At 42.7% G+C, this 114043-nt stretch overlaps 6 protein-coding genes and 1 pseudogene across 11 annotated transcripts; 5 read left to right on the top strand and 2 right to left on the bottom strand.

Moving 5' to 3' along the window:
• The window catches only part of LOC142158031 (ly6/PLAUR domain-containing protein 2-like), an 11987-nt pseudogene extending 11587 nt beyond the window's left edge, over positions 1 to 400 (top strand).
• A 33664-nt stretch (positions 401 to 34064) lies between these two features.
• Positions 34065 to 48091, top strand: LOC142158030 (ly6/PLAUR domain-containing protein 2-like). Its single transcript, XM_075211610.1, has 3 exons — positions 34065 to 34215; positions 45188 to 45307; positions 46246 to 48091. Exons 1-3 carry the CDS (start codon positions 34167 to 34169, stop codon positions 46491 to 46493), a joined length of 417 nt encoding a protein of 138 aa, XP_075067711.1. The 5' UTR covers positions 34065 to 34166; the 3' UTR covers positions 46494 to 48091.
• Positions 48092 to 49961: 1870 nt separating this feature from the next.
• NAPRT (nicotinate phosphoribosyltransferase) lies at positions 49962 to 58939 on the top strand. Its single transcript, XM_075211594.1, is given in 14 exon segments — positions 49962 to 50193; positions 51450 to 51577; positions 52016 to 52098; positions 52439 to 52569; positions 53134 to 53249; positions 53330 to 53492; positions 53495 to 53525; positions 53749 to 53889; positions 54117 to 54201; positions 55032 to 55112; positions 55325 to 55427; positions 55836 to 55993; positions 57545 to 57658; positions 58217 to 58939. Coding segments are annotated over 14 exon segments (1587 nt in total). The 5' UTR covers positions 49962 to 50006; the 3' UTR covers positions 58283 to 58939.
• Positions 58940 to 62911: 3972 nt separating this feature from the next.
• LOC142158015 (uncharacterized) lies at positions 62912 to 72363 on the bottom strand. Of its 4 annotated transcripts, XM_075211583.1 has the most exons (9): positions 71177 to 72342; positions 68078 to 68201; positions 66436 to 66507; positions 64996 to 65067; positions 64395 to 64488; positions 64117 to 64226; positions 63619 to 63840; positions 63258 to 63452; positions 62912 to 62993 (listed from the first exon to the last, which is right to left on the bottom strand). In XM_075211583.1, exons 1-9 carry the CDS (start codon positions 72340 to 72342, stop codon positions 62955 to 62957), a joined length of 2094 nt encoding a protein of 697 aa, XP_075067684.1. In that variant the 3' UTR covers positions 62912 to 62954. The 4 variants fall into 4 exon arrangements, with proteins under 4 accessions (XP_075067684.1, XP_075067685.1, XP_075067686.1 ...); XM_075211584.1 differs by lacking the exon at positions 64996 to 65067 and having other exon boundaries at positions 71177 to 72363; XM_075211585.1 differs by lacking the exon at positions 66436 to 66507 and having other exon boundaries at positions 71177 to 72363.
• A 3278-nt stretch (positions 72364 to 75641) lies between these two features.
• Positions 75642 to 79403, top strand: TIGD5 (tigger transposable element derived 5). Its single transcript, XM_075211590.1, has one exon. The coding sequence runs from the start codon at positions 75894 to 75896 to the stop codon at positions 77571 to 77573; it is 1680 nt and encodes a 559-aa protein (XP_075067691.1). The 5' UTR covers positions 75642 to 75893; the 3' UTR covers positions 77574 to 79403.
• A 2962-nt stretch (positions 79404 to 82365) lies between these two features.
• PYCR3 (pyrroline-5-carboxylate reductase 3) lies at positions 82366 to 85880 on the bottom strand. The gene is made up of 6 exons (XM_075211603.1): positions 85787 to 85880; positions 84630 to 84694; positions 84271 to 84450; positions 83791 to 84003; positions 83387 to 83479; positions 82366 to 82824 (listed from the first exon to the last, which is right to left on the bottom strand). Exons 1-6 carry the CDS (start codon positions 85878 to 85880, stop codon positions 82642 to 82644), a joined length of 828 nt encoding a protein of 275 aa, XP_075067704.1. The 3' UTR covers positions 82366 to 82641.
• A 79-nt stretch (positions 85881 to 85959) lies between these two features.
• On the top strand, positions 85960 to 102970 carry LOC142158016 (protein brambleberry-like). 3 transcript variants are annotated; one of them, XM_075211589.1, is made up of 13 exons: positions 85960 to 86061; positions 87625 to 87875; positions 91717 to 91845; positions 92549 to 92734; positions 93040 to 93262; positions 93342 to 93458; positions 95596 to 95775; positions 96472 to 96678; positions 98607 to 98748; positions 100940 to 101004; positions 101183 to 101364; positions 102060 to 102160; positions 102290 to 102970. In XM_075211589.1, exons 2-13 carry the CDS (start codon positions 87633 to 87635, stop codon positions 102426 to 102428), a joined length of 1914 nt encoding a protein of 637 aa, XP_075067690.1. In that variant the 5' UTR covers positions 85960 to 86061; positions 87625 to 87632; the 3' UTR covers positions 102429 to 102970. The 3 variants fall into 3 exon arrangements, with proteins under 3 accessions (XP_075067690.1, XP_075067688.1, XP_075067689.1); XM_075211587.1 differs by having other exon boundaries at positions 102057 to 102160; XM_075211588.1 differs by having other exon boundaries at positions 85966 to 86033; positions 102057 to 102160.
• The last annotated feature ends 11073 nt before the right edge of the window (positions 102971 to 114043 follow it).

The raw sequence follows: 114043 nt of genomic DNA, 5'->3' as shown, positions 1-114043 counted from the left end.
CTTGTTCCTCAGGTTTTCCTTTCAAGGGCAGCAGGTACGTAGTCAGAGACTGTGTGGACAAATGTGAGCCCAGCAATCCCAGCCAGTTGGGAGTCATTCGCCCAGTTTTCTGCTGCCAAGAAGATCGATGCAACACGGCGAGCGGAGCGAGAAGGGGGAGAGTCAGTCTCTGGGCGCTGGCTGTCATCGTAGGCTACGTCTGCACCGCCCTCTACGCCACCTGATGATCTGAGTTTATGTGGAGAGAGTGTCTGCGTGTGTATGCGTCTGTGTGCGTGTGCGCATCTGGATACGCGTGTATGAGTCTGGATGCGCGTGTGTGCGTCTGGATGCTTGTGTACGAGTCTGGTGAGCGCGTGTGCGTCTGGATGCGTGTGTATGAGTCTGGATGCGTGTGTGTGTGTGTGCTTCTGGATGTGTGTATATTTGTGTGTGTGTGTGTGTGCGCCCTGTTTGTGCGCCTTTTAGAAAGTACAGTGAAGTGAAAATAAAAGAATGAAAACACTAAGACAAAACTATTGCGAAATTGTGAAAATTTAGGATGTTTGGTAACTATTATTGTATAGTTTTTGCTGCTAAATACGTAATCTCTTTGTAGTATATATTACCAGGTACATTTTACTGCAAAATTCCTTTTAAAATAAAGCAAACGTGTTCCCTGTAATCAGAATCACAGATCACTGCATAGGATCAGAATCACAGATCACTGCATATAATCAGAATCACAGATCACTGCATAGGATCAGAATCACAGATCACTGCATAGGATCAGAATCACAGATCACTGCATAGGATCAGAATCACAGATCACTGCATAGGATCAGAATCACAGATCACTGCATAGAATCAGAATGTGATCACGTTTCTCTATCGGATGATCACATTAATGCAGCTATTATTTAAAATTATTTTTTTCTATCTTGTGCTAAAAGAAAAGGAAACAATACTATTGAATTAAAGGATTAAAGGATTCCCTATCATGGTACCCGGGTAACACTAGTTTATAAATGGACATATATGTTTCGGGCAATGAGTAACTAATCTGCAGCAGATGTATGATGTAGTTATAGCGTTACTTGGGATAAATCAGGGTCTCAGCGTGTACCTATAGTCAGGTGATTTGTACGTTCATCTTTATAGAAACAAATCTGCCCAAAAGTAAAAAAAAAAATATTTTCATAGAATTTTGTTGGGCATATTCAATTCCCCGGAACACCGCGGCTGCGCACATTATCAGGTACTACGAAACCTCAATGTCACACATTTCTCCTCGCATTACTACTGGGGTGAAGAGACATCCTTATGTTACATGGCCGCAGAGTTTCTTTGTGAATGTTCCGTGCATCTGGAATATAAAATATGAAATTTTCCATATGGTGGGCTCTCTGGTAGATCCACTAGAATTGCAATTTCATGTGTTTATTACCTTATTAAACGCCAACCAGAACTACAGTCTTAGTTTTGGGTGGAGATCATAAATCCTCTTTTGATTATGTCTGTTCTGCTGTTTTGGCTTCTTCTTCTCACAGATGTTTACATTCTAGTTTGGGGGGGGGGGGAGTTGTCCTCTCAAAAAGTTGCAACTGCTACAAGTTGCCATCAATAAGTAATGTAACGTTACTTAAATATATAAATAAAATCGTTATGTACTTATCCTTAACATGGCCACGTGGAAGATCTCCGGCTCGCTGAGCGTCAGTCTGGTCTGATAATGTGGTACGGTGGTCTCATCATGTGACGTCAATGTTCACTCAGTTTTTTAAAATGCATATTGCCCAGATGATAAGGAGATTTGCAAATATTGTCATTCACTTTCCTGCTGACAAATGGCTGGAAAATATTATTTAAACGTCTCATCTTCTCTGCAGCAGTAAAATATTGTTATTTCACAAAGCGCAGAAACTTTATTGTAACAGTGAAATCTAAGAGTATACCTCCAAATAGACCTGGTTTTTGCAGGACTGTCCTGGTTTGCAGACCTCGGAGCGTGGTCTAGCAGACAATGTGGGCATAGTTGGGCGACTAGATGGGGCAGCTTCACAATAGGGACGATTCATAAGCAGTAAGAGGTCCGTGCGTAGAATACACTGATGACAAAGTAATATAAGAAAATGTTACAGTATTATTATACAAGGTGGGATATATAATGATTGCTAATTGGAGTTATGACTTTTCTGTGTGATATTAGTAGTGTTATGTACCTGTTTTATATATATATATCTCTTTGCTGTATTATTGTTAATTAGTATCTAGCATATTTATTTAGCATTCCATCTGTATATCCATTAAAGCACTCTTGTATTCTTTGTTTTCTCTTATTTTTATTATTTCCGAAGACATCGAGGTAACTTGTCTTTGCTAATAGAGGCGATATGAAAGATTTTCTTAAAGTTCTTCCAGCTTAACAACACAATTTCACTGGGCAGATGCTCAGGTCCTCTCTGGTTCTGGTTGGTAGCGGTAAGAGGACTTCTCACACTTTGCCAGTCAGTTGATTCGCATATGTGTGCGTCAAATTGATGGGTCACTCAAACTGGAAGCCCAAACTTCTAGATTAGGGGAAAAAATCATTTAAAAATACCAATACCCCTTAGATCTGAGTTCACAGCATTCTCAATCGTTTAAACTTCATCACTGAAATGTAGCCTTCTTCTTCCTCTTTAATATTTTCAGCATGATTAAATATTTCTTGAGGTTTAGTGGGAATATAAATCCTTTACTGTTTACCAATCAGAGCGCACAGCCTTTTATTTGCCAATAAAAAATTCAAAGACATCCGATCTCGCGAGGTTACTGTCCTGCAGACAAGTCAACAGCAATTTTCTCAAATGCTTCTGTGGTTTTGTTAGTGACTCCTTCTCGCAATCTAGTCATTATTTCAGCAGCAACTGTGCGTAGAAACGCGTCAGGCTGAGAGCTGGAGGCCAAACAAGGTCTCGGAGAAAGAAAACAACATCACTGTCACAAATCAGGGTTTAATTCCTGGCACGTATGTGGAGATGGTGAGAAAAAGTTGACTCCGTCTGGTGGACCGTTATATGGACCGAGTCTCCAGGCCCAATGTAGAGACACTGCTCGTCCGGTTCCTTAGGCGTTCCTGACCTGTTATTGAGAGGCCTCGATACGTTTTATTAGTGTTCAGCAATAGTTCAGTCAGTTCTGCAGTTTAATACCAAGATGAGAAGCGCCGGATAGTGATGATGTCCATTAGGATTTCTGGTGGCCTTTGTCAATTGTGAATGTGTCCGGCAATTTTAATTCCATTTCAACACATATTTTCACAAGTTTATTGCTTAAAATCCTGTTTGGTCTTTCTACTCACCATGAAGCCTGTGGGTGATGAGGGCAACTGAACTTCTGTTAAAGACTTTATAAATATCATTTATAATATAGCCAGTAATGTGTGTGACTCTCTCATTACTTACAGGGAGTGGAATACCAAACAGAAATAAAATATTTTAGCAGCTCTTGCTAGCTGTAATGGTGTCTGCCTTTGTACATGAGCAAACTGCAGCCCAATCATTAGTACATATATATAGTTACAAACATATATTCAAAAGTACAATATTGCTTTATTGGAATAACATCAACCTGAATATTTACAATCTGGTGGCTGTGGTGCACTTTTAGGAGCATATTAGTAAATGTTAGCAGCAGAAATCATTTATTTGCTCATATGTGAAATGCCGCTGTGCAGGAGAGACCAGGGGGTAAATGTATCAAGCTGAGAGTTATCCGAGGGGTTTGGAAAGTGGAGATGTTGCCTATAGCAACCAATCAGATTCTAACTATCATTTTGTAGAATGTACTAAAGGAATGATAGCTAGAATCTGATTGGTTTTTCAAACCCGCCAGAAAACTCTCAGCTTGATACATTTACCCCCAAGGTGTGAGAGGACTAAAGGCTTCCAGCGACCGTCAGGAAAGTGCCGCAATTGATCAGGATGCAGCAAGCATCCTGCCAGCCTCCTGGTAGAGTTTCCTGGTTCTGTCGTTAGTCCTGTAATATGGCTGTATCATTAGGGGCAGCCACACGAATCTGGCAAAGTAACATATGTGATGCCGGGGTGAGGAGAGGGCTTCTGTCGTACCTGTGGAATCAGCGTTTCCTCCTGTGTGATCATCATCAGGTTGTATTTCCAGCCGTGGATTCCAGTCACCTTCCTGTCCAGTAGTGAAAGGCTTTTCTGGTGTCAGCTGGACTTCTAAACTTCCCCCTACCCCAACCCCTCTAATACCTCATATTCCTCTTCTAAATCCTTCTCTGTCTCTCTAACTTGTAGTCAAATTTTGAATTTGCAGTATCTTTATTGTCGAAGTCAGCAAATTGGATAAAGTCATTTCAATTAAAATCGAGCAAACTTGGTTGTCTTTGTCTGAAAAGATGCGTACGGTACGCTATGACGTACAAGGGCACGCTACGGCGTGGAAGGGCGTACGCATCCACTACACGTGGCAGCAACAGTATTTGGTCTTTTACCATACATTCGCACAAACACGCATACTTGTAAAATAGTACACATTAATGTTAGTTGCAACACATAGTTATGTTGAAATATAGTAGTATTTATGTGTTATAATATAAGTTATATGCACATTAGTGAAATATATGGAACAGGTTGAAGGGATCATATCATGTGTGGTATCATAATAAACCTCTTAACATTTGCTACTGTTTGGTTCACTCTGCGAAGGAATCGCAGAGTGCATACACAAGTTATGAATGATAGGGAATTATGAACTACTTAAGACTAAGGAATCTTGGCGGGAAGAGCAGAGCATACCCCCTGGAGAGATGACCCCCTCGTTTGGATTCCTTAGGATGAACTAGCCAATGATTGACAACCCCTTGGACCTTCCTGAAACCTGGACCAATAGAAGCAAGCTATACCATCTTCATTGTATTACTGTATTCCTGTGTGTATATAAGCAGCAGCTTCACATCCAGTGTTCAGACATCTTGTCCCCAGACTTTAGGATTGAATGACTGCACACTGGATCCAGAGCGCCTGCGATAAGTAACGGCTGTATTTACTATTACTTCGCTTGAATTATTCTGCTACTTTTTGAGAATAAATCTTTATGCTTTGGAAACACAAATCGAGGTTCGACAATCGTTATTGGTTAGCGACAATACGCACATAACATTATTTTCTCCTTTCCAGTGGTTACAGCATCTTATTCTGCAATCCTACAGCAACAATATGCCGTTGGCTTTGTGGATTCGAACCTTGAGCAAATACAGATGTAACTAATTGTCTATGGAAAAAATTCCAATTCCTCTCTGAACTTCTAAAAGTCTTACCTAACATTTGAGAGATTCTTAAGCATATTCTTCAGGTCTTCACGGAACATGTTCACTATCACTTGTCTTCCTCCTCTAAATTAGTCCTTTGATACCCACATTGTTATTACCTTTGCATTGTCTGTGTACCAGACTTCTTGGCTACAGGACTGACCACTGTTCTACACCAGTTCTACAGTCCAGGTCTGCATTTTTTTTGTACATATATTTATTCTTAGCAGACTACTGGGAGCATCATGATGAGACTTAACTACATCTCACAGTGACATCCCAGCTCCTGAGGTCTCATATCACCGCTACTGTACTGATAAGTGCCTCAGAGTATGACACAACAAACCAATCCAGAGGGCTTTCACTCTCATAGGTCAGAGTGTGAGAAGTTGGTCTGATTGGTTAGTTGCAGTTAAACACCATGTGGGCACTCAAAAAACTTCATTATGGGGGTGTGGCTTGGCAGCCATCCTAGTTGGTCACAGTTTCTATGTGCTCCTCATCGAGGGAGATAAAATCCATTTACATTGAATGCTTTCAGCTTCTAATTTACCTTGTGAGCTCAGCTGACCTGAAGTCTGGGGAGTCTGTAAAACCGAGTGCGCTGTTTGGGGCTTAGCCGGGCTTGCATACATTGCCGCCCGTGTACCAGCGCCGAGCCACACGCCCTTCTGCCTCGAAACTGCTGCCGGGACTCTAGAGATCAGCAGTGCACAACTCTATACTGATGACCACCGATTGTTTGCGGTGGTTTCGCTGCCCGCTGCCCACCTCCATTGGCCTCCTGCTATAAAGGCGGATTACTGCAGGGTCTCTCGTGTCAGCTTCGTGATCGGCCTCCCTGTGCAGGGAGTCGGGTCAGCTCTTCTGTCTGGGGCTCCTCTCTGGTGGTTTCTGCTCTGGAGGTGGAACCGGACGTCATCAGCACCGAACTTCCGGTTGTGATCGCCAGGATTCCCAGCACTGACTGTGGGTGTCCAGCTAATGAGGCGTTCTATGTGGCGCTCCTTTCCTCCGCTGATTGAGGTAGGGGATCGCCTGTTGAAATCAAATGGTCCTGCTGGTATAGATCTGTTTTTCCTGGCCGGGCGCTGAATGTTCTCCTGATGTGATATGCCACGGTTCACCCTGACTGATCTGCTGGAAGAGCCTAATAAGCAGCTGGATTGCTGGGTCAGTGTTTCACTATCTGCTTCACTCATCCACAAGGCTAGATTCTCCAGTGCTACCGATTCTCATAGCTTCTAGCCTGAGCCTCTGTTGCCACCCTGTGGTGAATCTTAAAGAGTGCAAGTGCAATTACTATACATCACATAACCTCCCTCCAGTATTACTGCTCTAAGTTTACTTAAGATTACCTTAGGCCGACAGGCTTGAGAGTGCAGTGGGACCCATCTGGTTATACATTACGCCTGGCTCTCTACATACTCATGTTGAAACGGTTAATGGCCTAATTATGTATCTAAAATGAGTGCTTTGCCTACCTACAAAGGGAACTTACATGCTACTGCAGCTCGGGTAAATGGCTGAGTGATCCATCCACTGGGGGGAAGTGACATGTGACAAAGCAGACCATCGTTTTATAGTGTCAGAGATGACCTAAACGGGTCCTTTCTCCTGAACTCCGGCTGCTATACCTTGTGGGTATCGATCGATAGAGAGACAGACAACTTCAGATGTTAGGCTGAAAATGTATCTGGTTCTGACCAGCCCTAAGTCAGAGTAGCTTTATTTATACATAGTTACACAGAAAAAGGGAGATAAGGAATACAAGGTTTTTGAAGGCAACTTGTCCATGTCAGCAGTTTGTGGGCATGATGTAAAGCAGATGTCTTTATCTCAGTCACGTAGGCCTCAAGTGGGGGTCGTGGGCTCCTGGTACAGAGGTTGCTGGATGTGCACATTCTTGAGAAGAGACATGTTGGCGAAGAAGAAAAGAATGTGAGGCAAAGTTCATAGAGAATATTCTGCAAGCTGCAGACTATTCTTCTTTCAGCAGTAATTATACAAAATGCATTACTTTAAGAAGTTCATAAAATGTATATCTCTCACAATAGCAAGTCTACACTCAATGTCTGTACCTATATTGCCTATCTGGTGATCTTGGTGTGGTCATCTAAAGGGCAAAGACAAGAAAGACCAGCCAAAGCGGATTCCCGGAAAACCTACTAATACACCCAGACATCAAGACCTACGGCAATATTTACATTCTGCAGTTACTCCTCCAGTACAATAAAATAGTCCACAGTCTTTGCCAGAAGCTGCCGAGGCTGTAGAAATGGCTTCTCTAACTGACTCCAGCTCTACTTACTGTTCTGTGAGTACCAATCAAGATATTGGGGCGATCCTGCAATTAGTCAAATCCTTACCAACAAAGGCTGAGCTTCCTTCTAAGAGAGACTTTGAGTTACTGGAATCCAGTCTTAAAGATACAGTCAAGAAGGAGGTCGCCACTCTACAAGCTGAGTTAACCCGTCTATTGACTAGAATTTCCATGTTAGAAGATTTTAAAGAGGAGTTTGTAGCACGTCATGATCTTCTCAGGAATATTGTAGCTCAGCAAGCCCAATATCTTCAATTGCTACAAAGCAGAGTGGATAACCTTGATAACAGGGGTCGCAGGAACAATCTGTGGAATCCCTGAAGATATATCAACACAAAATCTAATTGCCTTCCTCACTAAAGTTTTCAATGGGATTCTTGAGCAGGACCTCTCCACAAGTATCCCATTTGACAGGGCCTTGAGACCAAGGGGTTCTCCATCTGAACGGCCAAGAGACGTGATCTGCTGTCTACATTATTACGTACAGAAGGAAGCGGTTCTTCAAAAATCGAGGAATCTGGACGCCATAGAGTAAGACAGTAACAGACTTCAAATGTTTCAGGATCTTTTATGGAATACTTTGCAGATGCGTTGTATGATTAAACCTTTAACTGACGCATTACGCGATAAGAACATTAAATCTCGCTGGGGATTCCCCTTCAACCTGCAAGTGTCCAATAATGGAAAGACTGAGTTTCTGAGATCGCCTCAAGATATCTACCGGTTCTGCTCGCAACTGAGCTTGCAGATGATGCCACTTCCGGAATGACAACAGCGAGAGATGGGAGTGGCTTCTCCTCTCCCGTTTCCCTGAAGCGGTTTAATTGTTTATTACTCGTTATGCCTTAGTCTTTCATTAGGTTTGTCTATGTCCATATTGTTTTTTCCCTTATGTGACTTTCCTCCTCCAGCCTTCCCATCAGTGTCAATTTATACAATCTCTCATCACCCACTAGGCTCATGGCTACTCCGTATTCACAAATGCTGATTCAATTGTTCTGTCTTGATTACATAAGACGTGCTCTTCCGATTTACGTGGACCCCCCATGACAGCCCAATTTAAACTGGTCTCAATTAACACCAAGGGTCTCAACCTCCCTGAGAAAAGATCACGGGCGTTAAAAGAAATGAGAAATCTGGGAGCAGATGTAGCTTTCATCCAGGAAACAACTTTCAAACAAGGAATTGCTCCTCGATGGTCAAATAGCTTCTACAATAGCTTGACTTTAGTAATAATAGTGAGGGTAAGACCCTGGGAGTTGCTATTTTGTTCTCTAAAATACTCACCTTTTTCAGATTTACATAAATTCTGCCTTGTTGAAGGAAGAGCACTCCTATTTGATGTAACATATACCTTTGGTAACTTATACCTACCTAATCATGGTCAACCACTGTTTATATCACAGGTAGAAGAAAAAGATGCGGCGTCTGCAGAGGGAACTCTTATTGTAGGAGGAGACTTTAATTGGTCCCTGCAACCAGAACTTGATACTTCCAATGATCGGTCGAGAATACGCAGATCTCAACACTCCATGAACACCAACTGGTCCACACATGCCGCCTTCAACACCCTGGGGAGAGAGATTACTCTTTCTTCTCCCATCCACATAATGTATACTCACAAATTGACTATCTGTTCCTACCACATAGGTTTCTTCCCCATCTCTTAGCTACATCCATTGGTCAAATAACCTGGTATGATCACGCACCTATATCACCAACCTTCCAACTAACCCAATTCATGACCAGAAAATGCACATGGCACCTTAACGAGCTTCTACTGCAAAACACATACTGTAGAGACCAACTGGCCTCAGCACTAGACAACTATATCACTGACTATGATACCCCTGATGTCTCCAGAATTATTATTTGGCACAGCTCGCCGGGATCAATTATTACAACAGATTAGAGACCTAGAGACGACACATAAATCCAATATGACTAGAGATCTGTTGACTAGGTTGAAAGAGACAAGGGCGGCACTTAATAAATTGTTATACTATAAAGTTAAATTAGATTTTTGTAGGTGTTGCCACCGTTTCTTCTGGTGGGGTAACAGGCCAGGTACTATGTTAGCAAGGGCCCTGTGTACACAACGAGCTAAGGCTTATATTGCCCGGATCAAGGATGGTAGAGATCGAGAATCTAAGCTAACTTCGGATATAGCTGATGCTTTCCATACCTATTATACCAAACTGTATAACCATGAGACCCAGGAACATGGCTCTGACGGCCTCTCACAACCAGATCAAATTTTGACATGTTTAAGGGAGATCAGCGTTCCCACTCTGTCAAGCTCTGTTAGAGATATGTTAGAACAACCTTTCACTGAAGGGGAGTTGAGAGAGGCAATTAAATCTACGCCCTTGGGTAAAAGTCTGGGCCCTGATGGCTTCAATAACTTATTATACGACTTTTAAAGACAAGTTGATACCCCTGATGCTGTCGGCTTTTAATGCGATTTCCAGGGACGCTTTTTTTCTCCTGTCAGAGTTTGGAAGCTCACATAACGTTGTTTCCTAAAGAGGGGAAGGATCCCTCTCAATGCGCAAGCTATAGGCCTATCTCCTTGCTCAATGTGGATATTAAGTTGTATGTGAAACTCATTGCCAATAGATTAAAAACGCTACTTTCAGAGCTAGTTCATTCAGATCAGGTGGGATTTGTCCCAGGTCGGGAGGCTCAGGACAACACCACTAAGGTGATAGATCTGATTCATCTGGCCTCACGTTCAGCTACAGCTTCAATGCTTCTGTCCACTGATGCAGAGAAGGTGTTTGACCGCGTAAGTTGGCCCTTTATGAGAGGGGTCCTTGATCATCTGGGCTTTGGCCCGGTGGATCTTTATAGAATTCTGGCACTTTACAGACAACCTACGTCTCGGATTAAAATCAATGGTGATTTGTCGGAGCCAGTCGCAATGAATAACGGGCTATCAGGGTCAACCCAAATATCTCGGGACTGCAGGTTGGCAAAAGAGAACACAAACTTGCTTTATTTGCAGATGATCTATTAGCTGCTATTACCAATCTTTACCCAACCTGGTCAATGAATTCCAAAAGTTTGGTTTGTTATCTAATTTTAAAATTAACTATAGCAAATCTGTGGCTATGAATATTAAGACCCCGACCTCAGTGGTGGAAGGGCTAAACCTCGCCTTTCCTTTCATTTGGCACCCTTCCCAATTAAGATATCTAAGAGTGGTACTTTCTAGCGACCCCTCATGCTTGTTTGACCTCAATTTCAAACCACTTTTGGGCAACCTCTGGGCAGACTTGAGGGAGTGGCAGAGTAAGAACTTTACATGGATAGGTTGGTTCAATATAATCAAAATTAATGTTCTATCCCGACTTCTATATCTCATACAGACATTACCAATTCACATACCTGACTGTTGGTTTCAGGGCATCCAGCGACTAGTGCGGGACTTTGTATGGTGTGGGAGACATCCTAGATTTAAACATGAGATATTATTTAGACGCAGACATTTGGGAGGCCTCCAACTCCCTCACTTTTTCTCTTATTATGATGCAGCAATATTGACCAGAATAATGGAGATGTCAGGTCAGGTCGGGACGAGACAGTGGGTTGAAATTGAATCACTTTCCCTGGAATCCCCTAATGCCACACTATTTTGGCTCTCCAATATTCCTAGGATTGCACATCCTACACTGGGTCCCACCTTAGCGAAATGGTCCAAGCTTAGAACCCTCTCTCATATTTCCTCTCCAATCTCCCCACTAACTCCACTACTTAATAATCCAATGTTCCCTCCAGGGACTACTTCATTAGCCTTTAAACAATGGTCATAAGCAAGTATTCATTGTGTCGCAAGTTGGTGGGAGCTATGGGGGTTCTTTCATTTGCAGAGATTCGATCCAAATGGGAGTTGCCTAATATAGAGATTTGGAGACACCTGCAGATTAAACACCTCCTGTCGATAGGTCGACCAAGACAATACACTTATAGGAACTTAACGGTCTTCGAATCCTTGTGTTGCAGATCACCCTGTCCTGTGCGCACTCCCTTTCAACTATTTATAAACTCTTAGTTGAGCATCTGTTTGAGTCCTCTCTGAAATTCATTGTAGAGTGGGAAAGAGATCTAGGAGTTGACTTACAAGATGCCGACTGGTCCAAAATCTTCCAAGCAACTCATGCATGTTCTCCTAATGTTTCAATTCTAGAAACCCATTACAAGGTACTTACCTGGTGGTACAGATGCCCGGCTCACCTGGCAAGGGTCTTCTGTGGGGTCCCCAGCAGTTGTTGGAGATGTAACCAGGGACCTGGTTCCCTTCTGCATATCTGGTGGGACTGTCCCATGTTGCAACTGTTCTGGTCCTGGGTGGTGAGCATCTCGTGGAAGCTGCTAGGTGAAAACATACCCAATACTCCGGTGTTCTGGTTATTGAATAAAGTTAATATGCCTTTATCATGCTTAACATCCCTGTTAAAATTCAAAATATCCGCAGCTAAGGCGGTAATCCCAGTGAGATGGAGATTAACTACACCTCCAAGTATTCGAGACTGGTCCAATAGATTAGAACATTACAGGGCCATGGATGAAATATACCTTTCAGTTACGAACTTGCTCGAAATGTATTATGCCATTTGGGGCACATGGTTAATTAAACCTTATAGACTCCCCAGAGTCCCCAAACTCAAATCTGACTAATTGATTGGTATTATTTTGCATTCAACTTATGGTGGGCCATATAGGTCTTTCTTTTGCCTGTTACATATATATAATTTGTGAGGTTAGCTGGGCTCTAAACTGAGGTTTTAAATGAGGATTTTTCATTAAGATTCCCCCCTATCTTTCCCCTAAGTCGTTACCCTTACCTCTCTTTCCTTTGTCTTTGTTTGTGTGTTCTATGTTAGGTTATTACCAGCTATATATATGGTTTGGTATATCCCCTTTTTCTAATTCTATTTTGGTCTGGTGTCATGATGCAATTTTTTTCACTATTAATTGCCAACCATGATACTCTGTTGGAGTTGCATTTATAACCTGTTTTGTTATTAAAAATTTATTTAAAAAATCAAAAAGAAAACAAAACAAAACAAACTTCATTATATCAATGAGATTCATTGATGCATTTTATCCTATTTAAAAAAAAAAAAAGTGCGATTGTCAACCATGGACACGGGGCCAACACCTTGGTGAGTGAGTGCCTCTGGTACGCACGTAAATTTGTGTTTTTAAGGGTGGTTAGACAGGCTGGCTGTAGCCTAACACTACATAAGAATGAGGGAAGCCTCCAATGTGATATAGTTACAAGACTTTTTGCATGCTAAAGTTGCCTAATTACATTTGGGTATTATCATCATCATCATTTATTTATATAGCGCCAACATATTCCATAGCGCTTTACAATTGGGGACAATCATAGTAAACTAACAAACTGGGTAAAACACGCAAAGAGGTGAGAAGGCCGCTGCTCGCAAGCTTACATTCTATGGCACAATGGGAGATTGACACATGAGGTTAAGTCTACATTTTGCATTTCGGCCCAGCCAGACTGCAGAGATAAAAGTGACTCATAAGCTAAATGATCCTGTCACACAACAATGTTGGTCAAGGGGTAGTTGTCTTGTGTGAAATTGTGTAACGGATGGTAATAGGCTAATACAGTGAGGATAAGAGAGTGGTTGAGGGATATTATAAGCTTGTCTGAAGAGATGGGTTTTCAGAGAAAGCTTGAAAGTTTGTAGACCAGAGGAAAGTCTTACTGTGCGAGGGAGAGAATTCCATAGAGTGGGTGCAGCCCGAAAAAAGTCCTGTAACCGGGAATGGGAGGATGTAATGAGTGTGGATGAGAGACGCAGGTCTTGTGCAGAGCGGAGTTGCCGAGTTGGGAGATATTTTGAGACAAGAGAGGAGATGTATGTTGGTGCAGCTTTGTTGATGGCCTTTGAAGGTTAGTAAAAGTATTTTATATTGGATTCGGTAGAAGACAGGCAGCCAGTGTAGAGACATACAGAGTGATTCAACAGAGGAATAACGATTTGCAAGGAAAATTAATCTTGCTGCAGCATGCAAAATAGATTGTTGGGGTTTGAGTCTGCTTTGGGGCAGGGGCGGATATAGAAAAATGCTGTACACGGGGCGATTTAGGGGGGGGCGATTTAGGCCCCGCCCTTTTCTAACCTCTTAGGCTGCCGACGGCTGCACACTATGTGCAGGTCCGTCCAGCCGTGACAGGCAGGGACAGTGTGCTGCCCGGCTGCTCTGATTGTGTTTTAAACACAGTCAGAGCGTACTGTGCAGCCATCGGCAGCAAGTGTCTGCTAGGGGGGGGCGATCGCCCCGTCCCCTGGATCCGCCACTGTTTTGGGGAAGACCAGTAAGGAGGGAATTACAATAGTCGATGCGGGAGATGATAAGTGCATGAATTAAGGTTTTTGCAGTGTCTTGTGTGAGATATCTGTGAATTCTGGAAATGTTTTTTAGATGTATGTAACATGATTTAGATATAGAGTCAATGTGGGTAAGAAAGGATAAGTGTGAGTCAAGGATCACACCTAGGCAGCGAGCTTGTGGGGTGGGATTTATGGTCATGTTATCAACTGAGATAGAAATGTCAGGTATGCTCTTGTTATTATTAACTCTGTTTTAGAAAGATTAAGTTTGAGTTGGCGAGAGGTTGGCGTTATTCTCTCATCTCTCCTTTCTCCCTTATCTCTCTTCCTTCTCATATCTGTCTATCTCTCGCATCTCTATCCATCTGTCTCATATCCATCCATTCATACATCATATTGCATAGCTATTAAATAGGTTAATAAAGACAAATGCACATTCAGTTTTTTTTGTTTTTTTTTAACTCAAAAGGTTTTTATTGAATTTTTTAGAAAAGCATATTACAAACATAGCAGTGGTTGCAGAGTACATACAGCAGATCAGTTATATTGAACAATCCACACTGCTTAGATAAACAATCAAACAAGTAAATAAAAATAAGAAAAAACATTGGTACAGACAACAACACATCTTATGACCCAGTATACATAAGCCGAAGACGGCAAAGAGAACAGACAAGAAAAACAGACGGATAAAGGGGGGGACAGGACAAGTGACTATCCGGTTATAGAAAGTGTACCAGTGGGTCTAGCCCAAGTACCCAACTTAACTCAAAAACCATTCCACAGTACTCACGGATCAAAGATTGAGATGTGATTCGTAAAGTACTCATACCATATAAACCACTTAACAAGCGGGGAGGAAGCCCCTGTAGACAGATTAAAACCTATGGTTTCCATTTTGTAGCTATGTTGGATCTTGTTAATAATTTTAGGGAGTGCTGGAATTAGAGGTGATTTACAGTTCTGGGCTATTGCAGCTCTTGCTGCAATGAGAATATGTCCAGTGACAATGCACATTCAGTTTTGACCACTAGATGGTGCTGCTGACTTTGACTGCTCTCAGGGATGTGATGTGAGTTGATTACCAGGTTCATCGCTGATTCCTCTGCATCCACCAGTATCTCAGACATTGCTAATAATGAGAAGCTTTAATTTCATGTTTAGAAGGAATATTCTATGGTCTGATAAGATAACGGGTGCACTTTTTGGCCTGAACCCTAGCGCTACACTTGGAGCAAGCCTAATTCTGGTCATCATCATGAAGCGATAGAAAACTCAGAATAGCTGTCAAACAGGAACGGTGCAAACAGATCTTAGAGGAAAACTTGTCTGCAGTCTGCAAGAGACCTACGACTTGAAAGATGAGTTGTACCCTGGCGGGGCAATGACCAAAATCATACAGCAAAGATATATTGCAGTAGCTTCAATGCACAAACAAACAATCAAATATGTTTGTTGAGTGGCCCAATCTAGGACCACAATATGCACGAAAGCCACTGGCGCAAAACAAGACTAAGATGTTAGAAATTGGTATGATAGAAGTGAAGTCAAAATAGACAAAGAAACAGGAGACATAAAATGTTAAAAAATTGTATAATAAACAGCTAAAGAATTACATATATACAATAACCAGTGCACTGGTACATATCAAAATATATCGAAAATGTCCAATCATGAATCAGAAAACAATTAAAAATAGGTAGACTAGTAAGATAGTTATAACCAAGCTGTGGCATGTAATCCTGTTAATTAGGAGTGCATGTAAGTCGGTAGCAAAACCTTATTTGGTGTACATCAAAAGAGAAAAATGAGAGAATATTCTCTATAACATGTAGATGGTCATTCCGTAAATGGATATAAAAAAAAAAAAAAACATTCCAAGGAGTGACTGGTATGAACCAGATAAAAATAGAATCCTTATTAGCAAATAAATGGCACAACAGCGTAGTGTTGCCTAAATACTGCTCTGATAAGCATAAAATAAATGTCATCCAGAAAAATATAAAAATATAAAAAAAAAATTATTTTGACAATTGTTATTATTCCACACAGTCAGTTGGTAATGTGTTGAACGGGGGACAGTATCAATAATGCACCAGCGTTTGGTGGCGCTATACCGCATGTTAACTGGTTTATAGATACAGTGGCGGTGGCGATGTTTCGCCTATTTGTTTAATATGCCTATATGGTTGTTTTTTTTTATATCCATTTACGGAATGACCATCTACATGTTATAGAGAATATTCTCTCATTTTTTCTCTTTTGATGTACACCAAATAAGGTTTTGCTACCGACTTGCATGCACTCCTAATTAACAGGATTACATGCCACAGCTTGGTTATAACTATCTTACTAGTCTACCTATTTTTAATTGTTTTCTGATTCATGATTGGACATTTTCGATATATTTTGATATGTACCAGTGCACTGGTTATTGTATATATGTAATTCTTTAGCTGTTTATTATACAATTTTTTAACATTTTATGTCTCCTGTTTCTTTGTCTATTTTGACTTCACTTCTATCATACCAATTTCTAACATCTTAGTCTTGTTTTGCGCCAGTGGCTTTCGTGCATATTGTGTTTTGTAGGGGTGGGGCATCCCCTGCCACTTTGAGCAGCATCTCAGACTTTCTCTAGAGTCGCGCCTTTTGAATTGTTGCCAATCTAGGACCAGACCTTAGTCCTATAAAGAATCTGTAGAAGGATTGGAAAATTACTGTTTGACCTCCATTCAACCTGAGGGATCTTGAGCAAATATTGTCAAGAAGAATGAATGAACATTGATGTCCATGTGTGCAAAGCTGCTAGAGAGCTAGGCTGCTACCTGAAGATTAAAGTTTGGTTACATTGTAGCAAGTGTACATTGTGGAGAGTAGCACATGACATACAGTATCATACTAGACTGCTGTCCATGTTTTAAAAATATCACTACTGTGTGATGACCTATAGGACGTTACTATTATGGCTCACGCCCCAGGTATCAGCTCCTAGAACCACTTCAGAGGTCTTCACCTATAGGAACCGCTTTTCAAGTAGAGCTAGATGCGCTCACAGGTACTCTGATGCCCCCAGGTCTTGTACTCTAGTAGTAGGGGCTGATAGCCTGGGAACGCAGCGCTGGTGCACACGTAGAAGTTGAGTGAAGATACCGGCAGAAGTTGTGTAGGTCGCCAGTAAACGGTAGCGCCTATGTCCAGGCCAGGGGTCAAACAGGTCACAGGCAGTACGGCAGCGTCAGTATCCGAGCAAAGGTTCAGGGTCACAGGCAATAAGGAGTGTCAGAATCAAGCAATAGGTCAAGGGGCACAAGCAATCAACAAGGTCAGAATCCAGGCAGAGGGTCGGCAACAATAATCAGGTTCAAAAAGGCAAGCAGGTAACACAGACAGCAGGGTAGAATGCACTGAAGCAGGGACTATAACCGGCAGGGAGGGCTTGTCCCTTCCTGCCTTAAAAACAGATAGGGGCCAATGAAAAACTGCCCTGCACAGCAGGAAATACTTAGCCCAGCTGGGCTATAACTATATTGAATGTGCGCACGCGGCCGGCTGCCCTAGATGCTGGGATGCGGCGCAACGGCCGGGACCAGGAGGAAATGACGTCCCGGTCATGACGACGGCCGGGACGTTGAGGCTGCACAGGAAGCGAGTCGCGGCGGTGCCCGGGGCCGCCGCGGCTCGTAACAGTTACCCATATTAAGGTTAATGTATGTGCTATTGAGATCTAAAGACTTAATCAATCAATAAATCCAAGCTTATGCCACCTGTTGCCCAGATATAGCAAAGCGGGGTTATTGGGGCAATTGTTCATTATAGGGGCATGTTGTCCCTACTGAGGGATGTAAACTTCAGTACAGTGATGGGCAACAGTCAATCCTAGCGCTGCACGTGGCCTTTTGGGCCATCACCTGTGGCCCCCAGCTCCACCCTGCTTGGATACCTTATTACGTATCTCTCTTTCCTTTATTACTTGTATTATTTTAAGTTATCACTGAAATAAAGGGTTACATGCGGCCCTTTTGAAGGTTACGGCCCTTGAAGTGTATCGGATTGACTACCTCTGCTCTCACATATAGATTCCATACAGTACTATCAGTTCAGGTGGACATGTCTCTGTAATCAGTACTGTTAAGTATGTCTAGTCGCTATCCAATAACGATTGTCACCTCCAGTTATGTGGTTCCAAAGCACAATGCGATTTAATAACAAAAAGCAGCAGAGTAACAATTCAAATAAAATAAGTACAGCCGTTAATATTGCAGGTGCCCTGGATCCAGCATACAGTCATTCAGTCCTGAAGTCTATGGTCAATGTGACTGAATACTGGTCCCAGAAACCCTGCTTATATACAGTCAGTAATACAAGGAAAACAATACAGATGATTTGGCATGTTTACATAGGTTCAGGCTTCAGGAAGGTCCAGTGTAATGCAGGTCATTGGCCAGTTCAAACGATGCCATCCAAGGGTGGGGGTCAGCTCTCCAGATGATGCATACTAATCTTCCCGCCTAGAACTAGTTCAAACCGGTCTTTTTACATTACACACACAATACCATCTGAGATCATTTATTCCCTATAATCCTTATCTAGCATACGCAAGGAGCGATCCTTTCAGTGATTGAACTGGATGTCTGCGGACAAATAGTGGATTAGAATGATACCAGACATGATATGTTTCCTGTGACCTGAACCTTAGATCTCACTAACGTGTATATAACATTATAATATTTCACCATAAACTCTGCTACATTTCATCACAAATAACTATGTGTTGCCACTAATTTTAATGTGAGCTAATTACAAGTGTATGTGTTCGTGTAAATGAGTGTATAAGTGTTCGCACGTGTTGTGGTTAGTTACGCTCCTCAACGCCGTAGCGTGCTATTCGCATAATTCTGGACATAGACAATCGGATTGATAGATATTAATTTGAAATGACCATATCCTATTAGCTGACTTCGACAGTACATTCCCTAATGCTGGCTGTCAGGGAATAATGACCAATACAACTCCAAGCAATCTCATTATTACTTGGTAGAACAGCCATGTGGCTGCAGTTACAGTACTGTCTAGAAACACTAGGTGGCGTGCTTTTATACCAACACCACTGGGCTCTTCATATTGCTTGTGCAACGTACTGAGAATCTGACAACATACCTGCAGCCAGTGTCAGAGCTGCCTCCTGCACAGTAACTGAGGGCTCATTGGAATACAGGAGACATAAGGTGATACAATTACAGCTGGGTGTGCCGGCATTGTGTAAGAGCGGCGAGGATGAACAACAATTATACGGTGGAGACTCTGCCCATGTTCAACACCCAGCTCTCAGTGAGTGTGAATTAACATATATATTAACATTTACTATGTATTTAATCTTCAGACTGCGTTATGTTTGTTACAAATCCAGTTTTATATTTAGGAAATGTCTGGATACAATTTAAATAAAATCGTCCCTCCTGCACTAAACCTTATCCAGAATCCCCATCAGGTTCATTATTATCACTTGGGTACTAACATATATAATAAGTGTACAAGTTTCGCTGTACAGCAGGTGCAAAATAATTCTCCCACTGTTTGTTTATTGGACTATTGCAGGCAGTTAGATTAATATAAACATCTGGGGGTATATTTACTAAACTGCGGGTTTGAAATAGTGGAGATGTTGCCTAAACAAACCAATCAGATTCTAGCTGTCATTTATTTAGTGCATTCTACAAAATGACAGCTATAATCTGATTGGTTGCTATAGGCAACATCTCCACTTTTACAAACCCGCAGTTTAGTAAATATACCGCCTAGGGTCTCAAGTAAAAAGGTAAAAAAAAAATATGTAGATTTGCCCTGGACAGATCATGTTGAAATGCAAACGCAAAGACAATTATTTCTTTCCATGTGGGGAATTAACGGATGCTTCTGCAGGTAACACACAAATACCGGCAGCTTTATTCTTACACTGCTATTTAGGATACTCCCCCACCCAACTATAAATTTTCCACATTTTAAATCCCCCCTTCCCCGCAGTGCAGCGCTGTTTGCCAAGGTGCAATCTCTTTCCTTTTATTTAAAAAGAAAGAAAGATAACTACGCGCTGTAAATATATTTCACAATGACTTATTTATACAAATATATCAGCGAAATATACTTACATTTGTGCAGAGGTAAATGGGCTTTTCTTCTTCTCCTTCTTTCTTTTCTACACAAGATTTCAAAATAATCATAAAAAAAGAAAATGAAACATAGTGCAGTTTTCACAAACACAAACATAAATTATATTGGTCCAAGACAATGATGAAATATTCAGTTAAGGGAATATAACTTGTTGACATATCTGCTGCTCGTTCCCCTAGTGAAGGACAATCTTACAGGAAAACATCTTAAACCGGAGCTCTCAAATTCTCTTTTCAACGCAGACTTGTGTCAGATGATTCCCACGAGTCCCTTCGTGAACAGACTTACTAGAATGTTTCTTGTGGAGTAGCCTTAATAAAAGGTCTTCATAGATTTATCACTTTTTTTTATTAGTTTACTCCTCAATGGTGATGTGTTCAAAGACACCAAAAAAAAGAGAAAAAGACTTTCTAGTGTGATATTGTATAAAATCTTAATAGATTTTTATTTTCAATCATATCCACATACCTTAAAACAAAACATAACAACATTAGAAGTAATGGATAATTATGCAGGTACTTCCTACCAGATGAATGTTCCAGTTAGCACAGTGTAACAATAAGATCTTCAATCCCCAGGATTTTGTAAACACTGACGTTAAAAACCTCTTTTCAGCCGATGGTGTTAAAAAAATAGGATCGTGCACTTAAACTCTCACCCACCGACGCGTTTCGACCAATAGTCTGGTCTTTTTCAGTTAGATGAGATTCTGGCAGATGGTATTGTATTTAAAACTAGAGGAGTCAATCAGATTGTGATTTCTTAATCAACCAGTGATTAATGCTGTTGTTTAACATATTGTAATGACGTCCCTTTAGGTTTCCCTGGTTGGGGAGAGACATTTATTTAAAAAAATAAAGCAACAAAAACTGTTGCATAGAAAAAGGCAAAGACAAATTAGGTAAGGCTAAATTCTGACTATGCAAAAATGACAGACAAATGCTCTTTTGTGACATCATGTCCCTACTTTTCTGCAAGTGCTGCCAATTTGGCATTGATATCCAAGACACCATTCACTTGGGCGGATTGAGGCTTCTCTGCTAAGTATATATTAGTGTTAGACGCTCGTCTAACTAACGTCCTTTTACACTTTTCTCAGTTTTTCTGAGAACGTTATTAAAAGTAGTTTAATTTGATGAAAATGTCATAATTCTAGGTTTGTCACTAAATTAATGACATCCTTTATGGCTTTTCAACAAACATTTATACTCAGGATTTATAAGACATAGGTACATCCTAAAAATATAATTTTACATTCAATCATCAGGTCATAAAGTCGTAAGTGGACATAAAATATGACAATATTAGACCGATTATTTAGGCATATACCTGATTACTGTAGTTTCCATGAAAGCTATCATTTCAGTTTGACATAGATCATGGGCCTAATCCCACGGATGATTAAGACCTATGCATGTGTGAATAATGAACTATATCACTTTGACATATACATTTACTATATGAAACTTAAAGACTTAAATGACAATACTGAATCTTGTATATAGTTATATCCATTCAAAATATATTTATTCAATTTATCACAGTTCATCACAAATAAATGAAATCAAATGTAAAATATACATAAGATGACGACATTGGCATGAAACTTGCTGATCACTTAATTGCCCTGCTAATAATAGTTAATTATGTAACTGTACTTAATACTAATAAAACAATAAGATTTCTGAGGTTTTTTATCAATAAGTTATAGTCTTGCTCCAGAGTCCTTGTGACTTTTACTTTAATCAATGTGGGATAACTGGTTTAAATCACCTTAGTTTTAGGGCAGGGTTGGTGGTGATACAATACTTTACTTATTTTAGCAATGGAGAATTTAGAGTTTCAGTTAGACTGTAATGACTGACTACGGCATTTGTCAGGTTATTGGGAAATCGCGCAAGGATTGAAAGTGAACTCATCACCATGAATTATAGTGTGTGTGTGGGGGGGGGGGGGGGGGGGATTAATTTGGAGAGTATTAAATGTTCTTGGCACCAAGGGTGAGTGTAGCTGCCCCTCCTGCTTCCAATCTCCTAAATTTATATTTTGATACAGTTATTGGCTGTGTTATGGGACGACGAGTTTGGGGCTATACCCTTCCCTTGTCTGTCCTCCTATATACAAAACCTTCATCAGTCTGCTTGAAGAACATCTCATATTCTCCAGCATTTTATTCATCCTGAAATGTCTTTTTTCACAAAGATCAATGAAAATGCCCCTAACCTGGGATAACACCAAGATTTTTACAGTCATATCAACCAAATGATAATATTAACTAATAATTGTTCCTACAATGTGCTTTATAATATATCACAGGTCTCAGGGCTATGCTGTCTGACCTCTTAAGACCAATTATAGTGAACACAGAAGAGGGGGAACGAGTTGTGAAGAATATTTTCTCATTCAACCGATACAACACCTGGGGGTAAATGTATCAAGCTGAGAGTTTTCTGTCGGGTTTGAAAAGTGGAGATGTTGTCTATAGCAACCAATCAGATTGTAGCTATTATTTTGTAGAATGTACTAAATAAATGACAGCTAGAATCTGACTGGTTTTTCAAACCCGCCGGAAAACTCTCAGCTTGATACATTTACACCCTGGAATAAAAAAAGGCGATCTCTAAAACTGGCGGGTGAGGCTGAGGAGCAATGTTTGAAAATAAAATTCTACTAAGACAAGATCGAATATGCTGGGAAAACATTTCCAGTAATATAGTTTGAGAAACAACATCAAAATTATGTCAGCGATGAATAACAAATGTGAAATTAGTTTCTCTGTATTTATTCATTCATAAAATCCTCTTTGTATGTCTCCTACTACACTTACCAACTTGCTCCAATTCACTTCCTGTAGGTGGACAGGGGCACCGAGAGGAGGGGGGAGCGAGCCTGACTGGGGGGGCCCCGCTGCTATGTAGTTAAAAAAAAAAATGTAATTACTTTTTTTTTTTGTCCAGTGAGTGGCGTTATGAAAGCTGCAATAACACCATTTTAATCCATAATGGGGGGGGATTCAATTGGCGGTGATTCACGCCGCGCACATTGCCGGCAATTATGGTTAAAATCTCCACTCATTTTTCCTTGCACCTCTATGTGGCCCCATCTCTTCTCCTGCTATGTGTGTGTGTGTGTGTGTGGGAGGGGGGGGGGGGCACAGAAAGTTGCAGCTGAAGAGAGGAGAAATTTTAAAAGAGGAGGAGGGCCCATCCACCTTACTAAAACTGAATGACGGGCGTCTTGGTGTAATTGTGTGATTACACCCCAGTGGATGGGGCATCATGTCCTCAACCACCTCGAGTCAGCTAAGTCCTTGCCCGGAGAAGTGCCAGCTTTCTTTGGACTCCTGGAGGTGTCCACCTATGTTAGGAGTCTCCTGGAGATCCCAGGAAACTATGTCTTACACTGATGAGCATCAACAAACATTCTGTACTTAGGAGGGATCCTGTCCCAGCAGTGGCCAAGCTGGGACGTGGACAATGCATTATTATATTATATCAATGCTCCAGAGATGGGAACATTTACTCAGACCATATAATGCGATAAAGAGAATTCCTTTGCAATGCTGGCACCTCCTCGCTGTACCATATAAAACAGGATCCTGTAAGCAGGGAGCTTAGAAAATGATACCGCATAATACAAAACCAACAAAGGGACTGATCCTGTGTAAACAGCATGAACATATCAATCTAATGGGATTTGTTGGTGAAGAATGTTTTACATGCTGTTCTAAGAGGGAAAAACAATGCTCTCCAGCTGAGTCATAGAGCCTGGAGGTGAGGAAACACAATGACTTGTATTTAATCAGCCCACACTGTACAAACTACAGAGTGTAGAATATTTATATTTGTGTGAGCACCTATCACCTTCAATCAATCTCTACTTCCTACTGCGAGATCGGGGGTCTTCTGGAAATGTACATGGTGGAGATGGTGGAGATGGTAAAGACGTCATTGTCTTGTTTCCTATAACTTTAGGATCTGCCCTTTCATGGTATTCAACTTTTATAAATAAAAATACTGCTCAACATAGACTGCTTTAGGTCTTAAATTAATCATGAGTCGACATCGGGTCTGTCCTTATTATACATGACACTTTTGTGTGTGTGAAGGTTTTTATTACACTGGTAGAGATGTATTTTCCCACTTAAAGTGCACTGAGAAGTTACCATTGAATGTATAAGATAACTGTCAGGATTGCGTACAGGATGGAGCTACCAACTGGTATTTGCACAACTGAAGACGGAGGGACGGAGTCTAATGTACCCTTTGTTTTCACCAGTGACCCCCGCAAGGAGGTTTGGGCTTGGTTGCAAAGGGTGTCCAGGTCGCAGTTCTCCATGACAGTTACCAGTGTAGTAGAGGTGAGAATAGTCAGACAATCCGTGTCAAGCCAATTAGGAAGTGCAGTAGCGAAGGGGATCCAAAGAGAGAGGTCAGCATAGCCGAGGTCAAACCAGGAGAGCAGATTACCGAAACACAATCCAGTAGAATGGTCAGAGAATAGCCGGGTCAAAACCAAATAGGAGTAATAGATGCAAGATACAACGCTGGAGGCAGGAAGACCTGATACTCTGGCACCTTTGTGGGTCAGCTCCAGGTATAATAGAGACTCCAGGGCTGCCAATCAGTGACGACACTGACCGCCAACAGAAAGCTGAGCAACGGGACACACTACTGCGCATGCGTCTGACGGCGACCCTTTGTAACAGGGCATCACCAGCCAGAAATAACAGACGGCCAACCTATCTCCATAGGAGAGATGCAGGAACGTCGTGTGACAGTACCCCTTGCCTACTTTCCAACAGTGGTGAACTGTAAACAGATTTTCCCTGGATTTTGGCTAAGAGATGAGGAGCGTGAAGGTCATCTTTATTCACCCAGGATTTCTCCTCATGACCATAGCCTCTCTAATGAACAAGGAACTGAGTCTTGCCCTTGAAAAGGTGAGAATCCAGTATTCGTTCCACTTCATACTCATCGCCAAGCAAAGTCTTGATAGGAGGAAAAGCGGAGGGTTCCTTAAAGAATTAGTTGATGACCAGAGGTTTGAGGAAATATGAAAAGAGTTGTGAATTTTGAGAGAGATAGTTAATTGCAACTTATAAGAAACAGCATTAATGACCTAAGAAAAGGGAAAAGGCCCAATGACCAATGGAGTCAACTTCATCGAGGCAACACGAAGTTTGAGTTTGTGGGTGGATAACCACACCCAATCCACTGCTTGAAGAACAGGTAGGTACCTGCCGTGCTGGTTAGCGGAAAGCTTGCATCGTTGAGAGGCCTCAGAGAGCTTTGTTTGAATTTGTATCCAAATTTGAAAGAAATCACTGGCCATGGTTTCAACGGCAGGAACCATGGAGACATTAGTCTCAGCAAGACTGGGTAAGACCGGATGTCTGCAGAAGATTGTGAAGAAGGGAGAGGAACCAGTAGAGGTATGTATATGATTATTATGTGCGAATTTGGCCCAGCAGAGAAGGTCACTCCAGAAGGATTGATATTCAGAGACATAGAGGCGAAGGAAGGCTTCAAATTCTGATTGACCAGTTTGGTCTGCCCATTGGTCTGAGGATGATAACCTGAAGAAAATTTAAGGCTTATACCAAGATTTTTACAAAAAGATCTCCAAAATTTAGAGACAAACTGTTCTCCAGAGTCTGAGATGATTTCATGTGGACAATCATGGATTAATCTTAATGAATGGATGGGAGAGGTTTGAGGCAGATGGCAAGCCTTTGCAAGAAATGAAGTGGGCCATTTTTCAAAATCGATCCACCACCACCCAAATGGTATTATAACCATAACTCCTAGGTAGCTCAGTTATAAAGTCCATCGTAATGCTGGTCCAGAAGGAATCTGGAATCAGAAGCTGAAGGAGAAGACTAGAGGGAGCTTACCTTGGAACCTTGTACGGGACACAAACATTACAAGATTGCAAGTAATTTCGAACATCCAAACCGAGGAGAGGTCAGAGCTGTCAAATTATCTGGAAAGGCATATTTTCTGGAGTTCTTAGTACCCAGATGATAAGCCGCAGGGCTTCAGGGACTCTAGAAAATATTTCTGTGACAAGACTGCCCCGTTGATGACCGAGGATGCATTGACCTCTAGAAAGAATTGTTTACCTTGGTCAGGTTGTTTGAGAACCAGAGTGGAAATAAAGGCCTTTTTTTAATGAGTTAAAGGTAAAGACAGCTTACTGAGACCAGACTTTACATAAACTTACTCTCCTGGTTAGGGAGGTGATTGAAGCAATCACCTTAGAAAAGCCTTTGATAAACTGGCGGTGGCAGTTGGCGAAACCAATAAAGCATTGGGTCCATTGTGCTGCGGCCAGTTGATGATAGATTCCAACTTTTTAGGGTCCATCTGGAGCCCATTGCCAGAGACAAAGTAACCGAGAAAAGAAACTTGGGGAAGCTCAAACAGGCACTTTTCGAGTTTACAGTAAAGGTGATTGAAGCCTAGCCTAGAGATAACCTCCTTAACATGCTCGCGATGGGTGGGAAGATTAGTATAAAAAATAAAAATGTTATTGAGATAAAACACCACGGATTGATAAAGGAGGTCTCGGAAGATCTCGCTGACAAATTCCTGAAACACTGCTAGGGCGTTACAGAGGCCAACTGTTATCACTAGATACTCGTAGCGCCCATCACGAGTGTTGAAGGCGGTTTTCCATTCATCATCTTGGACGATGCATATTAAACTATAGGCTCCTTTGAGATTTAGTTTAGGGAAAATGTGGGCTTGGAGTATACTACCAAAAAGTTCTGAAATGAGAGGAAGAGGATAACAGTTTTTGACCATGATGTCATTCAGGCAACGATGATCAATGCAGGGTCTTAAAGAGCCATTCTTATTTTTAACAAAAAAGAACCCTGGCCCTGCCGGAGAACAAGATTTTCCTATGAATCCCTGCTGAAAGTTCTCAAATATATATTCCGACATGGCTTGGGTCTTGGGTAAGGAAAGACAATAAACCGTTCCCTGGGGAATGGTTTTGCCAGGAAAAAGATCGATTGGGCTCCCAAGGTCAATATGGTAACCCCTCGAACGCGGATATGCTAAAGATATCCAGAAAATATGTATAAGCTTCAGACAAAGCCACTTGAGATGAGAGGGAGAGACACGGAATTTGTGTACCCGGAAAAGGAATCTTGGGAAGACAGCATTTGTTGCAAAGGGAGCCCCAAGAGATGGCTTGTGCCCAGAGAATCTATATTGAATGCAGCAATTAGATTACATTTCAGTACAAAACCTGCCACACATTGCATATTGGTCCCAGTGCGCCACAACGGAGAGGGCATGATGGCGCTTAGATATAATGTAGGTGCACGGCATGTAGATATAATATAGTCACATAATATGTAGATATAATGTTGGAAACAAACAAGGGTCTTTGAAGTTGTAAGAAATCCAACTTGTATTTAAATTCAGGTAATAAGTTGTCCATCACTGCTTTCACTGTAATAATTATTTTTGTACTCTATAAAACACAAATATTACCATTTTAAACATTATTACCCCTAAATTGTAATGCATTCTTCTGATGTTGCTGCCTGTGACAGCGGTCTCAGGATGTCCTAGTATAGGGACACCACTAGTAATCCTCTGGCGAACAGTTATCCACTAATAATTATTATATAAGTGTGTAATTGTGCTGTATGTACAATTATAGAGAGCTGTCATTGTCAATTATTACTGTTAGTTATTGTTCAGGTTTGTTATTAGAATCTTCAATGTCCTTTTCCTCTAGAAAACAAATCTCCACAATAGTCAGAAATCCACCAGATAAGTATAGGGCATGTATTGTATATTATTACACTGTATATTATATATGCAAGCAATGGTTGTATTACAAAGTAACTGGTCTTTATCTAATTGTTGTTTTGTGGAGTTACAAAGAAATATTTATAAAGATTATAATCACACTATGATGTCATCAATTCCTACATAGATCATGGGTTAATATTGATAAATAAACACCAACGACAAGGCTGGTTTGTGATCACCACAGTTTATAAAAATAAATACTGAGCAATCCATGGCAGGAGCGGTAAGGGTTACACATCGCTGCCTCTGGAGTATATCTATGTAGCTGCACACGTGCAACGGAACTGAAAGCCAAAATCTATTTGTTAAAAAAAATATATATTTTGATTAGAAAACTAAATATATAAAGTATTGTAAATCCTTAGTAATGAATGAAGCAGGTTTTTCATGACTGTCATTGGGTATTACCGTCCCGGCAGTAACCCTTTGTTGTATGAGGTGTTTTTGCTACTAATAGGGATTTTCACTCTTTTGTAACTAGGTCCCTTAATATTAACGCTACCAGACTGGCTCAACGCCGGGCAAAGGGCTGTTGGTGAACAGGAGTGTAGCATGGAGGGGACAGTCCCAATGTCTCGGAAAGCCAGCACTTTGTCCCAAATGTGGGGACAGTAATGAGCTATGCCCCTCGTCATGCACAGAGGACAAGTCATACGCAGAAACAGTAATATGTGTTGTACTGCAATAAAGAACATAAAAAGAGCCGGAAATGGATAAAGACATCATAAGTGTCCTTCCATGGCAGCCCCATCTAAAATTGAGCATTTGGAAACTAGAAATTCTATGCCCATGGTAGTTGTAATTAAGATGAAAGTAACGAGTCAGGATGATGCGGCAGGATGGTGCAGCAGGGTGATGCGGCAGGGTGATGAGGCAGGATGATGATGTAGGAGGATGCAGCAGGACGATGAGGTAGGATGATGCAGCAGGATGATGAGGCAGGGTGATGCGGCAGGGTGATGTTGGCAGGGTGGTGAGGCAGGATGCTGTGACAGGATGATGCAGCAGGATGATGAGGCAGGGTGATGTTGGCAGGGTGGTGAGGCAGGATGATGTGACAAGATGATGCAGCAGGATAATGAGGGAGGGTGATGCGGCAGGGTGATGATGTAGGAGGATGCAGCAGGATGATGAGGCAGGGTGATGCGGCAGGGTGATGTTGGCAGGGTGGTGAGGCAGGATGCTGTGACAGGATGATGCGGCAGAATAATAAGGCAGGGTGATGTTGGCAGGGTGGTGAGGCAGGATGATGTGACAAGATGATGCAGCAGGATAATGAGGGAGGGTGATGCGGCAGGGTGATGATGTAGGAGGATGCAGCAGGATGATGAGGCAGGGTGATGCGGCAGAATAATAAGGCAGGGTGATGTTGGCAGGGTGGTGAGGCAGGATGATGTGACAAAATGATGCAGCAGGATGATGAGGCAGGGTGATGCGGCAGGGTGATGATGTAGGAGGATGCAGCAGGATGATGAGGCATGGTGATGCGGCAGAATAATAAGGCAGGGTGATGTTGGCAGGGTGGTGAGGCAGGATTATGTGACAAGATGATGCAGCAGGATGATGAGGCAGGGTGATGCGGCAGGGTGATGATGTAGGAGGATGCAGCAGGATGATGAGGCAGGGTGAGGCGGCAGAATAATAAGGCAGGGTGATGTTGGCAGTGTGGTGAGGCAGGATGATGTGACAAGATGATGCAGCAGGATGATGAGGCAGGGTGATGATGTAGGAGGATGCGGCAGAATAATAAGGCAGGGTGATGTTGGCATGGTGGTGAGGCAGGATGATGTGACAGGATGATGCAGCAGGATGATGAGGCATATTGACCTCTAGTTACAACTTCTTCTCTACACTGACAACGACTCCTGAGACTTGTTTAAATACAAAGACCACAGACATAAGGTAGACCGGTCAACAAAAAAATGCAAAAGTACATTAATATAAGTAATAAATAGGAAACATAAGTTTTCCCAGTAATGAGCCCTAGTAACTCAAACTCACGCTGGCACCTTCTTCTACATCGTGGATCCAGACACTGAATTCTTATTTGCACCATCCAGGTACAACTTATAGGTGGAGATGTGCGGATATGTGTACAAATACCAGTTTAATTACAAGATTCAGTTGTAGCAGTGTGACCATCCCACTGTCCCGTTACTCTCATAGATTATTTAAGGACATTTGCACTTTAACAAAATTGTTTCCATGAAATTTACTAGACTCATATATATATGTATTTTCCTATACAAAGTACTTGTGAGCTGTAGTTTAGAAGATGCAGCAATGTCTGTGTATATATATAAATATATATATATTAGATATACTACACATAGTATTTACAGATGGAATTAATTTTAAGTCATAAATCAGACTCCAAAGAACGATACTGCAGGGGAAGAAAGGAAAACCTGTAATTAACAATGTAGTCCCAATCGGACGACTCTCAGTACTCTCAGTGAGAGAAGTCTAGATTTAGGGGCTATAGGGAAGGTCTGATATCTATATCCCATCTCCCCTGTGGTTCCCTCTGTCCATCAAGGAGGATATGGTGGATTTGCGATACCCAAGTAAAATAAAAATTGTCAGAGATATATCCTGAGTTGACATCTAAAGAAAGTTTCTCGGGACACAACCTTCGCCCCCCTCACCAAAACCCCCTTCCCTAATAACACTAGCATAGTGATGAAATGAATTGATTTATATCTCAGATGGCCAAATATAAAGTATACACTGAGCCAACTAAAGGAGCCCTTTGTGGATATATATTCATCAATATTGATGTTTGTCTCTTCTTCAAATTCACTTCTTCCTACTCACTGCAGCCAACTTGGCATAATTGTCACATGGGCTGAGAACAGTATGAAATATGAAATAATTGTTAGCACCTCCACAGGTTTGAAAGTAGTTATCTGAGATGACTCAGTGTTCTACCTCTGGTTCTCAGCCAGAGTCTGTATTGTGAGTTTGTTAGGGCTCACGTAGAAGATAAAGGAGGATTATTAAGGTGTGACAGCTTAATCCAAACAGCATGTTCCACTTCTGAGCATTGCATAAGAGAGCGGTGACTACAGGAGGATTTATTATACAGCAGGGTGATCACTGAGTAGTACAACGAATTATAAATCTCATTGTGAGTTATCGACATCAAATGTCCAGAGATCCAGACTCTTATCAGCTCTTATTGTGCTGAACTATCTGCTAACTCTCTACATTACTGTACATACGTTATTGATATACCCCACTATACTCATGAAACTATCCATTTGTCTCCTAAATTTCAAATATTAGTATTCATGTCATTGCCTCACTTTGGCTGTTCGATACATTGTGATGTTTGTAAACGTTTTCTATCAAGTTAAAAGCTTTAGTTTTAAAACAAGGATAGAATTACTTAAAGGAACATTATGGATTGAAATAATTGTACATCTATCTGATAGAGCCCATGCTCTTACAGTATCTACTATATAAATGCCTAGTGGCGTGTGTGAAAAAAAAACAAACAAGCTGCAGCGCCACCTGCTGGGCAGAGTTATACACTGACCTATATATTTCTTGAAGGAGAAGTGGCAGTTGGGAGTGGTTGGTGGTTGCCGGGGGTGACAGTGGGGAGTTTTTAACACCTTAAGTAGCTTGATTTGACTAGAATGCATGAGTATCATACACGGGTTAACTTGTATTACTATATTAGTCTATACATCCAAATTTCCTGGGTGACCTTGCCCTATACCATTTGGCTACCAAATTGTAGAAAGTGGGACTTGGTTACGAAGCGCGCTGGATGCACACTGTAGAGAGCCATGGATTTGCACCCTTTAGCCTTGAATGCCCGCGCAACACACTTCAAGGAGTGCGCCAACCATTCGCTCTTAGATGATGTCTCCAGAAACTAGTAATGCACCTATAATCTAAGTTCTGCTTTTCTGCCATTCTGCGCTGCGTTCGTGCTGTATATTCACATTGCAGAATTTGTAGCCATTGGATAGAGATCGATTCAATTCATACTGCCGTGTGATTCAGATTGACACTGGGAACTAAAACGACAAATCTTGCAAAATACTCCGGCCAAATGCAGAAGAAGGCGGATATTTCACGGAATAGTTTTGAACATTTCACTCACTGGGCCTGATTCAAACCCAAACACAACTTGCGCGTAACCAACAACTAAATGCATAAAGGTTATATGGTAACACATTGGATTTATCTTTTTATTGAAACAGAACTGTGAATCGGTTTCTGTGGACTTGAATAAAAATAATAAAGAAGGTTATAAAAAGATATCTAAATTTACGTGTCAGAAACAGCAATAAGAAATTAGCTAAAGGGAAAAATGTCAAAGCGAGATCTGGGAGACCCAGAAACACTTGATAAAATGCTAATGAACTAGTCAGATTTATAACCTATAGACTTGCAGTAAAGTTTAGCTGACAAAGGGGTAGTGGCCCAAAGTTCCACAGGGCACAAAAATGATCTGTACGGATGAATTATCATAAGGAAACCTTTCATATGACCTCAAAAATCACATCAGAAGAATGCAAAACAATATATAGAGAACCCAGAAACTCTTTGGAACAAATTGCTGTCTGTCACAATCTGATATTGATGTACGGAACTGGTGGTGGATGGAAGGTACCTGCTGGTATTAGCAACTGAACAAGGAGGCGCGAGGTCTAACACGCTCTTGGAACCCCAGCAAGAAAGTATGGACTTCGCTGCAAGATCAGGCAGGTTATGATTCTCCTGAACAGTTACCAGCACAGCAGTAGGTGGAAGAGAGGTGTCAGATGGTCCAAGTTCAAAACCAGCCTGGATAAGAGGAACCGAGAAGAACAGTCAAGCAGCTAAATCGTGAACCCGGGGGAGCATAGACAGGGGCAAAGGAAGTCTGGGAGCGGGGAGTCACAATGCAAGAAGCAGGAACAGGGAGGTCACAGGGAGTAGTAGCGTTGGAGCAATGAGTAATCAAATGGTCTGGCACCTAATGGTGCCTGCTTTAAATTACTAATTACCGGCAGCAATGATGTCATCTACTGCCAGCTGGAGATGGAGTTGCTTAACAAAAGGACGCGCATGCGTAGGTAGACTGGCCGCCTGGCACGTGGGCTGAGAAGCAGAGGCAGCCGTCTCTGTGAGAGGAGAGGGAGAGCCAACCACAAAAGATACATTTGGAGAAAAATGAGTGAAAGAGTTGAAGAGAGAGTAATGTATTGCCCACCATTAATCCATGGATGTACTATAGCTGTGGACTGATCTCCCACGCCCTATCTGGTCTAGTCTAGTCTCTAGTCTCTACTTTCAAAGGCTTCCAGAGTGCCCTTAAGACTCATTTTTTTTAATCCCCTGATCAATACCACGCGATTGGTGTCCTTTTGTCACCTGTTTTCCTGAGCTCGGTCCTGCACCACGCTGGTCACTACCATCACTCTCACTCATTGTCCTGTAAATAATATGATCAGCATTGATGTTTTATCTGTGCATTTGTTTATTCAGTATGTCTGGTGTTATATTTTGTTCTTCATGTATCATGTTATGTGTTAAGGATCACTGCTTTCTGTATATGTCATGGACGGCGCTGCGGACCCTTTATGGCGCATTATAAATAAAAGATATTAATAATAATTGTTAGACAGGATGGCTCAGGATAGTACAATCTATTCTGCAATAACTGTTTAAACTATCACTATATCAATGGGTTTATAATATTTCCAATACATCAATGTTATACTTCATATTGACTGGTGATTTTTTTTTTGTCGCACTACTAATCCCAGCATGCCCTATCCATCAAACACCAACGGGGCATGCTGGAACTTACAGTTTCACAACAGCTGTACAGGTTGTCTGCCTGCAACGTGAACTGCATCAATATTACATGTGATTATGTCTTCTCCTGTAAATGACAACATCTGTTTATCTTAATTTAGTGTAAAAAAGGTTTTTTTGGGAAACAGTAAGAAGACAGTCAGCAACTGGAATGATAAATTGGATAATTATTGCCCTGACGCGTCTAGGATATATAATACAATAATTACCTTACATGTAAAGCATCTCATTATTATTATAGGTGAACCTCACCATGTAGTCCTTGCTCTGGGTTTATGTTAAGCAATGTGGGCTGGGCTATAAGTTTATGCTGCTGTTTATCCTGTGCTCTTATTACTTGTTGAGAGGTCACGATGAGAGGAATCATCCTCTGTGTACTGGCTGCAGCCTATTTGGACTTGGGTAAGAGGTTGGATATTTTATTAGATTAAAAATGTTGCCTTTTTTGTAACTTTCTATTTAATAAATTTTACAAATAACTCTAAAAAAAATATAAAGAAAAAAACTTGCACAGCATCTGAAGACAAATGTGGCATAATAATATATGAAATCTAATTCTGAGTATTTAAATCAGTTTGTAGCCATCAAGAAAATATAATCAGAGAGAAGGATTTGGGGGAGGACGGTTATAGAGGAAAGGAGGGGGGTATCGGTCACCAAGATGGAGTGTCACACTATGATCATGTTATATTATATGAGATAAATATATTGGGTGACCTATAATTGCTAATATTATTGAGAATATTATTTTGAATACTATTAAGGCATCAAGGATATAAGTTTAGTTTATGTGAGAGAATATGTTTGTGAGGATTGTGTCCCTTTCTCCTTTAATAGTTATGGGTCCTATGCCTGATAAACTGTGTTATCTTTACTGGGTAGATGGTCGTTTTTTCCATGCAAGTTATGAACCATATTTAAGATTTAGGACAAGAATCATAGACTGGATGTAGATGTTGCAGCCAGAATATAAGCGGACAGTTTGGCAGAATGATGTCTGCATCGCGGAGAGTGTTACAAAGGAGAAAAATTCAAAGGTCCAAAGGAACAGGATATGGAAGGAATGAAGTCAGGAGATCCTGGACCTTGTCCCAATAGTTAGTTATTTTGGGACATGTCCACCAAATGTGTATGAAGGTTCCTGTAGGGGCACAATCCCTCCAGCAATTACAGGTGGAGGTTTTGTACATTACCGCTAAATGTCAGGGTTATAGTACCATGTGTAGTATATTTTATAAACATTTTGCTTTGATCCAGTGTGAGATTGAGCTACATCCTATTTTCACCTGATTATTTCCAAGTTGTTTTCTCTCTCTCTCTCCTCTCTATCTTTCTCTCTCTTCCTCTCTCTCCTCTCTCCCTCTCTCTCTCCTCTCTCTCTCCTCTCCCTCTCTCCCTCTCTCTCTCGATCTCTCTCTCTCTCTCTCTCTCTCCTCCATCGCCCTCTCCCTCTCATCTCTCCCCTCTCTCTCTCCTCTCCCCCCCTCTCTCCTCTCTCTCTTCCTCTCTCCCCCTCTCTCCTCTCTCTCTCTCCTCTCTCTCTCTCCCTCTCTCTCCTCTCTCCCTCTCTCTTCCTCTCTCTCTCCTCCCTCTCTCTCCCTCTCTCTCCCTCTCTCTCCCTCTCTCTCCCTCTCCCTCTCTCTCTCCCTCTCTCTCTCTTCTCTCTTTCTCCCTCTCTCTCTCTTGATCTCTCTCCTCTCTCTCTCTCCTCCATCGCCCTCTCCCTCTCATCTCTCTCCTCTCTCTCTCTCCTCTCCCCCCCCTCTCTCTCCTCCCCCCCTCTCTCCTTCTCTCTTCCTCTCTCTCTCTCCTCTCTCCTCTGTCTCCCTCTCTCTCTCTCCTCCCTCAGTCTCTTTCTCCTCTCTCTCTCCCTCTCTCTCTTTCCTCTCTCTCTCTCCTCTCTCTCTTTCCTCTCTCTCTCTCCTCTCTCTCCCTCTCCTCTCTTCCTCTCTCTCTTTCTCCTCTATCTCTCCTCTCTCTCCCTCTCTCTCTCCTCCCTCTCTCTCTTTCCTCTCTCTCTCACCTCTCTCTCACCTCTCTCTCTCTCTCTCTCTCTCTCTCTTCTCTCTCTCTCTCTCTCTCTTCTCTCTCTCTCTCTCCTCTCTCTCCCTTTTACAGATATCCCAAATCATTTCATATGATTTTATCTATTTTATTTATATGCTAGAGAGTGATGTGAATTTAAGATATTGGACCTCTAAATTCAACCAGAATAATGTTGAAGGTGGAGAAAGAGAGGTTAAACTGTAATACATTTTAATAACTGGGAAGCCTCTACCTCCTTGCCCTGCAGGTTTTTAAGGTATGCTTAAACAAATTCTGAGTGATCTTTTTATTCCAGATGAAATCAAAGAGACATTTTTGGGTAGCTGTAAATTCTGAATATGGGACCTTGACCGGCAGTAGAGGAATTGCCCAGACAAGAGATCATTAGGGATCTACAAGAAAAAAGATTTGTTTTATTATTGGTGATGAGACCCAGGATGTTGTCCTTGAAGAGTGAAATGTACGACTGGGCAATTTAAAATCAAATTGTGAAGTGGTAGAATACTTGTTTTGAATGGACAGGTTGAATGACATGGTCTCTGGCTCAGAATAACTGATTGTAAATCCTGACAATCTACTACAAGAGGTTGGGAGATCATCGAGGTGCTGAAGGGTCAATAGGACACTGCAATCAGTGATACTTTACTCTCCGGGTCCTTCACCTTCACACTGAGTATAAATTGGGAGCCTCTAATAGTTGCTGCAAGTGGCTCCATTACTAAATGTTAAGGGTGATATAGGACATCCCTGTCTAGTACCATGTTTATGATGATAGGGTCTGAAGTAGGGTCATTGGAGAATTTAAGCATTTGAGAGATATTTTTTTTATCAGAGTATAACGGCAAATCCCTCTGGATATAGCGGCTCTTTCTTGTATCAAGTAGTAAAAGCTTTATCGGGCTGTGGAGCATAAGATCAAAGTCAGTGGGGTGGGGATAGAGCGACCAGATACATGGAAGCTTGATTCAAATATAGCCATAGGGCCTTCATTGGGTTCTTCCAGTTGTTTCAGTGACTATTCAGGGTGGATTTATATTGATAATTTCCATTCAGATAACACGGCAGTGATAATGGCATTTAACAATCTTACTTTCAGCTCATTGACAGATATCATTCAGGCTTTTTGCATTATTCTGTTTGAAGAGAAATATATTTTGACTTTGGCTTTGCTGACTCCTTGTCTCGGTTATACCGGTACAAGACATTGGCACTTGTGATGGAACAGGCTCCAGTTCCTTTCCTGGAGTAATTGTGGACCCTGGAATAAGAACTGAGGGCTGAAATAAGCTTGAAGGCATTTTAAAAGCTGAGGCTGTATCTTTATACTGGATTTATTCTCTGGGGTTAATAGTTAACTATGGAGTACGCCCATCTGATGTCATAGGGGAGGGGTAGACAGGGTCTATAAGTTGGATGGGCAGAGAATTAAACAGTCTCTGCAGTATGGATGTTGATCACGCACCCTCGCCTGGTTGAAGTTACTTGGTAGCCTGGATACAGGGCTGGATGCTTATCATGTTGGTGCTCAGTTATTGGCGTACTGGGACGGCTGGTGGAGATCCTGGAAGGAGAGATTCCGGAAAACGCAGTGCAGTCGACAGCCAGTTGTTGGGGCGCACATTACGGTAGTGGCCACGCTGGTCCCGCCTCTCTTCGAGTGAATTGGCTATAGGCTTGGTACAGGTACCGCCCCCGTAAGTCTGCCTGTGGTTACGTTCCATTTAGCCCAGAGGATTGGCGGGTTCTGTTGAGCCCGTGACGAGGGTCCCGCTAAGTTAGATATGTGCGCCCGTGGTGTGATTGATTGTCTCACAGTTGATGAGGTCCCAATGGTTAATCCTGTGACAGTTGGGTTTTGCCTGGCGAACGTTGGACTGACTCCTCTCTTCTCCATCACATATCTAAAAATAAACTATTTAAATTAGCCACACTCAGGTCTCATGTCAATTATTTAAGGTTGTAGTTAAATACGAGTAAGAGGGGAAGGGAAGTCATGATATCAGCCGTTTTCTAGAAGCAGTAGCAGGATGAGTAAGGCAATCTGTAGTACTAGCAACATGGGACGCGTGAAGTGTGGTAGGCGTGTTAGATGTTCAGTGTTCTCTCCACACGTTACTTGTCAGTAGCTCTGCCCTGCAAAAATCCCCTGCCGCCCTGGCACTGTGACACGGCCAAAAGTTGCTCTGCAGTGACCCCTGTCCTGCACTGTGATGGCCAAAAGTCACGCTGTTTCAACTTTCAGCCGCGTCACAGTGCCGGGGGGTGTCAAACTTCAGGGGAGAGACGATTCCTCCCCCTGTATAAACGGAAGGGCGAGTTTGCCAGCAGTTCAGTCGCTGCTGAACTGTGAAGAGAGTCCTCCTGTGTTCAGAGACCATGTTGTGTTAGTTACTTTGGGGTCGTCTGTGTAGCCAGTAACTGGGGGCAGTATCTGGGCACTTTAAAAAATAATTGGTGTCCAAACAACATTTGAGCAGTATCTGGTTTCTGTTATTCATGATATCTGTGTTCAGCCACCTGTTATTCCTAAATGAGTAAGAAATTAAATCAGAAAACAATCATCTTAAGTTTCTTTAAGAAAAATGAAAGTATGAACACAACAGAGCCAGAGATTTCCAGCCAGGACATTGCAGACGAGGGGAGGCTTGGACATCTTACGATTCACAGTCTACTTCGCATGAAAAATGTTTCTCTAAACATCTCCTATCGGGAGTAAATAGCGACTGGTTTAAAACATTTCAACAGTTGTTGGTAAAAGATAATGGACTGATGAGTTCCACGTGTACAAAATATGGAAAGGGACCGACAACAACCATGGAAGTGACTATTCCATGCAAAAGACCTCGAAACAAAAGTTTCATTGACTATGAGCAAAGTAAATCACACACTGATTCGTGTTCAGATATACTTCAAAAACATGTTTTGAAGAAACTGGGTTAGGGGAAATTGAACGATCAATTTCAGTTTTGAGTAACTTGCAGAAAAATGCTTTGTGGGTTTAAGAACTATGTATTAGTTGGCAAAAACCCAACCACCACGTACTACATTATATGGACATTTGCTGGAGCACGGCAAGGCTGTGGGTTCTACATACTTAAAGCATCTTGATGTTGGATAGAATACAAATTAGACTTCGGAAAGAATAATGCAAGAATTCCTCGACATCTTAGCTTAACAAATAAGATGTGAAATACTTAAACATTTGCATTCGGCAGCTTACTTCAGTGTTCTGTGTGATGGAACGACAGATATCTCAGTTTTGAAGCAGCTTATTATATACATTAAATACGTTTGTCAAATTAAAAAAGAGATTACTGTGAGATTTATATCAACATGTAGTATCATTGATGGCAAAGCTGAAACTATAACTAACAAATAATTGAAAAAATTGCCAATATAGGGTAGAAAAAAATCTAACTAGGCTCTGATAGAGCAGCTGTCATGATTAGGATGCACAATTGACTAGCAAAACTATTAAAAGATGAAACAGGAGAAATAATGGTCAACTGTCATTGTACAAACCACCGCCTGGCTCTTGCTAGGGCACAAGCAGCAGCCGAGTTACCTTATTTTGTAAAATGTAACAATATATTAAGACAAACTGTTAGAATGGCTGGTTTATCTGAAATCCAGAATATACTGAACAACCCTCAGATTAAATTTAAAGTGGCTAATAACACTAGGTGTCTGTCTGTTGACTTTGCAGTACAGTTTTTAAAAGACTTCTTGCTGAGTGTCATTGCTGCATTGGAAAGAGGCCACTGAGCATAATGACGTCACAGCTGAAGGTTTAAGCAGATATATAAGAACATACAATTCCACAACTTCACTTACGATGCTTTCAGATGTGCTGTCTCATTTGTTCAAATTGTCTAACAAGATGTCAATTTATCAGAAACAGACTCTATCATCATCATCAATTTCATCATCATCAATTTATATAGCGCTAATTCCGCAGCGCTGTACAGAGAACTCATTAACATCAGTCCCTGCCCCATTGGAGCTTACAGTCTAAATTCCCAAATATAGGCACACACTCACAGACAGACAGAGAGGAAGACAGACAGAGACTAGGGTCAATTTTGATAGTAGCCAAATAATCTACCAGTATGTTTTTGGAGTGTGGGAGGAAACCGGAGCACCCAGAGGAAACCCACGCATGGTCGAGAATCAAACTCATGCCCCCAGTGCTGTGAGAAGTGCTAACCACTGAGCCACTGTGCTTAGAATGTACAAAACTATGTATTATAGAACTGACACATACACCTGTTACTCATTTTACAAATCTCCATTTCCATCTTGCTGAAGCCAATGCTATTGCTTTTAAGACAAATATCTATGGTAAATATATAGACACAGCTATTAACTAACTAGAAGCCAGATTTCCAGACCTGCCAATCACATCCTGTTTTTAAAGAGCTTTCAGCACAGGCAGCCATGATCACAATGAGGTTTGGGAGATTCGTTTTGAGCATTATTCTAAAAATAGGTTTCCTGCAATCTTAAACTATGAAAACAGTCATCTAGAATGGGTCATTGCATCAAAATTGTTTGATCTACAGACCTACAAAAATTTAGATTCAAAACAAATAATGCAGAAATTTTCAACAACTGAGCTCATAGAATCTTTTCTAAATTAAACAGAACTAGCTGCTATTGGACCAACCTTACCTGTAAGGACAGCTGGATGTGAAAGAGGATTTTCTACTCTAAAACAAATTAAAGCCTGTTTAAGGAATCACATGAAGCAGAGCACACTTAGATTTCCTTAGAGGCAACAGATCCTACAGACATTGATTATGAGAATCTGCAGACAACTGGGCCTCTAAGAAGAGAAAAATTAATATATATAAGTGTGTTGAAATTAAAGCGATATAAGGTCATGATTTCAACATTTAATTATTACGAAGACCCCACCCGGCTACTTCTTGATACCACCTGGCTGAAAAAATTTGGGGGGGAGAACACTGATGTTGTGGTCCTTAGCTAGGGCTGGTTGGTGTCAGTCAGAATTGTTTTAGGAGAAGCAATGAAAGGGCTTTGTGAAAACTGTAGATCCGGAGAGAACTGGTTTGTTTTCCTCCTTATGAAACTTTATTTTTCAACTTTGCTTTTTTCTTTGGCATTTTAAGGATTAGCCCTACTGACAATACAAGTCATTCAGGGATTTCAGTGAATGAAGTAGTTTTTATTTATCGCATTTATGCATTTTTAGATTGAAAAACGACAAAAGGAACAGGGGGCTCAGAATTCAGTTATCAACGGTTGCAAATTGTTGGACATGTCCTGTGTATTGTTAATATGAAGTTATACATGTACACTTGCACCTGGGGTCCTGTTTACCGGTGCATCTAGATGGGTCAGGCCCCTCTAGGTTTCAGTTTATTCAGTATTTAAAAATTGCTTGCAGCAGACTTCAGCTGAGTGTGAATCACATGAGTGTATGGTACTGCGGTCCCATCTAACAGAGCGCTGATATTAAATGGTTGAATGGGGTTACTTTATTGGTGCCCACCTAGCTGGAGAGTGTGTCTTTAATTTACCACCTTTCATTTATACTCATTGTTTCTCTAACCTTTTATTTTATTATTTTATTTTGTGTAATACAGGGCCAGTAAAGTGGGAGGTGGGGGATGTAGATTAATAAATTTGGGGGTAGATAAAGGGTGAGGTGAACCTTAATAGGTGTTTTGATTATGGACTTTTGGGAACAAAGGTCCATTGGTTTGGATTTTGTGGCTTCACGTGGGACCAGGCTATGTAATGGGTGTGGAAGTTAATAAGGTTCCGGGGATCACATGACATTCTGATAACTAATAAAGGAAGGAAATAATCATCATCATCATCATCATCATTTATTTATATAGTGCCACTAATTCTGCAGCGCTGTACAAAGAACTCACTCTCATCAGTCCCTGCCCCATTGGAACTTACAGTCTAAATTTCCTAACACACACACACACACACACAGAAATAGAGACTAGGGTCAATTTGATAGCAGCCAATTAACCTACCAGTATGTTTTTGCAGTGTGGGAAGAAACCGGAACACCCGGAGGAAACCCACACAAACACAGGGAGAACATACAAACTCCACACAGATAAGGCCATGGTCGGGAATTGAACTCATGACCATGGTGCTGTGAGGCAGCAGTGCTAACCACTACACCACCATGCTGAAATGACGTTATTACTTATCTTTTGCACTTGTGTTCGTAATTCCCTAATATGATTGTAATTTGGTGCTGAGACCAATCCTTGGTATTTTCAGGAGGCCGGAATATATACTACAGAAGTTGGTTTGTATGTTTTTACCTTTGGTGTCAGTCTGGGGACGTTGGAGGTAGTTTGGGGGTGTATTGGGCATTCAGGGCTAGGGCTTTAACCTTGTATGCTCTGCCAGATTCCTGGCAATATTCAAGGGCAATTGCTTTAATCACTGGTAAGTGTTGACTTGTATCAGTTTAGCTGGTGGAGGTTTGTGGAAAGATGATGTTCCATGGGATGTGCTTGTTAATCATGTGATTTGTAAGATATCAAAGTTAATAAATAAATAATAAAAAAGTTGTACCCACTGGGCTGGTCCAGGTTGTTCCTAGTGGCTGGCAGGGGCTGGCCGGTGGTTGGATCTGCATGGGGGGTGACACTGCAAAAGATCTGTTTGATTTGTTGCCAAAATAGTTTTATTGTATTTAGTTATTAAAGTTTTGTATGTATTTGCTAAGTTATGTGGTCAAAGTAATTTACACTCCCAACATCCTATAGGGCCCGATTCATTAAGGAACGTAAATGCCAACATGTGCCGTACTTTGCGTTAAATTGCACTGCACGTGCTCAGAAACTATCGCAAGAGAACACAAGTGTAAGCAATTCACCTTCGAGCGCAAAGGACCCGACTACAGCTTATGATTTCATGGGCGGAACCGGGAGGGCACTGGGCGTATGTACATAGTACATAGTGTATGGTAAGGACGTGCCAAGCATGAGCACACGCAGCAGCGCCTGATCCAAGCTCCGGGTATCCCCTATTATTATCTCCACTTCCCCCCTGGTAGCCTTCACACATGAACCATTTTGTTTCCTGCACCCACCAGACTTTACACTGAAACTGCTCTCACAAAAGTGATCAATGATCTACTTACTGCAAAGTCTAAGGGTCATTTCTAAATCCTCATCTTCCTGGATCTCTCTGCTGCTTCTGACACGGTTGATCACCCTCTTCTCCTACACACCCTTCACTCCATTGGTCTTCGTCACACAGTTCTTTTCTGGTTAACTTCATACTTATCAGCGAATCAGCATCCACTTCCGGAACCTTTACACCCGATACGTCACATCCGGTCAGGCATGTGTTTCAAGCTAGGACACATGCCACCCTTAAGATCTATCTAACCTTGCTCCGTTATTCTATATATCGTTTCATTGGACTCTGGACAGTATATACTTACCATCGTTCGGACCGCCCGCTCACCATCAACTTTATGCATTGGAATCACAGGACACCTCCTTGATCTATGGATCGCTACTAAGCGCAAGTATTGTAACCCATTTTCCATCTTGGGCATATAGTCAAGCTACACTGGACCGTGACATCCTCCAGGACTGTAACCTGTTCATGCAGGCTTTGTTTGGACATTGATTTATGTTCTTAAGAATTTCTACCTAATACACTGAGGTTTATAACCTTCTTTGTATACATGTCTTTACCCACATATGAATTTATGTATTTTATTGTTATCGTTATGTATTGGTTTGCGCATTTCCACGCATGACTTAATGTTGCATTTTTGATAAAAACATTCTCGTTTATAGCTCCCGAATTATCAATTATTTAGGTTAAGCGCGGAATACTCTATATTTAACTTCATACTTATCGAACTGTTCGTTTAGTGTTTCTACCTCTGGCACATCCTCCCCTCCACTCTCACTATCTGTTGGGGTCCCACAAGGGTCTGTTCTTGTCCTTGGTACCAACTCTATGCTGGCGCTACCCAAATCTATATCTCTCCCCTTCTGTATTATCTGGTGTATCTGTCTTTCTGCTATCTCCACATGGATGTTTTAATGCTACCTAAAGCTCAACATGTTCAAAACAGAGCTCATCATCTTCCCTCCTCCCAGAGTCACCACCTCCCCTCAAATCTCCATCTCTGTCAATAACACCACAATTTCTTCAGTCTCACAGGCCTGCTGCTTTGGTGTCACACTTGACTCTCTAGCCGACCAGTCGACTCCACCTTAAAACCATTGCTAGAATTAACAATTTTCTTTCCCAACATGCTACCAAAAATCTTATCCATTCTCTGATCATCTCCCGTCTTGACTACTGTAACCTCCTGCTATCTGGCATTCCCGACACCCATATATCCACACTTCAATCCATCCTAAATGCTGCTGCAAGACTGATCTTCCTCTCTCATCGCTCCACATCTTCGTCCCTGTAGCCTCCAGACTCTCCCACAGCCTTCAAATCTTTAAACACTCTCTGAAAACCCATCTCTTTCTGGAGCTTACCCCTGATGACACTACCCAAACTATTACACCCTCACAGCTGTCCTTGAGTCTCACTTGCTCCACTTGTCTCAGCGGTGCCCTCTCCCACTTAGAATGTAAGCTCTCTAATGAGCAGGGTCCTCCATACCCTTTGTTTTCATGTCTACATTTATTTTATATGCCTTGTATGTCCCTGTTGTATTATGTGCTGCGGAGCACTGTGGCACCTTACAAATCTACGATAATAATAATATGCACATTGATAAATAATACAAGATCAATTCAATGTTCCACGCTTCAGTCTCCTGGAATTGTCTCATACGTCTACGTGTTCTTCTTCTGACCCTCACAGGGTTATTGTACGTCCTATTGGACGTGCATCTGTTCCAAACATAGGCCCAAGAACAGTATGGATGTGTTAACATAATTGTGACTGAGTTAGACCTGCATGCACACGCACATACACTTAAAAGGAAGCGTGTCAAATACCTTAATAAGCAAAGTGTACTTTTCCTGGTTTTTCAGATGTCAGGAAATGACTTTTCACTTTTCACGTCACCTGAAAACTTGGACAGTAAGATACTGAACCAGGGGGTAAACGTATCAAGCTGAGAGTTTTTCGGCGGGTTTGAAAAGTAGAGATGTTGCCTATAGCAACCAATCAGATTCTAGCTATCATTTTGTAGAATGTACTAAGTAAATGATAACTAGAATCTGATTGGTTTTTCAAACCCTCCAGAAAACTCTCAGCTTGATACATTTACCCCCAAGACTACAAACCTTATGATACTTTCTGTTATTCCCATTACTAACACATATCATTTCTTTTCTTCCAGCTCGTTCTTTGCAGTGTTATTTTTGTTATGAACCAACCGAAGTCCAAAATTGCAATGAGATAAAAACCTGCAGTGTGGACACCCCTGGATGTAAAACCGTCACTGTCAGTCCCAACACAGGTGAGTGTAAGAGTTCTATATGTAACTCGAGCGTCATACATTAAATTATCACCGTATGTATGTAAGTAGTGGAGCGAACTTGGTGTGGGGGCTTTTATACACCAAGATCAGTGGGACCCCAGGACCATCATTGTAATGTTTTCATAGTGATATCATTGGTTTGTGATCCTGAATTTTTTACATGTTTGTTTCTGGTTTTGTTTAACTACCTGTTTAAATGGTATTTTATATAAAACATAATTCCTCACTTTTTTAATGCCATCTGAAATTGAATTAGGCTTCTAGGGCCTGATTCATTAAGGATCTTAACTTAAGAAACTTCTTATTTAAGTCTCCTGGACAAAACCATGTTACAATGCAAAGGATGCAAAAACATCAACTTTAAATTGCAGTGTACAAATAAGCTATTAAGTATTTGTGTGCTACATGAAAAAAACAGTCAGTATTTAACTTATGTGCAAAACAGAAAACTAATTTGCACCCCTTGCATTGTAACATGGTTTTGTCCAAGAGACTTAAATAAGAAGTTTCTTAAGTTAAGATCCTTAATGAATCAGGCCCCTATTTATGAAAGGGTGAAGAGATTGATTGTTGAATAATATACCCTTTAGGTTGGGCATGTTATCGTATTGCCCTATACATCATGTATCAAAGTTCGATTGTCCTATAGATAGAAAGTTCGTGAGCAGCGTCCTGTTACCTCTTTGTCTATTTGTTAATACCCAGTCTTGTTTATTACTGTATTTGTTCCCAATTGTAAAGTGCTATGGAATATGTTAGCGCTATATAAATAAATGTTTATACACACACATAAGTAAATACAGGGTGTGGGTCCAATCCCAATGACTCAACAGAATGAGTGATTGGATCAATGATGATTTCAAAACCAGGAGCCTGTCCATGTGTCTCCAGGTCACTTCTCATTTTCTGTTTTTCAGGATATCCGTTTGTCTCCGGGGAAGAGATGGTTATCAGAGACTGTGCGAAAACCTGTTTTCAAACTGACCAAGATGCGTTAGGTCAGGAATATGAGGTCTACTGCTGCAACGGAAATCTCTGCAACCAGCTGTACGAACTAGCGGCTAACTCGTCAGTTCCCAACGCAAGCAGTGATATCACAAAGAGTCGAAGATATGGAGCACTGGTCTTATGTATAGTGATAGTCAGCACTGTTCTCCTGATTTAACAGTGATCCCAGGCTTCAATTTCCGACATTTGGAGGTTTCTCTAAAGAACTCATTTTATACTCATATAGCACTTAGGAATGGACATACGAAGCCAGTATTCTGTGTATGAAACACCTTACTATCCATCTAATTAACTTGAACCTACAAAGCACACTGAGACAACTGGCGTAATCTTTCAGTTTTTGCAACAGATTAAAACCATTACAACACTATTCACGAACACAAAGGGTAGAATTACATAGGTAGCATTGACCTGGAGAGAGGAAACAAGTATATAAAGGTACATGTTGGCATCAGCGCAGCGGAGGCTGAGAGCACAGAGCACTTCTCCTGGTCCCGGATTTCCCTGCCTATCAAACTACCACATCCTGCCTCCAACACTGTAGCAATTTGTGTGTGAATTAATATACAATCACCCCAACATAATCCCCCTTGGGGATCAATTGGAAGCAGTCCTAAGAGAAAAACTCGATTAAGAAAACAGAACACAATGTAAAAACTGCACTTTATTAATAATAATAATAATAATAATAATAATCATCATCATCAATATGACACATTTTTGCCAGGAAGGTATTAACTTTGGCTTATTAAAGACAAAGGGCCTGATTCATTTTCGGACACAACCTGCACACAGCTTGTCGTTTAATAAAGAACACGTAACTTGAGCTTAGTTCTGACTGTATACAAATCCAAGTTGATCTCAAGATACGTTTCCTTCTGGGTGTAATTACTGTCCCCCTATATATTACTTGCCGTATGTACACACACAGAACAGACTACGCACCTGTTCGCTATAAGGTCACATCAGAACGCATAAAAAAAATTTGAATGACAAAATAAATGAACGAAGAACAGTATAATCATTAATAGATATATGGATTTAAAAAAGAAATGCATGTAGCTGGTGTTAATGATACAGCTAAAGAAAACATATCTTACGAGACGCACAGGACTTGAATCAGTCCCATCCGCGTTGGCACGCCCTAACTGTGCGTTGCCTCTGCTCGTCCTCCCCCTCCCCTCTCTCTTTGTCCCCTTCAGATCGTAGGCAGTCGTAAGTGTCATTTGCGTTCGGACGTGAATTTCCTGCAATTGCTTTCACTGGTGTAAGGTCCATTTCTGAGAATGCGCAGAGCTATTTTACTCCAAATACGGCACGAGGAGGTACTATGTGCGGAGAGGAATCAGGCCCAAAATGTATTCATAGTTCACCCGCACACTTCCTTGAATTCTCTATTTGTTGACTCAGAAGAAGGATGAAGAGTCTAAGACAACATTCTATCAAGTTTTAACCAATGTGTTTTCCACACTCAATTGCCACAAGTTTTCTGGGGGCTGGTATATATAATATAGGTTTTATTTTAAATATATAAAAATATTTAATCAAAATAATGTGGAAATAAAACCACTATAGAGTCCTCTATAATATGTATGGAAGCCTGTAATATATATATGTGAGGTTTCACTGATCCCCACTGATTGAAAATAACTTTTATATCTGTTATATACAGAATTTTGGAGCTATGCTATGTGTACTGCAAAAAAATATTAATAATAAAAATGAGTAAAGAAAATTAAAATTAAATATACCTCACCACTTGGGTCAGGTGTTTCAGAGTCTTCTCACTGATGTTGTTGCTGACAGCGATGGATAATGCTTCCAAACTTGGAGCTTCAAATCTGTTGAATAGATGAGCTGTAGTCAGTTGGGCTCTTTTCTAAAACGCAGCTTACACACAAGTTGTATTTGGAGATGAATCAGCCCCTAGTGAGATGTCCTGCAGCTCATCTTACACTTCTAAAAAAATAAAAAAAAGGTTAATTTTATGTGCAAGTAGCAATTGGATTCAAATAAGACTCAATACGACTGTATTCAGCCAGGTTAAACAATTAATTCTGACATATAAATAATATAAATTAAGATACATAGGATTAAGATATAGATCAAGATACATAATCCGGTATGTGAGTTTAGCAGCGCACACCCGTGTCCTCAGGACGTATGTAATTGAGCAGAACTGCCGCACATTCTCAGTTACACATATGACTCCTGCAATGAACTGGAAAAGAACATTTTGTTCTGACATTCCATAGGTGCAGTCACAACCCTAAATAAACCCAGAGACAGGAGGGTCCATCTACATATTGTGTAAGGCTTCCTGTGTCACCTAATGTCTGAATAATCCTCTTTAACATGTGACGGTTGGCTGACTCCAATTATCATGTAAAGAACTGAATTTATTTGTTATGTTCATTTGGCTGCTATGGGTTGAACTCTGCATTTATGTAAATGTATCTGTAGCAGTAAAACAATTTCCAATTTGAAGAAAGTCTCTCTCTCTCTCTCTCTCTCTCTCTCTCTCTCTCTCTCTATATATATATATATGTTCAATGAACATGAACAGACCAGGACAAGTTACAAAAAAATAAAATAAAATAAGTTACTGGAGCATTTATTAAAAGTTTATTTTTTTTTCTAAACTTGTGCTGGTCTAAACATTATATCTACTATATAAATGCCTAGTGGCGTGTGTGAAACCCCCCCCCCCCCCCCAAGCTGCAGCGCCACCTGCTGGGCAGAGTTATACACTGACCTATATATTTCTTGAAGGAGAAGTGACAGTTGGGAGTGGTTGGTGGTTGCCGGGGGTGACAGTGAGGAGTTTTTAACACCTTAAGTAGCTTGATGAAGGATGTGGCGATGAAGATGAAGGATGAGGTGATGGAGAAAAATGATGAGGTGGTGACATGTGGACAAAACCACGTTAAAAAAGGGCGCTTGCATCGGGAAGTAACGCTCTTCCCCTGAGGAGGCCTGGGCTAGGCCCAAATGCATGACAAGAACCTTTTTAACACCTTAAGTAGCTTGATGAAGGATGTGGCGATGAAGATGAAGGATGAGGTGATGGAGAAAAATGATGAGGTGGTGACATGTGGACAAAACCACGTTAAAAAAGGGCGCTTGCGTCGGGAAGTAACGCTCTTCCCCTGAGGAGGCCTGGGCTAGGCCCAAATGAAGTAGCTTGATTTGACTAGAATGCATGAGTATCATGCACGGGTTAACTTGTATATATATATATTTAGTTATACACACACTCAGGCAGGGCTGGGAGCACATATATATATATATATTGTGTATATATTTCAGGGCAGGATGTATTGTATATATACTGGCAGGCTGCATATATAAGTACTGTTATGGAGCCAGGGAAAGTAAATATAAATACATATATATATAGGCAGGCTGGATGCACATACCCTGTAGGGCTGATAGAGTGTATATATATATATGTATAATGCTGTGTATATTAGGATGGGTCTCTGTATACTCTGATATATATTTCTATATATCAGTATCCCATCCCGGGCAGCTCTGAGTTAATAATGACGTCACCTCAGTCCTCCCTTAAGACTACACTTCCCGGCATGCTTCGCGGTGTGCGCTGTGACTTCCGGTACATATAAGCGTTGTCATTGGCTGACGGACACGTGTCTGCCGGCTGCAGGAGATGGAGCTGCTCACTGATCTCTACCAGTTCACCATGGCGTACGGCTACTGGAAGAGCGGGCGGCACCGGGACCCCGCGGAGTTCGAGCTCTTCTTCCGGGAAGCCCCGTTCCACGGCGGCTTCACCCTCTTCTGTGGCCTGGAGGAGACTCTGCGCTTCCTGCGGGACTTCCGCTTCTCCCAGTCAGGTGACCTACCCGACCACCTGTCGTGACCTCTGACCCCCCCATCACCTGTCATGGCCCCTGATCCCCCCCCCCATCACCTGTCAGGGCCCCTGATCCCTCCCCCATCACCTGTCAGGGCCACTGATCCCCCCCCATCACCTGTCAGGGCCCCTGATCCCCTCCCCCATCACCTGTCAGGGCCCCTGATCCCCTCCCCCATCACCTGTCAGGGCCCCTGATCCCCTCCCCCATCACCTGTCAGGGCCCCTGATCCCCTCCCCCATCACCTGTCAGGGCCCCTGATCCCCTCCCCCATCACCTGTCAGGGCCCCTGATCCCCTCCCCCATCACCTGTCAGGGCCCCTGATCCCCTCCCCCATCACCTGTCAGGGCCCCTGATCTCCCCCCCCCCCCCCCCATCACCTGTCAGGGCCCCAGACCATCACCTCCCCCATCACCTGTCATGGCCCCTGATCCCCCCTCCCCCATCACCTGTCATGGCCCCAGAATCAACCCCCCCCCCCATCACTTGTCGTGGCCCCTGATCCCTCCCCCCCACATCACTTGTCGTGGCCCCTGATCCCTCCCCCCCACATCACTTGTCGTGGCCCCTGATCCCTCCCCCCCACATCACTTGTCGTGGCCCCTGATCCCTCCCCCCCCACATCACTTGTCGTGGCCCCTGATCCCTCCCCCCCCACATCACTTGTCGTGGCCCCTGATCCCTCCCCCCCACATCACTTGTCGTGGCCCCTGATCCCTCCCCCCCACATCACTTGTCGTGGCCCCTGATCCCTCCCCCCCACATCACTTGTCGTGGCCCCTGATCCCTCCCCCCCACATCACTTGTCGTGGCCCCTGATCCCCCCCCCCACATCATTTGTCATGGCCCCTGATCCCCCCCCCCACATCACTTGTCATGGCCCCTGATTCCCCCCCCCACACATCACCTGTCATGGCCCCTGATTCCCCCCCCCCCCCCCCACACATCACCTGTCATGGCCCCTGATTCCCCCCCCACACATCACCTGTCATGGCCCCCCTAGCCCCCACGCCCCACCACAAACACTTGTCATGGTCCCTGACACTACTCCCCCCCCCCCCCCATCACCTGTCATGGCCCCCCCTAGAACAAACACACCTGTCATTTTATCTAGGCTTTTGCAGATTTGTCTGGATGCAGTGCTTTCTCTCTTGACGATTCCTGTGCTGGTTATCAGTGTATTTCATACTTGTTGCATTCACATAACCGCTCTGATATCTGCTTCTCTCTCCAGACATTGAATACCTGAAGTCGGCTCTACCTCCCAATGTGGAGCAGGGATTCTTTGAACACTTGCAGGCGGTGAATGCATCAGAAGTGACGGTGATCTCTTTCCCGGAGGGATCAGTAGTCTTTCCTAGAGTAGGTATGGTTTGTGTTACGCTATCAGCAGTAGGCGTTAGATGGCTGTGAGCAGTATCGCTAGACTCCCTCAGACTACTAGATATACGCACAGTGCGGTGAACAGCCGCATGGTTATTCTGTTATGTTTCCCTCAGCAGGGGCAGCCGGAGACCCACTAAGCTTGCTGCAATAAATTACGTGCCTGTCACTGAAATCCTTATAGCTACACACAGAAGTAAAGCAAAGTTTGTAATAAATCTGTCGGTGTTCAGGAGAAATTAAATATTGTTTTTCTTGAAGCTGTGATGTTCAGTGGAAGAGTCACGTACAGTCTCCCTCTCTTCTGTATTAAGATTTCTTGCACTCCCTTATTGTGATCTGTTGTACAGTCTGGTATTCTGTGTCTCCCACAAATTAATCCTTCAGCTTGAAGATCGGGTGTTTTCTTTCTCGCAGGAGCCGCTGATGAAGGTCAGAGGTCCTCTCCTGGTAGTGCAGCTTCTGGAGACCACGCTGCTCTGTTTGGTGAATTATGCCAGGTACGCTCTGTGCATCCAATGTGTGTGTTTCATACTCTGCAGTGCTGCACACAGCGATTTGTAACTAGTTATTCAGACCTGGCTACAGAAGGTTGGCCTTGTGCTCATTTGAAAAAGAAGTAAGTTAATATGTAGTAAAATAAATGGGTCTAAATCTACAGAGAGAATCTTCTTTCTTCATTTTGATTGCTCAATAGAGGTAAAATTAAATACCAGCCAGAGACATCAACGGTACAGGGCCCCTAGTGGCTCGATTATTGTGGAAGATGGAAGAGCTTCTATGTATTAAGCTATAACAGATGATGACGGTCTTTAATTCCATGTTTGTATCATGTTCCAGCCTTGTTGCTACAAATGCTGCTCGTTTTCGCCTGGCTGCCGGTCAAGACAAAAAGCTGCTAGAAATGGGACTAAGGAGGGCACAGGGGCCGGACGGAGGACTGTCTGCGTCTAAATATACTTACATAGGAGGTGAGTGAGTATATGTATGTGTGTGTATGTATATGTGTGTGTTCAACAGTTACATGATTGACATTTAAATGGTGGACAACATAATTTAGACAGGGTTGGAAAGTCGACAAATGTAGACCGTATTGTTAGGTCAACAATAATATCCCTAATACTATCCTTAACACTAACCATATAATACTGTCGACATTTCAGTTGTCGACCTTAATAATACGGTCAACATTTCAATTGTTGACCAATTTTTCCTTGTGGAGGAAAATGCTGAACAAATGTGGTTATGTTCGTATTTTTAATAAATGTATTTTTCAGTTTCCGAAGTAAGATTCAGTTTGTCAGGCAAGTGTTAAGGTGGCTATGAACTATTCACTCTCTTTACTGCTGTCTTTCACTTGATTTTTAACTTTTTCTTTCATTTGTAGACTATGCTTCCAGCCTTTAATCCCACGTCTAACACCAAACACATTGGCTACGTACTTCTTCCTACCGCTTCTCTTTCCACCCAGCTTGTCTGCTTATATCGGAGGTCAGTGTTTACATTTATCCTTCTGTTGCTTCTACCTCCTCCAGGCTTTGACTCCACCAGTAATGTTTTGGCTGGGAAGCGGTTTGGGATCCCCGTGGCCGGCACCATGGCTCACTCTTATGTGTCGTCTTTTTCCTGTGCCAATGAATTACAGTGCCGGGTAAAGACATCCCCAATCTTCACTACAACATCGCTGCTATTTTAGTTGAACTGTCGTGGTGACTTATCTATTCATTTCAGGCTCTGCCGCCAGCAAACGAACAGGAGGGGGAAGTGGATCTCCTGTTGCTGTCTCAGACATGGCTGGCGAAAGTGTGTCAGTTCCTAAATATTCCTCAGCAAAGCCCAAATCCCGGGGAGCTGGCTGCTTTTGTGTCCTATGCCATCGCTTTCCCTTTAAACTTCTTGGTAGTGTGGATACCTACAGTGTGCTGATGTAAGACGCAAATGGGACCTATTCATTGTCTTAACTCCGGACTATCCCATTGGTCACTAACATGGCAGTAACATATAGTATTGCTAACCCTAGAGAAATAACATTGGTTGTGAGATCATAAGGTTGCACTATAGTTATGTGGCACAATTAATATTTCTGTTAAGACTGAGCAAATCTGTGAGCAGAAGGATTGAAGTGACTCCTTTCCTGTGATTGTCGGCAGGAGTGGAGTCCCCAATTTCTGTGCGGTCGCCCTGGCCTTGCAGGAGCTGGGATACAAAGCTGTCGGAGTGCGGCTGGACAGCGGAGACTTGGCCAAACAGTCTCTAGAGATCCGGAAGGTATTCCAGCAATGTGCAGGAAGGTGAGTATCTCCATATTTTGATGAGACTGGTAGCGGAAAGCATGGTGTGTTTTAGTCATTAACAGGCTTGTTGCCCGCTCTAATGGATGTGTGTGCGATCTGCTCATTCACGGGAGTAAGATGAGTCAGGAGATAAGAATATGTATATAATGGTGAAGGGACAATCTGTATAAATGTTGGAACTTCAGGACATGAGCCCTACTGACTTCATCTCATCTATTCAACAGATTTGAAGCTCCAAGTTTGGAAGCATTATCCATCGCTGTCAGCAACAACATCAGTGAGAAGACTCTGAAACATCTGACCCAAGTGGTGAGGTTCTGGTGGGAGGCCGATACTCCTAATTCTCCAACTACCTATCTGAGGTTTACAGTGCACCCCCCCCCCCATCTCGCTGCCACTCTTCTTACCATCCTAGTATGTCCGTGCTGTCCCGGTGCCTCTACTCTCTCTGCCCACTAACCCCTCCACTTCTGGAGTTCACCATTTCCTTTATCCTGTTATCCAAGTCCAAATCCCGCAGGGCCTATGCCCGTAATAATAATACTGTCTTGGAAATAAGACAGTGTGAAGATCGAAGGATGAAGAGAATAATGACTCAACAGCGAATGTAGAGCTGTAATATGGTCAAAATAAGGGGCCTATTGATGAACCTCTAAAATGCAGTAGTCCTCCGAAAACCTTTTCAAAGTACCATGGCCGTTTCATTATTAGAGGAGCACAACAAATATTGGAGACTGTGTAAATGCCATATTTATCAAGCAAAGCTTTTTGGAGCTTGACCCTGACAGATGACGCCAAGTGAAGATGGTGTTCGCCGTTCTGTCCTGTGGGAAAAGCAACGCAGGAGAGGGATAGTCTGATCCCTCACCAGCGGCTTTGTGCTCCTCTCCTCCCTCCGATCACAAATTGCAAAGGCCAGGTCAGAATCTGGCAGTAAAGTGATTTTGATCAGTTTTACTGTAGGCTATTCACTTATCAGAGCCGCTGTCCTGGCTGAACAATTTTAATAAGTAGGCACGTTTAGTCATTGCGATAAGAAATGATAACTTAAAGACAATGAGAAAGAGTCATGATTATCTAGTACCGTTCTAGACACTCTCGGCACTAACGTGTCATTTATATTTCTTTCTCTTTGACAGAAGAACGAGATTAATGTAATTGGCGTTGGCACTCACCTGGTGACTTGTCCCCTTCAGTCCTCCCTGGGCTGCGTCTACAAGGTTTGATGTTCTACTGTTGATTGGTTTACAACTGGTGGTCCAGACTTGAAATAACGCTCTATACTTTGATCTTCTGTAGAATCCAGCAACAGTTTTAGCTACTATAATATTCCAAAATAACAATTTTACAATGAACCAGTAGAGAACCGTTCTTCTCCCTCCCCTGGTAATACAAGTTGCATACTCTCGTATAACTGGACATTCCCTTGCAGCTGGTACGAGTGAATGACACACCATGCATGAAGGTTACTGAGGACCAGAATAAGGCCACCATACCGGGGAGCAAAGCTGTGTACAGGCTGTATGACGGGTCCGGTGAGTGGGCACTGACTATCCTTTGTTTAGTGAATGGTTGCTGTCATGTTTGTCTTGGTTGCATAGTTAAACCACATTGAAATTATACATTAGGTGAGTTTTCAGAATGTTATTTTCCAGGTGTTACGGAATAAAGAGTCCATTGTGTTGTAAACCAATCATAATTTCCCCCATGATTTAGATGACAAGTTGGGATATCTGAGTCCAGGCCACAGTTTAGTTCCTGTGAAAGTCTTTTTTCCTATTTGTTGGATTAAACTGGGTGATACTCTCTTCGTTGCTGTACTTTATGGGCGTTCTGAGCTTCACAATTTGTACAGTCTGTTGTCTAACCGGGTAAGAGACTCATCTGTCTTTGTTATTTGCGCTGACGTTGATTAAATAACTCTGCCTTGTCCTTCACGATAGACCGCGTCTTACTGGATCTCATGGCTGTAGAAGATGAGCCGTCTCCTGAGTTGGGGAAGGAAGTCAAAATCTATGAACTGGCCAAAAATGCTGAGACTGAGATTGTGACTCCAATCAGAGCGGAGCTCCTTCATCGCGTCTATTTTCAGAACGGACAGGTAAGAGCACCGCTAATTATCCATATGTAAGTGACTTATTACATCCAATGTACGATGTCTAGGGGTCACATGTATTGGCTGATTTGGAGGGTTTGCAGGGTCTGTGAGTAATTCCAGCTGTGTTGTGATTACTTACCAGCTGTAACGCCAGAATCTTTCACAAGTTCACACAGTTACTGTTCGGTGTACTAAAGACACGTCGCAGAAAGCGTGCAGAGATAACAAGTCATATACGGACAATATAGTCTTAAGTAATCGTCAGGTGAGCGACACACCCCATGGTGACTGAACCGCAGAGGGCCGGCCCAGCTAACAAGCTGATGATGATTATACCTTTACCAAACCATTTGGGATAAAATCTAGTTGATAAAAATCAATTGTTAAATAGTGAATATTACCAATTACCCAATATCCCACTAATTGTATAGTGGCCATAAACTATGAACTGGCCACCAGGACGGGGAGAGGAGAACCTACCTAAACACAGATGTGGAATCACCTCCCTTAGTCACCAAGCTCCCCTCTTGTTATAGATCAGTGTTGGCTAACCTGTGACATTCCAGGTGTTGTGAAACTACAAGTTCCAGCATACCCTTCCAGCAATAAGCTGCTATATATTGGCAAAGCATGCTGGGACTTGTAGTTTCACAACACCTCGAGTGTCACAGGTTAGCCAACACTTTTATAGATGCACAGGATGTAGTGAAAGAAGTTGAGGTGGGGAATGGTTGTTTGGTGAGGTCAGAGGTGAAGTCACTTTGTACCTCAACGCCCCAGGATTAGTAGGTCATTTCTGGGCGTAGGAAATAAGACTTCATAATACCACTCAATTGTTTTGCATTTAATGGGTATTACAATTGTCAGGTACAGGGCACAGCCATGGGTACAACATATGTGCCAGTTTTCTCATGTCTGCACCTTGGATGGTACCACAAGGATTTTTGGTACATGGTCTGTGTAACTTCAAAGAATGATGACTCAGAAGGAAGTCCCTGAACTACCAGATTTAAGGGAATACAATGACAAAAGTACCAGACTGATTTTCGCTGGGCGTTGTTTACGGACTTGTGTTTCCTTATGGGATTTAACAGACCAGACAGTGCTGATTTACTGGAATTTATCGCAAGCTATGGCTATCATCAGCAAGAGAGAGATTCTTATGGGGTTTGTCCCTTCTATTTCCACCCTGTGTTCCATCATTAAACATAGACCTTTTATAATGAATGGCAAAGAATCTGCAATTATATCGGTATTGTGTATGTCTAGAGATGGGTATTTGTAAGTAAGTACATATAAATATTGCCTGGTTGTTATCCCGGATGTGAGTCTAAGGGGTGGTTTTATTCCTTGGGGTTTTGGTACAGTTCTTTGGGGGTGGATCACCCCATTCATTTAATGATTTGCAAATATTCATAGATGCAACATAATTAATAACTTTGTTGTATACAGCTATTTATATTGTAGTTCAGACCGTCTGCTCCAATGATGGTCCATTCTTGTCACTTCTTCAGTCGAGGGGGGTCTTACACTCAGCATTTCTGGTGCTTTCAGATAAGCAGCAGTCCGCCTCTTCCGAGTATCTCAGAAATCCGGTCTTATGCCGAGAGGTGTCTGACCAGCCTTAGTCTCCAGTACCGGCAGCTGGATGACCCACAGCCTTATCGGGTAAGATTTGTGCCTCGTATCTTAATTCTTCAGCTTAAAATGGGTTCCAGAAATCTCAAGAGGACCAGTCCTGGAACATCTTGCCTGGGGCATTATACTTACACAGGGCACACGTTTAAAAATTGCATGCTGGAGCTGGCAAAAGTTTGAAATAGAAAAGTGTATCATGTAAATCCTATCCTGTGGATCGAGTAGCCAGAGTTTGTGTGTCATTAACGCTGTTTACATATTGTGCCCCGTTCAGAAATGATCCATCCGAAGCCCTTGTCTGCATATTTTTCTGTAAATAAGGCATAATTAAATACAAGGGGGAGAGTTGGATGGCATCTGCGTTATTTGATTAATCCTGGAATCTACACTCTGATGTATAAATAAAAATGTAATTAACCCCATGGGGATACCCTGACTGCCCGTCTCCTCAATGCAGTATTGACAGACACTAGTTAGGTGCGTTTATCTGCAGAATCGGCTTTGTGCTCATATTTGTATTTACTGTGCTAATAACAGATGCCCCCTGCTGGCTAAACAGTGATGTTACCTCCTCTTCCTCCTACACAGGTCGCTGTGACTGAAAAGCTCTACGATCTCCTTTCCACGATCAGGGAGTGGGGCCACTTGCAGTGAGCCCAGGCCTTGAGGAAACCAGTGGACTGTACAGACACTGCCCTATCGCAACTGCGCCTTCTTTTAATTGTACTACTTATAAATCACACGTCTACCTCGCCCTTTGCTAAAACCAAAGTGTCAGATGTATCCAGTGATTGCTACAAGGAAGGTACCAGGCAAACAATTGGAAACCGCCAAGTACCTAAGGGACACCAAGCATCTAGAAAGCAAGGGCTTCCCTGTCGCTGGGGAAGAGTGTTTCAGAAGGATGGTGCCCCAGCCAGAGAGCACACATGGTCAGATAATGATTTGAGGAGCATCACACCAATGTTCTCCATAGGTTACCAGCTCTCACCCCATACCAGCATTTATGGGATGTTCCACCACCACCAGGGCGTTAGTGACTATCTTCCCTCTTGCATGATTTCAGATACTGGCACTCACTGCCCTGGTACCAACCCATCATGGTGGCCTGATCTTATGTGACTTTACATCAGTTTCCATTCTTTTGCCCACTATCTGTGACTTCTATCCTGAAAGTATACTAGATACCTGGCCTGGATGAGGGAACTAGCAGATTGTTCAAATAAATGTCTAATTTACACATTAACTAAAATAATTTGTAATATGAAAACAGATGTAGTATTTGTCTCTTGAGTAAACCTGGAAATAACAGTTGTCTGTTTAGATCTCTATAGGACAATTGTCCTCTAATTTGTGTTTTATTCTTTGTCATAACACAATGACATAAAATAACCCATAAACCCCCTACATTTGCTCCCAATGGGGCATATATAAAGGCTGCAGAGTAATGGGGCAGTGGGACTGGATCACTTAAAAATAACTTATTGTATAAATATATAAATTTATTAGCACAGTGTGCTAATTTATATCATTGCAGATGTACTGATTTAATTATATTGTGTTGTATTTCTGTATAGGAAATGCATGAATTTCTGAGGTATTGATTTGTACCGTTGGAGACAGAATACCAGGGGAGGACATTGGATTTGATGTGTGTCCAACACATCCCTGAGCCTCAAGGCCCAGCAGGTATAGGAACCTGTCTGAGCAATCTAGACTCCGGATCCAAGTATATGGATTTATCAGCTTAATTTAAATTTTGTTAAAGCTTAAATTGCGTTAGCTCTACAGTTAAAGGATATATTACATCCTAATGGTAATTATTGAATATGATCTATCAGTCTTTGTGGAGCCATCTATGATCAGGTGGTGGTGTTACACCCTAACAGTTGTGTCAGAATCTGAATAAAAAGTAGCTCTGTCTTACCATGTATCATTCCCTCTAACTCTCGAAAGATCACTAATACCACCAACTGGTGTGTAACTGTCCTTATAAGGGCTACTTGAGCTAATAAAACATCACTGCTTCAAGATCCTGCTTTTACAACTACTTACCTGTGAAAATTCCTGTGACCTACAGATTAGACCAATCTAATCCGTTATCTGGCTGTTCCGAGGTTGGGACCCAGCATCCAGTACCAACGCTCTCCCCCTACCTGCAGCTCTGACCAGTGTGATAATCCAGGGGGAACCATTCACAGCAACCCTGATCTGAAGGAAGAGGTCAGGGGTACCAGCCCAGCGAGGGGGTTCACCAGCAGCAAAAGTTACCCAGAGGAAACCTAGGTGCTGGCGATGGAGCCTAGTGATGGCAGCAGGCTCCTCCTAATGTGATAGGAGAGATGCATTTGGGATAAAGAAATGGAATGTTGACCAGGAAGTAGGTGCATAGAGCTTGTGCCCAGATCATGAAGGAGATAATAGACTTACTGTGCCAAGTTTCAGTGCCGGTGCAAGAATAGGTGGCTGGGTAGGAAGCCAGCCACCTTGAAAGCAGTTGCCCAGTTGGATCTCATGGGGCTCATGCAGGTTAAGCTAGCAGAAGCGCTGGCGAAACAGAAAACTTGGTATGATCAGGGCGTGCACTAGAGTTTTGGAGGTAGGACAGAAGGTCCTTGTTCTGTTTCCCATGTGTCAGAACAAGCTCCAGGCTGACTGGGCTGGATCATAGTCTTAAAACGTTTTGAGTGACAGCTACGTGGTGTCATTTGATAGCGACAATAGGTGACAGTGAACCTACCATGTGAATATTTTGAAGGCATACCACGAGCGTGCGGAGTCTGTAGCAGCGGTTTACTGCTTACTAACTGAGGAACCAGGAAGTGACCCACTACCTGACCTCTTTGCGGATGTCAGAGGTGAAGGTGATGTAGGCGAAGTGAGATGGGCAGTTGAGTGCCCGCAAGAGGGAGCAGCTTGAGGCAGTGCTGTGGCCATGTGCGACTCCATTAAGTAGGAAGCTCGGACAAATTTTCTTGGCGATTCACCATGTGTACACTAGTTAGCATAGGCCAATTAGGTAACCCGCTTATCGGGTCTACTCAGAGGTTAAGGAGTGCATATACAGGGAGATGCTTGAGATAGGTGTGATCCAGCCATTGTGCAGTCTATCCACATCCTCCAGTGTATTGGTTCCCAAAAATGACAAGTTTTACGTATACTACCACCTGTGAAATACTATGTCTGACACCTACCCCTTGCTCTGAATTAACGCTTTGGTGGATTTGCTAAGGATTACCTAGAAGACATTTCCATTTTCAGTAAGATTTGGGAGGCTAATTTGGAGCAAGTATGGCTGATGCTAGGGAAGATTGGATAGGCAGGTTTGACTGTTAGGGCAGGTAAGTGCCAGATGGGGATATCACAGGTGCAATACCTGGGGCATCTTGGGGGGGGGGGGGGGGGGGGGGGGGGGGGGGTTAGGTCAGCACCAGCTAAGGTAGAGCCAATTTTAATACTGGCCCCAGATCCATGTACTGGCATTCTCAATGACTGCATGGTACTAGACAATTTGTCCCAGACTTTAGTACTGTAGCAAAGTCCCTGACAGATCTCCCTAATAAGAAACTCCCTAAGGTAGTTGAGGACACCCACTTGTGAGCTGGCACTTTGGTTGTTAAAGGAAGTCCTGCTCTGCGCTCCTGTACTGTTGGCATCCAATTATGATAAGGACTTTATTGTGCAAACTGATGCATCGCAGTATGAACTGGGAGCAGTACTTAGCTAGGTGGGGCAGGAGTACCCACTGGCCTATTTTAGCAGAAAACTATTGAACAAGGTGGGGTATGCCACAATTGAAAAGGCACATTTGCCAGTTGTTCATGGTGACTGATCATAATCCTTTAAAGTGGCTATAACACACCTAATGGGAGAATGACAGACTTTTGAGGTGGAGCCCTTGCACTTCAAATTTATGACTTTCATATCATTCACAATCAAGGAAAAGCTCACAGCAATGCGGATGAACTGTCTTGGCAGGAAGAGCCAGATTCCCCAGGTCACCCCAAGGGACCTAATCGTGGGGACATAAACCACTGGTTGCCCGCATGGACAAGTGGCCCCGGGGGAGAGATAATTTGAAGTGATCCAGCAACACTAACTTATTGCATAAACATATTTCATTAATTAGCATAGTGTACCAATTTATATCATTGCAGATGTGCAGATTTTATTATTGTGTTGTATTTCTGTATAGGAAATGCATGCATTTCTGAGGTATTGATTTGTAACTGCCGAGACAGTATACCAGGGGAGGACATTAGATTTGTGTTAATTTTTGCAAAGAAAGTCCTCCATGCTAATTAGACCTTTTGATGTGCGTATCCAACACATCCCTTAGCCTCAAGGCCCAGCAGGAAGTCATTACCTGTGAGAGACAGGAACCTGTCTGAACAATCTAGACTCAGGGTACAAGTATTAGGATACGGGAGATTAATGTAAATCTTGTTAAAGCTTAAATTATGTTAGCTCTACAGTTAAAGGATACATTACATCCTGATGGTAATTATTGAATGTGATTTATCAGTCTTTGTAGAGCCATCTAGGATCAGAGAGCGGCGTTACACCCTAACAATTGTGTCAAAATCTGTATATAAAGGAGCTGCTTGACCATGTATCATTCCATCTGTAACTGTTGAAAGATCACTAGTACCACAAACTGCCATATAACTGTCCTTGTAAGGGATACTTGAGTTAATAAAACATTGCTTCAAGAACCAGATTTGACTACTTTCTACAGCAATTCCTGTGTCCTACAGATTAGTCCAATCTAATCCTTTATCCGGCTGTTCTAAGGTTTGGACCCTGCATTCAGTACGTACACTTTGCCCATTACCTGCAGCTCTGGCCAGTGTGATAGACCAGAGGGAACCATCCACAGCAACCCTGATCTGAAGGCAAGAAGTCAGGAGTGCCCAGTAAGGGGGTACATTAACAGTGAGAATTACCCAGAAGGAACCTGTTCTAGGTGCCAGCAAAGGAGCTTAATGGTAGTGACAGGCTCCTCCTACTACAACAGGAGGGGCACATTTGGGCTAAAGAAAGGGGATGCTGGCAAGCCCAACCAGTCCGCAGCAACAGAACAGACAGGGTGGCATAGGTGGCCCACCCTGTCACAACTGCATCTAGTTGGCATTGCAACTGGGTAGTATTAGTGTGCCAGTAACGTGAGACTAGTTACTACACAAATACCAGCATCCAGACTACATGATATTAGTTTAATTACCTCAAGATATATGATATTATGGAGAGATAATAGTGTTATAATAATGCAGACACAAGGTATAAAGGTTTCACTCTTTATTAACCGTCCAATCTATGTTCAGCGTTAGATCTTGTTGAAAGCAGCGATGTCCACGCTCTGGACCTGAAAACACAATACAGATATAGTGGTCAGACAGGGACAGAGGATCGTTATGTAATCAGAGACAAGCAGAGACCCTCCTAATATACAGATGTAACTGTTACAGTCTCCTGCAATTCATGTCTATTGCTAATCAACAAGCTATAGTAAAGAGTCATCTATTCATAGCCCACAAGCCTTGGTGCTACCCGCTGGGAGCTGCCTGACCTCAGGGAGGGTGGTGATCATACATGATACAGAACAATACAACCATCACTCAGCACTTACATAGTCCTCAAACTTTGTGATCTCTTCCTCCAACGTGTCCGTGCCGACCTTATCGTCCTCCACCACGCACTGGATCTGCAGCTTTTTGATGCCGTATCCCACCGGTACCAGTTTGGAGGAGCCCCACAGCAGTCCATCCATCTGAACGGTGCGTACACACTCCTCCAGCTTAGCCATGTCCGTCTCATCATCCCACTGCAAACACCACAACTGGGTTAATTCCTTCTAAATGCAGCCATCTGGGACTGGAAAGAGGCTAAAACCTCACAAACGGACGTGTGTCCATGGTGTAAACCTCTCATTCTCTAAATCACCATATTCAAGACCGCTGTGGTAACAATGTGCACATTTTGTCTCTCACCGGTTTCACATCAAGCAAGATGGAGGACTTGGCGATCAGTCCGGGTTTCTTGGATTTTTTCTCAGCGTACTGACGTATTCTCTCCTCTTTGATCTTGGCGGCTTTCTCATCTTCCTCCTCATCACTGCCAAATAAATCTATATCATCATCATCGTCCTCTTCTACCTTCTTCAGTTCTTGAACCACTACCGGGCAGGAAGGTGCTGGAACGCGGGCTGGAAACTGGGACAGAAAAAGAAATCACAGATTCTGCACAATGATGAGGAGGTCCTGGGTTCAATACTGGGGGGATAACAAAGCCTCAGGGTTATTGTTACTAAGACCATGAAGTGTATTCCCTGTTTTTATCGTTTTACGACTATTTTTTGTTCTTGCTTTCTTTGTCTCAGAAAAGGCGATAAGTCACCACCTCCAGATCTACCACTCGCTGCGCTCTATCAATCTGTTGATAAGAACTCCTTTCCAGATGCTCAACCCTACTATCCCCTGGGAGCATACCTTGCACACGAAAGGAGGCTCAGGGGCCAATACTTCTGAGGTAGCAGACTGCTCCAGTGTAACTATTCTGGTTTCCAGCTTGGAGATGGCCATCTGAAGATCCGCCACCACTAGACCAAGCAATAAATCAATTAGTACAAAAAAAAAGAAGAAATAAGTCTCTGCATAACATTATTATAACATAATAGCACGGACATCACACATGCGGTTTCCACCTACAAGTCACTAGTTGGCCCCCAGAGGGCACCGTATTACATATAACCACACATACACTGTACCTTTGTGCAGGCTCTGGTTCTCACGTTCTAGAATGGCGACCCGCGACAGGAGCTCTCCGCTCTCCTCACTGTTGCCGGGAGCAGAGGCCGTGCTCTGCAAAATGTAAGACGACAGATTTAAAAGCAGGAGAACAGAAGTAGGACTGAAGCAACAGTAAATAGTAGCAGCAGCGGATGGACACTCGCCCAATGAGAACAGAATAGTGGAAATGTGTGAAAAGACTGCCGGTATTACTGGGCTGTTTAACCCCTCTGGCACCAAAGCTAGCATGAGGTTACATCAGGGAGAGGGGGAAGCCATTGGGATAGGGAAAGAGCGTTGCAGAACAATGCTCTGGAATCTAAGCAGGAGGCAGAACCCAAGATTAAACCGCTCACCCTGGGTACAGCAGCAGCAGCAGCACAGGAGAGATTACCAAAATGCAGACTGGACGGGTTCCCTGACATACGGATTCAGGAGTCTATGGGTAAGAGCTTGGTGCTCAGGAACTGGTGATAACGCCACAGAATACGTCACTTTGGCATTTACATTGTTAAAACCCAGTAATCCTGGATGCTGGGCTGTATATATACTGGTCTCAATGTTCAGCAGTAGACTTACAGTACAGGGCCCTGATTGGCTCTGGGGAGGGCTGGCCTGGGCTTCCTTTGGACTATGCAGGACTGTCCTCAGCTAGAAAGGGGAGAAATGTATTCAATGAAAGGGGAGCTGGAAACCAGATGCGCAGGCGAGGGAGAAACAAGGCCTCATGCAGGAGAAAGGGGTTAATGGAAATGGTCACACATATGACAACACAACAGGCTCTACATTCCCTAATCAAAACAGCATCTACATTAAACACACTTACAAGGATTTTCAGCTGTAACGGCCAAGATGCTCGACATCTAGAATTATTGTTGTGTGTGTGGAACGGAGATTAAGGATCGAAAATAGGACCAGGGCGTCCAAGGTCAGTCTACTGCATGATTTAGTGATACCTGGGTATATTGCTGAGCACAGCACATCAGAACACGGGGAAACCTGTCTATATCAGTGTATACAATATAAAAGCCAGAACCTTTATAGTGATAATCATCACCAAAAGAAAAAGGTTTAGGGATATATGTACAAAGAAATGGGCTCTGCAATTTATAGTGTGCGAATATGAAGCCGTTAGATTGCCATAAGACCGGTTAACAGTGAGGTTACAAACTGGCTCTTTAAACCATCACCTGAGGAGCGCTAACAACTGTCACTAAAGAGAATCCACAGTAACTGCAACCTTCATACTCAGGTCGCATTTCTAACAGTCCAATGACCCAAACAGTGACAGGCCTGTTAGCTGCGTAAGACAAACGCACTGAAGTTGGCTTTTGCAGCCTAAAACATGTAAACTTTAATTTTCCTTTTTTAATGCAAACATTTTTACTGGTTTAGATCGGCTTTACTGCTATTGAAAAACTTATTTTTAAAATAAATTTTACAATGTGTTTATTTTGATCTTATTCCCAACTTTAAAGCCCACGATGATGGCTTTATTTAAAATAAAACACAATGTTTAAGGTAAAGGAAAGCCATTTTTAATCTGCCCACTGCTTTGCTTCTGTCCCCAGCAGTAGCAGTCCCAGTATATAAAAGTCTGGCGGCTGCACGCTCTTACTGCAGACACACCCACTGCGACCCTCATTAGCGTACTGTACCCAGTTTTGATGCTACCAAATTTTAAAATTTCTTTCAATTTCAAACGGCTTCACTCAAAAATTTTATGAATTTAGATTGATTGGAAAAAACAAACAAGACCTGAAGTGAATCAGACAGTTACGGTGACACTTATGGCACAATACGAACCAGGCACACACAGAGCGGACATGGATTAAGACACACACATGAAACCAGAGGCAAGATCTGCCCTGCAGGACACACAGGAGTTAGATGCAGCAGCTCAGCCAGATCTAGTCGATGAGACACAGGTTAGAGAACGGCAGCGCAGCCAGATTGGGGTTATGGGTCGGGGGGACACGGCGGCACTGCCTGCTGGTCAGACAGCGGTCTGGTACTCACTCCGGCCAGCGATTTCTGGATATTCTCCCTGGCTCTGGCAATGTCCCTGAGGATTGTGCTTGCTCCGTCCTCCTGTAGGCGGTGCACAAAGAACCACATACACATTTAACATGTTACCAGGAGGTAAATAGGAGGAATCAATTAAGAGTAAGGGCTTGATTGACAGCCTGATGGAAAATGTAGCTGATTGGGGTAAAACAAGATGCAAACTTAGAGGTGACAGAAGCAGCTTCTCCTGGTCCAAACAAAGCCACAAAGTCTAATCCCACCTTTATAACAGATTTTACCCCCTACCTGAATTATTGGGGACCCCTTCTTGAACGCTTTGGTAGAGAAGACCCCACCTCCTAATTTCAACCCAGTTCTGCACCAGGCAAATAACGGTGCTGGGAAATCTTACGTAATCTGCCTGAACTAGAGAGAGCAGGCAACAAATGCAACCCCTACTCATGAATCACGGACCCCAGAAGCATAGATCTGGGGATCTTGCAGGAGGGGATCCAGTTATTCATGGATGGAATGGAGAATATAAAGGTGGTAATGTGCTTTAAAGTTACCCGAGACTTAAACACATTATCGGAAACATTGACTTTCACGGACTATATCCATCATACTGTCAGACCCTTCCATGCCCTACAGCTTAATATTTAATTACTCTGGTACCCGGGGAAGATAGAATGCTAACTTTAGCCCACACATAATTCAGTGCAGAGATGGTATCCTGCATCTAATAAATGGATCAATGGCCAAATACGCAGATTTCAACAAAAGCCATTTACTTGTTTGATGAATATAGATATGAGTGAACTTTCATTGTTTAGGAGCTGTGTGTAATAAAACCCGGTGTCACATTAGATGTTCTTGCATTAATGTGACATGTTCCTCCAAGTTCTTCTAGTGACAATGGGAAAAGACCAATTATAACCTCAGAGGTGGCTAAGTATGGAGCGAGAGAGAACCAGACAGATGCAAGAGAAGCGAATACCAGCCCCAAAGAAAGCATAGGCACAGGTACATGATAGAACACAGGGATCGTTCATATCTACAATATGTCTCCTAGAACATTTCCTGTCTGGTGAACACTATTACATAGGCCAGAATCCTATAGATCTTTATACACAACATGCAGATTAGTTTTATGATCAGAGCTCAACAAATCGTGGGTGCTCGATCACTAAACGGATTGATTCCTACAGTCCCTGGGTAGTAAGAATGAATTTGACGCTCAGAGGGAGGACAGAAACCTCAGGAAGGACAGAAACCTCCTGTGGAACAGACGGGAGGTTTTGGTCCTTCCTGAGCTCGCCTTAGGACACCTGCGTTACGGTGTACCGCCCCAGCCAAACTCCGCACCTGCCACTGTCCTCTGATCCCTTCTGCTCCACAGTAGGTTTCTATCCTGCATATGAGCTGTACAATCTCTACTACAAGAAAGTCTCCGTTATACACTATTGCATGTTAGAGCTTATTCACAGACATTTTAGATGTGAATAGGCCCTAAGCGCATTTGTCATTACATGGGAGGATCAGAGTACAGGTACTGGATAAAACACTAATGCTGATTTGCAGCAATCTACACAGATACATGCAGCCACTACATAGAAGAGAACAGCTACATTAGGAGTAGGACCAGGCTACTCACCTGTGGCAGGCTATTTTCATTCGATGTCACGCTGAGCTGTTCATAATACTGCCTCTCCGCATCATCATACTTATATTTGTCAAACCAGATCTTTTCTGTGCTCAGGAAGGAGGACGCCATCTTTCTGGAACAGACCACCACAAACCAAAATAAATTACACTCCACATTTTCAGAAGACCCCACAATTCTGCCACCATGGCCCCCTCCCTTACAGGTCTCGTATAATCAAACCAAGGAAAAGATGGGATGTTGGAGTCAAGACCTGACCATATTTCCCCCAGTCCCTTTTAGAGGGATTTAAGGTCTGTGGTTGGAAAATTATCATGGGCCTCACCAACATGACACAGTGTGGATCACCTGTAAACACCAAATTGTACGGACAATCCACAATATCTGACCCGAAAAAATTAACACTTTAGAAAGACAAAAAGACATTTATGTAACTGACACCAGAGATTACCAGCTCCTGGGTAGCAATATCAGTAATGTTTTTACAATGCATCTGTAATATTTTAATTAGACTAGCAGGTTTTTAAATTTAGCATAAAATTGTTTCAGTCTTCAGGCTAAGAGCAGGTTTAACAAGTGTCCCTGATTGACAGACCATAGCTACCACTGCGTGTAAAAGAAAAAAATCCATACTATGACTACTACTAGGGCTAAACGTTACAGCCTAATACTTTCTATAACGTTATTCCATCTCCAGGAGGTGTTACATGAAAAACCAACCTTGACCATAACCAAGTATTGTGCGAAGAGATCTGGCCCTATTCAGGATTAGAGTGGCTGGATCACTTATAACTTATGGTATAAATGTATGTCACTTAGTGGCGCAGTGCGCCAATGTATATCATTGCAAATGTACCAATTTGTGCATTAGAAATTTACTGATTTCTTATGCACTAAGTATATGTTGGAGGAAATGTGTTTTTGTAAGAAAGTAAACCCCATGCTAATTAGCCCTTTTTAATTAGTGACCAAGAGATTTTTTTAGCCTGATTGCACAAGAGGGGTCATTAGACTTTTATCCTGTATCTTAAGAGACAGGACACGTAACAAGTAATTTGGAAAATCAGATTGACGTTTATGTGAAGTTTAAACTGCATTTAAATCCAAGTTTAGAGAACATATTACATTCAATGATTAGCATCAAGATGTAATATCTCAGACTTTGTGGCGTCAGCTAGGAAAGGGGACGGTTTTCCCCACCATGTATATCAGAAACAGTATATAAAGAGCTCTGTTTGACCATGTAATGTATTCTACCATCTATACTTCTTGATGATCACTAGTACCTCCAACTAGTGTGTAATGGTCCTTGTAAGGACCCCTTAAGATAATAAACATCACTGCTTGAATATTCTGCCTGATGCCTTCTGCTCTGTATCCTGTGACCAACAGATAAGAGCTTACACGATAATCCATTCCAAGTAGTCAATAACAGTTACTGCTGGTGAAAAAGACCCAGATAAACTGTGCAGGAAGAACATCCCCTCATCCCCAATAAGTGGTTACGGAAGCCCATTCGGTCACAATGAGAATATATGACCAAGAATCATATTGCAGCATATAGATATTGCCTAGCACACAAAACTATTAAATCCAGTAAAATATATAGTGTTACACGTATTTAAGAGGTAGAGTGAAATATTTCAGCAAAACTAAAAGGACTTATTTAAAAAAAAAAAAAAAAAAAAAAAAAAAGATTTCTGGTAGACGCATCGGCTATTTCTATCTTACTAGATTACACAACACACAATGAAACATCTTGCACATTCAGAAATGGAACTGTCCCACATATATGCTTATATTATATATACGTATATGCTTGTAAGGGAGTAAAAGCTAAACATCAAATAAGAATAAAAGCGATTTAACAGAAGAGCAGACGCACAGAGGTTTTATCTAGTTTCTCTGTATGCCTCTCATAGGACTACTGAACTCCAACACTGACATTTTCAGATATGAACCAGAAAGAGAAACAATGTTTAGCGTTACTCTGACATCCACCACGTCTATAAACCGTAATACCCCATCCAACCATTACAGACAGCTAAAGCACCTTCCATATCTTTAAAACATTGTACTGATAGGATCTCATACAGGTCAAAAAGTTGAAATTTAGTTACTGACAAATTACTGTCCCTGCTAAGGTCCAAGGTCTTTCTACAAAGCAAGTCTGCCAAGTTATCAGTCACTTTCTGCCTGCTTAGAGAAGCACCTCCCTCCAACATGTTCACTTGCGGCAGAGAAGTGGGAGAGGTCATTGTGGGTATATTTAAGTGTAGACACTCCAGGTATATCAGTCTGTCAGGAACAGATTCTAAATAAATGTCAACTAATTTACTTGCTCTTTAATAGACTAGTAGAGTGCATCTAAATTCAGTGGCATTTAGAAGAAAAATGTTCTGCATATTTCATGTGTATGGATGCTGTTAAAACAAAATCAGTACTTATCTTAACATGTGGCTATAAATCTCAGTAAGACATCTGTTCACACTTATTAAAGCAAAGTTATACTTGCATTACATGATGTGCCACCCTGATTGAGACTGATGGACCTGCTCTGATGGTCCAGTGGGGATCCCCTAAGGCATAAACGCACCTCCTCTGAAGTTCCTATTCTCGTGAATAGGAAGTTCGCAAGGAGATAAACGAACAATACAGTTTCCTATTTGACAATAGTAAGAAGAAACTTCCCAATCCAGAGAACACTGCACTGAAGTATAAGTATGAACACACTGAAGAAACTAAAACCCTAGTTCTGTCTGGAAATAGTTTCTGGGGGTTTAGCGCGAACTGACCATACAAATCCAAGTGGTGACTACATGACTTGTGGCCCATACACTCTGCAACCAACACAAATAAGCCACATCAAAAGGAACCACTGGACACCCTACCATCGGGCGACTGGTTACCAGTAAGTCAGCAAGTTACCCTCTGCACACAGTACGGAATTATTCTTCAACCCATCATAAAGCAGAATGATTCTTTGAGCACATTAAACAGAGTCCTGTGTGCAGTGGATAATTTGCTGACTATATATCACACCTGCAGAGAAGACCAGCAATATTTAGTTGAAGAATAGCAGAATCCTACTTGTCACACTGCCTGGATTTCACCGGCCTGTGGAGTTTGGCTAGAGACGACTTGTTGGATATAACCGCGCATGATATATTGTGGACTTGAGCTGCATAGAAACAGGCTTCGGCGTTATCATAAAGTGTCTTATCCAGCCACACAGTCTCACTGTCAGCATGGAGGAAATACGCAGGGTAATAAAGTGCGTTGGCGGTCTCCTCCGGAATACTGGAAAGCTTCTTCTTTCTGGAAGGCAGCTGCTTTGAGGCAAATTTGCGGTTCCATTTGTCTCGTTTGCTTTTTTTGCCAGAGTTCAGGCTCCAGCTGAGGGTTGGATCAGCCTGCAGCTCCGACGGTCTATTAGCAACGTGCTCATAGAAGCATCTCTCTGCCTGGTCGTATGAGGACTTCTCCAGCCACACCTCTGATATCAGATCGTGCAGACCTGTCCAGTGAGGCTTCCCATTCACCGTCGGGTCAGACACCACTGCAGGTAATGTTACCAGTTCTTGTGCGGCTGGGGTAGGTGTAGCACTTGCATACCCTTCATCTGGTGTTCTTTGTACGGATCTATGGATTCCAAGGTCAAGAGAAACAAGGCTAAGATTAAGTGACCGTGGGGCCAGTGGAGAGGCAAACTGTACAACAAACTGGCTTTCAGCATCGTCAAAGTTAAACTTGTTGATCCATACGCCATTCGTTACATGATGACAAGCCATTATATTCTTGTGGCAACAGTTCTCTGTGGAGGTGTTCCTTGACGTCTCTTCCATAACTTTGCGTTTCTTAATGACTGTTCCTTTAATTAAAGGCCGTGTCTCTAGGCCCTCAGCCCCCTGTGCAGCTAGCCTGACATGATAGAAACATTCGGCTTCGTCATAGACATATTTATCAAGCCACACCGAATCCATCATCAGGCCCATCAGCGCATTATCCACATTTGGCAGCAGAGATTTGTGTTTGGGGGACCTTCGCCTTCTTTTCTGCTTTTTACCATTTAATTTTTTCTGCTCAACATTGAGGGAGTTTTCAGTGCATTCGGTCTGGGCGACGCCGTTTGTTGTCTCTAATCCCTTCATGGCTAGTGGTGCCTGGGTCTCACAAGCAAGACTTGCACCGTCCACGCACTGCTGTTTGTCCACCCAGCTGGACTCCACTGGGCTCTGGTGTTTCCTTGTCCTCATCTTCATCATACAGCATTAAAAAGACAACAAAACGCCTTTCAGACAACACATAAGAGCAGGTTATTTACCAGAGATGACACAAGTCAGTTCTTAATAGGGTTTCTATTTGTCTATATACTAATGATATTTTGATAAAGAATTCATAGAGATCAGAATCTTCAAAAGTGTCTATAACAAGAGGGACTTCAGGATCAAAATTAGCACCCCAACATAACCACTGTCAGGTAATTTCTCTCCCCTTACATTGTCCTGGGAGAGGGTGCAGCAAGTGGAGGGATAACCTCTATAGATCCGCAGTCTTCCAGGGCGTTTGCTATATAGCTGAATGTGTCTTCTCTGGTAAATCCTATCTAGCTTTTCATGCAATGATCTGCAGAACAGTGAAAACAATGAATCAGGACGGACTGAACGAGGTTCCAGCTGCCACTGCGCTAAAGAGCAGGATCCATAGGCACGTGGGAGATGGAACCGATTCCGGTTTCCTGTATAGCACGAACACAAGGTCAGTTCAGTGATCTGTCGATGATTAGGACTAAGCAGTGCAATGGCACAGAGTTACACAACCGTAAAGGGAAGCCATATAATATAACACTGATAATAGGGTCTCAGCTCCCAGAGAAACACTCCAGGCTGGGTCTCATGGCTAATAGACAAGCCGACTGGCAAGCATTTATTTATTTCAAGGTCTATTACAAGCATACATCTTATCTGTAGCCATAGGCAACACCACTTGTTTTCCTTTGCTCCAGTTACTGAATGATCTAGTTCATGCACCAGTCATTTCAGAGCAGAGTAACCCTTTAAATAGGGTCTGTAACAGAAACATTTCATAGCAAAGCTGGAGACAGCTCGTAGTGAACATAGTCACATTACAAGCAGGACACGCTGGTAACCTATACAGCTTGTACAGTGTCCCTTTAAGGTTGTGTTGTAGAACATGGTGGATAAATTGCTGCATGCAATGGAAGGTACCATGCTCAGATGAAGAATAGGAGACGGTACAGCTCAGAAATAAGTCAGACAGATGCAGAATAAAGACAGTACGTTTCTAGACCTCCAGTACACCCGGAGGATCTTAGTGGCAGATACAAGAGCAGTGAATGGACCTCTGTTATCCATCAACTGATCTACGCAGCCTAGAGAAAATCTAAAAACTAACCAAAGCCAAATTTAAAACTATGTAGATACCAAAGGGCACTGCTTGTAGTTATTGACAGCCCACGTTATTTAAAGGGGTTGTTCAACTTTTCAATAGAGCGCACCACTATCCATGATTCAGCGCCCACCCTTTACCCATTTGTAACTGCGTTTCAAGGAGAGAAAAAAACAACAACTTTGTACATACCCAAGCTAAGGGTGTAAACTAATGAGCCACCTAAATAGACAAGGACCATAAGCCATGTAATCAGGTGCCACAGTAGTCACAACTCCCAAAAATAGCATTAAGAGACATCCTGCCACATTGCTATATTGTCCACATCCATCTCACTAAATTCTTCAGAGCCAGGTGAATGGAATGAACACATAATGATGGGCTACGGGATGGAAGACAGGCATGCACACATGCAGAATACTCACTATGTATTGTACCGTAGGAGTACTGAACACCAGTCAGCATTAAAGAGAAAAAGCAAGCAAGTTAGAACAGCACACTGCACCCAGAGAGTAATCTGAATAATCCAGGGAAATAAGTATAGTCAGTGTATGGAAAAAACCAGTAAGGTTCACAAATCATGCAAGAGACTAAAGAGAAGAAAAAGATATCCTGACATACAAGCAAACAGATTACACCCTTTGCAGCCATGTCTTTCCTTCAGTGCAAACATTAAGGTGGGAATTTCAGATCTCCAGGAGCTGGATTCTCCCAGGCTTGTCAACTGCACAGTACAATCCACCTTCATTCATACCTACAATCTACCTACCTATGTAGCATTTAGTGCTCCATACCTGCTGCTGTTACAAGTTAAGTGTCACTTTGGGAGAATGTATTATACAACATAAATCTATGATAACCCATTGACTGGTGATGCAGTTAGTGTCTTGTTTCAATGTATAATGGACAACTTATTAGATATATAATGCGAACACTACTGGGTTGCATGTTCATGTTGTCTTCTTCCAATACGGCCACTAGCCTAACGTGTCATTTCCAAGTGATCCACTTCCCAGCACTACACAAACAGTTGAATTCTGATAATTACATGTTTTCATAGCACTACCATCAATGAGTGTAGAACCAGCACTGCATACTCCCACACGGAGTGCACGCTTCCATGCTAAGTCACCAACAGTGCAGGGTAATCAATGTTATTTATAGTACAACTTTGGTGTGTATAAATTAATAATTAGATAGAAATGGGAGGTTATACGTGACTGCATACTTGCTCTACCACTGATTAACCCCTCACATACAGTCCTATCTGACATCACCCCCCCCCTCAACTGAATGCCCCCTCCCTACAGTCCTGTCTGACATTACCCCCCCCTCAACTGAATGCCCCCTCACATACAGTCCTGTCTGACATTACCCCCCCCCCTCACTGAATGCCCCTCACATACAGTCCTGTCTGACATTAACCCCCCCCCCCCCCCACTAAATGCCCCCTCACACAGTCCTGTCTGACATTACCCCCCCTCACATACAGTCCTGTCTGACATTACCCCCCCCCCCCCCCACTGAATGCCCCCTCACACAGTCCTGTCTGACATTACCCCCCTCACTGAATGCCCCTCACATACAGTCCTGTGACATTACCCCCCCCCTCACTGAATGCCCCCACACATACAGTCCTGTGACATTACCCCCCCCCCCTCACTGAATGCCCCCTCACATACAGTCCTGCCCATAGGATGACAGAGGAGCCCCCAGGTCCCCGGATGACGGCGGTTCCCGGTACTCACGCTGCAGCCGCTGTGTCAGAAGAGTGGGAGGGAAAGAACGAGCCACGTGACACGCTCTACTAGACAGCGCAGACGCCTACCACACCAGCACTCGCTAGAGGGGGAGCACCGACGTATGACCAGGATTTAGAAACGTTTATCACAATCACAACTGCACGTTACTCATATCAGTAACGTTTATAATACCGCGTCCCGCTTTTGCGTCATTGTTTAGCGGCGTTTTCAAACGTGTATAATCTACAAGTCATTAGTAAGATGGTACAGTCCGTGACGTAGCACAGCTCAGCGCATGCGTAGGGCGGACCTTGGTGATGGTCTGAAATCAGGCGCATGCGCAGTATGGGCGGCCGGCTGCAGGTTATACGCAGGCGCCAGCAATGGGCTGAGATGGGCTCTGGGTGGGAGGGGGCGAGAGAGGAAACAAAAGGGAGACTGAGCTGTATGTAAACACAGCTGGGCCTTAGCTGTCACCACAGTGGGCACATCCTGGCATCACAGCCCAGCCTTCAGCATGCCAGGGTGACCTGTTCTCTTGTACCTGTCAGCAGCACACTGAGGTCACCTGGGCATGAGGTGCCCAGCTGGCACCCTGCTTGGGAAGTGCCTGTGGGTGCCAGTGTAACGTGCATTCCAGCCAGTGACACACCGTCATGTCCTGCCAGGGGGAGCAGATGCTGGAGAGGAGACTGGGCGACACAGAATGCACGCCCACGATGGTGAAGATGGCATTCCGCAAGGCATACTCCATCAAGGACAAGTTGGAAGCCATAGAGCGGGTGAAAAATGGGGAACGTCAGGCCAGTGTGTCTAGGGATTTTGGGGTGCCAGGGGGAACCCTACGGGGGTGGCTGAAGGATGAGCAGAAGCTCAGATGGTTTCTAGACCAGCTTGGTGGTGACGTGGGTACACAGAGGAAAAAGATGCGTCTGGCCAACGAAGAAGAGATTGACAGAGCTGTCTACTCCTGGTTTATCACTTTACGCCAACAGGGCATCCCTCTCTCCGGACCCCTTATTCAGGCACAAGCAGAGACATTTGCCAAGCAGATTTATGGGGAGGAATGTACTTTCAAGGCAAGCCACGGCTGGTTCTGGCGCTGGCAGAAAAGGCATGGTATTTCCAGTCAGCGTATCTACGGGGAATCAGAGGTCAGGTCAGCCGATATAGACCCAGTTCTGGTCTACCCAGAACAACCCAAAACTCCGTCCGGTGACGGTGGTTATGGAGATGAACAGATATACAACGCCAACATCACCGGATTGTATTGGAAGCTGCTTCCAGACCAGACCCATGAGATGATAATAGCTAAGCAGCCGAACGGTTACAAGAAGGTAAAGGACCGTGTCGCCATTCTCTTGGCTGCCAATCTCACCGGTAACCATAAGTTAAAACCGTTGGTCGTTGGGAAGCTGCAGGATCCACAAAGTCTCCGCCACCACAATCAAGACAAGTTCCCTGCAGTGTACAGGTACTGCAAGAATGCCTGGCTGACCCCAGAGCTGCTGAGAGAATGGTTTTTCCAGGAATTTGTGCCTGGAGTTAAGCGTTATTTGAGAAGATGCCTCCAGCAGAAAGCAGTTCTGCTCGTGAACCAGTGTCCTGGAAAGACCCCTGATGAGGAGCTTCAGACCCCCGACGGCAACATCCGAGTTCTGTTTCTTTCCAAAACCACTAGAAGTAAGATTCCATCAATGGACCAGGGTGTAATATCTTCCTTCAAGCAGCTCTACAAGCGGGAGCTCCTCAGGCTGGTGGTGTCTTGTGACAGTTCTCCCTCTGACTTCTTGAAGTCTTTTATGCTGAAAGACATGATCTACCTGGCAGGCCAGTCGTGGAACATGATACAGGCTGGAAGCATTGAAAAGTGCTGGCTCTTTGGCCTCCGAGCTGCATTTGAGAGCAGCGCTAATACAGCGACAGTCGGAGATGAGTATAGTAAGGTCTTTTCTGACTTGACCAACCTGGCTTCTCTGGTTTACAAATGTATGCCCCCCGAGGATGTTGCAGAATGGGTGCATCTTGATGACTCCATCCCAGCTATAGAGGAGTCTTTGGCTGACAGAACTACAGACTCGGTCAACGCACCCTCCGCCGACAATGACAGCCTAGGAAATGAAGACTCCAGTGGAGATGAGGGAGAGGGTGACTTAATACCAACCGCAGCTGAGGCTATTCAAGGGCTGGAGACTGCTCTACGTTGGTTGGAAGCTCAGGACCCGCTGAACGTGGGCCCTCTGAAAATAGTGCAGTTACGTTCACTGATAACCACAGCCCAGCGGCTCCAACAAGCACAGATACAAACCAAAGCTACAGACTGCAGCGGCTTGTAACTAAGAGAGGGGAGACAGGTCACAGCGTATGTAGGTAGCGTCACACTATAGCGATAATACAGTATATATCTCACAGCGTTGCAGTAATATGCATTATTGTCTTGTAGATCCTCCAGAGAAATTGCACTAAATCACACATGAATATTCACCAGTCACAGTCCACGTAAAATGATGCTTCATACATCTGTCTGTAACTTTTGACATGTTAGCCAGTGTTACATTGCACTTACACAGGATATATTTCCATGTACTTTGTTTACCAGGGTGTAACAGCAAAACAGTGCAGTGTATTTGAAATCTTTTTCTGCAGCTTGGAAGAAGAACTGACGCTTCACAATACGTGCATCCATCTTTCAAGCCAATGGCCAGAATGTTAGATGAAGAGAACCATTAGGTTTACAAAACAAGTTCAGGTGGCTGTGTGGTGCCCAGTTAGCCTGTACCCCCGTCCTTCTCCTCTCCCTTCAAACCTCCTGAAAACGGATGTCTGTGGTTTGGCTGAGGAGCTTTGAGTCAAAGGAGATTTGGACAGAGTGAACGAGAAGAGATAGTGTTGCTGTCTTTAAAATGTCATAGGTTTAACATATGTTTATCAAAATGCATTGCTTTGTGACTTTGGCTGCCCTCTGTGTGTTTCAGCCCTGTCTTTATAATATCAGCCAGAGTGGTTTATTTAATTTACCTTTGAAAATGAAACAGCTGCTCTCTACAAACAGTGGCATTTAATGTGGTGAGCAGAAGTCGGTCATATCTAGGGGAAAGGAAACCAAGTCTGTCTGATGATAAAAACATGGCTGAAATGCACAGAACAAGCTGCAAAGAGAAATCAGCACACTTGTTGTTCAATAATTCAAATTACAGTGCTGCATTACATCCTGATGACACCTGTACATTTATTGATGTAAGGGTTTCTTTGCGCCCATGTTCACTGCTTTCCTGCGCTGATCTGTCACTCGGCGCTGGCACTGAATGCTTTTCAGCTAATCTCCTTATGAAACAATATTCCCTATGCTATGGTGCTTTCTAACTGCCTATTCCTGACATGTAACACACCGCACATAAGTGTAACAGGGGTGCAGAGAAAGCAATTGTAAGAATTGCTACGTGACAATTTTGTTGCAGCTGTAAATCTTAAAGAACACGTTTTCTTCTTTCTCCCTCTGGAAATTACTCTTGATGCCGGGAAGCTGCCGCTCACTGATTCTGGTGCATACACAAACATACTCCAAATACACATCTCTGTATTTCAGTGATTCTTATATATCTGCGCAAGTTTTGCTTTGGATTTAAATTACCAGTAAAACCCATTGGAAACCTTTGTAGTATGTTTTAATACATAGGGCCCCTCTATAAAACTATTCTGTGGATTGTACCTATGCAGTGTGGACAAAGACCTGCAATGTTGAACCAGACTCTACCCACAATTCCTCGGTGCAGGCTTTAAATCCTATATGATCTGGTTTTGTGGTAGAATGCTGGTCTTGCATTGGCTGCGGGCAGTGTCTTGTGTCTTACTGTCCCCTTTATATGAAAACACGTGTTATTTTCCTGTTAAACTTCCTTTACCACCACATAAAGGAAGATAATGACATTATACCTTATATGTTGCTATCATTACAGAGATTAACATAGAGATTTACATTATGTTATTGTTAGCGATGCCGCTGTTGACATAAGGATAAAGTATTTTTCCCATTGCAATAAATATGGAAAACCATCATGAAAATGACTCCAAAAATACAGCTTTGCACTTTATTAAAAATAAATGTTTCATGTAGATGGAAAACACCATAATAAATCAACCCTATCGTTATTTTCATTATTTTTCTTTTCATGTTACGAAAAATAAAAGTTACTTCTGTATAAAAGAGTTTTCTAGAATCTTCGCAGATCGATGTGAAATATATAATGAAATTGCATTTGTTTTGTTCTATCAGATTGGGAAATGTACTTATTAACCTCTTTGTGACTGGACCAGTTTTTATGTTTCATTGAGAATATCTCATCTATTGTTCAGTCAGTCCAAGAAAAATTTGTATTGTTTTTTTTTTTAAGACAATAGGGATTTCTTGTGGTAGTGTACTGGAATAATTATTCTTCCGATAACCTGTAATATACAGGTAAAAACAGATGAAATGATTCTGCCAAAAGGTTCTATTCATACGTACAAATCTCAGTAATTTGTTATATTTCCTAGAGTAGAGATACAAATTACATGTATCTTTATAGTGTAGATGTATAGTTATATAGGGGAGAGACGTTCAGAGTTCTAGGAAGCAGTCTCTCCCCCCCCCAAAAAAAAAAAATAGCTCTACCCATTAGGTAGAAAAATAAACCTACTGGTCATTAAAGGACCAATAAATACAGTGTGACTTGTATAAAAGACCCTCTAATACCATGTACATATACTGTATATGGTAATGTTCCTACAGGTTGACAGAACAGTGCAGGTACAAGATCCAGAACGTTTAGGTCTAATGATGTGCTGTAATTTGGAGCACCGTGCTTAAAATCTATGAAATGACCCCAGGCATTCCCGTCCTCATTGCCTTCTATAACAAAGCTCCTCCCAGTGACTGTAGGAGCCTAGTCATCATATCTGTATGAGATTCCATTCATTACATTGTGTAGCAGAGATCCTCACAGTGACTGTAGGCTGTCATCATGACTGTGTGACATGTGTAGCAGAGCCCCTCACAGTGACTGTAGAAGGAACCTAGTCATGTCTGTATGACATTCCCATTACATTGTGTAGAAGAGCTCCTCATAGTGACTGTAGGAGCCTAGTCATCATATCTGTATGAGATTCCACACATTACATTGTGTAGCAGAGCTCCTCAGAGTGACTGTAGGAGTATAAGCTCTGTGATCATGTCTGTATATTTCCAATCATTACTCTGTATAGTAGCTCTCCTCTTAGTGCCTCTAGGAGGATCTCAGTGGTTAGGTCTGTAAAATATTCCCCTCATTACTTTTTGTAGCAGCACTCCTCACAGTGACTGTAGGAAGAGGCTTTCTGTGTATATAGCAGGTCAGGCCAGCCTGTGGCTCTCCAGGTGTTGTGAAACTACAAGCCCCAGCCTCTGCACTCATCTCATCCTACAACCTGTCCCGTCGACCCTATTCCCTCCAAACTCCTCCGCTCCCTCTCCTCCTCTGCATGCCCACCACTATCTCACCTCTAAAACCTGTCTCTCTCCACTGGCACATTTCCATCCTCCTTTAAACATGCGCTCATCTCACCTATTCTAAAGAAACCATCTCTCGATCCAGCCTCTCTCCACCTACCGCCCTATTTCTCTCCTCCCGTTTGTCTCCAAATTACTTGAGAGATTAGTGTACAAACGCCTGTCTGACTTTCTCTCCTCTCGCTCCATTCTGACTCTCTGCAATCAGACAGCCCCCAACATTTTACTGAAACTGCTCTCACAAAAGTGATCAATGATCTACTTACTGCAAAGCCTAAGTAAAGGTCATTTCTCCATACTCATCCTGGACCTCTCTGCTGCTGGTGACACTGTTGATCACCCTCTTCTCCTACACACCGTTCACTCCATTGGCCTTCTTTAGCATGTCTACCTCTGGCACAACCCCCCTCTACAGTGATGACACCCACATCTATATAGTCACCACCTCCCTTCAAATCTCCCTCACTGTCAATAACACCACAATTTCCTCAGTCTCCCAAGCCCGCTGCCTTGGTGTGACTCCGCCATCTGCTTTATTCCTCACATCCAGACTCTCTTCCAGTCCTGTCGATACCACGTTAAAAACATTGCCAGAATATGCCCATTTCTTACACACGATGCTACCAAAACTCTTATCCATTCTCTCATCATCTCCTGTCTTGACTATTGCAACCTCCTGCTATCTGGGATTCCTGACACTCATATATCCACACTTCAATCCCTCCTAAATGCTGCTGCAAAACTGTTCTTCCTCTCTCACTGCTCCACATCTGCTGCATCACTCTGCAAATCCCTACACTGGCTCTCTGTGTCCTCCAGAATCCAATTCAAATTACTCACCCTTACCTACAAAACCCTCAACACCACACCCCTTCATACACCTCAAATCAAAATACTCTCCCTCCCTCTCAGATCTACCTCTGACCTGTGTCTGGCCTCATCTCCGGTAACCACCTCTCACTCCCGCCTACAAGACTCCCGTGCTGCTCCCCACTTATGGAATTCCCTACCAATCAGGCTTTCCCACAGCCTTCAAATCTTTAGAAGTTCTCTAAAAACACATCTCTTTTTTTAGAGCTCACCTTCTCCCTGATGATATAATTCACACTAATGCACCCTCACAGCCGTCCCAATCTCCACTCTGAGCCACACTCGCTCCTCTTGTCTCAGCGGTGCCCTCCTCCACTTAGAATGTAAGCTCTCTAATGAGCAGGGTCCTTCATACCCTTTGTTTTCATGTCTACAATTATTTTGTATGTCCTAGTTTTATGTACGTCCAGTGTTACCCACTGTACGGCGCTGCAGAGCACTCTGGCGCCTTACAAATCTACGCTAATAATAATAAATCCAGTCTTATTCTCTGTGTTACTAACCACCAAGCTTCACCCGCTGCCCCAGCTCAATAAATGTTGTGTCCGCAGGTTAAGCCTGGCCAGGGCCTTAAAGCAGAGAATAAGCGCTGGGGCCAACAGGGTACAAAGAAGGAAGGCTCTGGGAGCCATAGATTAGGACTCGGTGGGCCACAGGACCACTGCTTGCCCACCGCTTGCCCATCACTGCTCTATGTAAAAGATCCTGTGTGAGAACAGTGCAGGACCAAATAATGATGAAACACCAGTTTTATTTAGTCAGCATATTACAGTCCAGACCTGTTCTTACAGCACCATCTATTCCCAAGTAGTGGATGCAGCAACTGTTCCCGTACATGTGTTGTGTGTCCAGAATCTCCCACATCAGGCCAGCATTGGTCATACAGACGACACGTGAAATCCCAGTTGGGATGGGCAGATTCCATTTGGGCAAAATTGGATATGGGGCAGTTTCTCAAGCATAAAAAGCCCATTGTCTTTATCTGTGAATACCCCGAACACCGTTCCGTCCTAGCGTCTGTCCAGGTCCCGTGCCCTTTGTGTCGCAGCTTCCACAGCACTCATTACCGTGGCTCTCAGACCCCCCTTCTCCAGCTCATGGAGAGCGTGTATTGTGGTCCCTCCAGGAGTGCAGACGTCTGAGCGGAGCTTTGCTGGGTGGTCCCCAGTCTGTAGCATCAGCTTTGCAGCGCCCTGGAATGACAGAATTGGACAATATAAGTTGTTGTTGGTGCTCATAGATCTATTTACAGAGGACAGAGTACAAACAAGGAACATTCACGGCTGAGGTTCAGGAGATCCCGGTGAGAGGATGGAAATTTGTACATAGTCTGGTCAGCCCCGTGCTGGGCCTGGTTTAGCATTATGGCAGAGGGACCCCACGCTGCGGGTTTCCCTGCTATATAACAATGATGATGATGATGATATAGTGCCACCAGCCCAAGTTGGAAAAGCCAAGTAGTGTATTAGTAAAATCTGGGGGACCCCACAGTTGTTTTTTGGCTCCCCGATTTTGCTAGTACCAGCCTACGCTGGCAGCAATAAGGTTGGGAACATTTTCACTCTCCACTTTTCACCTAGATCCCCTTGGGCAATGTCACGTGTTCATTGTCAGACACACGTGACATACTTGACACGCCAAATGTGATCATTGTGCCGAGAACAGACTGGGAGAGACGTGATGTGTTCATCCGGCTGGGTGTTAACTGGCGAGACAGGGTCATTGTGCCGGGGATTATTTGTTCTGTAAACTCACCAGCAGAGTCTGAGCTGCGATGCGGCTGGACAGAGCACTGGGCATTCCCATCTTCACAGCGCCATCCGCTAACGCTTCTGCAAACAAGTAAACCTGAGAGAGAGCAGCAAGAGATTGTAAATGAACCTGGTAACCATATTCCACATTCCCAAATGGGGGAACAACAAAGATACAGCAAAGTGCAATATAATACAAATTAACAGATATAAAACCCTGCTGCAGCCGGCCGTTCTCTATACTGTGAAACTATGGGACAGTCTGACAGTCGCCTAACGCTCCCCTGCCTGCCCCACCTCCAGGCTGCTACCTGCCCCCCAAATGAACCAACCACCAGGCTGCTTCCTCTCCCCCAAATGACCCCACTTCCAGGCTACCTCTCCTCCCCCGCCTGGTACCACACTCACATAAGCCACTCCGCTGCCGCTGAGTCCTGTGTGGATATCGATGTAGGTCTCCGGCGTCTCCTCACACATCCCACATGCAGACAGAAGGTTCTTTAACATGTCTGAATCCTGCTGCTCTGCGCAGGAACCACGAGAGAACACCACAGCCCCCTCCTGAACCACACACGGCAGATTGGGGCTCATGCGGAGAATCTTGGCCCCAGGAGGAGAGAGCTGGAGGAGACAAGGAACCAGCGGTTTACAAGTCAGTATCCTGTACGGAGAAATAACGTTACGCTAATATAACAAGAGTGGGGGAAACCGCCAGAGACCCGCACAGTAATAAGATAGAAGTCCGTTAATACAGAGATATGAGGAGTGGGTTCTCTATATCTCCGCAAAGCACTAATAACATTAATCTTCCCACATGCAGATTCCCATCCACTGTCCGGTGTTACTGCCTTAGTTGGGTGTACCACCTGCTTATTACTCTGGACTCACCTGTTCCAGGGTTTGTAGAGAGACCCCGGCAGCCATTGAAATGATCACATGATTATTCGTTACGGAAGATTTAATCTCCTCCAGCACTGTGGGGATAATGTGCGGTTTGGTAGCCAGAAAAATGACATTAGACTCGTACAGAACGGCGATGTTGGAGTGAGTCGTGTTGCAGCCTTTATCCTACGGATGAAACATTCAGCGAGACGACAGATAAATGTGATAAGACAATATATAGTCATAGAGATCGTGACCCAATGACCTTTACTATTACAGGACATTATTTATAAGCTCAAACATGGGTCAGATACACCAGCAATTCTCCATTCCCTCATATACAAAGGACTTTGTAGCCGACTTACTCGGAAATACTCCAGGTTGGTCTCGGACGGAGCACTCACTGTAATGTTACTGACTGGTACCTTCCCTAAAACAGGAGAAATCAAAACATAAGTCACCAAATGAGGAGATGAGGACACGAGGTGAGATAGTGAGTGTGAGCACAGGCGGCGGGTGTGAGCACAGGCGGTCAGTGTGAGCACAGACAGCGGGTGTGAGCAGAGAATGATAAGGAGGTATAATAGTGATAAGTAGACACAACCCGGGCAGCCAGAGTCAGTTTGTGTAGTGAGTGTGAGTGAAGTAGTGATAACAAAGAGTATGTGCAGCTATAGTAGGAATAGTGAGTGTGAGTGGTGATGGCTTCACTCAACATCATATTTATAATTACTATATGCAGCTGAGGATTGAGTGAGTGTAGGAAGACGAAGAGCAGGAAGTGAGAGTGTAAGTGAGGGTAAGTAGTGAGTGTAGATAAGGGTAAGTAATGAGTAGGAGTGTTAGTGAGGGTAAGTAGTGAGTGTGAGTGTAGATGAGGGTAAGTAGTATGAGTGTAAGTGAGGGTAAGCAGTGAGTGTAGATGAGTGTAAGTAGTGAGTATGAGTGTAAGTGAGGGTAAGTAGTGAGTATGAGTGTAGATGAGGGTAAGTAGTGAGTGTAGATGAGGGTAAGTAGTGAGTGTGAGTGTAGATGAGTGAAGTAGTATGAGTGTAAGTGAGGGTAAGTAGTGAGTGTAGATAAGGGTAAGTAATGAGTAGGAGGGTAAGTAGTGAGTGTGAGTGTAGATGAGGGTAAGTAGTATGAGTGTAAGTGAGGGTAAGTAGTGAGTGTAGATGAGGGTAAGTAATGAGTATGAGTGTAAGTGAGGGAAAGTAGTGAGTGTAGATGAGTGAAGTAGAATGAGTGTAAGTGAGGGTAAGTAATGAGTATGAGTCTAAGTGAGGGTAAGTAGTGAGTGTAGATGAGGGTAAGTAGTATGAGTGTAAGTGAGGGTAAGCAGTGAGTGTAGATGAGTGAAGTAGTATGAGTGTAAGTGAGGGTAAGTAATGAGTATGAGTGTAAGTGAGGGTGAGAGTGAGTGTAGATGAAGGTAAGTAGTATGAGTGTAAGTGAGGGTAAGCAGTGAGTGTAGATGAAGGTAAGCAGTGAGTATGGTGTAAGGGGAGTGAGCGCTGATTACCGGCCAGTATGATCCCTCCCAGAATGCCCTGCGCCATCTTGCCGGCACCGATACATCCCAGCCTCAGCTCTTCCCCTGACGCCGCCGCCGCCATCTTTCTCCCGGTACAGAAAGGGGCGGAGCCTGGAGCCAGGCGGAGACAGGCAGGTACTGGGCGGGGCTACACTGTGGGCAGACGCTGCGATTGGTCAATCTTATATGACGTCAGAAAGCGATCTGTTATAAACGAACCCTCCAGCAAATACCTGTAAGAGAGAAGATATCAGAGGATCCGGGTATTACACCAGCCTGTATATTACACCACCCTCTCTATTACACCACCACCTACCTTTATATTACACCAGCCTCTATGTTACTGCACCACCAACCTTTATATTACACCAGCCTCTATATTACTGCACCACCAGCCTCTATATTACTGCACCACCAACCTTATATTACACCAGCCTCTATATTACTGCACCACCAACTTCTATATTACTACAACACCTACCTTTGTATTACACCAGCCTCTATATTACTGCAACACCTACCTTTATATTACACCAGCCTCTATATTACTACAACACCTACCTTTGTATTACACCAGCCTCTATATTACTGCAACACCTACCTTTGTATTACACCAGCCTCTATATTACTGCAACACCTACCTTTATATTACACCAGCCTCTATATTACTGCACCACCAACCTTTATATTACACCAGCCTCTATATTACTGCACCACCTACCTTTATATTACACCAACCTTTATATTACTGCAACACCTACCTTTATATTACACCAACTTCTATATTACTGCAACACCTACCTTTATATTACACCAACTTCTATATTACTTCACCAACCTTTATATTACACCAGCCTCTATATTACTGCAACACCTACCTTTATATTACACCAACTTCTATATTACTGCAACACCTACCTTTATATTACACCAACTTCTATATTACTTAACCAACCTTTATATTACACCAACTTCTATATTACTGCAACACCTACCTTTTTATTACACCTGCCTCCATATATCTTCTCCTAGCCTCTATATACTACTACACCTCCCCCTATACATTTACTGCACCAGCTGCCATATACCGTCCCTACTGCCCCATCCGCTGAGTATCCCCCATAGCTGCTGCAGCCCCAGCTATGTCTGTGTATTCTCCAGACATATGTGGGGAAGGGGTCACATAATCACCCCAAATCAATTTAAAAAGTTGTCTCCAGTCACCATCTGTCTACTGCAGGTCTCCCTGTACTGTGGTATCTTGTCTGTATATAAATGTATTGTTACCTTAATGCAGGTTCTCTATGTAACTGGCTGCTGTGCTCTCCTGGATACAGAATTACATATTATCCTGTGTGTACAGGTGTTATAATCATGTGCACAAGATGCGTTTAATGTGCCGCAGCGCAGCCTTGTGTACACTCACACATAGGTGTCTGTATACACTGTGAGTCTGCAGGGTTAGTGTTTGGTAAATACCACAGAGCTCTGTGGGAATACTGAGTACATTACACTGAGGAGGCTGAGACACAGGTCTGACGCTCAATGTGAGGACAAAGTGTAGGAAATGTAAGGTTATGGCTGAACTCTTAACTAGTTTATTGTCAATGTGTGACCAGTATACTGTACTGACACTGTACACAGCACTAGTCTGACACATCTACACCAGGTGCTGCTTTATGCTGTATATTGTGTTACTATCCTGCCCCTGCGGTACCTCTGTATTGTGCGCTGTCCTGCCCCTGTGTTACAGTTGGTTTGTGTAAAGTGTTTTGCATTTTGGGGTAAATGTCCAACATCACTGACCCTCTCTGTTCCCTGTCCAGGTCTCATAATGTCTCTGGACAGACAGTTACTGCTGCTTTTTGCCCTCCTCACCCTTCCTGCACATAGTGGGGCATTTTTTGGCTGGTTTACCCGCAAGTCTTCGAGTCGGTCCCCTGCAGCCCCAAAGGAAGCAAATCCCGACCCTCAATCTCTCCCGAATGCTCCGTTTGAAATGACGACAGCGGATGACAAGTTTCTGGCTGAAGCCAATCAGTTCGAGCTCTCTCCACTGGACGGCTGTCACTATAAGGTGGGGCCCAGGATCCCCCCCCTCCTCCCCGGCAAAGGATAGTCGCTGGTGATCCCCATAATCCCTATAAATAAGTGTATTACAGTGTGTTCTGTTATGACGCAAGTAGTGTTTAGTCTTCCATCATCATCATCATCATCATCAACATTTATTTATATAGCGTCAGCAGATTCCATAGCGCTTTACAATTGGGAACAAACATCAATAAGACAATACTGGGCAATACATACAGAGAGGTAAGAGAACCCTGCTCACAAGCTTACAATCTATAGGACAATGGGAGTTTGATACACAAGGGCACTTGCTACATCATATTGCACATTGGACCAGCTAGAATGCAAAGTTTAAAAGTATTGAGTGGACTGTGTTTGCAGCAATGTTGGTCAGAGGGTTGTTGTCTTGTGTTAGCTGTGTAGAGGGTTGGTAATAGTGTAACCTATGGAGATTAAGATGGTGGTTGAATATTATAAGCTTGCCTGAAGAGGTGGGTTTTCAGAGAACGCTTGGTTTGCAGACCAGAGGAAAGTCTTACTGTGCAAGGGAGGGAATTCCACAAAGTGGGTGCAGCCCGGCAAAAGTCCTGTAACTGAGAATGGGAGGAAGTGATGAGAGTGGAGGAGAGACGTAGATCTTGTGCAGAGTGGAAGTGACAAGTTGGGAAATATTTTGAGACAAGTGAGGAAATGTATGTTGGTGCAATTTTGTTGACGGCCTTGTATGTTATCATCATCATCATCATCATTTATTTATATAGCGCCACTAATTCCGCAGCGCTGTACAGAGAACTCATTCACATCAGTCCCTGCCCCATTGGAGCTTACAGTCTAAATTCCCTAATATATACACACACTCACACAAAGACAGACAGAGAGGGAGACAGACAGAGACTAGGGTCAATTTTTGATTGCAGCCAATTAACCTACCAGTATGTTTTTGGAGTGTGGGAGGAAACCGGAGCACCCGGAGGAAACCCACGCAAACACAGGGAGAACATACAAACTCCACACAGATAAGGCCATGGTCGTAGAAGAATTTTATATTGGGTTAGTTGAAATACAGTTAACCAATGTAGAGACTGACAGAGTGGCTCAGTAGAGGAATAACGGTTAGTAAGGAAAATCAATCTAGCCGCTGCGTGCATAATAGATTGTAGGGGTTCAAGTCTGACTTTGGGAAGACCAGTAAGGAGGGAATTGCAATAGTCAATGCGGGAGATGAGTGCATGAATGAATGTTTTTGCGGTGTCTTGTGTCAGATATGTGCGTATTCTGGAAATGTTTTCATCATCATCATCAACATTTATTTATATAGCGCCAGCAAATTCCGTAGCGCTTTACAATTGGGAACAAACATTAATAATACAATACTGGGCAATACATACAGACAGAGAGGTAAGAGAACCCTGCTCGAAAGCTTACAATCTATGGGAATGTATGTATTACATGTATGTAACATGATTTAGATATAGAGTTGATGTGGGGAATAAATGATAGTTGTGAGTCAAGGATTACACCTAGGCAGCGAGCTTGCGGGGTGGGATTTATGGTCATGTTATCAACAGAAATAGAAATGTCAGGCAGGAAGCTTCTGTTGGGTGGGAATATTATTAATTCAGTTTTTGAAAGATTGAGTTTGAGTTGGCGAGAGGACATCCAAGATGAAATGGCAGAAAGACAGTCAGTAACGCGAGACAACACAGATGGTGAAAGATCAGGAGAGGATAGATTTGTGTATCATCCACATAGAGATGATACTGAAATCCAAAGGAGCTTATTAGTTTTCCAAGAGAAGTGGTGTAGATAGAGAATAGCAGAGGACCTAGGACTGAGCCTTGTGGTCTCCAACTGATAAAGGAAGCGGAGCAGAGGTGGATCCAGAGAAATTAACACTGAAAGAGCGATTAGATAGGTAGGATGAGAACCAGGATAGGACAGTGCCTTCAAGACCTAGGGATTGTAGCGTTTGTATGAGGAGAGAGTGGTCAACAGTGTCAAATGCAGCAGAGAGATCCAGGAGAATTAGAAGAGAGTAATGGTTATTACCTTTTGCTGTGATCAAGTCATTGACAACCTTGGTCAGCGCAGTCTCTGTGGAGTGTTGAGAGTGAAAGCCTGACTGAAGAGGATCCAATAGGTGGTTTGCTGTAAGAAAGTGTGTGAGGTGAGTGTAGGCAATTCTCTCGAGAAGCTTGGAGGGGCACGGGAGCTGGGAGATGGGGCAGTAATTTACGAGAGAGTTTGGGTCAGAATTCTGTTTTTTTAAAATGGGAGTAATCACTGCGTGGTTGAATAGTGATGAAAAAATACCAGTAGAAAGAGGGAGATTACAGATTTTAGTTAGAAGGGGAATGAGCACAGGAGACAGGGACATGCCCATTTGTGAGGGAATGGGATCAAGAGGACAGGAGGTAGAGTAGGAAGATGAGAAGAGAGAAGAAACTTCTTCTTCATTTGTGGGATCAAATGAGAGAGTGTCAGAGGGTGCTACAAAGGAATTGAGCTGATTGCTTGTCGAGGGAGATGATATCATTTCAAGTCTGATCTTATCTATTTTGTCCATGAAATAGGAAGCAAGATCCTGGGCACTGATGGTAGTTGGAGGATTTGGGGTGGGATGATTGAGAAGAGAGTTAAATGTGTTAGAGGCGTTTGGTGTTAGAAGCCTGAGCATAGATGAGAGATTGGAAGTATGCTTGTTTTGCAGTGTCCAGGGCATTTCTATAGGAGTGGTAGATATCAGTATATGTGATGAATTCATTAGAGGTACAAGATTTACGCCAGTGACGTTCTGCTTAACAAGAACGTTTTTGTAGAGTTTGTGTTACTGTAGTGTGCCACGGTTGGCAACGAATTCTACGCAGAGTATGTAGTGTCGCTGGAGCCACTTGATCCAGGGCAGTTGCTAGGGTTTGCTGAAAATGGGGTACTGCCCAATCAGTGGAGGAGAATGTAGAAATTGGGGAGAGAAGGTGTTGGAGAGAGGAGGAAAACTGTTGAAGATCAATAGAGTTATTATTTATGCGGGTACGAGGAGGCTTGGGAGAGTTTGACACTCGGGAGAGTAAATAACTGGGGGTGAGCGCTTAGCTAATAAGGTGATGATCCGAGAGGGGGAAAGAAGTGTTAAGGAAATTAGAAACTGAGCATAGTCTAGAGAAAACAAGATCAAGACAGTGGCCAATCTGATGAGCAGTGGATTCAGTCCACTGGAGAGGTCAAGTGAGGAGGTTAGAGAGAGTAGTTTGGAAGCAGCATTGTAACGTGGATTAGAAATAGGAATGTTGAAATCACCCATGATGATGGTGGGGATGTCAGAGGATAAGAAGTGAGGGAGCCACGCAGAGAAGTGTTCAAGAAATTGTCGGTCCAGGGGGGCAATAGATGACAGCAACACGCATAGAGAATGGGTTAAAAATCCTAACGGCATGTACTTCAAAAGATGTGAACGTGAGTGATGGGACATTTGGGAGAACTGTGAATGTGCACTGTTGGGAAAGAAGTAGTCCAACCCCCCCCCCCCCCTCCCCCTTGTCTGCCTCCCGGTCTGGGGGTGTGGGTGAGATGGAGACCACCATGTGAAAGGGCTGCAGGTGAGGCAGTGTCTGATTGTGTGAGCCATGTTTCTGTTATTGCTAGAAGGTTTATATTTGAGATGAAGAGATCGTATACGGAGGTAAGTTTGATACAAACAGATATTGCTAGCTCCTGTCTTATGCTTTGTAGAACTGGTTTGGTGAAATGAATAATAGGTAATAATAATATTAGATGCTCTGGATTCTATCAGATATTGTGAAAATACGTTCCAGCAAATCATTTTAATGGTGTTTTCTGGATTATTACAGGTTGTGAGTCACCTGAGATCATCTTGTACAGAGATATCTGAAGAAGAGATTGCAAAACTCGGGGTTACGCTGTTCAACTGCCAAGCAGAAGTAGAGGGGCGTAAGACGTACCCCTGTACTGAAGAGATGGTGAGCATTTATGGTGATTATGGCACACCACCTACTGGTTGTGTGTGTGTAGTGCACATCAAGTACAGCAAAACGCTTTGCCCTTAGCTTTTAAGTGATTGGATGTTATATGATGCTGAAATGATTTCACCCTCATTGGTAAATATTTATAAAAACAGCGGCTGCTGCTAAAAATCAAAACTGTAAATTTCGCACAGTCCTAGAGAAGAAATCGAATTCTAAATAAAGAATATGTCAGTGGTTTTGTCTGTGCCCACTTTTCTACAAAAGGCACAATCTGTGGATGATTTCTGCTTCTGGTTGGGAATAACGTGTAGTCCAACACCCCCATGATTGTATATAGCTCTGTACACTGCAGATATTATATGTACATAGACCTATAAACCATTCAGAGCAATATAATCCCTGTAATCTCTATGCAGTAGTATCATTATAAGAGATTGGTGTACGATGTACTAATGAGCCACTTGGAAGGAAGATATGAAATTGGTTGTTTCACTTCCCAGAATTGTAATCAGCAGCTGAACATTAAGTATCAGAATAAGTTTAATATTAGCATTAAATAAACACAGAATGAGTAAATCTCAAGTACTTGTAATAAAGTAACTGGTATTATATGATAATCAGATAGTATCTGAGTAATGTGTGTGTGAGTGGATGTTTTTCTTTGCCGGAAACGTGACCTGAGCGTCTTTCTGAGCAGACGCTTGCGGAGTGCACGGCATCCATGGACCCCGATACCTGGAACGCCTATCATATTGTCAGCAACCGGGCGCGCTCAGTCTGCTACGCCACCCGCCAGCTTCACTTCCGCCGCCGGACAGAGCTCACCGTCAACACGCTGGTGTCCACAGCCATGAGTCAGCTGGAGGCCATGAAAATGCTGAAGGTAATGTCGCAGGATGGCGCCACAGGCCATGTATTTTGTATTGGATCAGTGGGCAATATTGTATGCTCATGAGGAGCCCTTACTCACTGAGCAGCCATAGGGTTTTGTGGGTATAGTTGTGGATGTAAGTTTGTACCAGAGTAAAGCACATCTATTATATGACTTATTACACAGTGGGGGGTGTTTTATTATTGTTGCAATTATTAAACTGGAAGCCATAAATCTGGTTTTGGTCTTTGGACGTAGTTTGGAAATAAAGCAAAATTGCATCCGTTAGTAGTTATGGTCTGACGGTGTCTCGGCAGGACGGGCAGGAAGAGCTGAAGGAGTTGACGTCGGAGTCGCTGCAGAAGGTCCTCGGCAGTCAGGCCGATCTCTTATCCCAGCAGGAACAGCTGCAGAGTAACCAGGAGGAGATGGAGACCTCCATCAGCGGTAACCTGGAGATGCTGGCGGAGGAGAAGGCTCTGATCGCCAGTGGGCACCACCTGGTGGCGCAGATGATCGAAGGGATCGCTCAGAAGATGGGTGCGGAGAAACCCTCTCATTATGTCTTGTGGCGTTAATCCTCAGGGATTAATTAATTTTCCTCTTGTTCTGTCTGCAGAGAATGTGAGCGGACATCTGAAGGAGCAGGACGCGGAGGTGCAGGAGGGACATAAATCCATATTAGCCGACCTTTCTGAGGTCCGGGACCGATCTCAGGAAGTTTACTCCAAAATCGGTAGGTTTACTCCTGGTCTCTGGGGCAGCGTCCTGTACAGTGCTGGTGTCCCTGTGACCCGTCAGGACATCTACTAATGCTGCTGATTCCCGGCTTGTGCCGTGATAGATCAATGTGAGCCGTGTAATCACCACGATCATCAGTGTCAGACGTATTACTGTGCATATAATTCGCGCAACAAGTGACCCATTAAGTAGAGAAGAAAAGATTTATTTTATTTTTTTATTGGAGAGGAAGTTTATTATATATCACAACCATGAAATAATTAGCAGCTAACAGACGGGGGTAATATCAATTAACTATTGTCGTCAGAACCGGTGGTGAGTGGAAAAGGGGCTAGTAAATTCGCTAAAGAAATTCTATAGAATGATCACATGTGAGAATAACTTACACAGTTGAAATGATTTATAGATTCACCTAGCGGTAAAATACTGTTTTTACAAAGTTTTCTCCATCCTCCAAATTCAGCCGGCGTATTGTCAGCTCTCTGAGCTGTCTGACTCCGCCCATTCTGGGGTTTGACGAAAATCACCGAAGCCCCATGTCAGTCTGTCGTCTCGCCCTCAGACAGAGTGATAGGGGACAGAAGCTTTACAACAGCTTAGTAGGTAATATCGCCCACACGGTGTAGAACTGGTTCTTCATACTCCGCTGCATTATGGCTGATTAATATTTAAGCTCAGCGTCTCTGCAGGGCTCAGGGGTAATTGTTTCACAGAGCAGCAGCTTGGTTATAAAACAGGACTGTGGTTGTCTGGTCAAGTTTCTGTTCTGGTAAATAAGGGAGGGGGGAGGGGGGGTTCTGTGAGCTCATCGGACTAATATCTCTTAAAAGCTGTTCTGGACCAAGATACTCAACCTGTTTACTGAAGAGGGAGATTTTCTGACCTCACTAGACTTGTAGGAAGCTTTTTTTTTTTTTTTTTCACATTACTATTGCAAGATATAATCATTTATTCCTCAGATTCTTTTCCAGGGATGTCCCTTAGCTCACCTGCCGTCCTTTCAGCTTCCCATGTTTTCCAGGACCTTCACCAAAGCATTGGTGGTCCTTATGGCCACTCAGAAAATGTGGCATAGCCCTGTAGCTGGATTTATTCATTCTTATCGAAAAGTCAGAAGCGCCTCCCACCAGTCCCCAGTAGCCCAATGGATAAACCACTGGCCTCCTAAATTTGTGATTGTGGTGAGCTCTGAGTTCTATCTGGGATGCAGGTTGTATTTTGCTCATTCTTAAACAGTAGAACTGGTGGTTTCATGTTTGGGCCCAAAAGGCCACATCTACCACAACATTCCGGTGGGTTTACCAAATAAAACACATTGCCAAGAACCATTATATAGTCTGGATGTTGTTAGAGCAATATCTTCTACCTTTCCAGAACAATTTCAGAAGACACCAACAAGTTATTCTTCCTGCAGATTCCCGCAAAGGATGTGCTCCATCCAAACCTACTTCGCCAAGCTGGATTAGAGATGTTATTGCACAGGCCTACAAGGGGGAATGGGTGTGACGTGCCAGAAATTTTAAAGGCCAATTTTTCAAGAGCTGTAGCTAGCTCCTGGGCATGCAAGTCTCAGGCCTCAATGAATGACATCTACATTGCAGCTGGGTGGTCAGCTCTGCACACTTTCACCAGACTATCTTCCAGATGTTTCCTCTGCTGCTGATGTGCTGTTGGGGACAAAATGCCTCCAAGAAATTGCTCAATATCTGTAAGTCTAATTAAGTCTTAAGTCCCCACCCTGTTACTGCTTTGGAACGTCCCTATGTGAGGGCGGCCACAGAGTAAGTAAAGGGGCTTTGTCAGCCCTATGTTCCCAACCATGTTCTGTGTTCTCATTGGCCAGCTGGGGAACTTACTAAAGACACCAAAGTAACGGAGGAGTCACCTTGTATACACTTCAGGTGAGTTTATTTTTCCTGTATCTGCTGATTAGTGAGATAACCCATTGTTAAGGCTGCCATGGAGTACTTCAAGGAAAAGAAGTTAACAAATATAATTTTTGTTTATCATCATTCTCTGTTAATGATATCCAAGCATGACATTAATGTTAAATGCAGACCTGCAGCCCAGCTGAGGTCCAGGTTACCTTTCAGGTGATGACCTTCGCTCCTCATGGTTTTTTCTCTGTGCAGAGTCCAACCTGGCCCTCTTCCTGTCCTACCAGAACAGAAGCGCTCAGTACTTCGACGTGCTGATGGAGAAGCTGCAGCGGATGAACCAGAGTCTGGGTACGGTGCTCTATGCCATGGACCACATGCATCGGAGTGTGGAGAACCGGCTCAGCTACATCCAAGCCTTCATCAACTGGGCTGGTAAGTCTCTGCCAATCCCACCTTAAAGAGCCCTAAACATGGCGTTTGGTGTTGGGTGGAGATTCCGAAGATATGATAAACTATACGTTCAGTGAGGAGATCCTCCTCTCTGATGGGTCCTGATCCTCTTGTCTGGTGGGTCCCATTAATGATCCAGTGCTTCTCTTCTCACCTGGGGTGGGTTAGATCAAAAGAACCAAGATGGTCAGTCGTGGAGGAAACCTTTTGTTATAGATCAACTTTAGGCAACTGAAAACGGGTCCTTAAGAGGGCTGATCTTGGGGTCTGCTGATCAGTTTCAGGATCTACTGAAGGGGCGAGAAGTCAAAGGGAGAAAGGAAGGTTTATGTTGAGGTGTTGCCCAGGGCTCCCATGCTTGGATACGCTTAAAAGACCTTCACCCAAGTTTTATTCTTTTTATTTACTGTGTGTGGGGGGGGAAGGGTGGGGGGGGGGTGCTCTGTTGTCCAGAAAAAAAACCAAACCAACCTTATATTCCCTATTACTGCCTTGTATGTCACCCCGGCTCCTCTTCCCACTCTCGAAATAGCGAAATCTAAATATTAGATGCCGGTAGGTGTTTTAATTGTAAATGTAGAATTGAATAGATGTACAATATAAATGGCCAACACGTTATCACGGTAACTATGGATAAAGCGGCGCCATGTATGACATGAGACTGATATTTTGTTGCAGGCGGGAACCTGAACGCCATATACACGTGTGTGCTTCACGGTGCCTACTTTCTGCTTCTGGCTCTGATGATGACTTTCCTGCAAACTCCCGGCTTCTCTCGCGCAGTTCTGCTCGTCCTGATCGTGGTCAACGCCCTGTCTGAGCTCAACCACCAGACATCCCTCGGATTCAGAGCGCTCACGGCGTTACTGGTGTGTACGGTCATCGGTGAGTCTGATCTTCATGTGCAGAGAGCTCCCTCTGCTGGTCAACGGGGAAACTGAGTGAGGGGTCATCTACTAAAGATCAAAAATAGTGGCCAATTGCCATTTTTAGTGATTTACAGATCTATTTTCTATTTCATAGCCTACATTAAAGACAAACTGACCTATATATCACCACTTTTCTCCCAAATGCCAGACATTGCAGTCGGTCAAATCAAATTTCTCATAAATGTTAAAAATCTATGAAAGAACAATTTTAAAGACGCCAAAAATGTTTCCACTGATTTATTTACAAGTGTTGAAATGAATGGGCCGTTTTAGTTCCGGTTTCCACAGATGCGCTGTTAACCCCATTGAAATGAATGGATGTACTGCAAGCGATGTGGAAAGTTCAATGTATGGAGGCTTTAATAACGGACCAATGGGGAAGTTAAGGACAAGTTTGACATTTAGACCCCATGGTTGAGTTTTGTGATGTATTCCAAATATCCTGTTTTTTGTTCCCATGTCTCCGTGTTAAATGGGCAATTGCCACACGACCGAGGACTCTGAATTTGTCAAGTGATAGATCGATCGTTTATACTTTTAATGTTGAAAGCTCACTGCTACTTAATTCATATAATTGCAGTGGGAGCTTTCAATATTCGGCAGAAGGAGTGTTAAATGAATATAAGCGCTCAAATAATTCCAAAATCTCTAGATGTGATAAAGCCAAATAACTCTGCTGGGAAGGTCCAGGCACACGGTCACCCAAAAAAAGATCATTTGGAACACACCTGACACCTCCAGCAGTTGCCGGGGGGGAGGGGTAACCCCAGGGGTGGCAATTAGTGGTCCCATAGTAATAAGGGGGTCTGTAAGATTATACTATACCTGTAAAAAATGTATCCCCACCTGGGTGAAAATAAACACAATGGACGGATGTGCCCAGTGTTCCCCATTGCAGAATAATGGAACAGGCTCCTGTTAGCTGGACAGCCAATAAGAATCCACGCTTCATGCTAGTCGCGACATGATTGGCTGGTGACGGACACAAGTATGAATGCAGATTTTTATGGACACAGAATAGATTTTATTTTTTACATGTGGTCACATGATTTACACTTATATGTATTAAAAAATACACGTCAGTGTTTAAATACTAAAGATTAAAAAGGGCCCTTAGGCCGAAATTTTGTTCCCATTGGAGCATATATTCAAATAGCAATGATTTATTAAGTGACTATAACTTACAAGCAATAAAAACAAACAATTAAGTGATCACATAGTATATACTTGGCTACAAACAGTGAACATTCTGGGGAACCCGGTTTCATTTCAGACACCTGATTTATTTAGAGAGACGTCTTCTGGACATCGCGTCCTTGTGATCCCAGTGTGAGGTCCTTGTGATCCCAGTGTGAGGTTATTTCTAGAAGTCCTTATATAGATCTTATCTTGAATGATGGGTTCCTTGTCCGTGACATGTGATACAAATGTACATATAGGATTCGCTGAGCACAGCGTACAAGTCCTGGTGACATCTTTCAGGTAGAACCAGTAACTACAGTCTACATGAAGGTACGTGAGCCACAATAACAGCACATTTCTGTTTAACTCTTTCAGGTTTTGATGTTCATGGGAACCGTTCACTTCAGTGGGGTTGCTACATGCACTCCGGGAACACCATTGAAATGAATAGAGAGCTTAGAACTACATCGCTCGTTAATTCACCATTTTTAAATGGACGGAAATATCTAAAAATCGCTGCGTCCTAGATTAGATGGGACAAAGAACCTGTTTGATTTTATTTATTTCGTGAAGGTTGGGAGATCTGCCTATAGTGACCCCCTCAGCCCCCACCCCCTCAGCCTGGCCTCCAGCGATTGGCCACCCCCCCCCCCACATTCTGGGTCACTGAGGATAATGTGTTTGGTTCTGCTTCCTGCGCAGGTCACTGGACGCTGCTGAACTGTATCCGCTGTTTGCTGAAGGTGAAGAACAGGAAGGTCTGTCCTGCGCTGCCGCCTCCCCAACCTGTCCCTGTAGCCGGGTCACACACAGACAAGGGAGCCCGGTTCTCCACCCCGGAGAAGTAAGAATGGAATTTGTGCGTTGTACCTGTAATTCTCCTGTTATTACCTTGTCTGTCACCCTCAGCCCCCACAAATATATCTGATATAAAGGAAGAAGGAGGAGTGACCGGTGAAGGCTGATATCAAATGGGAGGATAGGGGTGTAATTGGTACAGCAGAGAGTTTAGCTAAGAGCAGTGCATGTATCTCGGGACTAGACAACCTGGGAGTCACATCACACCCTGTCTGCTATCAGCTGGCTATCTACTGGCAAGGCATGCTGGGACTTGTAGTTTCACAACTTCTGTAGAGTCACAGGTTGGCCAGGCCTGATGTAGGAAATACATAGCAATTATTCTGCCTCTAGATGCAACCTCCTCCTCACTGGCCTCCCCCAATCTCGTCTTGCTCCCCTTCGATCTGTACTTAACGCAGCCGCTAGGCTCATCTTCCTTTCTCGCCGCTCCTCGTCTGTCTCCCCCCTCTACCTATTCCTTCACTGGCTCCCCTTCCCCTACAGAATCCTCTTCAAGCTCCTCACTCTTACATACAAGGCCCTCGCCAACTCCACTGCACCCTACATCTCCTCCCTCCTCTCTATTCATGCTCCATCCCACCCTCTCCGATCTGAAAATGACCGTCACCTCTCTTCCCCCCTGATCACCTCCTCCCACGCGTGTATCCAAGACTTCGCCCGCGCTGCCCCCCTCCACTGGAACAAGCTCCCTCCCTCCATCAGAACTTCCCCCTAATCTGTCCAGTTTCAAACGGGCTTTAAAAACCCACCTTTTTCTTAAAGCCTTCCAGTCTCCCACTTAATTACCTAACTTTCTTATGCCTCTTCCCCTTCATTCCCCTTCCCTTATCCTCTGTTCCTCCTTCTCTCCCCCGTGTCTCTCTGTGTACCCCACCCCTTAGATTGTATGCTCCTTTGAGCAGGGTCACCCTCTCCTCCTGTCTTCACCACTTTTAACTCTGCTCTCCAGCTACCTTGCCCTTCTCCTCTAGGACCCTATTTCCCCCCCCCCCCTGTGCCCTCTCACTTCCTCCTCTCCCCCCTGGGGGTCTCCCTGTCATCCGTGCCTTCCTTCTTGGGCTCTGTCGTATGCGGACCTTCCCCTCTCCCCTCCCCCACCCCTAGCTGTGCTTTGAGCTCTCAGAGTTATTGTGCTTATTGTTTACTGTACTGTGCTGTCTCTCCTCATATTGTAATTTCGTTTGTCAGTGTACGGCGCTACGGACACCTAGTAGCGCCCTATAAATAAAAAATAATAATAGATGGCGACACCAACTCTAATCTGACAGAGCACTGTGCGAAACGCGTTGTGTATTTGTGACTCATACAAGCTGTGATATGCTGGCCAATTGGGTGGACTTAGAGCACTCTGGTCACACATTACAACATGGTTGGGAACACTGATACTGTCACTTACATGGGGCTGTTCTGTTGGCTGGTAAATCCGGTAAGTCGAGGACGGCATCTGATGTGCATACGGTGATTGTCCGACCACGGTGCCCTGTATGACCCAGCACCGAGGTCTCTTCTATAGGTTATACATATATGTGGATAAATCTGACCATCCGGCTGAGCGGCTGTAAATCCTGCTGGTCGGTCAACTAACCCATTTTTGCCGCAATATCTGACTGTTATTTAGAGCATTTGCTCTTTATACGTCATTTGTCTGTTTACCTTTAACTTTGACTCCAAAAAATCTGTTGTCTGTGATATCCCCTCATCCAGGGGGTAAGTGTGCGTGTGTGTGGGGGAAGGGGGTAAATGTTCCCAACCACCTGCCCCTCCTGGTTATATGATGCACAGGCTGCCTTTGACGCTGGTCATTATGGATGTGATGTTCTCCAGTGTTTGCAATATCTCCATTTAAGGTACATACACAAACAGAGGCACTCTCCAAATACACACCCACTGTTTTGCAAACCATACTGGTTTCTTCAATGTATTCTTTATAGCTGGACAGAAATGGGGGATAACATCTGTATATTCAGCCAGGCTGGGGCTTATGTGCCGGGTGCTATTTAGACCTAAATCTGCCCCATGAATCACTAAATTTCTGGGAAAGTTTTCTGCGGAGAGGGAGAGAGCATTTACAGCTCTCTCCCACCAGGGGGCGCTACAGGTCCGTTCTGGGCTGGAGTAAAGCGGTCTCTATCCTAGATGTCCGTCACATTCTGTATATATATTTGTGTTGTCAGGATGGGGGAGGAGACTCTGCTGGAGAAGGAGCTAAGGAAGCTGTCGGATGAGGGTTATACAGAAGGTGAGAAGTGCTTGTTAGTGTTGCATAATGTAACATCTGTTTAAGCTGCTGATGTTGATTCCTTTATTCCCTGTAGATATCCAGATACTGTCCATACATGCTCATGCTGTTACTGATTATTCCATGTACCTATAACATAAGCCGTTTGCTGATGGGATTGTATTACGTTTCTCTATAGATGATTCTCTGTTCGGTCACAAGTCTTTGGTGTATGATGTATCTATCATAGCGTCTCCTGCTCCTCTGGACTGGAAGCTGCAGCATTGTCTGAGGACCCCCAATCAGTCCACTCCGGCCATGAAACTGCGCAGGCTCAGTATCACCAAGGCCGTCCAAGGACACGACAGTCCCTTAAAGCCGGTAAGTGCCGGGACTGGTGCCGAGTGTGCCGGCTCTCCTGATTGCTGGCACAGATCTGGATCTCTAGATAAATGTTTGATCATGTGACAGAGGTCGGACTACCCCCAGATAAGAGGCTGGATCCCCCAGCTGGAGTTGGACCGATGGACTCTACATGTCTGCTGGTTGATGCATTCAGTCTCCATTCCTCCAGCCAGGGGGACTGAAAAGCTCAGGGATCTGGTGCACAATTCGCCCCTCCGGTATCAGGTGAGTCACCACACAACAAGAGGTTTAATGGTGGAGATATCCTCTACATTGTTGGCGTCAGACCTGATATAAACAGGTTATAGACATTCCAATCCAACTTTAACTACACACATTCCACATAACATTCTGGCCAATACAGTGGTCTCATTGTTAAATCTCTGCTTCAGGAATCGCTGTAGTTTATGGAAAGGTTACAGGGCCGAGTTTAGCTTAAGTTTCATATCCTAAAAAATTAAGCCAATTCCAAGTTGAGTTGTATACACAGTTTAAAAATCAATAATTCAAAAATGTTCTAGGATCATGTTATTAATATAAGATATGTATACTTTGACTTGTTTTCTTTATTTTATACTGGCTCCTGAAAAGCTCCCGGTTATATCTTTAAACTTTAACACATTGGCACCACTCTTGTTGCAATTAAGTGTAATAATCTTGTGTACCAGCAGGTGGGGCAATACAACACCTCCCAGCGGCACCTGGGTGCAGCGTTTGATGCTGTGTCGGAGCCGAAAAATTATAGTCTGAACAATTCGATGTCCAGTAATCTGTGAGTACGGACCTGGTTTGTATGATCTAGAAATCTAGTTGTGTAAGTGCCAAGTGCTCAGAAATTAGACCATTACATTCACATGTCGAGTTATTTTCTTGGTTTTGCATTCCTCCCTCCCCCGTACAGTTCAGTGTCTTCAATGTCTCCTCGCCAGTTCTGCCAGGCAATAACCAGGGCTGGACAGCCGTGCCGAAACAAAGCCAGCGGTCGTCAGGAGTTCTGCCGGGTTCATGCATCTGGGGAGTCGTCATACACGGCGTCCTGAACATGTAGTACAGCTCTATAGTGCCAATCCTGTATCCCATCGCTGTGCCTTCCAGTTATCAATCGGCAATACACTTATCGTACCTACCTCAGTATAATGGAAGTCACTATAACACCAGATGTTTGTCTATCTGCCTGGAGAGGAAGAGACTCTACTCTCTGTATTATGTTGCACTTTACTACTGTGATATATGTACAATGTGTCATTTATTGCAGTTTTTATGTTGAAAGGAAGAGTAGGTCGTCCTCTATTATAGATCTGGGTGCTCAGTCTGATATTGCAGGTCTGGTCTGAGCATGTGTAGCTGCCTCTGGTATATATTCGTTCAGCATTATGTATCAGACTAATAAGTGAGGAAACATTTATATGAAATATAATTAACTGGATACAGATATTGCCCCTAAGTTTCCCTACTTTATTATGATACATAAAGACACTTTTTGGTGGTATTGTCATTTTAAGACACGATTTTATTTTGTTATTTTATTGAATTGTCTAATTTTACTACTTTGTATACATTTAATAAACCTACATAAATCTTTCTGCTGTGTCTTGTGGCTGAATTTAGTGATTATCAGTGGAGCTTACTATATATATATATATATATATATGTATATATATTATATATTCTATCCTACCACAGACTGTACTAATTTTCTCAGAAGCCAATTAATCTACCAGTGTCTATAGACCATGGGAGGAGACCGGACCCCTGGAGGATTCACAGGAAGGACATGGTTATAATATATATTATACAGGGAGCAGTGATATCAGTAATGATCAGATATAATATATATTATACAGGGAGCAGTGATATCAGTAATGATCAGATATAATATATATTATACAGGGAGCAGTGAGATCAGTAATGATCAGATATAATATATATTACACAGGGAGCAGTGATATCAGTAATGATCAGATATAATATATATTATACAGGGAGCAGTGATATCAGTAATGATCAGATATAATATATATTACACAGGGAGCAGTGATATCAGTAATGATCAGATATAATATATATTACACAGGGAGCAGTGATATCAGTAATGATCAGATATAATATATATTACACAGGGAGCAGTGAGATCAGTAATGATCGGATATAATATATATTACACAGGGAGCAGTGATATCAGATATAATATATATTACACAGGGAGCAGTGATATCAGATATAATATATATTACACAGGGAGCAGTGATATCAGTAATGATCAGATATAATATATATTATACAGGGAGCAGTGAGATCAGTAATGATCAGATATAATATATATTATACAGGGAGCAGTGATATCAGTAATGATCAGATATAATATATATTATACAGGGAGCAGTGATATCAGATATAATATATATTACACAGGGAGCAGTGATATCAGATATAATATATATTACACAGGGAGCAGTGATATCAGTAATGATCAGATATAATATATATTATACAGGGAGCAGTGACATCAGATATAATATATATTATACAGGGAGCAGTGACATCAGATATAATATATATTATACAGGGAGCAGTGACATCAGATATAATATATATTACACAGGGAGCAGTGATATCAGATATAATATATATTACACAGGGAGCAGTGATATCAGTAATGATCAGATATAATATATATTATACAGGGAGCAGTGATATCAGTAATGATCAGATATAACACATATTACACAGGGAGCAGTGATATCAGTAATGATCAGATATAACACATATTACACAGGGCGCAGTGATATCAGATATAATATATATTATACAGGGAGCAGTGATATCAGTAATGATCAGATATAATCTATATTATACAGGGAGCAGTGATATCAGTAATGATCAGATATAATATATATTATACAGGGAGCAGTGATCTCAGATATAATATATATTATACAGGGAGCAGTGATATCAGTAATGATCAGATATAATATATATTACACAGGGAGCAGTGATATCAGATATAATATATATTACACAGGGAGCAGTGATATCAGTAATGATCAGATATAATATATATTACACAGGGAGCAGTGATATCAGATATAATATATATTACACAGGGAGCAGTGATATCAGTAATGATCAGATATAATATATATTACACAGGGAGCAGTGATAATAGATATAATATATATTACACAGGGAGCAGTGATATCAGATATAATATATATTACACAGGGAGCAGTGATATCAGATATAATATATATTACACAGGGAGCAGTGATATCAGATATAATATATATTACACAGGGAGCAGTGGTATCAGATATAATATATATTACACAGGGAGCAGTGGTATTAGATATAATATATATTACACAGGGAGCAGTGATATCAGTAATGATCAGATATAATATATATTATACAGGGAGCAGTGATATCAGTAATGATCAGATATAATATATATTACACAGGGAGCAGTGATATCAGTAATGATTGGATATAATATATATATTATACAGGGAGCAGTGATATCAGTAATGATCAGATATAATATATATTACACAGGGAGCAGTGATATCAGATATAATATATATTATACAGGGAGCAGTGATATCAGTAATGATCAGATATAATATATATTACACAGGGAGCAGTGATATCAGATATAATATATATTATACAGGGAGCAGTGATATCAGTAATGATCAGATATAATATATATTACACAGGGAGCAGTGATATCAGATATAATATATATTACACAGGGAGCAGTGATATCAGTAATGATCAGATATAATATATATTACACAGGGAGCAGTGATATCAGATATAATATATATTACACAGGGAGCAGTGATATCAGTAATGATCAGATATAATATATATTACACAGGGAGCAGTGATATCAGATATAATATATATTACACAGGGAGCAGTGGTATCAGATATAATATATATTACACAGGGAGCAGTGGTATCAGATATAATATATATTACACAGGGAGCAGTGATATCAGATATAATATATATTATACAGGGAGCAGTGATATCAGTAATGATCAGATATAATATATATTACACAGGGAGCAGTGGTATCAGATATAATATATATTACACAGGAGGCAGTGATATCAGATATAATATATATTATACAGGGAGCAGTGATATCAGTAATGATCAGATATAATATATATTACACAGGGAGCAGTGGTATCAGATATAATATATATTATACAGGGAGCAGTGATATCAGTAATGATCAGATATAATATATATTACACAGGGAGCAGTGATATCAGTAATGATCAGATACAATACATATTACACAGGGAGCAGTGATATCAGTAATGATCAGATATAATATATATTATACAGGGAGCAGTGATATCAGTAATGATCAGATATAATATATATTATACAGGGAGCAGTGATATCAGTAATGATTGGATATAATATATATTACACAGGGAGCAGTGATATCAGTAATGATCGGATATAATATATATTACACAGGGAGCAGTGATATCAGTAATGATCAGATATAATATATATTACACAGGGAGCAGTGGTATCAGATATAATATATATTACACAGGGAGCAGTGGTATTAGATATAATATATATTACACAGGGAGCAGTGGTATTAGATATAATATATATTATACAGGGAGCAGTGATATCAGTAATGATCAGATATAATATATATTACACAGGGAGCAGTGATATCAGTAATGATCAGATATAATATATATTATACAGGGAGCAGTGATATCAGATATAATATATATAACACAGGGAGCAGTGGTATCAGATATAATATATATTACACAGGGAGCAGTGATATCAGTAATGATCAGATATAATATATATTACACAGGGAGCAGTGATATCAGTAATGATCAGATATAATATATATTACACAGGGAGCAGTGATATCAGATATAATATATATTACACAGGGAGCAGTGATATCAGTAATGATCAGATATAATATATATTACACAGGGAGCAGTGATATAATATATATTACACAGGGAGCAGTGATATCAGTAATGATCAGATATAATATATATTATACAGGGTGCAGTGATATCAGTAATGATCAGATATAATATATATTACACAGGGAGCAGTGATATCAGTAATGATCAGATATAATATATATTATACAGGGAGCAGTGATATCAGTAATGATCAGATATAATATATATTACACAGGGAGCAGTGATATCAGTAATGATCAGATATAATCTATATTACACAGGGAGCAGTGATATCAGATATAATATATATTACACAGGGAGCAGTGGTATCAGATATAATATATATTACACAGGGAGCAGTGGTATCAGATATAATATATATTACACAGGGAGCAGTGGTATTAGATATAATATATATTATACAGGGAGCAGTGATATCAGTAATGATCAGATATAATATATATTATACAGGGAGCAGTGATATCAGTAATGATCAGATATAATATATATTACACAGGGAGCAGTGAGATCAGTAATGATCAGATATAATATATATTATACAGGGAGCAGTGATATCAGTAATGATCGGATATAATATATATTACACAGGGAGCAGTGATATCAGATATAATCTATATTACACAGGGAGCAGTGATATCAGTAATGATCAGATATAATATATATTATACAGGGAGCAGTGATATCAGTAATGATCAGATATAATATATATTATACAGGGAGCAGTGATATCAGTAATGATCAGATATAATATATATTACACAGGGAGCAGTGATATCAGTAATGATCAGATATAATATATATTACACAGGAGGCAGTGATATCAGTAATGATCAGATATAATATATATTATACAGGGAGCAGTGATATCAGTAATGATCAGATATAATATATATTATACAGGGAGCAGTGATATCAGTAATGATCAGATATAATATATATTATACAGGGAGCAGTGATATCAGTAATGATCAGATATAATATATATTACACAGGAGGCAGTGATATCAGTAATGATCAGATATAATATATATTACACAGGGAGCAGTGATATCAGATATAATATATATTACACAGGGAGCAGTGATATCAGTAATGATCAGATATAATATATATTATACAGGGAGCAGTGATATCAGTAATGATCGGATATAATATATATTATACAGGGAGCAGTGATATCAGTAATGATCAGATATAATATATATTATACAGGGAGAAGTGATATCAGTAATGATCAGATATAATATATATTACACAGGGAGCAGTGGTATCAGATATAATATATATTATACAGGGAGCAGTGATATCAGTAATGATCGGATATAATATATATTACACAGGGAGCAGTGATATCAGTAATGATCGGATATAATATATATTATACAGGGAGCAGTGATATCAGTAATGATCAGATATAATATATATTATACAGGGAGCAGTGATATCAGTAATGATCAGATATAATATATATTATACAGGGAGAAGTGATATCAGTAATGATCAGATATAATATATATTACACAGGGAGCAGTGATATCAGTAATGATCTTGCAGCGTAGACCCTAGCACCGGCCCTGAGCGTAGACTCCCTGATGATCTCTCTCATTCTTGGAGTATTGTTGACAGTCGGCTTCTGATAACTTGGGGTCCTGTATTGCAAATCTGCAAAGATTGTATTAAAATGCAAAATAACAAACCCTGATTATTCAAACACAACATCCCGTTATGACCATATAAACAACCCCTTAGTACAGGCATATACAGTAATAATAAAATATACGAAAATTATTTATAATCACATACTAACATCTACCAGCCCCATCTGTCTAATAGTGACTGCTGAGACCCCAGAGAACATCCAGGTCAGCGCCACACAATAGAGATCATGCACCCCCAGGTGATGAAGCCATGAGTCGGTTGATCAGGCCCCGGTTACATGTGGATGGGCTCAGATCCTGTACAGGGACTAAGCCTACAGAGGCCTTTGTAATTAACATCTCTTAAGACACATTTGAATATCCTTCCTTTGGTCACTTTCCAGAAAAGCTGGACTCAGACATGTACATATTCACTATCTGAGCACCTTAGACAAGACAACAGGACTTTCATAAGATATTCTGGGCTGTGGTAATAGTTGATCACAAGGGGTTATATAATAGTTAAATATGATATGATGAAATAGCAAACAGAGAATGTGTTGAACAGTGGTACAGTCTTTTTTTTTTTTTTTTTTTTTTTTTTTTTTTTTATATATGTTCAGTCTTTAGTGGTAAAGTATGTTTTATGGTTAAGTGATATTTTTAGATTGTACTTTGGAATTAAGAGATTGACTGTGTATATGACAGATCTTGTGTTTGATATGAAGGCTATTGTGAGATAATGTGATAACGTGTCTGGATCAGCGCTCATAGTGGGGGTTATGTCACCTGACACACTGCGTCTTACCCGCGCATGCGGTGTGCGTCTCGGAGTGTGCGCATGCACAGTACAGCTACAGAGAAGGACATGGGGACAGGAACGTTAGAAGGCATCAGCATGGCTGGTGGGCACCGTGCTTCTGGAGCGCTGCACCCATCGAATCATCCGCTTAGGGCACTGATGAAACACATAGTCTTGTGATGGATTTAGATAGAAATCTCAACAAGGAGAAGGAAGGCGCTTGCTCTTCATTTATTGTTCAGTAGGAATAGTACAAATTAGCTATAAAAAAGGCATTGTGTGTGTAGGGATTTCCTTTTTCCATTAATTTTGTGGATTTCTGTTATCCTTGCATGTATGCCATGTATTAGATGGAAACGTCAAATATTGATTGTTACACATACTTGCCAACCTTATGTTGGCCGGGTCCGGGAGTTCATTGAGGGCACGAGGGATGTATGGGCAAGGCTTCCGGGAGACCTACCCAGAATTCAGGAACTCTACCTGGAATTACCGGGAATTGCCAACTCTCTCGGAAATTCTGGGAGACTTGGCATGTATGGTGTTACAATGGCAGCTTTTTAATTCCCATATCACTCTTATTTTTTTATTATTCTTGTATATCCATCAGTAGAAAATCAAATATATGTTCTGCATGTCACTGTGGGTAAGGTTAAGCAATGGCAGAACAGCTTGTAGCCAATAAGACATCTACTTCCACACTCCATTTATGTACAAAACACATTTTTTCATCATCAGTGATGTTGATGTTAAGGCGCTCCACACATCCCGAACTTTGGGGTCTGTAGGGGGTGTGAAGGGCAGATATGATTCCCATGTCTTTAACAGTTCCTGGACTCCTTGCCCCGTAAAGTGTGTCCCTCCGTCACTTTCAATGACCTCTGGTACCCCATATCGCAGATTACCTCATTTGCAATTTTCTTGGCTACTGCTTTAGTATTTGCTTTCCTATACAGCCATGTCTCCAGCCAGTGACTAAAGAAGTCGACACAGACAAGCACATTCTCAAAGCCCGAGCATTTGGGAAGTTGTATAAAGTCTATCTGTATCCTCTTATAGGGATACTGTGTCTGGGGTGTGGTTTTCCATGGAGCTGAGACAGACTTACCCGAGTTATTCTGTGAACAGATTAGGCATCCTGCCACTAACGCATGTGCTGCTTGGGCAAACCCTGGTGCTATCCATAACCTGTTAGTGATAGTGAGTACAACCATAGCATCTTTCCCCAGATGCACTATCCCGTGTGTTATATTGGCCATAATGGGATAAAGTGCTTTTGGCAGACACAAACGCTGACCTTTACAGCACTCTCTTTGCACTTCTAGTGCTCTATGTTTTGCCCAAGTCTTTTTCTCATTCTCTGTTGCTTGTCTCTGCATAAGTTGGAGTGTGGTACTGTCAAACTTGGGGTCAGGGGGTCACCATGTAAATAGACTCTCCTTGGGGTACTGGGGTTATGGCGGCTTCTAGTGCGGCCTGGTCTACCAGTCTATTTCCCTTGGCTTCGGAGGTAGTGTCTCTGTGTGTGACTTCACCTTCATCACTGACAGTTTGGAGGGCAGCTGGAATGCGGTGAACAGTGCCCTGATATGTTCAGCATGTTGACTGGTTTGCTTGCTGAACCCTTAAAGTCCCTACTTTTCTATATAGGGCCATAATCATGCTCACTTAAAAAACCCATAACTTGAATCAGTGTCAATGTTTACTCTTTGTCCTTTTGCATATATGCAATGCAAGTGTCAGGGCCTTTAATTCAGCTTCTTGCGCTGGCATGTGACTATTTCTGTGTGTGTGGTTACAGCACACCCTGTATAAGAAATACCATCTATGTGGTAGCCTAAGATCATCATCATCATCATCATCATTTATTTATATAGCGCCAACATATTCCGTAGCGCTTTACAATTGGGGACAAACGTAATAAACTAATAAACAAACTGGGTAAAACAGACAAAGAGGTGAGAAGGCCCTGCTCGCAAGCTTACAATCTATGGGACAATGGGAGATTGACACATGAGGTTAAGTATACATTTTGCATCTTGGCCCAGCCAGACTGCAAAGGTAGGGTGACTCATAAGCTAAATGATCCTGTCACACAACAATGTTATTCCGGGGGTAATTGTCTTGTGTGAAATTGTGTAACAGGCTAAAGGTAGTGAGGTTAAGATGGTGGTTGAGGAATATTATAAGCTTGTCTGAATAGGTAGGTTTTCAGAGAACGCTTGAAAGTTTGTAGAACAGAGGAGAGTCTTATTGTGCGAGGGAGAGAGTTCCATAGAGTGGGTGCAGCCCGAAAAAAGTCCTGTAACCGGGAATGGGAGGATGTAATGAGGGTGGATGAGAGACGCAGATCTTTTGCAGAACGGAGTTGCCGAGTTGGGAGATATTTTGAGACAAGAGAGGAGATGTATGTTGGTGCAGCTTTGTTGATGGCCTTGTAGGTTAGTAAAAGTATTTTATATTGGATTCGGTAGAAGACAGGCAGCCAGTGTAGAGACATACAGAGTGATTCAACAGAGGAATAGCTATTTGCAAGGAAAATCAGTCTTGCCGAAGCATGCAAAATAGATTTTAGGGGTTTGAGTCTGTTTTTGGGAAGACCAGTAAGGAGGGAATTGCAATAGTCAATGCGGGAGATGATTAGTGCATGAATTAAGGTTTTAGCAGTGTCTTGTGTGAGATATGTGCGGATTCTGGAAATGTTCTTTAGATGTATGTAACATGATTTAGATATAGAGTCAATGTGGGGAACAAAGGATAGGCGTGAATCAAGGATTACACCTAGGCAGCGAGCTTGTGGGGTGGGATTTATGGTCATGTTATCAACAGAGATAGAAATGTCAGGTATGCTCTTGTTGGCGGGTGGGAATATTATTAACTCTGTTTTAGAAAGATTAAGTTTGAGTTGACGAGAGGCCATCCAAGATGAAATGGCAGAAAGACAGTCAGTTACACGGGACAACACAGATGTCGAGATATCAGGAGAGGATAGATAGATTTGGGTATCATCCGCATAGAGATGATACTGAAAGCCAAAGGAACTTATTAGATTTCCAAGAGAAGCGGTATAGATAGAGAACAGCAGAGGACCTAGCACCGAGCCTTGTGGTACTCCAACTGATAGGGGAAGCGGAGCAGAGGTGGCTCCAGAGAAATTAACAGTGAAAGAGCGATTAGAGAGGTAAGATGAGAACCAGGATAGAACTGTGTCTTGAAGACCTAGGGATTGCAGCGTTTGTATGAGAAGAGAGTGGTCAACGGTGTCAAATGCAGCCGAGAGATCAAGGAGAATTAGGAGAGAGTAATGGCGTTCAGTCTTAGCAGTGATCAGATCATTAACAACCTTGGTCAGCGCAGTCTCTGTGGAGTGTTGAGAACGAAAGCCAGACTGAAGAGGATCCAACAGGTTGTTTGCGGAAAGAAAGCGTGTGAGGCGAGTGTAGGCAAGTCTCTCTAGAAGCTTGGAGGGGCAAGGGAGCTGAGAGATGGGACGGTAATTTGAGAGAGAGTTTGGGTCGGAGTTTTGTTTTTTTAGAATAGGAGTAATCACTGCATGCTTGTATAGTGATGGAAAGATGCCAGTAGAGAGTGAGAGATTACAGATTTGAGTTAGAGGTGAAATGAGCACAGAAGACAGGGATCTACCAATTTGCGAGGGAATAGGATCAAGAGGACAGGAGGTAGAGTAGGAAGATAAGAAGAGCGTAGAAATTTCCTCTTCATTTGTGGGGTCAAATGAAGAAAGGGTGTCAGAGGGTAGTGGGAAGGAAATGAGCTGATGGCTTGTTGAGGAAGAGGATACCATTTCTAGTCTGATCTTGTCAATCTTGTCCTTGAAGTAGGAAGCAAGATCCTGAGCACTGATAGTAGATGGAGGGTTCGGGGTGGGAGGATTGAGAAGATGATTAAATGTATTGAAAAGGCGTTTGGGGTTAGAAGCCTGAGCATAGATAAGAGATTGAAAGTATGTTTGTTTTGCAGTGTCCAGAGCATTTCGATAGGAGTGGTAGACAGAAGTATATGTGAAGAAGTCATTAGAGCTTCGAGATTTACGCCAGTGACGTTCTGCTTTACGGGACAGTTTTTGAAGATTTCGTGTTGCTTTGGTGTGCCACGGTTGACATCGAAGTCGACGTGTAGTATGAAGTGTCGCTGGAGCCACTTGATCAAGGGCCGTTGCTAAGGTTAGGTGAAAATGAGGTACTGCCATCTCAGGGGATGAGAATGTAGAGATAGGGGAGAGAAGATGTTGGAGAGAGGTGGAAAATTGTTGAAGATTAATAGAATTAAGATTTCTACGAGTATGAGGAGGCTTGGTTGAGTCAGACAGTAGAGAGGTTAGAGCAGTGGGGGTGAGAGTGTAGCTGATAAGGTGATGATCCGAGAGGGGGAAGGGTGTATTAATAAAATTAGAAACTGAGCATAGTCTAGAGAAAACAAGATCAAGGCAGTGGCCATCCTTATGAGTAGATGATTCAATCCACTGGGAGAGGTCAAGTGAGGATGTTAGAGAGAGTAGTTTGGAAGCAGCTTTGGAAGGTGGGTTATCAATGGGGATGTTGAAGTCACCCATGATGATGGTGGGGATGTCTGAAGATAAGAAGTGAGGGAGCCATGCAGAGAAATCCTCAATAAATTGTTGGTGTGCTCCAGGGGGACGATAGATCACCGCAACACGTAGGGAGAATGGATTAAAAATGCGAATAGCATGTACTTCAAAAGATGTGAACGTGAGTGATGGGACATTTGGTAGAACTGTGTATGTGCACTGTGGGGAGAGAAGTAATCCAACCCCACCTCCTTGTCTGCCTTCAGGTCTGGAGGTGTGAGTGAGATGGAGGCCACCATGTGAAAGTGCTGCAGGTGAGGCAGTGTCTGATTGCATGAGCCATGTTTCTGTTATTGCCAGAAGGTTGAGGTTTTTTGAGAGGAAGAGATCATGAACGGAGGTAAGTTTGTTACAAACAGAGCGTGCATTCCAAAGGGCACATTTAAAGGACTTGGGAAGAGAGGGGAGACAGGTGATGTGTTTGAGGTTTGCTATAGAACGGTAGTGTTCTGATGTATGTGTGTGTGAGGAGTGTGGGGGACCTGGATTAGGTGATATATCACCAGCTAATAGAAGCAGAGTGAGCGAAAGATAGGCAAGGGGATTGTAAGATGTGTGGCCTTTTATTTTCTGGCGACAGGTGGAGGCTGTACTTGTTAGAGATAATAAATAGGAC

The sequence above is a fragment of the Mixophyes fleayi genome, chromosome 5, assembly GCF_038048845.1.
Source record: "Mixophyes fleayi isolate aMixFle1 chromosome 5, aMixFle1.hap1, whole genome shotgun sequence".
In the NCBI taxonomy this organism is placed as follows: Eukaryota; Metazoa; Chordata; class Amphibia; order Anura; family Limnodynastidae; genus Mixophyes; species Mixophyes fleayi.
This window is presented reverse-complemented; position numbering and strand designations above follow the sequence as displayed.

What these genes read in the sequence shown, in the direction of transcription:
- TIGD5 (XM_075211590.1), top strand. Translation starts at nt 75,894, where the DNA reads ATGTCCTGCCAGGGGGAGCAGATGCTGGAGAGGAGACTGGGCGACACA.
- LOC142158016 (XM_075211587.1), top strand. Translation starts at nt 87,633, where the DNA reads ATGTCTCTGGACAGACAGTTACTGCTGCTTTTTGCCCTCCTCACCCTT. An exon ending in ACCCCTGTACTGAAGAGATG is followed by an intron (nt 91,846 to 92,548) that starts GTGAGCATTTAT and finishes CTTTCTGAGCAG; the next exon opens with ACGCTTGCGGAGTGCACGGC. An exon ending in AATTCGATGTCCAGTAATCT is followed by an intron (nt 102,161 to 102,289) that starts GTGAGTACGGAC and finishes TCCCCCGTACAG; the next exon opens with TTCAGTGTCTTCAATGTCTC.
- LOC142158015 (XM_075211583.1), bottom strand. Translation starts at nt 72,342, where the DNA reads ATGAGGACAAGGAAACACCAGAGCCCAGTGGAGTCCAGCTGGGTGGAC. An exon ending in AAATCCAGGCAGTGTGACAA is followed by an intron (nt 68,202 to 71,176) that starts GTAGGATTCTGC and finishes GGTCTGTTCCAG; the next exon opens with AAAGATGGCGTCCTCCTTCC. An exon ending in GAACCAGAGCCTGCACAAAG is followed by an intron (nt 64,227 to 64,394) that starts GTACAGTGTATG and finishes TGCTTGGTCTAG; the next exon opens with TGGTGGCGGATCTTCAGATG.
- PYCR3 (XM_075211603.1), bottom strand. Translation starts at nt 85,880, where the DNA reads ATGGCGGCGGCGGCGTCAGGGGAAGAGCTGAGGCTGGGATGTATCGGT. An exon ending in CTCTACAAACCCTGGAACAG is followed by an intron (nt 84,004 to 84,270) that starts GTGAGTCCAGAG and finishes TGTCTCCTCCAG; the next exon opens with CTCTCTCCTCCTGGGGCCAA. An exon ending in TCGCAGCTCAGACTCTGCTG is followed by an intron (nt 82,825 to 83,386) that starts GTGAGTTTACAG and finishes CTGTCATTCCAG; the next exon opens with GGCGCTGCAAAGCTGATGCT.
- LOC142158030 (XM_075211610.1), top strand. Translation starts at nt 34,167, where the DNA reads ATGAGAGGAATCATCCTCTGTGTACTGGCTGCAGCCTATTTGGACTTG. An exon ending in TGCAGCCTATTTGGACTTGG is followed by an intron (nt 34,216 to 45,187) that starts GTAAGAGGTTGG and finishes CTTTTCTTCCAG; the next exon opens with CTCGTTCTTTGCAGTGTTAT. An exon ending in CACTGTCAGTCCCAACACAG is followed by an intron (nt 45,308 to 46,245) that starts GTGAGTGTAAGA and finishes TCTGTTTTTCAG; the next exon opens with GATATCCGTTTGTCTCCGGG.